General features: G+C 33.9%; 7 protein-coding genes and 1 long non-coding RNA gene across 70 annotated transcripts; 4 read left to right on the top strand and 4 right to left on the bottom strand.

Annotated features, from left to right (window-relative positions):
* Window positions 1-25,224: 25,224 nt before the first annotated feature.
* LOC145943743 (uncharacterized) lies at window positions 25,225-28,750 on the top strand. Of its 2 annotated transcripts, none has more exons than XR_014426570.1 (7): window positions 25,225-25,526; window positions 25,635-25,693; window positions 26,322-26,399; window positions 26,705-26,800; window positions 26,982-27,028; window positions 27,820-28,137; window positions 28,509-28,750. It is a non-coding gene; the product is annotated as an uncharacterized LOC145943743 (long non-coding RNA). The 2 variants fall into 2 exon arrangements; XR_014426569.1 differs by having other exon boundaries at window positions 27,798-28,137; window positions 28,509-28,749.
* Window positions 28,751-42,430: 13,680 nt separating this feature from the next.
* On the bottom strand, window positions 42,431-110,845 carry Dscam1 (Down syndrome cell adhesion molecule 1). 50 transcript variants are annotated; one of them, XM_083052153.1, is made up of 31 exons: window positions 110,707-110,845; window positions 108,332-108,476; window positions 104,307-104,488; window positions 103,745-103,883; window positions 98,227-98,397; window positions 91,877-92,026; window positions 84,301-84,433; window positions 70,953-71,389; window positions 70,372-70,628; window positions 69,836-70,148; window positions 64,863-65,147; window positions 63,162-63,452; window positions 62,116-62,406; window positions 54,829-54,948; window positions 54,570-54,743; window positions 54,185-54,481; window positions 53,740-54,101; window positions 53,289-53,660; window positions 53,024-53,210; window positions 52,483-52,770; window positions 52,064-52,333; window positions 51,746-51,977; window positions 51,494-51,670; window positions 51,248-51,417; window positions 50,680-50,922; window positions 50,137-50,304; window positions 49,484-49,627; window positions 48,409-48,599; window positions 47,964-48,327; window positions 47,477-47,534; window positions 42,431-46,259 (listed from the first exon to the last, which is right to left on the bottom strand). In XM_083052153.1, the coding sequence occupies exons 2-31, from the start codon at window positions 108,420-108,422 to the stop codon at window positions 46,175-46,177; spliced, it is 6,642 nt and encodes a 2,213-aa protein (XP_082908279.1). In that variant the 5' UTR covers window positions 108,423-108,476; window positions 110,707-110,845; the 3' UTR covers window positions 42,431-46,174. The 50 variants fall into 50 exon arrangements, with proteins under 50 accessions (XP_082908279.1, XP_082908283.1, XP_082908281.1 ...); XM_083052157.1 differs by lacking the exons at window positions 62,116-62,406; window positions 63,162-63,452; window positions 64,863-65,147; window positions 84,301-84,433; window positions 98,227-98,397 and adding exons at window positions 63,766-64,053; window positions 67,151-67,441; window positions 84,869-84,995; window positions 102,200-102,361; XM_083052155.1 differs by lacking the exons at window positions 62,116-62,406; window positions 63,162-63,452; window positions 64,863-65,147; window positions 84,301-84,433 and adding exons at window positions 63,766-64,053; window positions 67,151-67,441; window positions 84,869-84,995.
* A 1,619-nt stretch (window positions 110,846-112,464) lies between these two features.
* Dpm1 (Dolichyl-phosphate mannosyltransferase subunit 1) lies at window positions 112,465-113,731 on the top strand. Its single transcript, XM_083051193.1, has 4 exons — window positions 112,465-112,660; window positions 112,792-113,002; window positions 113,083-113,273; window positions 113,358-113,731. Exons 1-4 carry the CDS (start codon window positions 112,521-112,523, stop codon window positions 113,575-113,577), a joined length of 762 nt encoding a protein of 253 aa, XP_082907319.1. The 5' UTR covers window positions 112,465-112,520; the 3' UTR covers window positions 113,578-113,731.
* Window positions 113,732-114,927: 1,196 nt separating this feature from the next.
* LOC145944115 (centrosomal protein of 104 kDa) lies at window positions 114,928-121,925 on the top strand. 2 transcript variants are annotated; one of them, XM_083052224.1, is made up of 15 exons: window positions 114,928-115,211; window positions 116,513-116,677; window positions 117,375-117,586; window positions 117,769-118,167; window positions 118,244-118,451; window positions 118,545-118,692; window positions 118,773-118,899; window positions 118,975-119,201; window positions 119,293-119,562; window positions 119,736-119,967; window positions 120,035-120,216; window positions 120,298-120,443; window positions 120,621-120,722; window positions 120,835-120,960; window positions 121,286-121,925. In XM_083052224.1, exons 1-15 carry the CDS (start codon window positions 115,172-115,174, stop codon window positions 121,354-121,356), a joined length of 2,655 nt encoding a protein of 884 aa, XP_082908350.1. In that variant the 5' UTR covers window positions 114,928-115,171; the 3' UTR covers window positions 121,357-121,925. The 2 variants fall into 2 exon arrangements, with proteins under 2 accessions (XP_082908350.1, XP_082908351.1); XM_083052225.1 differs by having other exon boundaries at window positions 114,929-115,211; window positions 119,754-119,967; window positions 121,286-121,917.
* Window positions 121,926-122,055: 130 nt separating this feature from the next.
* On the bottom strand, window positions 122,056-125,681 carry Nsun2 (tRNA (cytosine(34)-C(5))-methyltransferase Nsun2). Its single transcript, XM_083052229.1, has 11 exons — window positions 125,442-125,681; window positions 124,747-125,229; window positions 124,583-124,667; window positions 124,327-124,489; window positions 124,142-124,249; window positions 123,880-124,067; window positions 123,631-123,775; window positions 123,197-123,547; window positions 122,754-123,121; window positions 122,478-122,645; window positions 122,056-122,393 (listed from the first exon to the last, which is right to left on the bottom strand). The coding sequence occupies exons 1-11, from the start codon at window positions 125,505-125,507 to the stop codon at window positions 122,227-122,229; spliced, it is 2,292 nt and encodes a 763-aa protein (XP_082908355.1). The 5' UTR covers window positions 125,508-125,681; the 3' UTR covers window positions 122,056-122,226.
* Window positions 125,682-125,931: 250 nt separating this feature from the next.
* On the bottom strand, window positions 125,932-130,277 carry LOC145944117 (vacuolar protein sorting-associated protein 35-like). 3 transcript variants are annotated; one of them, XM_083052226.1, is made up of 12 exons: window positions 130,140-130,241; window positions 129,277-129,496; window positions 129,031-129,154; window positions 128,760-128,955; window positions 128,501-128,695; window positions 128,320-128,403; window positions 128,002-128,238; window positions 127,640-127,788; window positions 127,088-127,574; window positions 126,590-127,009; window positions 126,379-126,522; window positions 125,932-126,302 (listed from the first exon to the last, which is right to left on the bottom strand). In XM_083052226.1, exons 1-12 carry the CDS (start codon window positions 130,140-130,142, stop codon window positions 126,123-126,125), a joined length of 2,439 nt encoding a protein of 812 aa, XP_082908352.1. In that variant the 5' UTR covers window positions 130,143-130,241; the 3' UTR covers window positions 125,932-126,122. The 3 variants fall into 3 exon arrangements, with proteins under 3 accessions (XP_082908352.1, XP_082908354.1, XP_082908353.1); XM_083052228.1 differs by lacking the exon at window positions 130,140-130,241 and adding an exon at window positions 130,022-130,038; XM_083052227.1 differs by having other exon boundaries at window positions 125,933-126,302; window positions 129,277-129,475; window positions 130,140-130,277.
* LOC145944119 (coiled-coil domain-containing protein 97-like) lies at window positions 130,213-133,085 on the bottom strand. Of its 8 annotated transcripts, none has more exons than XM_083052232.1 (5): window positions 132,986-133,085; window positions 132,636-132,697; window positions 131,399-132,558; window positions 130,880-131,045; window positions 130,686-130,802 (listed from the first exon to the last, which is right to left on the bottom strand). In XM_083052232.1, exons 3-5 carry the CDS (start codon window positions 132,316-132,318, stop codon window positions 130,758-130,760), a joined length of 1,131 nt encoding a protein of 376 aa, XP_082908358.1. In that variant the 5' UTR covers window positions 132,319-132,558; window positions 132,636-132,697; window positions 132,986-133,085; the 3' UTR covers window positions 130,686-130,757. The 8 variants fall into 8 exon arrangements, with proteins under 8 accessions (XP_082908362.1, XP_082908358.1, XP_082908360.1 ...); XM_083052234.1 differs by lacking the exon at window positions 132,986-133,085 and having other exon boundaries at window positions 131,399-132,412; window positions 132,471-132,558; window positions 132,636-132,720; XM_083052233.1 differs by lacking the exon at window positions 132,986-133,085 and having other exon boundaries at window positions 131,399-132,412; window positions 132,475-132,558; window positions 132,636-132,720.
* Window positions 132,683-140,282, top strand: LOC145944112 (ATP-binding cassette sub-family C member 10). Of its 3 annotated transcripts, XM_083052211.1 has the most exons (18): window positions 132,683-132,824; window positions 133,380-133,518; window positions 133,604-134,362; window positions 134,549-134,806; window positions 134,973-135,249; window positions 135,330-135,553; window positions 135,693-135,930; window positions 136,014-136,282; window positions 136,433-136,657; window positions 136,738-136,949; window positions 137,051-137,563; window positions 137,834-137,909; window positions 138,003-138,229; window positions 138,406-138,912; window positions 138,989-139,180; window positions 139,277-139,520; window positions 139,666-139,805; window positions 139,934-140,281. In XM_083052211.1, exons 2-18 carry the CDS (start codon window positions 133,381-133,383, stop codon window positions 140,049-140,051), a joined length of 4,617 nt encoding a protein of 1,538 aa, XP_082908337.1. In that variant the 5' UTR covers window positions 132,683-132,824; window position 133,380; the 3' UTR covers window positions 140,052-140,281. The 3 variants fall into 3 exon arrangements, with proteins under 3 accessions (XP_082908337.1, XP_082908334.1, XP_082908335.1); XM_083052208.1 differs by having other exon boundaries at window positions 137,051-137,909; XM_083052209.1 differs by lacking the exon at window positions 132,683-132,824 and adding an exon at window positions 132,903-133,037 and having other exon boundaries at window positions 137,051-137,909; window positions 139,934-140,282.
* The last annotated feature ends 3,897 nt before the right edge of the window (window positions 140,283-144,179 follow it).

The raw sequence follows: 144,179 nt of genomic DNA, 5'->3' as shown, positions 1-144,179 counted from the left end.
CGCGTCAAAAAAGTATCGATTACTAATATTTTAAGACGAGCCAAAAATTCATCGATTATACATTTTAACAGTACATTGATTATAGAATCATTTGGTACCAAACAGACACCAGCGTACTTATTTTTTAACTTTATATACATAAAATAATGTTGCGTCGCATAGGGTCAGCGGTAAAAAAGTATCGATTTCTAATATTTTAAGACGAGCCAAAAATTCATCGATTATACATTTTAATACTACATTGATTACAGAATCTTTTGGTACCATGCAGACACCAGCGTACAAACTTTTTCATTTGCTATACATAAATTAAGGATGCGTCGCATAGGGTCAGCGGTAAAAAAGTATCGATTTCTAATATTTTAAGACGAGCCAAAAATTCATCGATTATACATTTTAATACTACATTGATTACAGAATCATTTGGTACCATGCAGACACCAGCGTACAAATTTTTTAACTTGATATACATAAAGTAAGGATGCGTCGCACAGGGTCAGCGGTAAAAAGTATCGATTTCCAATATTTTAAGACGAGCCAAAAATTCATCGATTATACATTTTAATAGTACATTGATTACAGAATCTTTTGGGACCATGCAGACAACAGCGTACAAATTTTTTAATATGATAAACATAAAATAAGGATGCGTCGCACAGGGTCCGCGTCAAAAAAGTATCGATTACTAATATTTTAAGACGAGCCAAAAATTCATCGATTATACATTTTTACAGTACATTGATTATAGAATTATTTGGTACCAAACAGACACCAGCGTACTTATTTTTTAACTTTATATACATAAAATAATGTTGCGTCGCATAGGGTCAGCGGTAAAAAAGTATCGATTTCTAATATTTTAAGACGAGCCAAAAATTCATCGATTATACATTTTAATACTACATTGATTACAGAATCTTTTGGTACCATGCAGACACCAGCGTACAAATTTTTTAACTTGATATACATAAAGTAAGGATGCGTCGTACAGGGTCAGCGGTAAAAAGTATCGATTTCCAATATTTTAAGACGAGCCAAAAATTCATCGATTATACATTTTAATAGTACATTGATTACAGAATCTTTTGGTACCATGCAGACACCAGCGTACAAATTTTTTAATATGATAAACAAAAATAAGGATGCGTCGCACAGGGTCCGCGTCAAAAAAGTATCGATTACTAATATTTTAAGACGAGCCAAAAATTCATCGATTATACATTTTAACAGTACATTGATTATAGAATCATTTGGTACCAAACAGACACCAGCGTACAAATTTTTTAACTTGATATAAATAAAGTAAGGATGCGTCGCACAGGGTCAGCGGTAAAAAGTATCGATTTCCAATATTTTAAGACGAGCCAAAAATTCATCGATTATACATTTTAATAGTACATTGATTACAGAATCTTTTGGTACCATGCAGACACCAGCGTACAAATTTTTTAATATGATAAACATAAAATAAGGATGCGTCGCACAGGGTCCGCGTCAAAAAAGTATCGATTACTAATATTTTAAGACGAGCCAAAAATTCATCGATTATACATTTTAACTGTACATTGATTATAGAATCATTTGGTACCAAACAGACACCAGCGTACAAATTTTTTAACTTGATATACATAAAGTAAGGATGCGTCGCACAGGGTCAGCGGTAAAAAGTATCGATTTCCAATATTTTAAGACGAGCCAAAAATTCATCGATTATACATTTTAATAGTACATTGATTACAGAATCTTTTGGTACCATGCAGACACCAGCGTACAAATTTTTTAATATGATAAACATAAAATAAGGATGCGTCGCACAGGGTCCGCGTCAAAAAAGTATCGATTACTAATATTTTAAGACGAGCCAAAAATTCATCGATTATACATTTTAACAGTACATTGATTATAGAATCATTTGGTACCAAACAGACACCAGCGTACTTATTTTTTAACTTTATATACATAAAATAATGTTGCGTCGCATAGGGTCAGCGGTAAAAAAGTATCGATTTCTAATATTTTAAGACGAGCCAAAAATTCATCGATTATACATTTTAATACTACATTGATTACAGAATCTTTTGGTACCAAACAGACACCAGCGTACAAATTTTTTAACTTGATATACATAAAGTAAGGATGCGTCGCACAGGGTCAGCGGTAAAAAGTATCGATTTCCAATATTTTAAGACGAGCCAAAAATTCATCGATTATACATTTTAATAGTACATTGATTACAGAATCTTTTGGTACCATGCAGACACCTGCGTACAAATTTTTTAATATGATAAACATAAAATTAGGATGCGTCGCACAGGGTCCGCGTCAAAAAAGTATCGATTACTAATATTTTAAGACGAGCCAAAAATTCATCGATTATACATTTTAACAGTACATTGATTATAGAATCATTTGGTACCAAACAGACACCAGCGTACAAATTTTTTAACTTGATATACATAAAGTAAGGATGCGTCGCACAGGGTCAGCGGTAAAAAGTATCGATTTCCAATATTTTAAGACGAGCCAAAAATTCATCGATTATACATTTTAACAGTACATTGATTATAGAATCATTTGGTACCAAACAGACACCAGCGTACAAATTTTTTAACTTGATATACATAAAGTAAGGATGCGTCGCACAGGGTCAGCGGTAAAAAGTATCGATTTCCAATATTTTAAGACGAGCCAAAAATTCATCGATTATACATTTTAATAGTACATTGATTACAGAATCTTTTGGTACCATGCAGACACCAGCGTACAAATTTTTTAATATGATAAACATAAAATAAGGATGCGTCGCACAGGGTCCGCGTCAAAAAAGTATCGATTACTAATATTTTAAGACGAGCCAAAAATTCATCGATTATACATTTTAACAGTACATTGATTATAGAATCATTTGGTACCAAACAGACACCAGCGTACTTATTTTTTAACTTTATATACATAAAATAATGTTGCGTCGCATAGGGTCAGCGGTAAAAAAGTATCGATTTCTAATATTTTAAGACGAGCCAAAAATTCATCGATTATACATTTTAATACTACATTGATTACAGAATCTTTTGGTACCAAACAGACACCAGCGTACAAATTTTTTAACTTGATATACATAAAGTAAGGATGCGTCGCACAGGGTCAGCGGTAAAAAGTATCGATTTCCAATATTTTAAGACGAGCCAAAAGTTCATCGATTATACATTTTAATACTACATTGATTACAGAATCATTTGGTACCATGCAGACACCAGCGTACAAACTTTTTCATTTGCTATACATAAATTAAGGATGCGTCGCATAGGGTCAGCGGTAAAAAAGTATCGATTTCTAATATTTTAAGACGAGCCAAAAATTCATCGATTATACATTTTAATACTACATTGATTACAGAATCATTTGGTACCATGCAGACACCAGCGTACAAATTTTTTAACTTGATATACATAAAGTAAGGATGCGTCGCACAGGGTCAGCGGTAAAAAGTATCGATTTCCAATATTTTAAGACGAGCCAAAAATTCATCGATTATACATTTTAATAGTACATTGATTACAGAATCTTTTGGGACCATGCAGACAACAGCGTACAAATTTTTTAATATGATAAACATAAAATAAGGATGCGTCGCACAGGGTCCGCGTCAAAAAAGTATCGATTACTAATATTTTAAGACGAGCCAAAAATTCATCGATTATACATTTTTACAGTACATTGATTATAGAATTATTTGGTACCAAACAGACACCAGCGTACTTATTTTTTAACTTTATATACATAAAATAATGTTGCGTCGCATAGGGTCAGCGGTAAAAAAGTATCGATTTCTAATATTTTAAGACGAGCCAAAAATTCATCGATTATACATTTTAATACTACATTGATTACAGAATCTTTTGGTACCAAACAGACACCAGCGTACAAATTTTTTAACTTGATATACATAAAGTAAGGATGCGTCGCACAGGGTCAGCGGTAAAAAGTATCGATTTCCAATATTTTAAGACGAGCCAAAAATTCATCGATTATACATTTTAATAGTACATTGATTACAGAATCTTTTGGTACCATGCAGACACCTGCGTACAAATTTTTTAATATGATAAACATAAAATAAGGATGCGTCGCACAGGGTCCGCGTCAAAAAAGTATCGATTACTAATATTTTAAGACGAGCCAAAAATTCATCGATTATACATTTTAACAGTACATTGATTATAGAATCATTTGGTACCAAACAGACACCAGCGTACAAATTTTTTAACTTGATATACATAAAGTAAGGATGCGTCGCACAGGGTCAGCGGTAAAAAGTATCGATTTCCAATATTTTAAGACGAGCCAAAAATTCATCGATTATACATTTTAACAGTACATTGATTATAGAATCATTTGGTACCAAACAGACACCAGCGTACAAATTTTTTAACTTGATATACATAAAGTAAGGATGCGTCGCACAGGGTCAGCGGTAAAAAGTATCGATTTCCAATATTTTAAGACGAGCCAAAAATTCATCTATTATACATTTTAATAGTACATTGATTACAGAATCTTTTGGTACCATGCAGACACCAGCGTACAAATTTTTTAATATGATAAACATAAAATAAGGATGCGTCGCACAGGGTCCGCGTCAAAAAAGTATCGATTACTAATATTTTAAGACGAGCCAAAAATTCATCGATTATACATTTTAACAGTACATTGATTATAGAATCATTTGGTACCAAACAGACACCAGCGTACTTATTTTTTAACTTTATATACATAAAATAATGTTGCGTCGCATAGGGTCAGCGGTAAAAAAGTATCGATTTCTAATATTTTAAGACGAGCCAAAAATTCATCGATTATACATTTTAATACTACATTGATTACAGAATCTTTTGGTACCAAACAGACACCAGCGTACAAATTTTTTAACTTGATATACATAAAGTAAGGATGCGTCGCACAGGGTCAGCGGTAAAAAGTATCGATTTCCAATATTTTAAGACGAGCCAAAAATTCATCGATTATACATTTTAATACTACATTGATTACAGAATCATTTGGTACCATGCAGACACCAGCGTACAAACTTTTTTATTTGCTATACATAAATTAAGGATGCGTCGCATAGGGTCAGCGGTAAAAAAGTATCGATTTCTAATATTTTAAGACGAGCCAAAAATTCATCGATTATACATTTTAATACTACATTGATTACAGAATCATTTGGTACCATGCAGACACCAGCGTACAAATTTTTTAACTTGATATACATAAAGTAAGTATGCGTCGCACAGGGTCAGCGGTAAAAAGTATCGATTTCCAATATTTTAAGACGAGCCAAAAATTCATCGATTATACATTTTAATAGTACATTGATTACAGAATCTTTTGGGACCATGCAGACAACAGCGTACAAATTTTTTAATATGATAAACATAAAATAAGGATGCGTCGCACAGGGTCCGCGTCAAAAAAGTATCGATTACTAATATTTTAAGACGAGCCAAAAATTCATCGATTATACATTTTTACAGTACATTGATTATAGAATTATTTGGTACCAAACAGACACCAGCGTACTTATTTTTTAACTTTATATACATAAAATAATGTTGCGTCGCATAGGGTCAGCGGTAAAAAAGTATCGATTTCTAATATTTTAAGACGAGCCAAAAATTCATCGATTATACATTTTAATACTACATTGATTACAGAATCTTTTGGTACCATACAGACACCAGCGTACAAATTTTTTAACTTGATATACATAAAGTAAGGATGCGTCGCACAGGGTCAGCGGTAAAAAGTATCGATTTCCAATATTTTAAGACGAGCCAAAAATTCATCGATTATACATTTTAATAGTACATTGATTACAGAATCTTTTGGTACCATGCAGACACCTGCGTACAAATTTTTTAATATGATAAACATAAAATAAGGATGCGTCGCACAGGGTCCGCGTCAAAAAAGTATCGATTACTAATATTTTAAGACGAGCCAAAAATTCATCGATTATACATTTTAACAGTACATTGATTATAGAATCATTTGGTACCAAACAGACACCAGCGTACAAATTTTTTAACTTGATATACATAAAGTAAGGATGCGTCGCACAGGGTCAGCGGTAAAAAGTAACGATTTCCAATATTTTAAGACGAGCCAAAAATTCATCGATTATACATTTTAACAGTACATTGATTATAGAATCATTTGGTACCAAACAGACACCAGCGTACAAATTTTTTAACTTGATATACATAAAGTAAGGATGCGTCGCACAGGGTCAGCGGTAAAAAGTATCGATTTCCAATATTTTAAGACGAGCCAAAAATTCATCGATTATACATTTTAATAGTACATTGATTACAGAATCTTTTGGTACCATGCAGACACCAGCGTACAAATTTTTTAATATGATAAACATAATATAAGGATGCGTCGCACAGGGTCCGCGTCAAAAAAGTATCGATTACTAATATTTTAAGACGAGCCAAAAATTCATCGATTATACATTTTAACAGTACATTGATTATAGAATCATTTGGTACCAAACAGACACCAGCGTACTTATTTTTTAACTTTATATACATAAAATAATGTTGCGTCGCATAGGGTCAGCGGTAAAAAAGTATCGATTTCTAATATTTTAAGACGAGCCAAAAATTCATCGATTATACATTTTAATACTACATTGATTACAGAATCTTTTGGTACCAAACAGACACCAGCGTACAAATTTTTTAACTTGATATACATAAAGTAAGGATGCGTCGCACAGGGTCAGCGGTAAAAAGTATCGATTTCCAATATTTTAAGACGAGCCAAAAATTCATCGATTATACATTTTAATACTACATTGATTACAGAATCATTTGGTACCATGCAGACACCAGCGTACAAACTTTTTCATTTGCTATACATAAATTAAGGATGCGTCGCATAGGGTCAGCGGTAAAAAAGTATCGATTTCTAATATTTTAAGACGAGCCAAAAATTCATCGATTATACATTTTAATACTACATTGATTACAGAATCATTTGGTACCATGCAGACACCAGCGTACAAATTTTTTAACTTGATATACATAAAGTAAGGATGCGTCGCACAGGGTCAGCGGTAAAAAGTATCGATTTCCAATATTTTAAGACGAGCCAAAAATTCATCGATTATACATTTTAATAGTACATTGATTACAGAATCTTTTGGTACCATGCAGACACCAGCGTACAAATTTTTTAATATGATAAACATAAAATAAGGATGCGTCGCACAGGGTCCGCGTCAAAAAAGTATCGATTACTAATATTTTAAGACGAGCCAAAAATTCATCGATTATACATTTTAATAGTACATTGATTACAGAATCTTTTGGGACCATGCAGACAACAGCGTACAAATTTTTTAATATGATAAACATAAAATAAGGATGCGTCGCACAGGGTACGCGTCAAAAAAGTATCGATTACTAATATTTTAAGACGAGCCAAAAATTCATCGATTATACATTTTTACAGTACATTGATTATAGAATTATTTGGTACCAAACAGACACCAGCGTACTTATTTTTTAACTTTATATACATAAAATAATGTTGCGTCGCATAGGGTCAGCGGTAAAAAAGTATCGATTTCTAATATTTTAAGACGAGCCAAAAATTCATCGATTATACATTTTAATACTACATTGATTACAGAATCTTTTGGTACCATGCAGACACCAGCGTACAAATTTTTTAACTTGATATACATAAAGTAAGGATGCGTCGTACAGGGTCAGCGGTAAAAAGTATCGATTTCCAATATTTTAAGACGAGCCAAAAATTCATCGATTATACATTTTAATAGTACATTGATTACAGAATCTTTTGGTACCATGCAGACACCAGCGTACAAATTTTTTAATATGATAAACATAAAATAAGGATGCGTCGCACAGGGTCCGCGTCAAAAAAGTATCGATTACTAATATTTTAAGACGAGCCAAAAATTCATCGATTATACATTTTAACAGTACATTGATTATAGAATCATTTGGTACCAAACAGACACCAGCGTACAAATTTTTTAACTTGATATACATAAAGTAAGGATGCGTCGCACAGGGTCAGCGGTAAAAAGTATCGATTTCCAATATTTTAAGACGAGCCAAAAATTCATCGATTATACATTTTAATAGTACATTGATTACAGAATCTTTTGGTACCATGCAGACACCAGCGTACAAATTTTTTAATATGATAAACATAAAATAAGGATGCGTCGCACAGGGTCCGCGTCAAAAAAGTATCGATTACTAATATTTTAAGACGAGCCAAAAATTCATCGATTATACATTTTAACAGTACATTGATTATAGAATCATTTGGTACAAATTTTTTAACTTGATATACATAAAGTAAGGATGCGTCGCACAGGGTCAGCGGTAAAAAGTATCGATTTCCAATATTTTAAGACGAGCCAAAAATTCATCGATTATACATTTTAATACTACATTGATTACAGAATCATTTGGTACCATGCAGACACCAGCGTACAAACTTTTTCATTTGCTATACATAAATTAAGGATGCGTCGCATAGGGTCAGCGGTAAAAAAGTATCGATTTCTAATATTTTAAGACGAGCCAAAAATTCATCGATTATACATTTTAATACTACATTGATTACAGAATCATTTGGTACCATGCAGACACCAGCGTACAAATTTTTTAACTTGATATACATAAAGTAAGGATGCGTCGCACAGGGTCAGCGGTAAAAAGTATCGATTTCCAATATTTTAAGACGAGCCAAAAATTCATCGATTATACATTTTAATAGTACATTGATTACAGAATCTTTTGGTACCATGCAGACACCAGCGTACAAATTTTTTAATATGATAAACATAAAATAAGGATGCGTCGCACAGGGTCCGCGTCAAAAAAGTATCGATTACTAATATTTTAAGACGAGCCAAAAATTCATCGATTATACATTTTAACAGTACATTGATTATAGAATCATTTGGTACCAAACAGACACCAGCGTACAAATTTTTTAACTTGATATACATAGAGTAAGGATGCGTCGCACAGGGTCAGCGGTAAAAAGTATCGATTTCCAATATTTTAAGACGAGCCAAAAATTCATCGATTATACATTTTAATAGTACATTGATTACAGAATCTTTTGGTACCATGCAGACACCAGCGTACAAATTTTTTAATATGATAAACATAAAATAAGGATGCGTCGCACAGGGTCCGCGTCAAAAAAGTATCGATTACTAATATTTTAAGACGAGCCAAAAATTCATCGATTATACATTTTAACAGTACATTGATTATAGAATCATTTGGTACCAAACAGACACCAGCGTACTTATTTTTTAACTTTATATACATAAAATAATGTTGCGTCGCATAGGGTCAGCGGTAAAAAAGAATCGATTTCTAATATTTTAAGACGAGCCAAAAATTCATCGATTATACATTTTAATACTACATTGATTACAGAATCTTTTGGTACCAACCAGACACCAGCGTACAAATTTTTTAACTTGATATACATAAAGTAAGGATGCGTCGCACAGGGTCAGCGGTAAAAAGTATCGATTTCCAATATTTTGAGACGAGCCAAAAATTCATCGATTATACATTTTAATACTACATTGATTACAGAATCATTTGGTACCATGCAGACACCAGCGTACAAACTTTTTCATTTGCTATACATAAATTAAGGATGCGTCGCACAGGGTCCGCGTCAAAAAAGTATCGATTACTAATATTTTAAGACGAGCCAAAAATTCATCGATTATACATTTTAACAGTACATTGATTATAGAATCATTTGGTACCAAACAGACACCAGCGTACTTATTTTTTAACTTTATATACATAAAATAATGTTGCGTCGCATAGGGTCAGCGGTAAAAAAGTATCGATTTCTAATATTTTAAGACGAGCCAAAAATTCATCGATTATACATTTTAACAGTACATTGATTATAGAATCATTTGGTACCAAACAGACACCAGCGTACAAATTTTTTAACTTGATATACATAAAGTAAGGATGCGTCGCACAGGGTCAGCGGTAAAAAGTATCGATTTCCAATATTTTAAGACGAGCCAAAAATTCATCGATTATACATTTTAATAGTACATTGATTATAGAATCATTTGGTACCAAACAGACACCAGCGTACTTATTTTTTAACTTTATATACATAAAATAATGTTGCGTCGCATAGGGTCAGCGGTAAAAAAGTATCGATTTCTAATATTTTAAGACGAGCCAAAAATTCATCGATTATACATTTTAACAGTACATTGATTATAGAATCATTTGGTACCAAACAGACACCAGCGTACAAACTTTTTCATTTGCTATACATAAATTAAGGATGCGTCGCATAGGGTCAGCGGTAAAAAAGTATCGATTTCTAATATTTTAAGACGAGCCAAAAATTCATCGATTATACATTTTAATACTACATTGATTACAGAATCATTTGGTACCATGCAGACACCAGCGTACAAATTTTTTAACTTGATATACATAAAGTAAGGATGCGTCGCACAGGGTCAGCGGTAAAAAGTATCGATTTCCAATATTTTAAGACGAGCCAAAAATTCATCGATTATACATTTTAATAGTACATTGATTACAGAATCTTTTGGGACCATGCAGACAACAGCGTACAAATTTTTTAATATGATAAACATAAAATAAGGATGCGTCGCACAGGGTCCGCGTCAAAAAAGTATCGATTACTAATATTTTAAGACGAGCCAAAAATTCATCGATTATACATTTTTACAGTACATTGATTATACAATTATTTGGTACCAAACAGACACCAGCGTACTTATTTTTTAACTTTATATACATAAAATAATGTTGCGTCGCATAGGGTCAGCGGTAAAAAAGTATCGATTTCTAATATTTTAAGACGAGCCAAAAATTCATCGATTATACATTTTAATACTACATTGATTACAGAATCTTTTGGTACCAAACAGACACCAGCGTACAAATTTTTTAACTTGATATACATAAAGTAAGGATGCGTCGTACAGGGTCAGCGGTAAAAAGTATCGATTTCCAATATTTTAAGACGAGCCAAAAATTCATCGATTATACATTTTAATAGTACATTGATTACAGAATCTTTTGGTACCATGCAGACACCAGCGTACAAATTTTTTAATATGATAAACATAAAATAAGGATGCGTCGCACAGGGTCCGCGTCAAAAAAGTATCGATTACTAATATTTTAAGACGAGCCAAAAATTCATCGATTATACATTTTAACAGTACATTGATTATAGAATCATTTGGTACCAAACAGACACCAGCGTACAAATTTTTTAACTTGATATACATAAAGTAAGGATGCGTCGCACAGGGTCAGCGGTAAAAAGTATCGATTTCCAATATTTTAAGACGAGCCAAAAATTCATCGATTATACATTTTAATAGTACATTGATTACAGAATCTTTTGGTACCATGCAGACACCAGCGTACAAATTTTTTAATATGATAAACATAAAATAAGGATGCGTCGCACAGGGTCCGCGTCAAAAAAGTATCGATTACTAATATTTTAAGACGAGCCAAAAATTCATCGATTATACATTTTAACAGTACATTGATTATAGAATCATTTGGTACCAAACAGACACCAGCGTACTTATTTTTTAACTTTATATACATAAAATAATGTTGCGTCGCATAGGGTCAGCGGTAAAAAAGTATCGATTTCTAATATTTTAAGACGAGCCAAAAATTCATCGATTATACATTTTAATACTACATTGATTACAGAATCTTTTGGTACCAAACAGACACCAGCGTACAAATTTTTTAACTTGATATACATAAAGTAAGGATGCGTCGCACAGGGTCAGCGGTAAAAAGTATCGATTTCCAATATTTTAAGACGAGCCAAAAATTCATCGATTATACATTTTAATAGTACATTGATTACAGAATCTTTTGGTACCATGCAGACACCAGCGTACAAATTTTTTAATATGATAAACATAAAATAAGGATGCGTCGCACAGGGTCCGCGTCAAAAAAGTATCGATTACTAATATTTTAAGACGAGCCAAAAATTCATCGATTATACATTTTAACAGTACATTGATTATAGAATCATTTGGTACCAAACAGACACCAGCGTACTTATTTTTTAACTTTATATACATAAAATAATGTTGCGTCGCATAGGGTCAGCGGTAAAAAAGTATCGATTTCTAATATTTTAAGACGAGCCAAAAATTCATCGATTATACATTTTAATACTACATTGATTACAGAAACTTTTGGTACCAAACAGACACCAGCGTACAAATTTTTTAACTAGATATACATAAAGTAAGGATGCGTCGCACAGGGTCAGCGGTAAAAAGTATCGATTTCCAATATTTTAAGACGAGCCAAAAATTCATCGATTATACATTTTAATAGTAAATTGATTACAGAATCTTTTGGTACCATGCAGACACCAGCGTACAAATTTTTTAATATGATAAACATAAAATAAGGATGCGTCGCACAGGGTCCGCGTCAAAAAAGTATCGATTACTAATATTTTAAGACGAGCCAAAAATTCATCGATTATACATTTTAACAGTACATTGATTATAGAATCATTTGGTACCAAACAGACACCAGCGTACTTATTTTTTAACTTTATATACATAAAATAATGTTGCGTCGCATAGGGTCAGCGGTAAAAAAGTATAGATTTCTAATATTTTAAGACGAGCCAAAAATTCATCGATTATACATTTTAACAGTACATTGATTATAGAATCATTTGGTACCAAACAGACACCAGCGTACAAATTTTTTAACTTGATATACATAAAGTAAGGATGCGTCGCACAGGGTCAGCGGTAAAAAGTATCGATTTCCAATATTTTAAGACGAGCCAAAAATTCATCGATTATACATTTTAACAGTACATTGATTATAGAATCATTTGGTACCAAACAGACACCAGCGTACAAATTTTTTAACTTGATATACATAAAGTAAGGATGCGTCGCACAGGGTCAGCGGTAAAAAGTATCGATTTCCAATATTTTAAGACGAGCCAAAAATTCATCGATTATACATTTTAATAGTACATTGATTACAGAATCTTTTGGTACCATGCAGACACCAGCGTACAAATTTTTTAATATGATAAACATAAAATAAGGATGCGTCGCACAGGGTCCGCGTCAAAAAAGTATCGATTACTAATATTTTAAGACGAGCCAAAAATTCATCGATTATACATTTTAACAGTACATTGATTATAGAATCATTTGGTACCAAACAGACACCAGCGTACTTATTTTTTAACTTTATATACATAAAATAATGTTGCGTCGCATAGGGTCAGCGGTAAAAAAGTATCGATTTCTAATATTTTAAGACGAGCCAAAAATTCATCGATTATACATTTTAATACTACATTGATTACAGAATCTTTTGGTACCAAACAGACACCAGCGTACAAATTTTTTAACTTGATATACATAAAGTAAGGATGCGTCGCACAGGGTCAGCGGTAAAAAGTATCGATTTCCAATATTTTAAGACGAGCCAAAAATTCATCGATTATACATTTTAATACTACATTGATTACAGAATCATTTGGTACCATGCAGACACCAGCGTACAAACTTTTTCATTTGCTATACATAAATTAAGGATGCGTCGCACAGGGTCCGCGTCAAAAAAGTATCGATTACTAATATTTTAAGACGAGCCAAAAATTCATCGATTATACATTTTAACAGTACATTGATTATAGAATCATTTGGTACCAAACAGACACCAGCGTACAAATTTTTTAACTTGATATACATAGAGTAAGGATGCGTCGCACAGGGTCAGCGGTAAAAAGTATCGATTTCCAATATTTTAAGACGAGCCAAAAATTCATCGATTATACATTTTAATAGTACATTGATTACAGAATCTTTTGGTACCATGCAGACACCAGCGTACAAATTTTTTAATATGATAAACATAAAATAAGGATGCGTCGCACAGGGTCCGCGTCAAAAAAGTATCGATTACTAATATTTTAAGACGAGCCAAAAATTCATCGATTATACATTTTAACAGTACATTGATTATAGAATCATTTGGTACCAAACAGACACCAGCGTACTTATTTTTTAACTTTATATACATAAAATAATGTTGCGTCGCATAGGGTCAGCGGTAAAAAAGAATCGATTTCTAATATTTTAAGACGAGCCAAAAATTCATCGATTATACATTTTAATACTACATTGATTACAGAATCTTTTGGTACCAACCAGACACCAGCGTACAAATTTTTTAACTTGATATACATAAAGTAAGGATGCGTCGCACAGGGTCAGCGGTAAAAAGTATCGATTTGCAATATTTTGAGACGAGCCAAAAATTCATCGATTATACATTTTAATACTACATTGATTACAGAATCATTTGGTACCATGCAGACACCAGCGTACAAACTTTTTCATTTGCTATACATAAATTAAGGATGCGTCGCACAGGGTCCGCGTCAAAAAAGTATCGATTACTAATATTTTAAGACGAGCCAAAAATTCATCGATTATACATTTTAACAGTACATTGATTATAGAATCATTTGGTACCAAACAGACACCAGCGTACTTATTTTTTAACTTTATATACATAAAATAATGTTGCGTCGCATAGGGTCAGCGGTAAAAAAGTATCGATTTCTAATATTTTAAGACGAGCCAAAAATTCATCGATTATACATTTTAACAGTACATTGATTATAGAATCATTTGGTACCAAACAGACACCAGCGTACAAATTTTTTAACTTGATATACATAAAGTAAGGATGCGTCGCACAGGGTCAGCGGTAAAAAGTATCGATTTCCAATATTTTAAGACGAGCCAAAAATTCATCGATTATACATTTTAATAGTACATTGATTATAGAATCATTTGGTACCAAACAGACACCAGCGTACTTATTTTTTAACTTTATATACATAAAATAATGTTGCGTCGCATAGGGTCAGCGGTAAAAAAGTATCGATTTCTAATATTTTAAGACGAGCCAAAAATTCATCGATTATACATTTTAACAGTACATTGATTATAGAATCATTTGGTACCAAACAGACACCAGCGTACAAACTTTTTCATTTGCTATACATAAATTAAGGATGCGTCGCATAGGGTCAGCGGTAAAAAAGTATCGATTTCTAATATTTTAAGACGAGCCAAAAATTCATCGATTATACATTTTAATACTACATTGATTACAGAATCATTTGGTACCATGCAGACACCAGCGTACAAATTTTTTAACTTGATATACATAAAGTAAGGATGCGTCGCACAGGGTCAGCGGTAAAAAGTATCGATTTCCAATATTTTAAGACGAGCCAAAAATTCATCGATTATACATTTTAATAGTACATTGATTACAGAATCTTTTGGTACCATGCAGACACCAGCGTACAAATTTTTTAATATGATAAACATAAAATAAGGATGCGTCGCACAGGGTCCGCGTCAAAAAAGTATCGATTACTAATATTTTAAGACGAGCCAAAAATTCATCGATTATACATTTTAACAGTACATTGATTATAGAATCATTTGGTACCAAACAGACACCAGCGTACTTATTTTTTAACTTTATATACATAAAATAATGTTGCGTCGCATAGGGTCAGCGGTAAAAAAGTATCGATTTCTAATATTTTAAGACGAGCCAAAAATTCATCGATTATACATTTTAATACTACATTGATTACAGAATCTTTTGGTACCAAACAGACACCAGCGTACAAATTTTTTAACTTGATATACATAAAGTAAGGATGCGTCGCACAGGGTCAGCGGTAAAAAGTATCGATTTCCAATATTTTAAGACGAGCCAAAAATTCATCGATTATACATTTTAATAGTACATTGATTACAGAATCTTTTGGTACCATGCAGACACCAGCGTACAAATTTTTTAATATGATAAACATAAAATAAGGATGCGTCGCACAGGGTCCGCGTCAAAAAAGTATCGATTACTAATATTTTAAGACGAGCCAAAAATTCATCGATTATACATTTTAACAGTACATTGATTATAGAATCATTTGGTACCAAACAGACACCAGCGTACTTATTTTTTAACTTTATATACATAAAATAATGTTGCGTCGCATAGGGTCAGCGGTAAAAAAGTATCGATTTCTAATATTTTAAGACGAGCCAAAAATTCATCGATTATACATTTTAATACTACATTGATTACAGAAACTTTTGGTACCAAACAGACACCAGCGTACAAATTTTTTAACTAGATATACATAAAGTAAGGATGCGTCGCACAGGGTCAGCGGTAAAAAGTATCGATTTCCAATATTTTAAGACGAGCCAAAAATTCATCGATTATACATTTTAATAGTAAATTGATTACAGAATCTTTTGGTACCATGCAGACACCAGCGTACAAATTTTTTAATATGATAAACATAAAATAAGGATGCGTCGCACAGGGTCCGCGTCAAAAAAGTATCGATTACTAATATTTTAAGACGAGCCAAAAATTCATCGATTATACATTTTAACAGTACATTGATTATAGAATCATTTGGTACCAAACAGACACCAGCGTACTTATTTTTTAACTTTATATACATAAAATAATGTTGCGTCGCATAGGGTCAGCGGTAAAAAAGTATAGATTTCTAATATTTTAAGACGAGCCAAAAATTCATCGATTATACATTTTAACAGTACATTGATTATAGAATCATTTGGTACCAAACAGACACCAGCGTACAAATTTTTTAACTTGATATACATAAAGTAAGGATGCGTCGCACAGGGTCAGCGGTAAAAAGTATCGATTTCCAATATTTTAAGACGAGCCAAAAATTCATCGATTATACATTTTAACAGTACATTGATTATAGAATCATTTGGTACCAAACAGACACCAGCGTACTTATTTTTTAACTTTATATACATAAAATAATGTTGCGTCGCATAGGGTCAGCGGTAAAAAAGTATCGATTTCTAATATTTTAAGACGAGCCAAAAATTCATCGATTATACATTTTAATACTACATTGATTACAGAATCTTTTGGTACCAAACAGACACCAGCGTACAAATTTTTTAACTTGATATACATAAAGTAAGGATGCGTCGCACAGGGTCAGCGGTAAAAAGTATCGATTTCCAATATTTTAAGACGAGCCAAAAATTCATCGATTATACATTTTAATACTACATTGATTACAGAATCATTTGGTACCATGCAGACACCAGCGTACAAACTTTTTTATTTGCTATACATAAATTAAGGATGCGTCGCATAGGGTCAGCGGTAAAAAAGTATCGATTTCTAATATTTTAAGACGAGCCAAAAATTCATCGATTATACATTTTAATACTACATTGATTACAGAATCATTTGGTACCATGCAGACACCAGCGTACAAATTTTTTAACTTGATATACATAAAGTAAGTATGCGTCGCACAGGGTCAGCGGTAAAAAGTATCGATTTCCAATATTTTAAGACGAGCCAAAAATTCATCGATTATACATTTTAATAGTACATTGATTACAGAATCTTTTGGGACCATGCAGACAACAGCGTACAAATTTTTTAATATGATAAACATAAAATAAGGATGCGTCGCACAGGGTCCGCGTCAAAAAAGTATCGATTACTAATATTTTAAGACGAGCCAAAAATTCATCGATAATACATTTTTACAGTACATTGATTATAGAATTATTTGGTACCAAACAGACACCAGCGTACTTATTTTTTAACTTTATATACATAAAATAATGTTGCGTCGCATAGGGTCAGCGGTAAAAAAGTATCGATTTCTAATATTTTAAGACGAGCCAAAAATTCATCGATTATACATTTTAATACTACATTGATTACAGAATCTTTTGGTACCATACAGACACCAGCGTACAAATTTTTTAACTTGATATACATAAAGTAAGGATGCGTCGCACAGGGTCAGCGGTAAAAAGTATCGATTTCCAATATTTTAAGACGAGCCAAAAATTCATCGATTATACATTTTAATAGTACATTGATTACAGAATCTTTTGGTACCATGCAGACACCTGCGTACAAATTTTTTAATATGATAAACATAAAATAAGGATGCGTCGCACAGGGTCCGCGTCAAAAAAGTATCGATTACTAATATTTTAAGACGAGCCAAAAATTCATCGATTATACATTTTAACAGTACATTGATTATAGAATCATTTGGTACCAAACAGACACCAGCGTACAAATTTTTTAACTTGATATACATAAAGTAAGGATGCGTCGCACAGGGTCAGCGGTAAAAAGTAACGATTTCCAATATTTTAAGACGAGCCAAAAATTCATCGATTATACATTTTAACAGTACATTGATTATAGAATCATTTGGTACCAAACAGACACCAGCGTACAAATTTTTTAACTTGATATACATAAAGTAAGGATGCGTCGCACAGGGTCAGCGGTAAAAAGTATCGATTTCCAATATTTTAAGACGAGCCAAAAATTCATCGATTATACATTTTAATAGTACATTGATTACAGAATCTTTTGGTACCATGCAGACACCAGCGTACAAATTTTTTAATATGATAAACATAAAATAAGGATGCGTCGCACAGGGTCCGCGTCAAAAAAGTATCGATTACTAATATTTTAAGACGAGCCAAAAATTCATCGATTATACATTTTAACAGTACATTGATTATAGAATCATTTGGTACCAAACAGACACCAGCGTACTTATTTTTTAACTTTATATACATAAAATAATGTTGCGTCGCATAGGGTCAGCGGTAAAAAAGTATCGATTTCTAATATTTTAAGACGAGCCAAAAATTCATCGATTATACATTTTAATACTACATTGATTACAGAATCTTTTGGTACCAAACAGACACCAGCGTACAAATTTTTTAACTTGATATACATAAAGTAAGGATGCGTCGCACAGGGTCAGCGGTAAAAAGTATCGATTTCCAATATTTTAAGACGAGCCAAAAATTCATCGATTATACATTTTAATACTACATTGATTACAGAATCATTTGGTACCATGCAGACACCAGCGTACAAACTTTTTCATTTGCTATACATAAATTAAGGATGCGTCGCATAGGGTCAGCGGTAAAAAAGTATCGATTTCTAATATTTTAAGACGAGCCAAAAATTCATCGATTATACATTTTAATACTACATTGATTACAGAATCATTTGGTACCATGCAGACACCAGCGTACTAATTTTTTAACTTGATATACATAAAGTAAGGATGCGTCGCACAGGGTCAGCGGTAAAAAGTATCGATTTCCAATATTTTAAGACGAGCCAAAAATTCATCGATTATACATTTTAATAGTACATTGATTACAGAATCTTTTGGGACCATGCAGACAACAGCGTACAAATTTTTTAATATGATAAACATAAAATAAGGATGCGTCGCACAGGGTCCGCGTCAAAAAAGTATCGATTACTAATATTTTAAGACGAGCCAAAAATTCATCGATTATACATTTTTACAGTACATTGATTATAGAATTATTTGGTACCAAACAGACACCAGCGTACTTATTTTTTAACTTTATATACATAAAATAATGTTGCGTCGCATAGGGTCAGCGGTAAAAAAGTATCGATTTCTAATATTTTAAGACGAGCCAAAAATTCATCGATTATACATTTTAATAGTACATTGATTACAGAATCTTTTGGTACCATGCAGACACCAGCGTACAAATTTTTTAATATGATAAACATAAAATAAGGATGCGTCGCACAGGGTCCGCGTCAAAAAAGTATCGATTACTAATATTTTATGACGAGCCAAAAATTCATCGATTATACATTTTAACAGTACATTGATTATAGAATCATTTGGTACCAAACAGACACCAGCGTACATATCTTTTAACTTTATATACATAAATTAATGTTGCGTCGCATAGGGTCAGCGGTAAAAAAGTATCGATTTCCAATATTTTAAAACAAGCCAAAAATTCATCGATTATACATTTTAATAGTACATTGATTACAGAATCTTTTGGTACCATGCAGACACCTGCGTACAAATTTTTTAATATGATAAAGATAAAATAAGGATGCGTCGCACAGGGTACGCGTCAAAAAAGTATCGATTACTAATATTTTAAGACGAGCCAAAAATTCATCGATTATACATTTTAACAGTACATTGATTATAGAATCATTTGATACCAAACAGACACCAGCGTACATATTTTTTAACTTGATATACATAAAGTAAGGATGCGTCGCACAGGGTCAGCGGTAAAAAGTATCGATTTCCAATATTTTAAGACGAGCCAAAAATTCATCGATTATACATTTTAATAGTACATTGATTACAGAATCTTTTGGGACCATGCAGACACCAGCGTACAAATTTTTTAATATGATAAACATAAAATAAGGATGCGTCGCACAGGGTCCGCGTCAAAAAAGTATCGATTACTAATATTTTAAGACGAGCCAAAAATTCATCGATTATACATTTTAACAGTACATTGATTATAGAATCATTTGGTACCAAACAGACACCAGCGTACTTATTTTTTAACTTTATATACATAAAATAATGTTGCGTCGCATAGGGTCAGCGGTAAAAAAGTATCGATTTCTAATATTTTAAGACGAGCCAAAAATTCATCGATTATACATTTTAATACTACATTGATTACAGAATCTTTTGGTACCAAACAGACACCAGCGTACAAATTTTTTAACTTGATATACATAAAGTAAGGATGCGTCGCACAGGATCAGCGGTAAAAAGTATCGATTTCCAATATTTTAAGACGAGCCAAAAATTCATCGATTATACATTTTAATACTACATTGATTACAGAATCTTTTGGGACCATGCAGACACCAGCGTACAAATTTTTTAATATGATAAACATAAAATAAGGATGCGTCGCACAGGGTCCGCGTCAAAAAAGTATCGATTACTAATATTTTAAGACGAGCCAAAAATTCATCGATTATACATTTTAACAGTACATTGATTATAGAATCATTTGGTACCAAACAGACACCAGCGTACTTATTTTTTAACTTTATATACATAAAATAATGATGCGTCGCATAGGGTCAGCGGTAAAAAAGTATCGATTTCTAATATTTTAAGACGAGCCAAAAATTCATCGATTATACATTTTAATACTACATTGATTACAGAATCATTTGGTACCAAACAGACACCAGCGTACTTATTTTTTAACTTTATATACATAAAATAATGTTGCGTCGCATAGGGTCAGCGGTAAAAAAGTATCGATTTCTAATATTTTAAGACGAGCCAAAAATTCATCGATTATACATTTTAACAGTACATTGATTATAGAATCATTTGGTACCAAACAGACACCAGCGTACAAATTTTTTAACTTGATATACATAAAATAATGTTGCGTCGCATAGGGTCAGCGGTAAAAAAGTATCGATTTCTAATATTTTAAGACGAGCCAAAAATTCATCGATTATACATTTTAATAGTACATTGATTACAGAATCTTTTCGTACCATGCAGACACCAGCGTACAAATTCTTTAATATGATATACATAAAATATGTATGCGTCGCATAGGGTCAGCGGCAAAAAAGTATTAATTTCTAATATTTTAAGACGAGCCAAAAATTCATCGATTATACATTTTAATAGTACATTGATTACAGAATCATTTGGTACCTAACAGACACCAGCGTACATATTTTTTAATACGATAAACATAAAATTAGGATGCGTCGCACAGGGTCAGCGTCAAAAAAGTATGGATTTCTAATATTTTAAGACGAGCCAAAAATTCATCGATTATACATTTTAATAGTACATTGATTGCAGAATCATTTGGTACCAACCAGACACCAGCGTACAAATTTTTTAATACGATATACATAAAATAAGGATGCGTCGCACATGGTCAGCGTCAAAAAAGTATTGATTTCTAATATTTTAAGACGAGCCAAAAATTCATCGATTATACATTTTAACAGTACATTGATTATAGAATCATTTGGTACCAAACAGACACCAGCGTACAAATTTTTTAACTTGATATACATAAAATAATGTTGCGTCGCATAGGGTCAGCGGTAAAAAAGTATCGATTTCTAATATTTTAAGACGAGCCAAAAATTCATCGATTATACATTTTAACAGTACATTGATTATAGAATCATTTGGTACCAAACAGACACCAGCGTACGAATATTTTAACTTGATATACATAAATTAATGTTGCGTCGCATGGGGTCAGCGGTAAAAAAGTATCGATTTCTAATATTTAAAGACGAGCCAAAAATTCATCGATTATACATTTTAATAGTACATTGATTACAGAATTATTTGATACCAAGCAGACACCAGCGTACAAATTTTTTAATTTGATAAACATAAAATAAAAATGCGATAACATATTATTTAATACATATTATTTAAAAAATTAATAAGCAAATTAACACTTTAATCAGTTGATTTCTGTCAAAAAATATTAAGTAAGCGAAAATTTGTTAATTAAATTTTAAAATAATAATATGTTATAAAAATTTAAATAGTAATATGTATTATATAATATAATATAATACTTAAAATTCGATTGTTATTTTTGAAAACTATCAGCTGATATCTGTCAAAAAATATTAATCGCAGCTAAGGCATTATAACATATTATTTACAACATATGTTAATATTTTAATTTTTATAACTTATTATTATTTTAAATTTTAATTAGCAAATTAACGATTTATTTAAATTTTGAACTAATAATATGTTATAAAAATTAAAATAATAATATATGTTTTAAATAATGTCATAATTCTGTTATCAGCTGATTTCTGTCATAAAATATTCGAGTTTAAAATATTATTACATATTATTTACATCACATTATCACATTTTTATGAAATTAATTTTATCTGATATCTAAATATTAAAAAAAAAAATTTTGTAGATTTTTTTCTATAACGATAATTTTTTCACATTTTTATGAAATTAATTTTATCACATCTTTATGAAATTAATTTTATCTGATATCTAAATATTAAAAAAAAAAATTTTGTACATTTTTTTCTATAACGATAATTTTTTCATATTAAATTCAACAGTAATATTCAAAGAAATTATAATAAATTTTTTATCGATGTAACACATAGTAATATAGATTAATGTATACCTAAATGATAACAATATATATAATTATTATATTATATTTCTATAACTATATATAAAACTAAAAATTATGAATTAAAATTATTCAAATATATATATAATCGCATTTTTAAGAGCAGATGTTCAGATCATTTTAATTACTTATTTGAAAAATATTGAATGCATTTTTATTTTGAATTTGACTCGTGCTTTATTATGTAATAAATTTATTTTTACGATATTGGTTCCATTTATATATTTATACAATTTAAATAACTGAGATCTAAGATCATTTCAATCATTTTAATTACTTATTGGAAAGACATTGAATGCATTTTCATTAAGAATTTGACTCTTCTTTCATTATTTAATAATTTCATTTTTACGATAGTGGTCCCATTTCAATATTTATATAATTAAATTAAATTAGATGTTTGATAAGTATAATCATTCTAATTACTTATTTGAAAGACATTGAATGCATTTTCATTATGAATTAGACTATTGCTTCATTATGTAATAATTTCATTTTTACGATATTGGTCCCATTTAAATATTTATATAATTTAATTAAATTAGATGTTTGATAAATTTAATCATTTTAATTATTTATTTGAAAGACATTGAATGCATTTTCATTGAGAATTTTATTCTTGCTTCAATATGTAATAATTCCATTTTTACGTTATTGGTCCCATCTGAATATTTATATTATTTAATTAAATCAGATGTGTGATAAGTTTAATCATTTTAATTACTTATTTGAAAGACATTGAATGCATTTTCATTAAGAATTAGACTATTGCTTTATTATGTAATATTTTCATTTTTACGATATTGGTCCCTTTTAAATATTTACATAATTAAATTAAATTAGATGAGTGATAAGTTTAATCGTTCTAATTACTTATTTGAAATACATTTAATGCATTTTCATTAAGAATTAGACTATTGCTTCATTATGTAATAATTTCCTTTTTGATACAATATACTTAATATAATTGTGCGCCGTATGAGATTCGCGGCTTAAAAGTTTTAATTTTCATTATTTTAAGACGCGCCAAAAATTATTCTTTCATATATTTTAACAGCACATTGTCTACACATTATGATGGTATCATCAGAATACCAGCCTACAAATTAGATATTAAGTATAAGTACAATCTGTTTAATTGCTGACGAGCATAACACATTATGTTATTTTATTACGCGATGTTAAACTTGAATAAACGATATTCATAATTGCAAGAAATATTGATGGTCGATCATCGAAATATTACTTAATACATGCAATCGCGTTTAATCTTTAATCAGTCTTCGAAATTTGAAATTAATATGTATATATGTCAGGTTCCGTACACACACGTATAAATGACACACTTGAAATTACAATCACAGTGATTACGAAATCGAAATATTGAATCGTATATAATATAAATTTAAATACACAGTAATAATTTAGACGATGGTTCAAGTACAAAAGTTATAGCCTATAATGGTTTTTGAATTTGGCGCGCGGCGCGCTGAGTGTCGACTTACGTAGTTACTACGTCACGTCCTTCGTCCCTCGCGTCCTCTCGATAGTCACGGTATCGCGCTCAATCGGCTCCGCATTTTTCACGCGTTTTTCCCGTTAAGAATGAATTCCGCGTACAAACGAATGTTGGGAGTATTGTATCGTGCCACGGGCAATTAGCAGGAAGTATTAATTAATTCGTGCGATCACGGTTAATCAACCTACGACAGTCTGCATCCGCCGGGCTACGCCACTTAGCCGCTTTTTCTCCGAATCGATCGATCTCATTGAACATTCTATTTATTAAGAGGTATGTATCATTTGGCGTCATTTATTTATACGAATCGCATCGCGTTCAAGCTTTTGTGCTTTGAGAAAACTATATTTTGGATGTGAGATATTTAATCAATACATAATTTATCGTTTTCAGATGATTGTGTCGCACGCGAACCGCGCGAAGTTCGCGCCGCACAAAATGTTGCATTACGTCACGATGTACTACGTCACAGCGTACTACTTCACTACATATCGCGAATATCGAAAGTGGCGGATGGTTATATATCGTCGTTATTTATCCGTTGTTATTTATGCAATCCGGTGCGTAGTGCGTGCAATCGGTGTCGAGAATGCCGTACAAAGTAACGGGTGATCGTTCTATCGTATTATTTAATGCGGGAAATCGAAATCTGTAATGCCTGGTCGATGAAAATGCATCTCGGCGAACGATTTCCAAAACGACGCAACAATCAACGAGAATATGGCAGCGTTTCAACGACTGGTGAGCAAATTGACTTTATTTACCTGATTATATCATTGTCATTTACCTGAAATATATAGCTAGCATATGAAAATCGCTCATATAATAATAATATAATATTATTTATAGGAACAACTTTCCGAAGCGACGCAACAATCAACGAAAATATAACCGCGTTTCAACGACCGGTGAGTAAATTGATTTTATTTAACTAATTATACCTATCATCGAATTTATATCATTGCCATTTATTTGAAATATATATTAGCCAGCACATAAAAACCGCTAATATAATAATAACATAATATTGTTTAGGATATAAATTGATTTTTGAGATTAGCTCAGAAATAAATTTACATTATACATATATACATATATATAAATTTATAATATTTTCGATAAGCACTCGCATTAAAAATTCCATAAATATCTTAAAGTTATTCCTTTTTTTTTTTTCAAAAAACGCAATAATATAACATTGGTTAAAAAAATCTATTTTTTAAATTAGCTCAGAAAGAAATTTAAATTATACATTATATATATTGTCAATAAGCATTCGTATTAACAATCTCATGAATATTTTAATGACTTCTAAAAAGTCTCTAATGAAAACGATTCTATGGAATTTAATTAAATGAGATGTGTGATAAGGTTAATCATTTTAATTACTTATTTGAATAACATTGAATGCATTTTCATTCAGAATTTGACTCTTGCTTCATTATGTAATAAAATCATATTTACGATATTGGTCCCATCTGAATATTTATATATTTTGTGTGCTGCTACAATTTGAATTTTATTTATATGTTACAGATCAACATAACTGACTGTCTTGATAATCTGAGAGGAGGAGGTCTGGGAGACATTGGGCACCAGTCGAACAATCATGGAGTGAGTATTTATTGACTTTATTTAGTTCAATTACTAAATAAAAATTTATAAAATAAAATAAAATAAAATAATAAAATTATTATAAATCAAATAAAAAATAATTATAAATTAAATAAAAATTTAATAATTGTAAATTAAATAAAAATTATAAATTAAATAAAAATTTATAAAATTATTCAACTATATTTCTACTTGCTCTCTATTGTAGGCATGGAAAATAAAATCCAATGCGTACAGTAATAATTTTCTAAAACATTAATTATTTTTGGCGCTACTACAATTTGAATTTTAATTGTATGTTACAGATCAACGTAACTGATGACTGATGATCTTGACAATCTGAGAGGAGGATGAGGTCTGGGTCTGGGAGAGATGTCGGGCACCAGCGGAGCAACTATTGTGTAAGTATTTATTATTAATTCAATTATTATTAAATAAAAATTTATAAAATTTTTTAATTATATTGCTGTTTATTATTTGTATGCATCGAATATAAAATTTAATGCATACAAAATAATAATTTTTTTAAGTATTAATTATTTTGAGCAGTTCTATAATTTGAATTTTATTTATATGTTACAGATCAACGTAGCTTCAATGCAGTTAACTCCGCTATTGTGCATCGACCGGTGAGTGAAAAATTATTTTATTACAAAAGGTAACGGTTTTGTAGAGATTAGATTGTGTGGAAATGTGTAGATCTAGATTGTAGCTTGTGTATAGACTGTAGATTTTATAGATAGTTCCGTTACCTTAAAATGAATGGATTATTAAAGATTAAAAGTATAATAAAGATTATGAATACAGTTTAAAAATTACTGTTTAAGAAAAGGAAAAGAAACATTTTATATAGTAATACATAATATATTCAATCTAATTTATTTTAAAAGAACATACTAACAATTATATTAATTGTATGTGTGATTATAAATTTTAAATGATTAAATAATTATAATTACTTATTATTATAATGTACAGATTTTATATTATATATTTTGTAATCCATTCATTTATGTTGATTGATCATTTGAGTTTACATTAAATAAAGTTATATTTAAGTTAAAATAAAGTTATATTTTAAAATATATAACATATCAGATATTTTGCGGATATTTTGAGAATATATAATAATTTTGGACTAAAAGAAAAAGTAATAGTGATATAAAATTTGCAGAAAAATTCATGATAATATCTTAAAATTTTTAGTACGAATTATGTTATTTTATTTTATTTTTTTTTACTTTTGTGATTCATCGATTGCGCTATCGTGTAATTCGGAAATAAACTGCAAACCGCGAATATATTAAAATTGATTATCGAATTTTCGCGGATTCATAACAAACAACGTACAAAATTCCTTTTATATATAATATTAATTTATTATAATTTTCATTAAAGGGGGGTGTTATCGATATTATAGAATAGTAATTATTAAGAAATGACAGTTATTACTAATGAAGCACATATGGTGTGCTTGACATCGCCATAAAATTGAGCGATATGATCGGCAACACGACGGTCTAACAATAAGACACAATCGGACGGTAGTGTCGCGCGTTCAAGTGCGGGAGTGTCGTTCAAAGTATCGCGCGTTTAAGTGCGGGAGTGTCGTTCAAAGTATCGCGCGTTATCATCAATCAGCAGACTTTGACTTGAATTATTGGACAATCCTGATCAATCTGACCTGAGAGGAGGAGCAGGACTAGGAGGCATCAGGCACCGGCGGAGCAACTTTGTGGTGAGTGTTTATTATTTATATAATATTTATATAATATGATGTATATGTATAATATTTGACTTGTTATAAATCACGTATTTTTTTACGCATAGATATTATATAATTCTATTTATATATTGAATAATTTAAATAAAGGAAAATTAGAGAGAAATAACTCTATATGTATAAATATTATAAAAGTTTTTTATATTTAAAAAAATAATCTTTATAAAATTTATAAAATTATTCAATTATATATACCTATCTACTGATTATTGTACGCGTCGAATATAAAATTTAATGTGTAAAATACTAATTAGATATTAAAATACTAATTAGATAATAATTATTTAAAACGCTGTTATAATTTATATTCTATTTGTATGTTACAGATCAACGTAGCTTCGATGCAGTTATCTCCTCTGCTGTTGAACATCGATTGGTAAGTGATAAACTATTATTTTATTACGAGGTAACGGTTTCATAAATATTTGATTGTAGAGATGTAGATTTAGAATGTAGATTGTAGACTGTAGATTGTAGATAGTTACTATCCGTTACCTCAAAATGAATAAACACACAATTAATTAGGATGAATATTTCAATTTAAAAAAAAAAGATAATTTATATAGTCTTTTTTAAATATTTTCTATTATCGAAGTGAGAATTATTTTATTCATGTTTTCTCATATATTTAAATGCGTTCTTTTTTTCTTCATCTTTTTTAACAAGTTTTAATTATTAGGTGCAATGATTAATTTTTTTGATTGTTTAATGTCGCGATTTAATTATCATAACTTCAAGTTATGACACGCCTTTTTTTAAACACCGGAAAAAAAAGTGCGCGCTACGCGCATTCTTCAATTTTATATACTAGTTATTAGAACAACACAATCGCGCGCTACGCGCGCGCCATTCTTCGATTTTTTGTTAAAAAGAATATTTAAAAAAAAATAAAATAAAGTTTGTATAAACTTGATTAATATTTTTTCACAGAAATCAGCTGATTAAAGCATTAATTTGATAATTAAATTTTAAAATAATAATATAGTAAAAATAGTAATATATTTAATAGTAATATAATTAAAATAGTATTATGTTGTAAATAATATGTTATAATACCTTCTTCTTGATTAATATTTTTTGATAGAAATCAGCTGATAACTGTCAAAAATATTATAACATATTATTTAAAACATATTATTTAAAAAATTAATAAGCAAATTAACACTTTAATCAGCTGATTCCTGTAAAAAAATATTAATTAAGCGAAAATTTGTTAATTAAATTTTAAAATAATAATATGTTATAAAAATTAAAATAATAATATGTATTAAATAATATAATATAATAATTAAAATTCGATTGTTATTTTTGAAAACTATCAACTGATTTCTGTCAAAAAATATTAATCGCAGCTAAAACATTATAACATATTATTTACAACATATATTACTATTTTAATTATTATAATCTATTATTATTTTAAATTTTAATTAGCAAATTAACGATTTATTTAAATTTTAAACTAATAATATGTTATAAAAATTAAAATAATAATATATGTTTTAAATAATGTCATAATCCATTTTGACAGTTATCAGCTGATTTCTGTCATAAAATATTCGAGTTTAAAATATTATAACATATTATTTACATCATATTATCACATTCTTATGAAATTAATTTTATCTGATATAAATATTACAAAAAAAAATTTTGTACATTTTTTTTTATAACGATAATTTTTTCACATTAAATTCAACAATAATATTCAAAGAAATTATAATAAATTTTTTTTCGATGTAACACACAGTAAAATAGATTAATGTATACCTAAATAATAACAATATATATAATTATTATATTGTATTTGTATAACAATATATAAAACTAAAAATTATGAATTAAAATTATTCAAATGTATATATATATATATATAATCGCATTTTTAAGAGCAGATGTTCAGATCATTTTAATTACTTATTTGAAAAACATTGAATGCATTTTCATTTAGAATTTGATTCGTGCCTTATTATGTAATAAATTTATTTTTACGATATTGGTTCTATTTAAATATTTATATAATTTAAATAACTGAGAACTAAGATTATTTCAATCATCTTAATTACTTATTTGAAAGAAATTGAATGCATTTTCATTAAGAATTTGACTATTGCTTCATTATGTAATAATTTCATTTTTACGATATTGGTCCCATCAGAATATTTATATAATTTAATTAAATTAGATGTTTGATCAATTTAATCATTTTAATTATGTATTTGAAAGACATTGAATGCATTTTCATTAAGAATTTGACTCTTCTTTCATTATTTAATAATTTCATTTTTACGATAGTGGTCCCATTTCAATATTTATATAATTAAATTAAATTAGATGTGTGATAAGTTTAATCATTTTAATTACTTATTTGAAAGACATTGAATGCATTTTCTTTAAGAATTTGATTCTTGGTTCATTATGTAATAATTTCACTTTTACGATATTGGTCCCACCTGAATATTTATAAAATTTAATTAAATTAGATGTGTGATAAGTTTAATCATTTTAATTACTTATTTGAAAGACATTGAATGCATTTTCATTAAGAATTTGACTCTTGCTTCATTATGTAATAATTTCATTTTTACGATATTGGTCCCATATGAATATTTATATAATTTAATTAATTTAGATGTTTGATCAATTTTATCATTTTAATTATATTTTTGAAATACATTGAATGCATTTTCATTAAGAATTTGACTCTTGCTTCATTATGTAATAATTTCACTTTTACGATATTGGTCCCACATGAATATTTATATAATTTAATTAAATTAGATGTTTGATCAATTTTATCATTTTAATTATATATTTGAAATACATTGAATGCATTTTCATTAAGAATTTGACTCTTGCTTCATTATGTAATAATTTCATTTTTACGATATTGGTTTCATCTGAATATTTATATAATTTAATTAAATTAGATGTGTGATAAGTTTAATCATATTAATTACTAATTTGAAAGACATTAAATGCATTTTCATAAAGAACTTGACTCTTGCTTCATTATTTAATAGTTTCATTTTTACGATATTAGTCCCATCTGAATATTTATATAATTTAAATAAATTACATGTGTGATAAGTTTAATCATTTTAATTATATATTTGAAAGACATTGAATGCATTATCATTATGAATTTGACTCTTGCTTCATTATTTAATAGTTTCATTTTTACGATATTGGTCCCATCTGAATATTTATATAATTTATTTAAATTAGATGTGTGATAAGTTTAATCATTTTAATTACTAATTTGAAAGACATTGAATGCATTTTCATTAAGAATTTGACTCTTGCTTCATTATGTAATAATTTCGTTTTTACGATATTGGTTTCATCTGAATATTTATATAATTTAATTAAATTAGATGTGTGATAAGTTTAATCATATTAATTACTAATTTGAAAGACATTAAATGCATTTTCATAAAGAACTTGACTCTTGCTTCATTATGTAATAATTTCACTTTTACGATATTGGTCCCACCTGAATATTTATATAATTTAATTAAATTAGATGTTTGATCAAATTTATCATTTTAATTATATATTTGAAATACATTGAATGCATTTTCATTAAGAATTTGACTCTTGCTTCATTATGTAATAATTTCACTTTTACGATATTGGTCCCACCTGAATATTTATATAATTTAATTAAATTAGATGTGTGATAAGTTTAATCATTTTAATTACTTATTTGATAGACATTGAATGCATTTTATTTAAGAATTTGACTCTTGCTTCATTATGTAATAATTTCACTTTTACGATATTGGTCCCACCTGAATATTTATATAATTTAATTAAATTAGATGTGTGATAAGTTTAATCATTTTAATTATATATTTGAAAGACATTGAATGCATTTTCATTAAGAATTTGACTCTTGCTTCATTATTTAATAGTTTCATTTTTACGATATTGGTCCCATCTGAATATTTATATAATTTAATTAAATTATATGTGTGATAAGTTTAATCATTTTAATTACTTATTTGAAAGACATTGAATGCATTTTCATTAAGAATTTGACTCTTGATTCATTATATAATAATTTCATTTTAACAATATTGGTCCCATTTGAATATTTATGTAATTAAATTAAATTAGATATATGATAAGTTTAATCTTTTTAATTACTAATTTGAAAAACATTGAATGCATTTTCATTAAGAACTTGACTCTTACTTCATTATGTAATAATTTCACTTTTACGATATTGGTCCCATCTGAATATTTATATAATTTAATTAAATTAGATGTTTGATCAATTTTATCATTTTAATTATATATTTGAAATACATTGAATGCATTTTCATCAAGAATTTGACTCGTGCTTCATTATGTAATAAATTCCTTTTTACGATATTAGTCCCATTTAAATATTTATATAATTTAATTAAATTTGATGTGTGATAAGTTTAATCATTCTAATTACTTATTTAAAAGACATTAAATGCATTTTCATTAGGTATAAGAATATTTTTTCGTTATGTAATAATTTCATTTTTATGATATTGGTCCCATTTAAATATTTATACAATTAAATTAAATTAGATGTGTGATAAGTTTAATCATTCTAATTACTTATTTGAAAGACATTGGATGCATTTTCATTAAGAATTTGATTCTTGCTTCATTATGTAATAATTTCATTTTTACGATATTGGTTCTATTTAAATATTTATATAATTTTAATAACTGAGATCTAAGATTATTTCAATCATCTTAATTACTTATTTGAAAGACATTGAATGCATTTTCATTAAGAATTTGACTCTTGCTTCATTATTTAATAGTTTCATTTTTACGATGTTGGTCCCATCTGAATATTTATATAATTTATTTTTATTAGATGTGTGATAAGTTTAATCATTTTAATTACTTATTTCAAAGACATTGAATGCATTTTCATTAAGAATTTGACTCTTGCTTCATTATTTTATAGTTTCATTTTTACGATATTGGTCCCATCTGAATATTTATATAATGTAATTAAATTATATGTGTGATAAGTTTAATCATTTTAATTACTAATTTGAAAGACATTGAATGCATTTTCATTAAGAATTTGATTCATGCTTCATTATGTAATAATTTCGCTTTTACGATATTGGTCCCACCTGAATATTTATATAATTTGATTAAATTAGATGTTTGATCAATTTTATCATTTTAATTATATATTTGAAATACATTGCATTTTCATTAAGAATTTGACTCTTGCTTCATTATGTAATAATTTCATTTTTACGATATTGGTCTCATCTGAATATTTATATAATTTAATTAAATTAATGTCTGATAAGTTTAATCATTTTAATTACTTATTTGAAAGACATTGAATGCATTTTCATTAAGAATTTGACTCTTGATTCATTATATAATAATTTCATTTTTACAATATTGGTCCCATTTGAATATTTATGTAATTAAATTAAATTAGATATATGATAAGTTTAATCTTTTTAATTACTAATTTGAAAAACATTGAATGCATTTTCATTAAGAACTTGACTCTTGCTTCATTATGTAATAATTTCACTTTTACGATATTGGTCCCATCTGAATATTTATATAATTTAATTAAATTAGATGTTTGATCAATTTTATCATTTTAATTATATATTTGAAATACATTGAATGCATTTTCATCAAGAATTTGACTCGTGCTTCATTATGTAATAAATTCATTTTTACGATATTAGTCCCATTTAAATATTTATATAATTTAATTAAATTTGATGTGTGATAAGTTTAATCATTCTAATTACTTATTTAAAAGACATTAAATGCATTTTCATTAGGTATAAGAATATTTTTTCGTTATGTAATAATTTCATTTTTATGATATTGGTCCCATTTAAATATTTATACAATTAAATTAAATTAGATGTGTGATAAGTTTAATCATTCTAATTACTTATTTGAAAGACATTGGATGCATTTTCATTAAGAATTTGATTCTTGCTTCATTATGTAATAATTTCATTTTTACGATATTGGTTCTATTTAAATATTTATATAATTTTAATAACTGAGATCTAAGATTATTTCAATCATCTTAATTACTTATTTGAAAGACATTGAATGCATTTTCATTACGAATTTGACTCTTGCTTCATTATTTTATAGTTTCATTTTTACGATATTGGTCCCATCTGAATATTTATATAATTTAATTAAATTATATGTGTGATAAGTTTAATCATTTTAATTACTAATTTGAAAGACATTGAATGCATTTTCATTAAGAATTTGATTCATGCTTCATTATGTAATAATTTCACTTTTACGATATTGGTCCCACCTGAATATTTATATAATTTAATTAAATTAGATGTTTGATCAATTTTATCATTTTAATTATATATTTGAAATACATTGAATGCATTTTCATTAAGAATTTGACTCTTGCTTCATTATGTAATAATTTCATTTTTACGATATTGGTCTCATCTGAATATTTATATAATTTAATTAAATTAATATCTGATAAGTTTAATCATTTTAATTACTTATTTGAAAGACATTGAATGCATTTTCATTAAGAATTTGACTCTTGATTCATTATATAATAATTTCATTTTTACGATATTGGTCCCATTTGAATATTTCTATAATTTAATTAAATTAGATGTGTGATAAGTTTAATCATTTTAATTACTAATTTGAAAGACATTAAATGCATTTTCATTAAGAAATTGACTCTTGCTTCATTATTTAATAGTTTCATTTTTACGATATTAGTCCCATCTGAATATTTATATAATTTAATAAAATTAGATGTGTGATAAGTTTAATCATCTTAATTACTTATTTAAAAGACATTTAATTCATTTTTATTAAGAATTCGACTCTTGCTTCATTATGTAATAATTTCACTTTTATGATATTGGTCCCACCTGAATATTTATATAATTTATTTAAATTAGATGTGTGATAAGTTTAATCATTTTAATTATTAATTTGAAAAACATTGAATGCATTTTCATTAAGAATTTGACTCTTGCTTCATTATGTAATAATTTCACTTTTACGATATTGGTCCCACCTGAATATTTATATAATTTAATTAAATTAGATTTGTGATAAGTTTAATCATTTTAATTACTAATTTGAAAGACATTGAATGCATTTTCATTAAGAATTCGACTCTTGCTTCATTATGTAATAATTTCACTTTTACGATATTGGTCCCACCTGAATATTTACAAAATTTAATTAAATTAGATGTTTGATCAATTTTATCATTTTAATTATATATTTGAAATACATTGAATGCATTTTCATTAAGAATTTTATTCTTGCTTCAATATGTAATAATTCCATTTTTACGTTATTGATCCCATCTGAATATTTATATTATTTAATTAAATCAGATGTGTGATAAGTTTAATCTTTTTGATTACTTATATGAAAGACATTGAATGCATTTTCATTAAGAATTTGACTCTTGCTTCATTATGTAATAATTTCAATTTTACGATATTGGTCCCATCTGAATATTTATATTATTTAATTAAATCAGATGTGTGATAAGTTTAATCATTTTAGTTACTTATATGAAAGACATTGAATGCATTTTCATTAAGAATTTGATTCTTGCTTCATTATGTAATAATTTCACTTTTACGATATTGGTCCCATCTGAATATTTATATAATTTAATTAAATTAAATGTTTGATCAATTTTATCATTTTAATTATATATTTGAAAGACATTGAATGCATTTTCGTTTAGAATTTGACTCGTGCTTCATTATGTAATAAATTTATTTTTACGATATTGGTTCCATTTAAATGTTTATATAATTTAAATAACTGAGATCTAAATTATTTCAATCATCTTAATTACTTATTTGAAAGACATTGAATGCATTTTCATTAAGATTTTGACTCTTGCTTCATTATGTAATAATTTCATTTTTACGATATTGATCCCATCTGAATATTTATATAATTTAATTATATTAGATGTGTGATAAGTTTAATCATTTTAATTACTTATTTGAAAGACATTGAATGCATTTTCATTAAGAATTTGATTCTTGCTTCATTATGTAATAATTTCACTTTTACGATAATGGTCCCATCTGAATATTTATATAATTTAATTAAATTAGATGTTTGATCAATTTTATCATTTTAATTATATATTTGAAATACTTTGAATGCATTTTCATTAAGAATTTGACTCTTGCTTCATTATGTATTAATTTAAATTTTACGATATTGGTCCCATCTGAATATTTATATAATTTAATTAAATTAGATGTTTGATCAATTTTATCATTTTAATTATATATTTGAAATACATTGAATGCATTTGCATCAAGAATTTGACTCGTGCTTCATTATGTAATAAATTCATTTTTACGATATTAGTCCCATTTAAATATTTATATAATTTAATTAAATTTGATGTGTGATAAGTTTAATCATTCTAATTACTTATTTAAAAGACATTGAATGCATTTTCATTAGGAATAAGAATATTTTTTCGTTATGTAATAATTTCATTTTTATGATATTGGTCCCATTTAAATATTTATACAATTAAATTAAATTAGATGTGTGATAAGTTTAATCATTCTAATTACTTATTTGAAAGACATTGGATGCATTTTCATTAAGAATTTGATTCTTGCTTCATTATGTAATAATTTCATTTTTACGATATTGGTCCCATCTGAATATTTATATAATTTATTTTTATTAGATGTGTGATAAGTTTAATCATTTTAATTACTTATTTGAAAGACATTGAATGCATTTTCATTAAGAATTTGATTCTTGCTTCATTATGTATAATTTCATTTTTACGTTATTGGTCCCATCTGAATATTTATATAATTTAATTAATTTACATGCGTGATAAGTTTAATCATTTGAATTATATATTTGAAAGACATTGAATGCATTTTCGTTTAGAATTTGACTCGTGCTTCATTATGTAATAAATTTATTTTAAGATATTGGTTCCATTTAAATGTTTATATAATTTAAATAACTGAGATCTAAGTTTATTTCAATCATCTTAATTACTTATTTGAAAGACATTGAATGCATTTTCATCAAGAATTTAACTCTTTTTTTATTATATAATAATTTCATTTTTACTATATTGGCTCCATTTATATATTTATACAATTTTAATAACTGATATTTAAGATCATTTCAATCATTTTAATTACTTATTGGAAAGACATTGAATGCATTTTCATTAAGATTTTGACTCTTGCTTCATTATGTAATAATTTCATTTTTACGATATTGATCCCATCTGAATATTTATATAATTTAATTATATTAGATGTGTGATAAGTTTAATCATTTTAATTACTTATTTGAAAGACATTGAATGCATTTTCATTAAGAATTTGATTCTTGCTTCATTATGTAATAATTTCACTTTTACGATAATGGTCCCATCTGAATATTTATATAATTTAATTAAATTAGATGTTTGATCAATTTTATCATTTTAATTATATATTTGAAATACATTGAATGCATTTTCATTAAGAATTTGACTCTTGCTTCATTATGTATTAATTTAAATTTTACGATATTGGTCCCATCTGAATATTTATATAATTTAATTAAATTAGATGTTTGATCAATTTTATCATTTTAATTATATATTTGAAATACATTGAATGCATTTGCATCAAGAATTTGACTCGTGCTTCATTATGTAATAAATTCATTTTTACGATATTAGTCCCATTTAAATATTTATATAATTTAATTAAATTTGATGTGTGATAAGTTTAATCATTCTAATTACTTATTTAAAAGACATTGAATGCATTTTCATTAGGAATAAGAATATTTTTTCGTTATGTAATAATTTCATTTTTATGATATTGGTCCCATTTAAATATTTATACAATTAAATTAAATTAGATGTGTGATAAGTTTAATCATTCTAATTACTTATTTGAAAGACATTGGATGCATTTTCATTAAGAATTTGATTCTTGCTTCATTATGTAATAATTTCATTTTTACGATATTGGTCCCATCTGAATATTTATATAATTTATTTTTATTAGATGTGTGATAAGTTTAATCATTTTAATTACTTATTTGAAAGACATTGAATGCATTTTCATTAAGAATTTGATTCTTGCTTCATTATGTATAATTTCATTTTTACGTTATTGGTCCCATCTGAATATTTATATAATTTAATTAATTTACATGCGTGATAAGTTTAATCATTTGAATTATATATTTGAAAGACATTGAATGCATTTTCGTTTAGAATTTGACTCGTGCTTCATTATGTAATAAATTTATTTTAAGATATTGGTTCCATTTAAATGTTTATATAATTTAAATAACTGAGATCTAAGTTTATTTCAATCATCTTAATTACTTATTTGAAAGACATTGAATGCATTTTCATCAAGAATTTAACTCTTTTTTTATTATATAATAATTTCATTTTTACTATATTGGCTCCATTTATATATTTATACAATTTTAATAACTGATATTTAAGATCATTTCAATCATTTTAATTACTTATTGGAAAGACATGGAATGCATTTTCATGAAGAATTTGACTCTTTTTTTATAATATAATAATTTCATTTTTACGATAGTGGTCCCATTTAAATATTTATATAATTAAATTAAATTAAATGTGTGATAAGTTTAGTCATTCTAATTACTTATTGTCAAAGCATTGAATGCATTTTCATGAAGAATTTGACTCGTGCTTCATTATGTAATAATTTCATTTTTACGATATTGGTCCCATTTAAATATTTATATAATTTAATTGAATTAGATGTGTGATAAGTTTAATCATTTTAATTATTTATTTGAAAGACATTGAATGCATTTTCATCAAGAATTTGACTCGTGCTTCATTATGTAATAAATTCATTTTTACGATATTGTTCCCATTTAAATATTTATATAATTAAATTAAATTAAATGTGTGATAAGTATAATCATTCTAATTATTTATTTGAAAGACATTGAATGCATTTTCATTAGGAATTAGACTATTGCTTCATTATGTAATAATTTCATTTTTACGATATTGGTTCCATTTATATATTTATACAATTTATATAACTGAGATCTAAGATTATTTCAATCATTTTAATTACTTTTTTGAAAGTCATTGAATGCATTTTCTTTAAGAATTTGACTCTTACTTTATTATGTAATAATTTCATATTTACCATAGTGGTCCCATTTAAATATTTCCTCATAAAATATTATTCGAATTTAAAGTATTATAACATATATTATTTACAACATTATTATTATAATTTTTATAATATTAAAATTTTAAAATTTAATTAGCAAATTAACATTTTATTCATTTAATTTCTGTCAGAAAATATTAATCGAGTTTAAATAAACTTTGTATAATTTTTTAAAAATATTCTTTTCAATATAAGAGCTAAGTATGGCACGCGCGTAGCGCGCGTTTGTTTTGTTTTAGTCTGTTTCTAAAAAAAGCATGTTAAGTTGATTCTTGCAAGTATTTTTGCCTTTTTTTCGCGATGTTTATTAGCTGCTTCGATTTGCGTCGCGCGTTATATTCATAGCATCGAGAGATTGTCATCACGACAGTTAGCAGTTTAACAGTTTGTCAAAAAATAATAAAATAAAATAATGTTTTAGATAATACGTTTTAGGCCCGATTGCACTAACATTATTTTGGCTTTAAGCGGGACTTAACTATGTGTCTATCTTTTTCTTTCTAAATAAATTAAGACAAACATATATTTAAGTCTCGTTTAAAACCAAAATTACGTTGGTGCAATCGGACCGTAATACTTTAAATTTAATTAATATTTTTGACAGTTATAAGCTGATTTCTGTCAAAAAATATTAATCGCGGACAAAGTATATATTATAAGTATATATTATAAGTATATATTATAATTTAAGTATATATTATATTATTTACAACATATTATTATAATTAAAATAATAATATTTTATAAGTAATATAATATGTTATAAAACTTTATTCGCGAATATTTTTTGACAGAAATCAGCTGATAACTGTCAAAAATATTAATCGAGTTTAAAGTATTATAACATATTATTTAAAACACAATATATTATTTTATTTTTTTTTATTTTGAACAAACTGTCAAACTATTAATCTTCGCGATGACAGCTTGATGCTATAAATGTAACGTACAACGCGAATCGAGACAGTCAATGAGCATTTCGGTAAAGCGACAACAATAAACTTCGATATATGCGAGTATAGACTTTACATTCTTTTTTTAGAAAAGGATTAGATCAAAAAGTTTGTATGCTGGTATGCTGATGATACCATCATATTGTGCAGATAATGTACTGTTGAAATATATATAAGAATAATTTTTGGCTCGTTTTAAAATATTGAAAATTAAAATTTTTTAACCGCAGACCCCATACGGCGCGTATTCATTTTACGTATATTAGCTCAAGAAGTTATACGCTGGTATGCTTATGTTACCAAAATAATCTGCTAACATTGCACTGTTGAAATATATAAAAGATTAATTTTTTGCTCTTTTTAAAATATTAAAAATCGATACTTTATAGCTACGAAGCCATTAAAACTCAGATTCATATTATGTGTATTAAATGAAAAAATTTGTGGGCTTGAATCTATTTGGTACAGAAATAATCTGCAAATAATGTACTATTTAAAAAACAATCAATTAATTTTTGGCTCTCTTTAAAATATTAACAATCGATAATTTTTTAACGCGAACCTTGTTTAACGATAAATTATACTATGTGTATTAAACGAAAAAATTTGTACGCTCGAATCTGTTTGGTATAAAAGCAATCTGTATAAAATGTACTATTAAAAAAAACAATCAATTAATTTTTGGCTCTCTTTAAAATATTAAAAATCGATACTTTTTTAACGCGGACCTTATATAAAGCAGAATTATATTATGTGTATTAAACGAAAAAATTTGTAAGCTCGAATATATTTGGTGTAAAAGTAATCTGCATAAAATGTACTATTAAAAAGAACAAGCGATAAATTTTTGTCTCTTATTAAAATATTAAAAATTTATACTTTATTGCCGCGGACCTATAGAACTCAGACTTATATTATGTGTATTATATAAAAAAACTTGTCTGCTCGAATCTGTTTGGTATAAAAGTAATCTGCATACAATGTACTATTAACAAAAAATAAGCGATGAATTTTTTTCTTTTTCAGTATATTTAAAGATAAAACTTTGTAGCCGCGAACTCTACACTGCGCAGACTTATATTATGTATATTATATAAAATAATTTGCATGCTCGTATTTATTTAATATAAAGAGCTAATATAATTTATCGCTTGTTTTTTTCAATAGTACGTTGTTTGCAGATTATTTTTATCCCAAATAGATACGAGCGTGTAAATTCTTTTATTTGATATATATAATAAAAGTTTGCGCCATATAGGAACCGCTGCTACAAAGTATCGATTTTTGATATTCGAAGAATAGGCAAAAATTTATTGCTTGTATATTTCGGTAATACATTGTATTATATATATAAAAGTTATCTGCAAACAATGAAATATATTATTCGAGTTTTAAGTAGTAAACATATTATTTGTAATATTATTTATAACATTTTTAATTTTTATAACATATTTTTATTTTAAAATTTAATTAGCAAATTAACGCTTTAATTATTTGATTTCTGTCAAAAAATGTTAATCAAATTTAAACAAACTTTATATAAAAATATAATTTTTATAATATCATTCTTTTTAATATAAAATTGACGAATGTCGCGCGCGTAGCGCGCGCTTGAGTTGGCTAGTATTAAAAATATTATATGTATATTTGATATTTTGTGCGATTGAATAATAATGGCATAATAAAATGTATATTGTATTAATAATTATGTTAAAAATAATTATAAAAGTTATATATGTAATATATTATAAATCTCTAATATGCTTTAATAATATGTATAAATCATAAATAGATATATATAAGATATAATATAAATCAAAATTATATATTTTAACCGTGATTAATAAATTGAAAAATCGCAATCATTATAATGTTCCGCTATGATTATAATATATACTACATCAAAGTAATGTATGGAAAATAAATTGAATTAATATATGCGCGAATTGTACAGTTAATGTAAGTATAAAAACTCTTATTTGCGCACAAATAAAATCCGGAAATCGGAGAGAGAACTTGAGAGAAGCTGAAGAGAGATAAGTCGGCGACTGTTTTAAGATTTATTTATTTAACGCAAAGTTAGACGCTACAACTTTGGTACAAAAACATAAAATAGTGGCTGGTTGAGAGGAAACGATACACTGCGAGCGGGTCCTCGAGTCTCTCCGCGAATGCGGAGGATGATGTTGCGCGCGTTTTCTCCCTCTTTGCTTTTTTTTCCATTATTAGACAAATACATCGCGATCCCGCTTCTGTTGCACGCTGATGCAGGGATCGAGAAAAAAGAAAAAGAAAGGAACGCAAAGGAAACGCTTCGAGTCTTACAGGCGACGAAGGTGAGAAGGATGGTATACGAGCTCTCGAAGAACCGCGTTCGCCGTCGTACGTAAAAGAACAGCCAAATGCTTTCAACGCATATATCAATCAAGCATACACAATCAAGCGAGCGACACGCTTCGCGGCGTCTCTCAAAAAAGTAACATCGAATCCTGCAAAGAATTACCACACAATATACGTCGAATACGCGACGAGCGAACGATGGGCTCGAGGGTGCTTGGCAAGAAGAGTACATATAAGTAAAATGGCAAATGCGTTATTGATTATTAATTTTAGAAGGATGCTATAACGCGCGAAGAAGTATAAAACAACCATATTGCGAGCTAGAAATGCGATTAAAGCAATACGTGGACGTAAGTTCTCAGTCTTCGAGTTATGTGTTATACGCTATCAATGTTCTATCAGCTGAAAACGAAACACATTCAATATGTTTAGCCGATTATTAAATGTAAATATTTAACCGATCAATCACGCTGAACGTTTCATTTGCAACGCTTCTTGCCAAGCACCCTGGACCGCTTAACATAACGTTATCACCTGTGCGACGTCGCGGACGTCCACTTCGCTTATATAAGACAAAACGATGAGCCGCGACCGAAATAGCGCGCGGACGTGATCACATCACTATATATACGAATGCATTAATATCGTTATCATCATAATTATCATCATCGATCTGTGCCGACGCTTATTTATTAGCTCTGGTTAAATTCGGAAGCGATTCAAAGCGACAAAGTTATTTTTTTTTCGCGGGGGCGAGTTAAGTGAGTAAAACGTGATACTATATAAGTCGTAAAGGGTGACTTGGGACGATACGGCTACGTTAATTACGGTAAGAGCGCGATCGTAACATATACACGAGACACGAGGCTTTTCTTGCGCAGCCTTTTAAAATCACATCGATGAGTAAAAGTGCATCGGCGTGTCGAGCCGCGGCCAGTTTAAGAGTGACAGAGGGTAGGAATTCCTCTGCGAAAGCAGAGGCGACTCACGAGGACGAAGCACCCCTATTGAACTTCTATTCGAGCACGAAAATTCTTTGCACATGTTTTTAAATTTTAATCGCATTATGTAGATAAAAATTAGATGATAACGATGTTACTAATTACTAATTTATAAATTGAATTAACATTGAGATGCATCGAGAATATTAATATGTATCACAAATAAATATCTCTGGTATCTCTTCAATAAATAATTAAATAAATCTAATAAATTGGAGAATTAAGTTAATGCTAAATAATAGCGAAATATACATATGCAAAATAGTTAGTTCAAAGCTTAATTAAGGGTGCTCCTTCGCCCAGTCGCCCAACTGGGAGTCGGCTCGTGCATCGTCTCAGCAAACAAATGCGACACCTAGAAATAGCTACTTACAACGTATGTATAATATATAGTTAGCATATATATATAATATATATTTATATTATTTGTATGTATATATCTAGAAGTAGTATCGTGATAAAAACGAACTATGAGACGCGGCGTCATGATCGCGGCGTCGCGGGATGTCGGGATGCATAATCCGAGGATGCTGAAGAGAGCATCAACCGTTTCGCTTAAAGATTCAGCCGCCCAGATCGATCCCTTAGAATTTCGCGACCTCCCGACCTCTCGCCTCGTCGCAAAGATACAAGAACGCCTTCTCGCGACCACCTGTCCTCAGCTTACGAGCTATCTATGATTAAATCAGCTTTTATATTACTCGAATCGCTTATATCTGTTAACGATCATCGTCGCGATATATCAGAATGAATCTTATCGGTACGTCGTAAATCGATCGAAGAAGATTAGCACGGGGGGGGGGGGGATTAATTAGATGTTTTACAGCGGACTAAATATTTATATCATATATAGGACGACAGCAAGTGTGGTGTGACAAGTGTATTGCGTGCACGCACCAGCGCGTGTATGTGACGATAATGTTGTATAATATGTTTAATTTATATGTGGGCTGGTCTGCTGTTTATACCGAAGCGTTCCCTCAATAGTTTTGCCGCGTTGTTCTTCCTACGGACAGTCGATCGGCGTTTATATGTATATACGAAATTTTATTTCTTCGAGCGAGCGATCGCGTAATGTCTCGAATCGATCGTCTAGAGTCTAAATGAATCTACTTAAAAAGGACGACGACAATGACGAAAGATGAGAAGCGACGACGTACCCTATCAACTTTGCTCTCCGCGACGTCGAGACTCAAGATTGCCGATTATCAAAGGGGACAGAGCTATGGGGGACAGACACAACCTTCGTTACGAAATTATAAATCGTACAGTATATGTATATAGTATATGTACGTATGTATGTCTATATATCTCGTACGCCCGCAGGGAGCGGCAGTGTGGCACAACCATGACTCAAAAAGCGACCAACTAATCTCATATGTATGTGTGTTGGGTGTGTACACGTGTATATATATCGTATATACGTTTTTTTTTACGTCTCCTCGTTATATACGCAACTCCTGCGACGATTGTAATCTAGAGAATTATTATATATCCCGGATATATATCAGAAAACCCCCGTTAAATCCACCGTCGCCGAGAGCACCATCATCCGGGCCGCGTCTCTGCCGCGGCTGGGCGTCCGCGAACACGCGACTTCCGATTGTGTGCTCGCTTTCCTACAGGACTGCCTCGCAGCGGCAGCTGCGAGCCTCGAACCCCGCGTACACGTTCGACGATAGAGTGCAGAAAAATCGTCTCTTTCATGATCGAAATATTTCATACGCAAAGATAATTAATCAATAAGTTATATCACATTTCATATTGAGATGTGTATTATCGAGGAAGTGTCAAAACGCAAATTTTGTCTTTCTTCTCTCTGTCAAGCGGTATAAAAAGATTTCAGTCGTCACAATTGAACGTGTACGAGGAGTTCCGGGACTCGCAAGACTTGCGAACGAAGCATGATTGAACCTTACGAATCTCTGTGCCTCCTTCGCGAAAGGGCAGTATTAGATACAGACAGTCTTGAGTCTGGCCTTCCTAGATGTGCGTAATCGACCGAACTGGTTTGAAAAATTGTATCAAAAACACAAGGCAGTTTCAAAGTTGGCCTTCCTCAGGATCAATTGTAAAACAAACGTGCTCGAGGAAGTACGAGGGAAAAAATGGAAGGCCAAAAATCGTTTATGATAGAGAAAGCAGAATCGCGCGATTTGGTCGTATAAAGGGCGAAGGAGGCAATTTCGCAAGGCGGACCTCGAATCTTTGTCGGTAGTCATGATCTCGAGATGATCAACATGCGTATACACCTTACACGGTAATCGAATCTATCTACTCGCGACGACGTCTAATTTCTATCGTAAATCGTTGCAAATTGGACCGACGACAGCACCGGGGGAAGAATTAGCGTGCGCTTTATTTCCGCTTCTCTCGGCTGCTTTCCTCGTTGCCGCCGGCTATCCAGAGAGAGAGAAGATGCGGAAGATCACGGAAGATGATGATTTACAGGTTACACTGCCACAGTATCGTAGGGTGTGAGGAGTCCCCCGTGACCGCCGTGGGGGCCGCCGGTTTGCCGGCCGGGAGCTTCGTTTCTGCAACAGGAATTTGCATTTTTCACATCCGACCACGAAGTCATTTTTCACATTCTCTTCATTCTCTTCAACTTTAACAACACTCTCTCGTATGCAGATATCTTTTTCCTAATTTTAATGTTAGAAAAAAAGAAGCATTTGCTTTATCAACAACTTTTATACTCTGCGAATGGAGAGTCTGTTTAGCGCGGCAAATAGAAATTGACATAAGAGATCTGCATGCGAATTTAGACGACGAAAACATGCGTTATAACAATAGCAAGATCAGCGATGACAGCAACGATATTGATAATTATGCCATGAATAAATAAAATTTAAAGATGACGATTGTAGAGAGACGCACATCAGTCGTTAGTAGCGTCAGCAGCTGATAAAGCATATTCAATAGCAAGTGATAATAGCAAGCAGCATGTTAATAACTGCATGTTAATAACTACAGTGGAAATATGATTAGCATTTGAAACTCATATATATCTCTATCGCATTCTACTTTCGAATTAGTTACATAGCTACACGTTTAAACATGACACTATTCAAAGCTACATGCAAACACATGTTGTATTAGTAAGCGTTCTCGATTGGAGACATGTCCGTAAGCAACGTTTCGAAGGGTCGTCTACTCTGCTCGTCGCAAAACAAATCAGATAGCCGAATTTCAAATGGGATGATGAAAATCAGCGAAAAATGGTGGTATGATGGACGCATCTCAAAAGCTCTTGACATATCTTTAACGTTTGTACACCCTGATTTGTGATTAAGTTTAACGAACTTACGGCTTCCTGCGTAATTAGTCATGAAACAAGAAAAGATCAGATGTACATATATTAAATGGTTAAATAATGAGATATTCGAGGGTCTCTTCGAAAGTCGCTAGTGAACCACCACGGATTAGTTACCAATAAATAATTCAATCGCGCGTGCGAATAAATTCGAATATCCGAATAAAGATATACGTCGAGGATCAAAAGAATCGATCGGCAGCTATAATCCTATAAAGAAGAACGCATAGAGAATCGGATAGCGGTCGAAGCCGCAGCGAGCGATAGTGAAACAGGGCTCAATTCGGAAAATACATCGCGTGATATTTTTTTTCGCAATGATATACCGATAATGCCCTGCTCTCGCGCGAAATCGCTCGAGACACAGCGGCAAGAACGGTATATAATCGTCATTAAACTGTTCACACCGTTAATCAAGCTCACTCGCGCTCTACTGACCTCTCTATAAGTTTACGCATCTCCTCGGTGGTCATGCCGTCCTTGCCGCGAGCATTCACTGAAATAGAAAAACACACGGCACGATTGACACAACGATTAAACTACTACGACAACACGTAGCATGCAATTCGTGGAAGCTATATAAATGATTAGGATAAAAAAAAAATAGATAAAAACACATATAGTCCACGCGGCGAGTCTTCTCCATTCACGACTCGCTCGGCATGCGATACGATCCGCATAATGCGAGCCGTCGTACGCCTAATAATGCCTAGTGCATATAAAAAACGAGCATCAGTAGTAGTAGGGCTGAATCGAAACGAGATCGTTTTTTTTTCCAAGAGAGAGCATGTCTGGATTGCTGGATCGATAAGATCCGAACGGGGAAAGTCTTCGACTTCCCTATCGGATCTTATTGAGTCCCCAGTTTCATGGTCTCCCTCGTTCTACTCGTCCTCCGATCTATCCCGCGAATCTTTCTACTGACCGCCGTAGTTGCGGTTGACAAGCTGATCGCGATCGCACTCGGCCTCGCTGATCTCATTGCTCTCCTTGCTGTCGTTGAAGCTGGAGTTGTTCTGATCCTGGTGGTTTCTCGGTGGCGGTGGAGGCGGTTCCGGCGAACCGGACATCGGAATGTTGCGAGCCGAGCCTACGCTACGACGTCCGACTGATCCACGGGATCCGTAATGATCGTAAGGTGCGCCGTATTGTGATCCGTACTGCGATCCGTACTGGTCTTCCTCGGGAGCGCAATTAGCCGGATCGTCGTATTCAGGCGAGAAAACGTTGTGAGTACCGCTGCCACCTCCTTGGGACGGTACTCGTGAATAGCGACCATTTTGACGAGGCTGTGAAAAAAATTAGTCGCAATTTTAACGATAATTGCTGTGTGATTAATTGAATATGTACATAAAAAAGATATAAAGTACCATGGATTGAGATCCAGAACGGCTGTGAGCAGAAGCATTAGTCGGATGTCCTACAGGTGGTCCCATAGTACCGGAATGGCCGTTTCCTGGATGAGGGAACGTCTGAAATTGCATAGCCTTGCTCGGATCCATTTCCTCGCGGAATCCCAAAAGGTGGAAGGTAGCGTAAGGGCAGATCTCGTCCTCCATACCTGTAAATGGGCAATCAACGAGGGTAGACTCTGCTGCTATGAACGAAAAATCTATGAGACATGATTTATCGAACGATAAAGATTGCTTTTTGCGTGTAAAATCCATTATGGCAATTATTATGTTGAGTTTAGCTTGATTGAAAATAGAACCCGAAAAAAAAAAATTCTAAGCAATTTTTTCCTCTATTGATTTTTTTTACAAGCTACTTCTATTCAGATTGAAACGAGCAAAAAAATGTTTTTCACTCACTTTTACGTTTCTTCTTTCCTCGATTCTCATTCTACTTTAAATTATTAAATCTTCAATAATTGCTCACATGCTCATATTAAAAATATAATAATAGAGATTTGCTTCTATTAACGCCCGGTCGTCTTATCAATTAATCGCGCAATTTCTATATATAAAACAATGCTATTTTTAAATCAATTAATCGATGTAATTTTATCTACTTATTTGAATTAAAAATTTTATATATAAATACAATAAATCAATCAAATCTCTGAATAAAAATCTAAATACGTAATTTTTAAAAATATTAACTATCTTTTTATTTATTTTAAAAATCTGAAATCGATACGACGATGACGGGAGAGAGATTTTTCTTCTAGACCTTTCATTTCAGAAAGAGACAATGAGTAACAAATAAATGTAATTCTTTCCTATGTGATTTGTGTCATTTGTCGGCGTGCTATGAGCGCAGGCATGCGAAAACGTGCAACACTTAATCGTGCCATTAAAGTGGCACAAGGTTCATGGAATTTTAAGGGGGACTTACGAAGACCGCCAGCAACATCGCCGGCTCCGGCCTGCGATTATAGATCTCATAGGACGATCGGACGAATGCCGGACGTTCCCGTTAATCAAAGTGACTCTTTTTACCAACCTCTATGCGTATGCGAGAGACCTTCTGCGCTGCCCATACGTGGTGGCAGTGGGCATCTTCTGTTGGGCGCGTAGTGACTCAATTCCTCATACATGTGCCGTCTCGGGTCCCACGTCGAGTGATTCCTTAACGAGCCAGTTCCACCTATCGAACACATACTACAAAGGTCGTACGACACGCTGGCGCCTATCAAGATTTATTTCCCGCCAACTGACTAACTGTTTTCTCTTCGGAGGATTAGAGATTCTGGGGAGAATGTTCCTTTTTTCTCTCTTTTTTGATATATACGAATCGGTGCAATCGACACTCGTTAGGCACCAACGGCGTGGTAAGCGCAAACAAATAGAAACAAATGTTATTCTCGCTGGAGGGACATATACAACTCGACGTAACGTATATAAGAACATTTGGAAGCAAGAGGCGAACGAAAAAAAGAAACTGGCAATGTATGATCGTGTGTATGGCTTCTGTCTGGTTTCAGGACTGTGTGACACTGGTCGGGAGCCTAACAATGTATAATATATATATGCGAAAAATGTATGTATTTTCCTGAGAAAAGATGAAAGAAGGAACTATCGTGCCGATGCGACAACAACTACACAAGTAGTAGTCGAAACTGGTCTAAAAGGTAAGTGTTGGCAGTTGTGGCTTACTTATAACTGTACCTCGCTTGATACGATCGCAGGTGTTGTAGTTGGAACCTGGTACGGGTGGCAGCTTGCGATTCGGTGGTGCGATGTATCCCAGTTCATCACGAAGATCGGATCTGCGTTTATCTAGGGTAGCACCGCCAACTCCGGTTTGCTGATAGACTACATCATCTATAATACAGTAAACAATATAATAAATGTGAACGCGCATACGTCTTAATTTTTATTATTATCATTCATTGATATAGTTCACATTGATTATGCCATCACCCACGCTTGTGAAATAAAAGGAAGAGGAAAATTAAGAGAGCGGAGAATAACTGAGCGGGATTCGAGAAGATTGCAAGACTAGGGTGGCCGACGCGTGGATAAATCGTCGGGAAATTATTATAAAATATCACGAAATAGTATATATTATTACATTATAATATAGATTATTGCATTTAGTTACGCTCGCTCAAAATTGCTAGCATAATTTCCCGACGAATTTCCACCGTCTTTATGCGACTTAACAGGTAAAAGTAATATAAAAAAAGATTTGTATACATTGTCCCTCGTAATATTTCTCGTCGGCTGAAGAGATACCTCGCAGCCGCGTTTGTTCCGGACCTCGAGTTCTCCTCGAGAGCGCCACGCAAATGACAACTATTCCTACTATTATGACAACGACCGTCGCGCCGACCGGCACCACCACGTTTACATCGAGCCAGTTGGGTAACCACGGGAAGTAACGTCTTACATCTGCGGTATTGTCGTTACCGCCGTTACGTACGGGAGGTGCGATCGTGCCTGATCGAGAAAAGAAATAAAACGAAAAAGATTAAACGGATACCTTTATCGCTACCGTGTCCCTTCCCTCTGAGTACGCAGGTCACGGTGACGGCAACGATTATAACGAGAATGGCTGCTACCACCGGCACGACCAGATTCAAATTAGCCATGAAAATTTTCATCGGGTCCTCGTCGTTGCCACCACCGTTCACGTCCGGTAGCTCGCGGGCCGGTGCAATGGTGCCTGGAACAAAAAATGTTTCGGCCTTAAATCCAGCCACCATTGGCACCGGCTACGAGGCGCCGCTGCGAACGTCAGACAGACTCATACAGACATACTCACCGCCAGTCACAGTCAATGTCGCGAATTCGTACTCGGCCACGGCGAAACCGGCATTATTGTGAGCCGTAACGCGCAAATGATACCAGCTAGCGGGATCCAGATCCAATACTATGAAGTTACCGTTCGACGGCTTGACGTTGTTCGAAACCTGGTTCCATTCCTGCTGATGCCTGAAGAAACATGCGCTTTAACTATCGATTTCAATCAAAGATTGATCTTGTCAAGAATTTTATCTCTTTATCTTACTTCTTCTTATGTTCAACAACAAAGTATAACATGGGGCAGCCACCGTCCGACCAGGCGCTCAAGTGCAGAGTGATGCTGTTCGTGGATACCTCGATGAATCTCGCCGCTTCGGGAATTATCGGTTTGGAGCCCTTTGTGCGCGTGTTGAGGATATCCGAAGGATCGCCGATTCCAATTCTGTAAATTATTATTATCGCATATAAAATTTCTCATCGCGCACTTGTTAGTTTACAGTTTCAATGATAAAATTACCCGTTATAAGCCGTGACGTAGATCTGATATCGAGAACCGCACCACAGATTCTCAAGAGTGTATTTTTGTACCGTGGAACTGATTTGAACAGTTTCCCAGTCGCCGAATTCGGGTTTGTAGTGAATTGTATAACCGTGAATCGGTGCATTGTCGGTCGGATGCGGGCGTAATTTCATCGTCAAAGAATTTGTAGTGGTCGCGGTAAGTGTGACCTGCGGCGAGTGCGGAGGAGCTGCGAACATAATGTTAATCTCAATATAAACGACAGAGTTAAAATTAACAGATGACATTATCATGTTTCGCGGAATATTCACGTACCATGTACGACCAACTGATGAGTCACAGTATCGTGTCCAAAGGAGTTTTCCACGTAGCAAGAATATTCTCCGGCGTCCGCGCGGTCGACTTCCTTAATAAACAGTGATCCCTCGGGTAATTGCCTCAGTCGGTCGCTCGGTTGAAGAGTCGCGCCTCGTACTTTCCACGTTACTTCCGGTGCGGGCACGCCAACGGTGAGACATGGTAGTTTTACGTCTTCTTTGTATGTCGCGGTGAATTTGTCGTCGAACGATGCGATCTTGGCTGGAACTGTAAGAATATGTTAAATATAATAATTATAAACATGTTTTAATTCACGTACCAGCTATTAAAAATCATAATTAAGTTGAAAATTTAATTTTATTTAATTTTATTAATTTTATTTAACTAAAAATGCGAATTTTTCTAAGCGAAATTACCTCGAACGCTTGGACCCAGGGTCACAATCTTAGAAGCTTCACCTTCGCCGATATTTGTGCTAGCAGTTACCCAAAATTCATATCTCAGTTGTTTGTCCAATCCAGATGCTTCGTAAGTGAGTTGATTCGGCAGTACTTTTTGGCTAGTTGATTCTTCAGCATTGTCAGCTTTCGTATAAACGGTATACTGAGAAATAACTCCGTTAGGTTGGCTAGGTGGTCTCCACGAGATAAGAATGGATTCCGCGGACATGACTAGAGCTTTGATAGCGACTGGAGCTTCGGGTGCTGAGAAAATTATTTATTAAAAGTATTAATTTTACTTACTGAAAATAATTATTGTATTAACAATTATTTTCTTATTGTGATAAAAGCAGCAAAGTCGTCGCTGTTTTTATGACAATAAAAAAATATAAGCAGCGATGATTTTGCTGCTTTTATACGGAAATCACGGCATGATTAATATTATATTCTTAAACGCGAATAATATATTACATATTCAAATATGTCTTTGCATACATTGAATAGTTTTTAAAATTACCATCTTGTTCGGTCTGACAGTGAATCGGTGCGGATTTAACGCCATCTCCACCGGAAGTGAAAGCCAAAACTTGCATACTGTAATTCGTGTACTTCTTGAGGCCATGTAAGATGGTTTCGCTGGAGGACGTGATCTTGGTATCCTTCGAATTTTCATCGTACCACGTCTCGGACGGTCCGTAGATAACCTGAAATAAATATTTAAAGACGCTGCTGCACGAAGATTTGCTAAATGTCTACTCTTTTCGAATCGCGTCTTTACTCACTTTGTAGCCTGTGATAACACCGTTAGCCGCGCTGAGAGGTGGTGACATCCAAGACACTCTGATAGTCTGAGAGGTGAGAGTTGTGCAGGTAGTATCATGCGGCGGTTGTTCAGGTACGCCTTCCGCGGTGTGCTGTCTGCGTTCTTCGCTCATCGGTCCGGAGCCGACCTTGTTGAATGCCTGAACGACCACGCCGTATTGCGTATAAGTCTTGAGATTAACGATCTGCAGATGGTGATGTTCCTTTCCGTCTTCCTTGGAGAACTCGACAGTCTCAAACATGTACGGTTTGTCCGCTGATTGTCTGTACCCGACGTAGTAACCGAGAATCTCGCCGTTCCAGTCCTCGCGTGGAGGAGGTTTCCATGTTACCTGAAATATTCATCGCAATAAATATTTATTGTTGTCATTAACGTATTCTAAAGCGATCGCAACGGATTCTGATCGTTACCTTGAGCGTATGCTGATCGAGAGCGTCCACCTTGACCGAGGTTGGCGGACCAGTGGGTGCCTCTTCGGCGGTAATAATAGCGACCATGTCGGACGGATCGGATGTACCAATTTCATTCTCAGCGACGATTCGAAGATGATACGTAGTTGCGGGCCTCAGATTATACACTCCAGCTACATTCTGTTGCGAGCCAGGTACGAGTACCCTATCGATATCAGTTTCCCAGGAACCCTTGCTAATCTTGTATTCAATGACATATCGCTTAATAGGGCTGTTTCCATCGTAAGGTGCGGCCCATGATAATTGCACCGAACGTCCTGATTTATCCAATACCTTGAGACCGTATGGAACTTCCGGCACCTCTATAAAAAAAATTATAGAAATGAGATCCAAGTGTTTCGTCGAGTATCTGTTGACATTGCATTACATAATTACGTGAACCAACCTTGTACGATCATGTTGATGCTGGTATCATCGCTGCCAAAGGCGTTCGTGGCTACGCAAGTGAACAAGGCAGAGTCGCCTCTCTCGGTTCGTTTGATACTCAAGTCGGATAGTACTCCATTGGCTAAGATTTCTTCGCGAATAGTGTAACGAGGATCGCTCTTTGTGTCTAATCTTTTGTTATTCATATTCCATAAGATGCCGATTGGTTTCTCTCCTTGCGCCTCGCATTGCAACACAGCCGGTTCTCCACGACGAGCAGTCTGATTTCTTAGTTTAATTTCAAATTGAGGAGGAGCTAAAAAATAAAAATATTGCAAAGTAACGGTATGTAAAACGCAAATAATATATTAAATATGAAGAGACGTGAAAAAAATGCAAAGTACCTTGAACCGAGATAAGAATGACAGCCGACAAGCCTGATCCAATGCCATTAACAGCCTCGCAAAGATAATAACCTTCGTTTGTCTTTTGGATATTATTAATGGACAGAGTGCCATCCTCTACGCTAATATCAGGATTGCTCAATTTCAAGTCAGTGTAATCTCCCGGCGTATCCCCTGTAAAATAGAATAAACGCAATTAATGCACGCTTGAAAAATCTTACATACATTCGTCAAATTTTGCGGCTGCAAACGTACTCACCAGCAGCTCTTTTCCACGTGACTTGAGGCTTGGGGAATCCGTCGGCTTTGCATTCGACTCTTGCGTCAGATCCCTGAGCAAATGCCTTATCAGTGGGCTCCAGAATCCAACGAGGAGGTACTGTTACAGAATAAATAGATTAGTCGCGTTGCACTAATCGAAAAATATGGAATTTTGCAGTATCCAGGAGCCAGTCGCTTGTAAAAACTCGAGTCGTCTACTCTTGAGAATAAATCAAGTTATTGTAATAATTTTCTTATGTAAACTCCATTCAAATATTACAATTATATTGATGGATAATTATATCTTTCTCTTTTTTAATTCCATAAAATATAAAATGCTAGTAGTAAAGTTAAATATGTAGAGCCAACAAGCAAGCTTGAAATTTGTGAAATTAAAAAGTTTTGTATATTCAAAAAAAATTAATAAAATTGTCGATTAAAAATTACATTATTACTGATATTTTTAATATTGTTATAAAATGAACGAGAACTCGAATTATGGTAATAAGTTTTGTCGCGTGCAGGACAAAACGCGACACGCTCCCGCTACTGCGGTGAATAGAGTTTATAGCATAGTTTATAGCATGCGGGATTCTGAAATGATTATACGGGTATCTTATGCATGAAGAGAAAGAGAGAAAGAAAGAGAGACGTGATGCGGGCAGAAAAAGAGACTACGGATCCAGCTTTGAAAGATTTCAATGGCAAACATGCATGAAGCGTTATTATAAATTTGTACTCGAGCACGGTGCACCATGCTGTACCGTGTTTACGAATAATACTCGATATTATGCTCGTTCAAGTATCTCAGTGCATGCATATTAAATGTCTCTCTACTAGGCTACAAACGCGTCTACAAAATGAACAAGGCAAGACGTGTGATGAGATGGCGAGGGGCCAAGGATGGAGAAATGTGTTAGGGAAATTCATTCGTGGATAGGGCGTGTGATATGAATTTATCAAGGGGTTGAGAATATTCTGAGATGCGACTGGTTGGATGGTCGGTCGGTCATCTTAGAACAAGGACGCGTTCTTTAGCGCGATCGGGGTACGGTGAGGTATAAATCGACACTCGAATATATAACGACACGAATATAATATGCAACTCGCATGTGTCAGACCTGTGCAATTCTGCGATCGCAAAGTAGTAGGTATTTAGATTCGTTCGTGCTACGGAAATGCTGGCGAACGCGTTTGTGAAGGATGTATAGAAAACGCGAAGAGATTCGCGTGCGTAAGGAAGATACATCCTGTGTGCGTCGCGTTATTTTGCCGCAGGGATGATCGAAGCCAACGTAAAAAATCGCAGAAGAACGGCTGACGATGAGAGCAAGATAACGAGGCGGGCAAAATAAACGAGGAAAGGCCACCGGCTCGGCAATAAGCTATTGATTTTTGGACCACGAAGAGCTTCGGATTGATCTTTGCTCGCTTGAAAAAAACCAACAGATACATAATAAGAATTACAGATAAAACTAAACGTAGATATAGAGACAAGAGGCAAGAAAGAGATAGAGACAAAGACTATGAAAAGAAAGCAAGACAGTGAGAGAGAGAGAGAGAAAGAAAGAGTACGCGAGAAGGTTCATCATCAATGGCGATGAAAGCAAATCGCGTTGCGTACAAATGGAATCGTGGAGCGAGCGCCGAATCAACTGAAATTTTCAGAAAAGCTTTTTCGCCTGCAGGGAAAAACGCACGATCAGCTTCACAGCAACGATGAATAAGATGCAATTCCAATCACAAGCCTGCGCGCTTATAATAATACTTTCGCGGCATCTGCGCATGGCTGCATTTTCATTCCAAAACTTTTGCTCAACCATCATTATCAATTATCATTATATATCGTGTCATTCTCAGTGCTCCGTTCTTTATTCTGGACCTAACCGTGGACTCGTAAAGCTGCCTCGTAGACCGTCTTGCCTGACCGATTACTAGCAACACACGCATAACGTCCGTCGTGATCCGGTGTTACCGGCTCGATCAGTAGGATACTCGTCCTTGGGCCGAGTGTCCCGATGTTGTATCCCATGTACTGCGACAAGGATTTGCTCTCGTGGGTCCAGGTAATCTCGATCGGCGTGTCGCCGACTGGCACCATGCATGCCAATTGGGCGGCCTGCCCGGCAAAGATCGGTTGGTCTCCAAAATCGAACGGACTGATTCGTGGCAGGACTGCAACGGAACGATAGGCAGATCCATGCTCTCAGAATGATTCATCTTCTCTTCGAATCCTTCGCGATCGAACGTTCGTCGTTACTTTTGTGCTTATTCTCTCTGTACGTAATATACTCGTCTGTTCAAGAATCTAATCGTTGCCTTTCCTCTTTGTTTTCAGCGTCGTTCGTGAATAATCGATGGTCTTAAACTAGTTATATAGGATAATCGAGATGAACTGTTTGTGTGATGAAGTTGACTAATACGGTGTTATTTCGGTAATCGAGTTATCGAGATGAGAGAAGGGATGCGGAGTGACAGAGAGTGAGAGACAGTTCTGGACCGGGAAAGAACGGGAGACACGGCTCGTCTCGTAATATCGACGATTGTCTCAATTCGAACGAATTCGTGGGCACAACTACTACGTTCGCCTATGCGAAATTAAACGATTTACAACCTCGTTAACAAGAAAGACAATTCTCTATAGATAGAAGGAAAGAATATATGCGCCGAGCAATGCAAGACTTCCAGACAACACATATCTCGTAATAATATATCATCAGCAACAGTCAGGGCGGACAGAGATTGGAGATTTTTATGACGTATAACGAAAGCGGCAGCAAGGGTAACAAATCTAACATATCGAAAAAACGTTCTACTGAGAGATATCGAATAAATATATATAAATATAAAAATCTACAACCGAATATAAAAAGGTAAACGTACCACTGCTTTCCGCTCAAATAGTAACACGCATACAAAACGGTAGTACTCTCACTACGCGTACGCCCGTTAAACACCATCATCATGCCGCGCGGCTTTATGTTAAAGAAAATATATGTATATACTTTATATTTTTTTTACATTTTTTTTCTGTTTTATATACTGGATGCTTTTGTGATCGTGTGTTTACGCTTTCTCTGTACCGTTCACTTTGAGATGGGCGCTGTGCCGTGCACTGCCCGCTGGATTATCGGCGACGCAAGCATACTCCCCGGCGTGTTCTCCCCTGACAGCGGGTATCGTCAGGGCCGAGACTCTATCCCCCAACGCGGTGATACCCACTCCGTCGCCTACCTCTAAGTGGCGGCCCTTGAACAACCACTTGAGCGAAATCGGCGTGTCCCCCTTCACGACCGCGCAATGGACGATTATCAGATCGCCGGAGTTGGCCTCGTTGAACGCGAACGGCTGCAGATGTGGAACGACTGCCGAGAGATAGAGAACGGACAGAGACTAGAGACAAGAGGCAATAATATACCGAAAGAGAAAAGAGAGAAAGAGAAAGACACGCAAGCGAGAATCAATGTTCCCGCTTATCTGACGCGATTAATCTTCATTATACGAGGATCGATAAGAGCACGACGGATATATTTGAGCGGAAATCGATTTCGATAAAACGTTTCTACGGGAGAAGAAGCGGTGGTCTAGGATAATGGATGAGAGAGGAAGGATTGCTCGGATAAGTAGGCTCGCAAGGCTCAACGAAAAATCGAGCAGATCCTTGCTGATCAGTATGCACCGTTCACAATGAGATCGGCCGAGAGCTCGTGCCTGCCGGCAAAGTTTTCCGCGACACATGTGTAAGTTCCAGCGTGGGTCGCCTGGACGGATCCTATGCTCAGTATAGCGCCGCGTCCGCCCAGATCCACGATCGAGATTCCAGAGTGCGGCGAGATCGCATGACCGTTTAAGGTCCAACGAAGCTTCAAGGGTGGATCGCCCTCGACCACTGCGCACGGTACCGTTACTACTTGACCCGAGTTAAGCGGCTCCTCGCCGAAAGCGAATGGTAATAATTTCGGAATGACTGGAAGAAAGAAAAAGAGATCAGAAAAAGGAGAGAAAGAGTCATTGAAGCCGCAGACTAAATCAACGTCGATGAAACAGCACGATTTAGATAGAGAGGATAGAAAATCCTAGATATTATCCTCCTCGCTTCTTTCTTCATTTCTTCTTGCTTCTGCTTTGTGATCTTATATTATATTGGCGAGCGTGTCGTTTTTTTTATTTTTGACGTTATATGTTTTCGCGATCCTAATCAACAACAAAATTAATAAAGAGGACATATATGTATGTATGTATAATCAAGAAGACAAATGCCACGTCCAATAATAACATTCGTAAGTGGCTAAAATAATAGCGATTCTAGAGAACACAGACATACGCCGTGCTATGAGTAAGCGAGGAAACGGATTGCAGAGAAACTTAGAAAAATAACGACGTGAAATAGGAATATAAAATTAAAATAAGATTGCAAGAGAAAAGAGAGAAATTTACGAAAAAAATATCTAAAGGATGGAAAGGATTATTATCGGAGAAGAAAGATGACTAAATATGCAAATGCGAATCGCGAGCATAGATTTGTCGAAAGGTGGTACCATTCACATCCAAGGTGACCGAATGAGAAATTGATCCAGCCGCGTTTGAAGCAACGCAGGTATATTCTCCAGCGTGTCGCGCAGCTACCGATTCAATGGTCAGTTGTTTGACGCGTTTCCCGCTATCAGACACAATGACGTCGCTATGATAAGATTGTATAGGACGGCCATCGAAGGTCCACGTGATCTCCAGAGGATAATCGCCCTTGGTCACGACGCATTGCACCGAAACCAAGTCTCCGGCGTTAGCGGGTTCCTCGCCGAAGGAGATCGGTGCTATCTGTGGAGAGACTGCGATACGAACGCAAGATAAAGTAAGATTCGAAGAGAATACGAGAACGACACGCGTTTATTTGCAAAGTGATGAATAGACACTTTTAAATATTTAGCGTCCAGAATCTAGAAAAATGACGAACGAGCGAATTTTGTTCGAAATAGTAGTAAAATGTACGTAAGGTCAGACGTAGCAGGGAGAATGAAATAAAGGTAATTTTTTATATAAATTTTCGAGGATAAAGATTTCGTTATCAATGATAGCTTTAGCGATTTATATTGGGAAGGATAGATTTTTCGGGATAAAGTGCTGATACTACGTCTTAACATGCGATTTTTTAGTACCATTGACCGACAAAATGGCGGAACGGCTGACGGATCCGACCAGGTTGCTCGCGACACAGCTGTATTCGCCAGCATGACGGGCGGTGACGGATTCAATAGTCAAAACGGATGTCTTTTTCCCGGTATTTGTAATTGTTACGTCGGGATGAGTGAGACGCGTAATAAGCTCGCCATTCAAACTCCATCGTATTTCAATCGGTAGATCGCCCTTCAAAATACTACACATCGCAGAGACTTGCTCGCCCCAATTAGCCGGTTCTTCGCTGATGGAAAATGGAGCGATCTGTGGAGCGACTAGAAAAATAATTGCAAAAAAAAAACTATCACTTTTGGATATATAAACGATATATAAACCCTTCGATCGGCAAAAATTATAGAATTATATTGAGCAAACGTACTTTGCTTTTATTATCATTTTTTAGCTCAATTAATCGATCGATTAATTCTGCAATTATCTCAAATATATATTTTGCTCATTAATTATATTCGTACGTGATCAATTGCCAATTATACCTCACTCGATGGGACAGTTTTAAAGGGGTACCGATGTTATCGTTATTAACGCGAGGAAAAAAGAGAAAACGATTTCGTCTAAGTATGCTTGCAGGCAGATTAGTGGGCTCAATTTCTCGATCTCAGCGAGGCATTTCACTTCATGCAATGCTGTACCATTTACGGCCAGAGTAGCCGAGTAGCTCGTCGCTCCAGCAACGTTCGAGGCCGTGCAAGTATATTCCCCAGCGTGTCTTGGGCTCGCGGCCTCGATAGTTATTAAACTGACTCGCTTGCTGGTACTTGATACAGACACATCTGCATAATTCTCTTTGGTAATAGGCTCGCCATTCAACGCCCACGATACCTCGATCGGCAAATCACCCTTCACGATCGTGCAGACCGCCGAGACTGCTTCACCCCAATTTGCAGGCTCGTCGCTGATTGAGAATGGAGCTATCTGCGGAGCGACTGAAAACGATATTTTCCAAGCGTGTCAAATCTACTCACAGACTCATCGAATTCGAATACCTGCGTGCCAACATCTGGTACATGAGAAAAGTTGATGTAAAGATGCCTATCGAAAATATGCTATTCGTTGGAAAATGTTGTTTAATTTGTGTAAATTAATGTTTCATTCTTGCTTGACGCGAGCCTATTTTTTGTTGCGCGCGTTTCTCATATAAATAATAAAAAAATAAAAAACTTCGAGTTTGAGGGATAGAAAAAAATGTAGCAAAAAATGAGAGCATATTTTTTCGCAGCATCGTTATCGCTTCGAGTCAACTTTATGCAACGAGATAGCGAGCTGCAAAATCTCCCGCGGTCACCGAATGAATGCATGATGAAAAGCCAGACGACAGACAGACGCGTCCTCATCGTCCCCCGTACTCGACAAGGCGTGAAAGTGTGTTGAAAAGATCGTGGGTGGTGAGGAAGTTAAAGAAGGAGTTGATGAAAAGGAGGGACATTTTGTCTTCTATGCCCGGTGGAGAAAGAATAGTCGCGAGACGAGATATCGCGTGGTGTAGATGCATGCGCGCGTGTTACCGTTCACAGCTAGAACAGCTGTATGACTGGAAGCCCCGGCTTTGTTCGACGCGGTGCAAGTGTACTCGCCGGCGTGTCTGGCCGCGACAGCATCGATCGACAGGACACTGAGACGCTTGCCCTTCGTAATAGAGAATTGATCTGCGTTCTCGGCGGATATTGGCTCGCCATTGAACGCCCAGGCAATGTCCATCGGGAAGTCCCCCTTGAGAATAGAGCAGGTCGCGGAGATCGCCTCCCCCGAGTTCACCGGCTCGTCGCCGAACGTGAACGGGAAGATCTGCGGAGCAACTGCGATCGCGAATCGCGCGTGAAAAAAGAAACCTCGATAGACTGACTACCCCACGTCCATGAAACTCTCCTTCGCGAATTATAATATTATAGATCCTCGGCAGATTCTCGCGAAATCGACGTCGATGGTGATTACGATGATCATCAGGAGCAAAGCAAAGGGGTATCGTATCGTGAGACAATGCGATGATAAGGGGTGGTTTACGATGAATTATGAATTTCGCAGTGATGGGTTAAGCGAGTGCTATACGACGCTTAGCTGACGTGCAGGAGTGCTTTTGGAATTAAGTAGGTACCGTTGACGGCGAGGGTCGTCGAATGGCTGACGTTGCCGGCCTTGTTTGTAGCTACGCACGTATATTTGCCCGCGTGCCTCGCGGCCACGGATTCAATGCTGAGAGCGCTCATATGTTTATTAATCCTCGTGATTGTGATATCCGAATCGTGCGGATTAATCGTATGGCCATTAAACTTCCAAGTGATTTTTATGGGAGAATCGCCTTTCGTAATAGAACATGTCACGGAAACCATGTCGCCCGAATTCGCCGGTCCATCACTAATCGTGAAAGGCCCTATGTGTGGCGCAACTATAATATTATGATAACAAAAATCAGCTCATTTCCACAACCGTTAAATATAAATTTATATAAAATGACAAGTTAGAGAAATCTCTTTATTATATATGTATAATATATATAATATTTTTATAGAAATCAGCTGATAACTGTCAAAAATATAATATATATATTTTTGACAGATATCAGCTGATTTCTGTCAAAAAATATTAATCGTAGAATTAAAAGTATTATAACATATTATTTACAATATATCACTATTTTAATATTTTTAACATATTATTTCAAAATTTAGTTAGCAAATTAACGCTTTATTAATAATTCTTGGCAGAAATTAGTTGATTAAAGCGTTAATTTGCTAATTAAATTTTAAAATAATGTTTTAAAAATTAAAATAATAATATGTTTTAAATAATATGTTATAGTTCTTTAAACTCGATTAATATTTTTGACAGTTATCAGCTGATTTCTGTCAAAAATATTATTCGAGTTATATAATATATAATATATATTAAAGTATTACGATCCTGCTTGCGTAAAATTATTTTTCAACGCGCAAATTGCATCTTTGATAATTATTATTCCTAACATCGCTGAAATGGATGGAAAAGATATCGGTTTTTTTTGCGCAATAGATTTTTTTTACACCTTTGCGTGGAAAGAGGTAATTGAAGGAAATCGTGGGAGTGATAAACCGTTTTATACATGCATAATAAGGAAAAGTGAGATAGCTACGCGAAACACAAGACGTGGGAAGATCTTTATACCGTTCACGGCAAGTGATGCGGAATAACTCGTTCCACCAGCAACGTTGCTAGCCGTGCAAGTATATTCTCCAGCATGGCGTGCTGTCACAGCATCGATTGTAAGCAGACTGACGCGCTTGCTGGTACTGACTATCGATATGTCAGAATGATCTCGAGAAATTGGCTCGCCGTTGAGTGCCCATCCAATCTGAATTGGATGATCGCCTTTCAACACTGTGCAAGTTACCGTGATGGTGTCCCCCCAATTCGCCGGTTCCTCGCCGATTACAAACGGCATGATTTCGGGGGCAACTATAGAAGTGTTTCAATTATAATTTTATTCTACTCTAATTTCAGCAAAATATTTTAAATGCGATTTCTCGAATTTGAAAATTCATATTTGATTCTTAATTTTAATACATTATAAAATGTATTAAATGTATAACTTGAATTTCCATCTTATAACATCGTCAGTTTAGCCTGTCACTTTCGTCAAACGTGAAGGAACGTGATGGGATCCTTGGGAGTAAGTATGTGAATAGTGTTAATGTCAAGCTACATCAGAGAATGGACTCGTGCATGCACCGGAGAATTAATGAGAGTTTTGAAGAACGTCGTATTGTACCATTGACAGCTAAGGAAGCGGAATAACTCGTTCCACCGGCGGCGTTACTAGCTACGCAAGTATATTCTCCGGCGTGGCTAGCCGTAACGGCATCGATCGTGAGCAAGCTGACACGTTTGCTGGTGACAATCGTTATGTCGGAAAAATCGTGGGAGATCGGCTGACCGTTGAGCGCCCATTCGATCTGTATCGGTTGATCTCCCTTCAAGATAGTACACGTCGCAGTGACTGTTTCTCCCCAATTCGCTGGTTTCTCACTAAGCACGAAAGGCGCTATCTCCGGAGCAACTAAAGCGAACAGATGATTGACCGTATAATACAACTAATCTACTGCGAACCACATTGACGCGCCTAACATCGGCATGAATACGATAACGCGTCTTTACGATCTGATAACGCCTTGAAGACCGCGATTGACCATCGATAATTTCAGAGGAGATGGATAATGACAGATAATGAAGACGGGTGAAGATGGGGAGATGACGGAGGTTCAAGAGCAAATGCACAGGAAATATCTCGGACGAGATGTACCGTTCACAGCTAAAGTCGTTGAATGACTGGTCGCTCCGGCTTTATTCGATGCCGAACACGTGTATTCTCCTGCGTGTCTCGCGGCGACGGACTCGATGCTGAGGATGCTATTCTTCCGCGTTGTCGCCAGGATATTAATGTCCGAACGGTCTGGCCGGATCGGCTCGCTGTTCAACGCCCACGTGATCTCGATTGGTAAGTCACCCTTGAGAATGGCGCACACCACGGAAATAGAATCGCCCCAGTTTGCTGGTTCCTCGGCGATTTCAAACGGTGCGATTTGCGGTGCGACTGCAACGAGTTTTCTCGTTTCGCTTTTCTTTCCCTCTCTTTTTTATTACTCTTTCACGTAAACCGTCAATCGTTTCGTCCAATTACGTCGACGCGACAAGCCCAGAGAATTAAAGAAAAAAAGAAAATGAATGAAGATGTCGGAATAATTGCCGTTAGTCTTTTCTTTAGACGTTCGATCGCATCCTCGAATTTTGATCGGGATGGGAAGGGAGAGAAAGATAGAAACGGAGCAAAACTGACATTCTTTTCTAACGACACACTATTGTAGATACCGTTAACTGTTAATTCCGCGGAATAAGTGGTTGCACCAGCAGCATTAGAGGCAACGCAAGTATAAGTGCCCGCGTGACTCGGACTCGCAGAATCTATGGACAGCAGGCTGTTCCTCTTGGTCGTGGTCACGGATATTCGATGATTCTCCTCGATAGGCATTCCATTCAACGCCCACGTGATTTCTAACGGAGAATCCCCGTTGACCACCGTGCAAACCACCGATACGGAATCGCCCCAATTCACCGCCTTGTCGGCCATTTCGAAAGGTGCGATGCGCGGCGATACTGTCACAGAAACGCTATATGATACCGAACCGGAAGCGGGAGTAAACGAGAGACAACGAGAGAAAAAAAGAAGTTTGAAAATTATAGATCTTAGAAATTTCAACCTTCCAAGACAATTTTGTTCTCGAGATGCAACTTGCTTGAAAGCATTCAAATTCTAACAAAGAAATATGTATAACGTAATTGGCGTATCGTTTTTTCAAGGCAACTAGTTTAGTTCAACTATAGTGATAACGCGATTGTTATCAGCTACATCTCAAAAGCTGCGGCGCATTGCCATACACGCGCATCTTTCCTGATGGTGCCACGAAGCGCTATAAGAGAAGCGTAGCCTGATGTGTGTTTCGTGCGTCCAACCAACCACCCAACCGTCATTGATTCAAGCTGAACAAGCGTACCGTTCACCGAAAGTACCGAAGAGTGGGTAGCGGTTCCGGCCGTGTTGCTCGCAGTGCACGAATACTCGCCCGCGTGTCTTGCGGCTACCGATTCAATCGTCAGTTGGCTGGCCCGTTTGCTACTCCTGCTTATCACTATATCGGAACTGTCGTAATTATGCTCGTCGAATGCGCCATTCGCGGTGTCGATCACACGCCCGTTAAACGACCAGATTATGTCGATAGGTAGATCACCCTTTATCACGGCGCACTGAACGGTCGTCATCTCCCCCGCGTTGGCTGCCTCATCGCCGAAGGTAAAGAGCGCGATTTGCGGCGCCACTGCAACCGCGAAGGGCACACTCGTGAACCACACGTTCGAAGCTTCCAAACATTCGCGATAAGGTAACGTATTATAGCCGAACGAAATTCAGAACCAAACTGGACGACTCACACAAAACAGTATTTGTGGATTTTTTAAGGAAAAATCGGAGAGGGAGATGGAGAAACGGTACTTTCAATAGAGGACATCGAACAACAATAAAGCGATACGGGAAGATTCGAAAAAAAAAAAAAATATTAAAAAGAAAAAAAAAATATATATATATAACGTGAGCCATCGTTTCGCTGTCACTGCAGGATGGACCTTTGTCACTGGCTGTCGTCGTCTTCAACGATAATCTCGCTACTTCAGGGTGTCTTGCGAGATTATCGTCTCGACAACGACAGTAAGCGCGAGCGGTGATTACTCAATCGATATTACTGCGAAGATATACAAGAAGTTACAAGAGAATAACGTAAGTGTGTACAGGTGTAAGGCAATAAATTTGTTTACATATACGAGAGCGCGGTACCGTTCACCGAGAGTACAGCGATGTGACTGTCGGATCCGGCGGCATTGGTCGCAGTACATTTGTATCTTCCAGCATGTCTCGCTGCCACGCTGTCGATGCTCAAGAAGCTGACCCTCTTATTGATCACAACATTAACATCCGGCCGACTCGAGTCGATCGGCATGTCGTCGAATGTCCACGTCAATTTTACGGGAAAGTCGCCCTTGACGATTGTGCAAGAGACCGACAGCATCTCGCCGGAGTTGAGAGGATCGTCGCCGAAGGAAAATTGAAGGATCTGTGGCGCGACTGTGTGAACGACACCCAGCATAGACGGAAGGGTGTGATAAGAGATAGAAAATGGTCGGTAAAAGGATAAATAATGTATGTGTGAATGTATATATAAATTGAAAATTTTCTTGCAATTTTTTTAACGTAACGAAAAAAGAGAAAAAATAAAAATAGAATATATTAGCATTACAGAATTATTAAATTATTAGTAACATTTGTAACAAGAAATAATGATGTGATTAATTATAGAAATTTAGAATTATCAGATTACAGAGTTTTAGAATTATTAAATTATTAATAATATTCGCAATAGCAAATAATGATGATTATATTATGTACACGTTGACGTAAAAGAAAATTTGCATAACCGAGTCTGTAAGCGACCAGCCGATCATAGGATCGATGAAATGTTTAAACGATGTGTTAGGAAGACGAGGAAGACGATGCATGATAAAGATGAGCGAGAGCATTCACTTCTTCCATGGGAATCGATTATATATACCGTTTACAGCCAGGTGAGCCGTGTGTGTTGTGGCACCAACGCGATTTGACGCAGTACAGGTATAATCTCCGGCGTGTCTGGCCGCGACCGATTCGATACTTAAGACGCTGTTCTTTCGATTCGTGCTGCCTATCACGATATCGGAGTCGCGACTGTCGACCGGCGTTCCGTTAAAGGCCCAAGTTATTTCGATGGGCTGATCGCCCTTCGTGACGGAACAAGTAACTGAGACCAACTCGCCCCAGCTGGCCGGTTCATCCCCGAAAGCGAAAGGCAGTATTTGCGGGGCAACTGGAAAGAGCGACTGGGAGAAACGGGGCAAGAAAGAGTAACTGTCGATTCGCGATGTTTCAAGAATAATACTCTACTCGTAACTCGGTGGCATTTTTCGCGTCTCGATATATCCGACAATATGATAGATGAGGTTGGTATGGCGATGGAATATGTATCTGTTTCGTCGAGAGATTTTTCGGCAAGGATGGGTGGATGATTCGATATAGATGGAGGTGTATATTTGAGGTTTATGAAAATAATTATGTACAAATCTAGTGAGAGCCGTGCAACGGGAATGAAAATCGTACCGTTAACGGTCAAAGTTGTCGATCGACTGACAGAACCGGCCAAATTTGACGCGGAGCAGGCGTATTCTCCGGCGTGGCGCGCCGAGACGCCGTCGATGCTGAGAGTGCTCAAGTGCTTGCTGATTCTGGTGATCGTGATACCCGTATCTTTCGACGTGTCGATCGGTACACCGTTAAACGCCCACGATATATCCATGGGCATGTCGCCCTTCAGGATCGAGCAGGGCACGGACACGGAATCTCCCCAATTGGCGATCTCGGCATTGAAAGCAATGGGTAGGAGCTGCGGCCCGACTAGAGGTGTCATCAAACAAATGCTTCATTCGCAGCAGCGTCTGTGAAATCGTGGATCGCTTCGTCGTATAGTCGCGTTAAAGCTTTCGATGGATTACGAACGAACGGGGGAGTCGATAACATTCACGCAGAGAGAAAGAGAGAGAAAGAGAGGAAGGGGGGCGAGCATGACAAACGAGAGGAATGAACTGTGATGATGCTATTTGCAAGGTTTGTGCAAGGACGAGATAAAAAGGTGACAAAACGAAAAGAGAATGTAAAAGACTCTGTGTTCTCTAGGAACAGAATCGTAGTCCCGAACCATTGACGGTGAGGATGGTCGAGTGGGACGCCGTTCCAGCCGCGTTTTCGGCGGTACAAACATATTTCCCCGCGTGTCTCGCGGTGATGACCGAGATCATGAGCATGCTAACGCGATCCGCGACCTTCTTCGCGATTACGCCGGAGGAACCGCCCATCTCTTCTCCGGGATAGCTCCAATGTATGTTTAACGGCAGGTCGCCGGTCGGCACGATACACTGCAGATTCGTAAACTCCCCGGCGTTCATCGGTAGCTTCGTGAACGCGAACTCCTGAACGATGGGCGGCACTGAGGATGGAGGAGCGATGTATGGATGCATACGATTAGATCGCGCAATTGTCGCCGGTATACCCGTAAGTGCGTCCGCATCATGCATCATGTTCGTGGATGTATCATAGACATTAAACTTGATTAAACATTGCGTTAAACTTGAAAATTCCTGTACAATTTTTATATTAAAAATACTTTTCGATATAATTTTTTTCTTCAATTATCTGAAAATTAAAGTTTGATTTTATTCTGAATATATTAATTTAATATTGTAAAAAATTGTATTTTAATCATCTTATTTCATAAATGTGCGAAGATATTTATTTTTCGTCTGATTGCGAAACTATGTCTATAATACACATGGACGCATGGCACTTGTCATTGCGTAAGACCGACGTAGAACGGAAGAAGAGATCTCTCATTTAAGCGTATCAGAATTCTTACGAACGACTCACAATCGGCCACCGCCATACCAACTCCCAAAACTTTCCACAAATGCGTGTCCTCTCTATGGATCGACGTACGTTTGCTTTACGTCATTAAGTAATTATAATTATAACGAAGGCAACAAGATCGTCTATGCACGTGTCCGGGTCCGTGCCCTATGTATGTACAGTCGCACCCGAATCTATGTCTCGTTTCGTATACGCGAGAATATGACAACCTCGAAAAAAAAAAACAATTTGTGCCGACACCTTCGGCATTACGTATAATATAGGGCAGTGCGACATATAAAATTTAATTGCGGCTGTAACAGACACGACAATCTGTTGCAGGGAGAATAGCTGTAAATAAAATGTTCACTATCCTAACATAATTATTATTATCTCGTCGATTGGTCAACTGTTCGACTGATGGCTGCAAATGTAAATGTATTTTCCGCTTTCGAAATTATATTGAAAGACTCGTTATTTTGACAAAGAATTAAATGGATCATAAAAACAAATCGTTTTGAATATGTATATGTTACTAACGTTAAAAGTATTTAAGATTGTTATTTAAACGAGAATAAATTTTCTTGATTTGAATATTCTATTATATGTTCAAATTTGTATTTAATAAATTTTTAATGTCAAAATTTCAACTCTGTTAAACAGAAACAATTATTTAACTTTTATTATCGAATTTTGCAACTCTCCGAATAAGAGTCCGAATAATATTTGTCGTAACATAAAGTATCGATATTATACGAAATATCGATCACGCAAAAAATATAAGAAAATATAGTTTCAAACTTACCCATGACTTGAACTTCCAGCGTTCCACGTGCACTGTAACCTTGTGCGTTGCGTGCTACGCAGGTGTAGGTCGCCTGGTCGCTCATTCGTTCAACATTCTCGATGATAAGAGTGCCATTAGGGAAGACCTTTTGCTTTCTGTTGATCGGCAGGACTCTGGTGTCTCGTTCCCAAACGATGCTTTCGATCGGATATCCAGCAACAGGACAGGTGACGCGCAGAGTTTCTCCAGCAACGATAGCTTTTTTGTCCATGTGACGAATGAATGGCAAACCATACACGTTGAGACGAGCAGAGTGCTCAGCAGCTCCAACCTATAACAATATTACGCATGGCACATTTTACTTAAAATGTACCTAAAAGACGTATTAAATTTATAAAAAAATATTTTTACGATAACAATAAATAAAATTAATTTTTTTAAATTTATTATAATTTATTATAATTGACGATGATTAATAGATAGACAAATTTAAATTTTACTATGTATTTTTATCAAATAAGATTGATAAAAAAAAAAGAAGAAGAACCACCAACCTTTGATGCAGCAATGCACTTGTACAGTCCACCATCATTGGTATGAATGCTTGAAATATTCAGATGCGACACGACATCACCATTGACGGTGACGTATTGTCCCACTTGCAGTCTCTCGGTGTTCGACAGCCGTTTTCCATCAAGTTCCCAGGTAATTTCGGGGGTGGGATTTCCGCTGGCAACACACTTCAAAAACATGCTCGGTCCAGGCTGAAGAGTCTCCTCTGCAAAGGCTTGACGAATCTGGGGGGGCTCGACTGTCGATAATCAAAGAGACAGACACATACATGCACACATAATCATTATACGATCTTTTATATTTGCTCGGTCAATTTTCTTAATTGGCAATTTGATATTTAATTACAAGCGTATTACTTCAATGAGAATCACGCTAATTATACCAGAGAAAATTCTCTATCAAATTCATCAAACTTTTTTGTTACAAATAAAATTGACAGTAATTTTTAATTAAACTAATTAATTAATTAATGTCAATTCTGTAGATAAATAATTTGATTATAAATTCGGGAAAAAATATGATATTTAATAAAGATATATATATAAAAGAGAGTTTAACTCACATCTTCCGCCAAGTTTCAGTTCTGCTGTTGCTTGAGCGCTTTCCTGATCATTTCTAACAAAGCATTGGTACATTCCTTTATCCTCCTTCTTCACGCTCTCGATCCTCAGCACGCGATCTTCCAATCCAAGGGGCTTTCCATCCTTGAGCCAAGAGATGGTCTTGATCGGGTTGCCTTGGACGGTGCAAGTGAAGGTCGCAGGTCTTCCGAAGTCGATGGTCTGCGTGCTCGGTTCGATCTCCGCGTTCAGCGGTGCAGTGACAGTCAAAACAGTCTCCACGCTTTCGCCGCCGACGGAATTGTTGACGATGCAAAGATATTTACCGGAATCTTCGACTCGCGCTTCACGGATGATCAGAGTGCCGCTAACCTGACGTACGCGCTCATTCAGCTGGACCGGCTGACGTCTCGACGTGCCCTCGATGAATTTGTACCATCTGAAACAAGAGGATCAAAAAACTGCCGATTTTTGCGCTAACGCCGGAACGAGAGAGTCGCTCGTTCCGTACCTTTATTATTTTTCGCTTATCAATCTAAATTCAAATTTAAACCGCAAAATGGAACAAGTATATTACTAAAAGTAATAAAATAAAAGCTAACTTTAATAAGAGTTTTATGTAAATTTAAATATAAAAAATATTATATATACATATATACATTTATATATTTATATATATGTACATTTATTAGATTATTATTATATGTACAGTTAAAAGATTCTTTTTCCATAAAAAAGATATTTGTTTTATGTGTATATTTTTATCACATAATATACTGTGTGCTAATGAAGCTTTAATTGGAATGAGAATGAATGATAAATGTTGCAATTTTGACGGATACATTATTTGCTCCATTTTACGCTGTTATGGCTTACTGAATAAGCTTTATAGGATAAGCCTTATTCTATATGCGGGGCTTTGGGCGTCTCTGGGCACGGCCTTTTGTTTCTCTTTCACCAATCTATCGACATTATATGTCTCACGATAATTTCGTACAAGAACAAAACCATAATTCAATAATAAAACAAGATATCTCTACTGTAACCTTAGATCAAGAAGCGATGCAGGCGGGGCGCAACAGAAGAATAAAGATTGGCGGCGACGATAGACGATTAAAAGCAAGAATAAAGAAATATATAAAAGGATATTTGCGTATCTTGCCGCAAAAATCCCTGAAGGAGAAGGTGAGAGGCGGGCGACTGCAGCGTGAAAGCAAGTACTAACGACTCTACTTGATTCTTCTTCATGGTATGCGATTATTCGCAACGACGCTGACTAGACTAAGGCAGGGAGAGCGAAAACGCCTAAAATAAAATCCAAAACACAAAATGACGTAACGAAACGATCGCAGTAGCGGTCTTTTTGACGTGGCTATTGGACGCAGGTGCTAGTGCAGGGTCACTTTCGTAATTTTTCAGGCAACAATATCTCACATAACGACGTTGCAATATAAAATCATGATTGAACATTTTTTTCTCTGGCATTAATTAATCGATTTCAGAATCGTGAACAAGTAACCTACTAACTGGGATTACGAGATATTGTCGAATATATATCACAAGTGATGGAAGGCGATCGGATGGGAAGCATAAGTGGTGGTGGTGTTGGTGAACTGGCGGTACGTTTAATAGCGATAGTGCAACTGGACGACGTGAAAAAACGTTAAGGCTCGATCCTCGTCGAACATTCACTCACGCGCAACGTGTATACATGAATAAACGATCTGCTTCTCTTTACCTTTCCTCGTGAACGAGCGGGAGAGAGAGGGCGGGGAATTATGAATTAAAACACGAGCGGATGAACGGAGGTACGAGAAGGTGGCGAGGACTTACCAGCCAGATATTGTGGGACTTATTTGGAGGTGTGCAGGTGTAGGGCAACATTGACCGGCCCATTGATCGGGTGACACCCTCTCGGACCACCCGGATCAGCACCGAGGATACCGCGGGGGAGCAGAGGGCCCGCATCCTTTTCGAGGTCGCGCTTCCGTCACCTATCTCGAAGGTTGCGCCGAGGGGGGTAGGATCCAGTTGGCACTGAAAACCAACACGTCCGATTGACCCCGAATCAGAAATATGCATTTTGTCGATTAATCGCTATCGCTCTTGTGACTTGTGTAGAATATCGCGTAGTTACTTTCGGAAATTGAAAACCTGTCGAGATCATCGATCACGAAAAACGAGAGCACCAGTTTTTTTTCGCCGATGATGCCGCCATTAAATTCTGTGTTAATTTACGCTTTCTCTCGCTCTCTTCTTCTCTTTTCATTTTTATCATTGTTCTCTATATCTTCTTCTAACATTTTGCACCGAATTTTAACATTTTATATTTCCTGCCTTAAGAAAGTCCTGGCTCTTTTGTAATATACAATCCCTATCTTTCTGCAGAAAACATACCCGTTCTTTTTTTGCCCCTGTATCTTACGGTACCGCCACCCGACACGGGGTAGAGGGTAAGGATAAAAAGTATCAAAAGTGAATACATAGGATCTGTGCCCCGCGGAGCGTGAGACTATGTCCAAATCAGGGAGGACAGAGATCTAAACGGAGGTGTGTACCTAGTTATCGGGGCAGGAAAGCCTTGTGCCGCACACGCCAGCGCCAGAGACTCGCCCTCTACCCCGCGGTACTTATTAAGGCCGTCTCCAGTCGTCTTCGGGGCAGTACGACCAGACGGCTCTGAAATAAATAGATGCCCAAAATAAGAGCTCCTTGTAACATTTCAAATCCGTTCTATTTCCTCATTCCGTCCCGGAAACGATGCGCGAGGGAGAATCCGAGCGAGTAACAAGTTTGATTATACGTACCCTGTATGCCATTGTGCTGACCTGGCTTGATTCAATAGAATTGTCACATGCAATTTACTTACCTTACTACGATGTCAGATTGTGAATATATTCGATTAGAGCGTTTTAACATAAGTTTACATCTGATATTTTTGTTACATATTGTTTATATCTGAATAATGTATCTGAAAAACATTGTTTAGAATTTTATATATTGTATATAATATGACATAAGCGTCAGACAAAAAATATAGATGTAAACTTGTGATATTATAGACCGAATAGACTAATACTTAATTTCATTCACGATAGTGAAATTCTGAGCACAGAATTCAGATTATTTCTTCGTTGTGTATATTTATAATTTTTAATTTCAATCACTCATAAAAAAAAAATTCTCACGTGTGTGAATATTCAACATTACAGACTTGCTATAATTTTATTCTATTCATAGACGACGACGATGAAAAATGGAGGAAAGATGAAAACGGAAGAAGGGTCTACCTTGTGAAAGGTACAGGGTATCCCTGAAGGGAATGGCTCAACGCGACGTCCTGATTTCTAGCAGTCAAAACAAGTTCCCATCCCTCAAATTTCTTCCCCGATGATCGCGGCGCGATCTTACTTGTACCCTCTGAAATCGGATTATGTAAAATCGTAAAAAAAAACATAAAAGATTTTCGGTGATCTTTGTCGATATACCTTGTTAATGGGACAGGAAAACCCTGAGTCGCGCAATCCAAAGCCGCCATACTTGTCTTTAGTACATCTATTAGTTTGCCACCCTCGTAACGCTCACCGGCAATGCGTGGCGCAACATTGCCAGTCGGTTCTGTAAATAGGGTCGATGCAAAATACGAGCTAGCATAATACAAGATTTTACTTTATTAAGTTATGTACTATTAAAATTGTTTTTTTTTCAAATTTAATAAATGATTTTAAATTTAATGATATAAAAATAGCTTTAAACATAAAACAAAATCATACGAATTCTCGAATTGACTTGAAAATCTTTCTTTAATTGAATCTTAATATCGATTATTTATAATAATGATAATTTAACAATAAACATTGTGTATTTTAAATCACACAATTTTAATTCGCATCACGTTTAATTAATTGGCCCATAAATGTCTATACCTGAATGTAGGGGCTGGGAAACCCTGAACGGGACATGGTAGACCGACCATTCTTTCAACTAGGATGTTTCTCCTCAATCCGTTTACATCTTTGTCTCGTACGTTTGGACGTACGCTGCCTCGCGGTTCTGCAATAGCGCAAATAGTGGAAAAATAGGAAACGCAACGATTTCTCCATCGTCGTCATCATTATCGAGCTTATCATTGATGCACGATACGCAAAATGCGGATGTCGCAAAATGTGAAGATAACGATTGATTATTAATTGATTGTGATCGAGTTTTTATTTTATAAATTTTATAAATTTATTAAATAACTGATTATTTCATAAAGAATATATATAAAAGATTATTTGACAGCTAAATTGCTTGATTTTGCTCACCTAAATAAAGGCGAGGGACTGGCTTGAGCATCGCAGAGTAATGTTACTGCTTGTTTTTCGATTTTCATTATTTCATCAAATTTGGATCTAGGCGGCAATCGAGGCGGACTACTTCCAACCGGTTCTAAAAATGAAAAAGGTGAACGGTTCACCATCTAGCAAAGAATCGATATCTTCACATAACTGTTTCAGTTTGGAGTATATGATTACCAAGATGCACGTTTTGTCTCAATAAAAACAAATCTCAGTATTTCCCGACGTTTAAAAAAATATTAATTAATTTAATAATTATTCAGAGATTAATATTTTATAACAATTCGTTCTTAAAAATAGGAGACTTTTTTGTTTACAAGATTCTTTTTATACATAAACAAGTATAACGAATATAAATTCCATTTAGAATCACCTAATGTTTATTAATTACATAATTATTTTTTATTTCAAAAAATTTTCTACCAACAGCCAATCTTTTCATCAAATCTACACGTACCTAAAGACAGGAAGTGGATTAGCTTGAGCCTGACACAACATCGCCATGGCAGATTGCGACGCGACCGAGAAGACAATTATTTTAGCTGTCGGTGGCACTTTCGGTGCTGCACCAGTTACTGGTTCTACATACACAGATAATAATGCGATAAAACGATTCTAGATGTTCTATGGTAAAATATATTTCCTAAGCGAGTAAAGCTTTCTCCAAGGATAGAACAGTATATTGAAGACATATCTTTATACAAGAGTCGAATAGAGCTGACGCGCGCAATAAAAGAGATTCACCGCCACAATCCTCAGCATTAATAATCGTACCTAAAAGTTGGAAGAGGGTGTCCCTGCGCAGGGCACAGCATCGTTACAGCTGCTCCAACGACATTCGCGAGAACGTCATATTTAGAGGTGGAAGCGACTCTAGGTTTGGCACCATTTATCGGTTCTACAGAACGATAACGTTATGAAAGGAAGCTATATTGAAAGCAAAAACAAACTCTACAAACATGTTAATTATGTATAATATATCGAGGAACTGACCTAAATGCAGGAGCAGGGAATGCCTGTGCATCACACAATAAACTGATTTCAGCATTATTCGCTACTTCGAAGGAATTGGACTTTGCCGTTTTCGGGAATTTTGGAGCCACATGACCTGCTGGTTCTAGCGTTTAAACGAAATCTATTATTTAAAATTACACATCCGTATCATTTAAAACGCGCCACCGCCGATATATATTTTTTATGAAAATAAAAAATGTATATTGTATAAATCAATATGTATATTTACGTTTATATATATAATATTTACTAAAACTGAATTAAAAGAATAAAGAACTGACCTAAATCCGGGAGCAGGGAATGCCTGTGCATCGCACAATAAACTTATCACGGCACCGTTCGCCACTTCAAAGGAATCGGATTTTGCCGATTTCGGGAATTTTGGGGACATACGACCTGCGGGTTCTAACCAGTGAAAATAAAATTTGTTATTCCTCTTAAGATGATACATTTACAATAGGACAGACGCGCCACCGCCGTATTATATTTTTTAAATTAATTTATTTATTAAAAATAAATTAAAATATATTGTATATGTAAAAACGTAAATATAATCAAAAAATGCTCGATGATTATTTTTTTGAAAAAAAAGAAGAAAAATTAAAAGATTATAAATTACATAAAATATGTAAAAAATATCAATTATTGACTATAATTCAAAAGCATAATTTGCACGTAATACTTTAATTTAGATTGCAACTTCTATCAGGTAAACTTTAATTACACAATCCATGTCGAGCTCATTAACAGCTTGTTACCTGTGACTCGGAGGTGGCGATGCTTGAGCGACACAAATTAGCGCGAGTGATGATTTCGCATTTCTTACATAAGTGCTACTTTTCGCGTCGCTTTGAAAGGCGGGCGCCTTCGATCCCACGGGCTCTGCAGCGAAATGAAAAAAAATAAGCTACCTCTCTGAATCCTCTGAGAATTTTTCATTCTCTTAATTACCTGAATGACGGCACGGGGAACCCCTGCGCAGGACATTGCAAATTCGATGTGTTTCCTGCGGCGCGTATAAACGAGTGGATGCGATCATCACTCGAGAATTTCGGTCCCTTCGCTCCCATCGGTTCTAGCAATATAAAAATCGTATGCCAAAATACGATCTTATCGAATAAAATACGAATTTTATCGAATGAAAGAAAACAAGCTAAGTCGAAGAATCCGCGTTTTCGATTCACACAAAAATAAAATGAACCTTAATGGCCTTTTCACAACCATTCTGTCAGTATAAATTCCTATTAATGACGCACAAATTGGCGATCGATAAAGGGAGCAATAAACGCTCTACCTGAACGATGGTACCGGGTGACCCTGCGCTTGGCACTGCATCGCGAATCCAGTCGTTGATTTAGTCTGCAGCCATCGTTTCGCGTCACCCGTGACAGAAGGTGCCTTACTACCTATCGGTTCTTTACGAAAACATTTCAGACATCTTAGAGAACGCGATATCTTAAAAAAATTTTTTAAATATACCCTAAGGCAATTCATTTTCGATTAAATAGTATCATTACTTGTGCGATTGAAAAAAATGCTTCAATCGACTTCGCCCACATTTAATTTACCTGAATGATGGTACAGGGTAAGCTTGCCCTTGGCACAAAATTACGATGTGTGTATCGGTGCGCCTTTCCATCAAACTGCCTTTTTCTCCCAAAATCGAGGGCGCTTTAGTACCCACCGGCTCTATCGATGCACAATATATTTTAATCGCTCGAGAATGGATCGCGCAAAAATAGCATTACCTAAAACTGGGCACAGGGTGACCCTGAGCGGGACATGTCAGCACAATATTGGATCTCGTGATCATCTCTTTCCATCCGCGTTTCATTTCGCCGATCAGCGCCGGTGCTTTACTTCCGATCGGTTCTGATGATATGTAAAACGAACGTTTCAAACGAAACATAATCTTACGTGGGATGCAACTTATACACCGTTTATATTTATTTCGGAAATCGAAACTATTAATATATATATATCTCGATATCATTCATTCATAAAAATTACTTTAAATGGTTAGTTCATAAAAAAAGTTTATTACACATTTAACTTTACTGTAAAAAGTTTCTATTTAAAAATTTTGCCTCTTGTAAAAATTTTATCATTAATAAAGTATTAAAATTTGTGACAAAATAATATCTCTAGATATGTATATATTTTCGTGATTACGTGATGATTATACAAACTTTAAATAAATTGTACTTTAATAAAAGAAAAAAAATAACTTGAAGCGTAAAAATATACATGCTGCATAAATTTTCACGTCCTAAAGAAATCATATCGTCTATATTCACGGATTAAAAAGGTTTACCTAAAACTGGGCATAGGGTGGCCCTGCGCCGGGCAGAATAATATGACTACGAAGCCTGACTTTCTCTCCTTCCATCCACCCTTCAAGTCGCCCGTCAATGCCGGTGCTTTGCTACCGACCGGTTCTGGCGGAACAGAAGCCACCGCAAAAAAAAATATGGAACACGTGTTCATTAAATACGGCAATTTTTTTTTTTTTTTACCTAAAGGAAGGTACAGGATATCCCTGCGCCGGACACGGCAACACGGCACTTAAGCCCGCTCTTTTCTTCAGCCATCCTCCTCTTATCTCGTTCGTGAGAGCCGGAGCTTTAGTTCCGATCGGCTCTGACGATTATAAACGTGCATACGAACAATTCAAATTTCGTAAAATTTGTGATTGCACAAAAAATAATATTCAAGCGCGATTAATTTTTTATCTGATTTAAAACATAAATCGATGCTTGCACCTATTCACGAACAATAAATTGAAGCAAAAAATTTAAAAATAATGAAATAAAAAACAAACTACATTTACTACAATGATATAAATCTTTCAGGACATATTTTGTATTTAATTATTATGTGTCTTCCTACGTTACTCATTACCTAAAAGAGGGTACAGGATATCCCTGCGCTGGGCACGACAACACGGTGTTGAAGCCCAATCTTTTCTTCAACCATCCCGCTCTTAATTCGCTGAGAGTCGGGGATTTAGTTCCAATCGGCTCTGACGATTACAAACATGCATGATAAATCAACTATTAGCTTTATAAAATTTATTACGTCTATTGTTTAAGACCGAGTAATTTTTATTTGAATTCGTGAAAGATTAATGCTCGCGTTTATTATCATAATTGACTAATTAAAATAAATTTAAAAAAAGTTAAACGTTATAAAATAAAATGTAAACAATTTTTATTTTAGGTTGAATGAAAACTCTTGCAAAAATCTTACTAAAATAAAATTTAACTAAAAATTGTAAAGTGCTTGAAAATAAACGCTTCTATCGAATCTAGTTTTTTACGTGCTATTCATTACCTAAAAGAGGGTACAGGATAGCCTTGCGCCGGATAAAACAATACAACAGCGGACTCAGCTCCGATCTCCATCAATACGCCCTTCACAATGCCGGTTACCGCTGGCGCTTTGCTTCCGACTGGCTCTAATCATTTATACAAGTGCTCAGCAAGCTCTGATATTTTTACTCAACGCGAACGCTTATATATCTTACGCTTACGTGTGTTTTTATGTAACCTTTCTGGTGGAACAAGAGACCCCTTCATTGGCAAGAAACGGAGCAGAAAATCGGAGCAAAAAACGGCGCGCAGAGATAAAATGTGAAATGAGGAAGCCATAACTTGGGCTCGATTCATACATAATCATTCACGAACTTTCAATTATATGCGCTAAATGCATATTTTTTTTTTAAATAAAATTTGTATGAAAGCTTTACCTAAAGGAGGGCACAGGGTATCCCTGTGCTGGACACGGTAACACAGCATTAGATGCTGTTGTCTTTTCTATCCATACACCTTTCACGTCGCCTGTCAATGCCGGCGCTTTGCTGCCCACGGGCTCTAATATATAAATGAACATGCGATGAACGATAGCAAAATCATTATTTGTTTTACAGGGACAGGGGACCCTTCTTCGATTAACAGAGTTGCAAAACCAATAGAATCAAACACATGATCCGTGTTGATTTTAAAATAATTGGCATATAAGATAACTTATAATTTTATAAAAGATTAAAAGTCAATGAAAAATTAAAAAATCAAATATGTGTGTATACATGTATTTAAATTATGCTATTAATTGAAACTAAAATTATTAAAAATAAAAATTTTAAATTTTAAAAAGGAATTTAAATTTACCTAAACGAAGGTACTGGATAGCCTTGCGCAGGACAAAATTGCACAATATTGGAAGTAGCTTTGCTCTCCATAAAACCTCCCTTCAAAATGCCCGTCAACGTCGGCGCTTTGCTTCCGACTGGCTCTAACAATTTATAGACAGATACGAATCATGCTATGAGAATCATCTATTACTTCGATTTTGTGAGTTTAATAGATTGTAATGTGCATGTACCTATACGTTGGAACAGGGAACCCCTGCGCGGGACAAAATAGAGTTAGATCATCCCCTCGAATGCGATGGTACCACGCTAGCTTTGCATCGTTAGAGAACTTCGGCTTCTTTGTGGCGATCGGTTCTGATTACATGACAGGGAATAAAGTAAATCGATCCACACATGTGTTGCGAGAATCTATTGTTCTATCTACCGCTTTAGTATTTGCGCGTATATATACCTATATGTTGGAACTGGGAACCCCTGCGCGGGACAGAACAAGGTCAGATCATCTCCACGAACACGATCGTACCAGGCTTTTTTTGCATCGCTCGAAAATTTCGGCTTCTTCGTAGCGACTGGTTCTAATTATACGACAAGAAATAAAATAAAACTATCTTCGCATGCTGCGAAAATCATGTATTGCTCTAACTATGATCCTAATATTTCAATATGTACCTATATGTTGGAACTGGGAACCCCTGTGCGGGACACAGCAAGGTCAGATCATCCCCTCGAACGCGATCGTATCCAGAAAATTTTACATCGCTCGAAAATTTTGGCTTTTTCGTAGCGACTGGTTCTGATTACATGATAGAGAATAAAATGATATTTTTTCCACGTTATATGAGAAGCAGATATTGTTCTATTACAGATTTAGAATATTTATGCATGTACCTATAAGTAGGAACTGGGAACCCCTGCGCGGGACACGACAGGGTTAAATTGTTTCCTCGAACGCGATCGTACCAAGCCAGCTTTGATTCACTCGAGAACTTTGGCTTCTTCGTGGCGACTGGTTCTAATTACACGGAGGGAGAATGAGATAACATATATAACTATATCAAATTCCAATTGTTTTAAAAACAAGGAAACTCGATTAATTATATTCGGAATTGTTAGTCTATTACTGCTAATAGTATTATACGGAAGATGTACTACGAAAGCAAATATCACAGTTTGAAATTCTCAATCATAACGCAATTATCTGGTACCTGGTTACAGGAACAGGATGCCCCTGCGCGTTACACAGCATACTGGTTTCCGACCCGCGATTACGAACGATAGAAAACGTTTTAACGTCTCCGATAAATGCGGGCGCCTTGATGCCCATCGGCTCTAAATAAGAGAATAAACGAATTGACGTCACGCGCCGCAAAAGATGTGCATGTTTTGTGTGATTGAATACCCTCAGACAGGGTTCCCCTCATCGACTTTTTTCGCGCGATTATCTCGTGAAAGATACAGGAGAAAAATCATAGTTAAGTTTCCGCTGTGAGTAATAATTAAATATAATATTACGAATATAAAAATGCGAGATATTTAAAAGACTTAAATTATTCCTTTAAAAAATAAAGGAATTTTAAATGTCTTTTAAATAACACATTTTTATTTTTTCGTTGCGTTTTTATGTCAGAATGATTTCTGTAGAATCATCATTACTTGTAAGATCTCGATGCTATTTGAATTCTTATTAAATGTCGTACCTACACACGGGAGGAGGATGGCCTTGGGCATTGCACGGAAGACTGATTTCTGCGTTCGCTTTTCGTGCCAATAGAGATATCTTTGCTTCACCGGCAAAGGCAGGCGCCTTGCTTCCGACAGGCTCTAAAGAATATCGACTTGTCATTACTCCGAAACCAATTTTCATTCATGCATTCAAAGCGGGGACAGGGCTTCCTCTTGCACAATGAATTATTACGCGCGATGCATTATGAAATTCATTTTTTAACAGAAAGACTGCATTTTAAATTATACTTTTCCTCTCTTTTATAAGAGTAAATTATAGCAGCCTCTTTTCTTAAAAAGTAAAAATAGTACTGTAAATAATATGTCTAATCGCTTTCTCCTTTTATTAATTAATAATATTGAATTTCGTACCTAGATATTGGAGGAGGATGACCCTGAGCGTTACAAGGCAAACTAACATCCATGTTCGCCTTTCGCACCAATAGAGACAACTTTGCATCGCCCGCAAAAGCGGGTGCTTTGCTGCCAACGGGCTCTAAAGAATGTTAATTCATGTAGGAAGCTATTCTGTGTTTACACTTAGCGGGAACAGAGTTTCCCCTTAAAAACGAAACTCGACCTCAGTCAATCAATATATAAAGTGATTCTATTTCTTTCAATTTTTGTCTGCATCGATGCAAAACTTTTTTTTACAAAATCAACCTTTGTCAATCACGAAACTATAGAAGCTATTACCTAGTAGTCGGCACAGGACTTCCCTGAGCAGCGCAGAAAATACTAATGGGTTGTCCTTCATATCTTCCGATCGTACGACTTAAATCATCCGACGTTAATCTCGGCGACCTGGCACCTATCGGTTCTGAAATCGATGGAAATTGGATCGCGAGGAGCGTAAGAATCTCTTACGAGAGATTACCTGGCAGTTGGAATAGGAAATCCCTGAGCGTTGCAGGCAAGCACCACGTCCGTACCCATACGTCTAGGATACGCTCTAAGAGTATCATCAGTAGAGAAGATCGGCGATTTAAACCCGACCGGTTCTACGAGAAACAACGTGACGGAATGATAAATCGCTCCTGATGTCAACGACAATAACGTAGGCACACGAAAATGATTATGTGATAAGAAATATTTATTAATCGACAAGATGTCTCCGGCAACGCAAAAATAAAAAAAAAATTTTTTAATTCGAAATTTAATGTCGGACGTATAATTAAAAATTCCACTTGTTCTAGTATAATTATAAAGACTATCGACGAAATATATTCGCGTCTCACCTCGAAATTGGAACAGGGTAACCTTGCACCGGACACATCAGATTCACCGCATCATGCGATTTAGTCTCCATGAAGTCAACTTTTCGTACACTCGGTAATTTAGGTTTTGCGCTCGACGTGGGTTCTAAGAGGCGTACGAGAACGAGAATAAGCATTGTTAAGCACGAAAACTGGTACTGTTACTGACCGCGTAATGGGGACAGGGAACCCTTGAGCGGGGCAAGTCATCGACACCGCGGTGGAGCTCGGTGTCGGCCTCACCACTTTTATGTCAGCGTTTGTGAACTTTGGTTTCGCGCTGGACACCGGTTCTATATTGAAGGAACGTTAGAATGTCAAACGTGTGTCGATACCACATGACGCGTTTCACGAATGCTGAGACTGGGTATCCCGAGAAAGAATCGAAGGCAGAGCTAAGTAAAATTGCATTTCAAATATAACATATATTGAATGTCATTTAAAAATAAAAAATGAAAAAAAAAAAAAATTATTATTATAAAATATATAATAAAATATTTTACTTCAAATATGAGCTAATAAAAAAAATTTATTCTCGAAAACTTTATTCGAAATACAAAGTGCAATGTATAGTATTTTATATTTCAAATGTTTGTCTAAACTGTGTGTGTATCTGAAATACTGCCCAGTCCTGAATTGAGATAGAAAACGACAGTTATTAAATTTCTACGCTAATGAAAAATCGAGAAGAGGCCGCATAGGAATTAAACGGAACTTGAATGTTTGAATAACAAAGACGCCGGAATTAAGCCGGAAGGAAAAATCGATAGCTGCCCTTTAATATCCACTTTCTCTCGCGTTTACTCTATCACTCTCTATATCGTAACCGCGCATCAAATGATATAACTCTATATATTTGATATACCTGTAGCTCGGCACAGGGAATGCTTGAGCTGGACATGGCAAAGTTAACGGATGATCATTTAGCACTGTGTACGTCGTGTAGGTGCGAGAATTTTCTGTCATTGGAAATTTCGGTTTCGTACTGGCAACCGGTTCTATAAAAGAGGAACCAGATTTACGAAGATTCAATAATTGTTACGTATTAAAAATAAAATTAAGAATTCTACCTATTCACACTCAAGATCGATTATTGCGATATCTAAAAATAATTTAGAGAATTGTAAATTAACTAAAATTATCACTCAATTGATGATTCCTAAATGACATTTACCGCAAACCGACAATCTTGTTTTCTTCTATTTTAATGCTTAAAAAACACCATACACCGGGACAAGGTAACTCCATATTGGCAATCAAACGCGCTATATTGATTATCCAGCGTTCGGCAACCATCGCGAAACATTGGGGAGAATAATTACTTGCCATGACGTGTCCTCGATGAATTCACCTACCACAGGCGCGATCAAAGACCGTCCTGAAGCAGATGGCGAGGATAGCTCTGACTAATATGAAGTTAAGGAGCAATTTACCTGAATGCCGGTACGGGAAACCCTTGAACGGGACACAATAAAGTCGCGACGGAGCCCAATATCGCATTCGGATTTGTCGATTTCACGTCCAGCGCCGTTAATTTCGGTTTTGAGCTCGACAATGGTTCTACAGGTCACATCAAAAATACACACGAGCAAATATCAAATGATTTCGCCGAAGAAAACCGATCATCCCCTTCCGCGCGTTTTACATCAACAAACTTACGTACTTGAAGACTGGGACAGGATACGCCTGAGCAGGACATTGCAGTGTCAGACCTCTGTTTTCCGCGATCTCGAATGTACGGCTTTTATCAATAGTCGAGAACTTGGGCTTCGCGAAGCCGACGGGTTCTACAAATTAAACTTGCAATCAAGAGCAAAGTCGATGCATTGATCTCGTTAATTGATATCTATTAAAGTAATTAGAATTAAATTTCTAAAAGAAAATTTTTCTAGAAATATAAATTAAAATAAAATCATAATATTATATAAATAAATTAATTAATAAATTAATTTTAATTATTAAATTTTGAACAATATAAATTTATATAAGAATTTATCGTCGATGAGTTGAAAACAGAGATATTATAAATTACAGACTTCGTTTTTTGCGCAAGAAATCGATACTGGGACAGAGTAGCAGCCTTAGGAAGAAGAAACTTTCGGACACTTCCTCTCGTGATTCTCTTTTTTCCACGACAATACACGCGAGATCGACCAATACATCGACCTACCTATACGTAGCGACTGGAAATGCTTGAGCCGGGCATAGCAACGTAAAGCCCGTGCCTTTTGTAATGCGCAATCCAACGTCGTTTACAGATGGAAACTGAGGCTTAGTGCTCGATGCGGGTTCTAAAAACAGAACGCTAGACAGTCCGATATGCACAAAGTGGCGCCAGGTTATTCTAGATGCTGGAATAGGGTTTGCCCCTTTCATCAAACATCGATAAACATTTCGCATATCGATAACGAGCCAAGAGTAATCTAATCGAATTAAACTATCGTATGAAGAAGAAAACAACAATACTAGTGGTTGAAAATTGTCTAATTACGAACTCGAATGAAACGAAAGTCTTATAAAATTAGACCAAAAATATATAAAGTAATTAATGCTGCTGAGATGTAAAAATATGGATTCTTGATTTTTTAAAATAAAATAAAAAATTTAAAAAAATTTTTAATTATTCTAAAAATAATTAATAACCTCTACGGACGCCTACCTATAGAAAGGTACTGGAAATCCTTGAGCAGGACAAAGCAAAGTAACGCTTCTATGCGAAGAAACGCTAAATCGCTGAAGATCACTCGAGCCGGATAATTGCGGGCGCGCGTGCGACGCTGGTTCTGGATGTAAAAAAATTATCTTTCGCGATAGAAACACACAGAGAAATTTTTACCTGTACGATGGAACGGGGAACCCTTGAGCAGGACACATCAATGTCATTGCACCGCCGAGATATACTTTGAACGTCTGCGAATCCGCCAGCGACGGAAATTTCGGACGAGCACTTGCGATTGGTTCTACGGAAGTTTCAAGATGCCGAAGAAACATCGATAAACACGGCATTTACTTTCTGCTATTTATATCTTATCCATTATATAGATATAGATTGAATTAGAATATAATTGCAAATTATAGTGCAATAATAATAATTAAGTTTAATTGTTCTCCAACTCTAAATAATCAATAACGACCAATCTTTGATAAATATACGACTAATATTTTTATAATTATTTTTAATGTATATTGCACTTTAAATATATTTTGCGTATAGTGTAAATATATGGATATATCTATATATTGATTATTAAAGAAATTGCAAGAGATCAAAAAAGAAGAAAGAACGTATGTATGAACGTATATATATCCGTCTGCAATTTCCTCCCTCATTCTTTCTCCGCATTATTTCGCATTGCGGTCGTGCACCAACCGGAATATGGTCGCTCTATATACGCATTTACTTTCTTATAATATAGACGCTTTGTATACCTGAAGGCTGGTACGGGGAAGGCCTGTGCCGGACACATGAGAGTCAGCGACCGATCGCAGTGAACTGTGTACGTACGCGAATTCTCTGTCATCGGAAATTTCGGTTTTGTGCTGGCGACTGGTTCTATAAGAAAGCGAAAGAAAGCACGAGCGTACAACGCGAATCTATTAATCGCCGCAACTATGAAGGATTAACCTTTGAAATTGGCGAAATTTCTAAATTTTATTTTCGATTTAAATTGTTATAAAACTGATTGCTGAGACAGGTCATATTAATATTTTATATTTACTAGAATATGTTTATTAATTAATAGACAAATATTTTCAGGTAAAATAATTTTAAACAAAATAATAAAATATAAACTTGTTGTTAGTTGTTATATAAGTTGTTTGTGTAATATAAAAAAAATATTTACGATTTCAGAAAATAATCGCGATTTTAATTCTACTGCATGTCGCTCGCGTATTTCTGCCGCTTTCGCGTTATAGTTTTATTCTTTATTCCCAAAAATCTAAATATATCGCGATATAACCTTGTCCCACCTATGCAACGGAACGGGAAACCCTTGAGCAGGACAGGGTAGAGTCAAAGTGTCTCCTTGACGTGAGACAAATCCACGTGAGTTATCCATTGTCGGAAATTTTGGACGTACGCTCCCTACGGGTTCTAAAAAGACCGAGTGTGAATAGAAACGTGTCAGAAACGTGCTGAGAACACCACAATGATTCATTTATGTATGCCAGGGGACAGGGAATCCCTTTAACACATTGAAGTACTTGAAAGCGAATAACCAGCTCGAAATTCGTTATTTATCCAGAAGTTAGTGATCCAGATGTTATACATTCCTCCATGCCATATGTGATTTAATATTTCTAGCCTTTTCAAGTTTTTTTTGTTTTCCGTAAAATGTATTATTCTAAGAATTTGCAAAATTATATTTTAAACCGACTCGGGAAAATTTATCCTACCTATAAGACGGAACCGGAAATCCTTGCGCAGGACAGAAAAGCGGCAAGCTTCTGTTGATCTTCGTCGCGAGTCCAATCAAGTTGATGGTACTCGAAAGTTTTGGACGTGCGCTTGCCACGGGCTCTGTCAGTCGCAGCCCGAGGAAAGAAGAGGACAATTATGAGAGGAAACAACGATGAAACGAATCGCGAACTTCGACTTACTTGTGAATCGGGACAGGGAACCCTTGAGCGGGGCACAACAAAGTTGCAGATCCATCTTTGATCATGCGAAATCCTCTGATGTCGTCTATCGTCGGGAATTTCGGTTTCACGCTGCCGACCGGCTCTAAACATTTATTTCAATCAAATATATACTCTATTCTTAGAATACCGTACATGTGCAAGACGACGGGGAACCCCGAAAGCTCTTAAAAAAGCTTCAAAATTTTCCGAGATTTCGTGATTGATCATAAAAGCATAACATGACACGATTTTATCTTTCGGCGCTGCGACGATTTCTCTGTACACAAATGTTAACAAATGGTTTTCGTCTCACATTTAATTTAAAAAAAATGAAACAGTCTTTTTTTATAATAATATAATTAAATTTTTACGAACGAAGAGAAAAATATATTAAAACAGGAAACAGTAAAATCATAAATAAAATTGTCAATACATTTATAACCGTTTATTAAAAGCCATATTAAATTGAAATTATATTGTTAATTAAAAAAAGATATAATGTGAAACGAAAACCGTCGCTATGTAAGACGTGCTATCATTGCTAATTACTAGCTTCACCGCAAGTATAGAATATTTAATCGCAATTCCTAAATGGAGAACCAAGACTCGCTTTAAGAGACTCTAGTGACACCAAGGCATTTAATGATATAATACCTATATGATGGAACTGGAAAGCCCTGAGCAGGGCATAAGAGCGGCAAAGTTCCGTTCGTGGATGTGACGAGGCCGTTTATATTGCTGATGCTGGGGAATTTCGGGCGCACGCTTCCCACAGGTTCTGTCGCATTATAGGATCCAGGGAAGAAGAAAGAAAAAAGAAAAAAAACACAATGATTTTCGCGCCCCGAGCGACTTACTTGTACAAGGGAACAGGGAACCCCTGAGCGGGGCACAGCAACGTAACCGAGCCGTCCTTCGTCGTGCGAAAACTCCTGGAGTCGTCGATCGTCGGAAACTTGGGCCTCACGCTGCCGATCGGCTCTGATCATATCGTTTATAATTGGGACTTGCGCGTCCGCGGCGAACGGTCATCCCGAAGGACTCGCGTTCTGTTATGGTTTCTACCTGTACAGGGGAACGGGGAACCCCTGTGCCGGGCATATCAGGACCTGGGAGCCTCCGACGTGCGTCCGGATGCCACGTATGTCATCTGTCGACGGAATCTTTGGGCGTACGCTGCCCACCGGCTCTAAAAAGCACGTCGTTTTTTGTTTTTGCGTCTCCTGCTTGTAATTTTGATATAAAGTACGAGTTACCCTTCCCGAATAATGAATTAATTATAAGAAATTTTCGTATCTTAGAGACCGATATTATTAGATATTCTAATTAAATCAGTAAGAAGGAACAGGGAACCCCTATGCTAGATACATACACACGTTATCTTGAAAAATACTTTGCAAAGAGACATGCTATAATAATAATTTTATGTAAATATAAAGATGTTATTTACATCAATTAAAAACATGTAAATGTATATAAATCTCTTAAATTATTTTTCTCTAATTCTGTGATATATTGATGTCCGATACATTTAAATAAAATATGATTTATCAATAAAAAGCCGAATTAAAATCAAAAAGTATAATATATCAGGATCATTTAGTTAATAAAAAAATTTTCTGTTTATCCTTGATATAATACAATTAATTTTATCATTATTATATATATAAGTAGAAGCAACTAATAATCCATTTTTGCAATTTTAATTAATCCGATATTATATATATTTATATCCTGTGTCATTTCATTATTACTTACAGTATAAAAAGAAGTATTGAATTTATCATTTCGTCATTAGCAATATTAATGCAAGCAGTTTTGTGTAAAAAAAATGAATTTCCCATGTGCAAGCACACAAATTACTTTGCTCTCCGATCAAGAATATGGTATTGGAAATCCTCGAGGAGAGCACAAAAGCCGTCTATTGCCTTCCAAGTCTACGGAAAGTCCACTTAAGCTGCCTATCGTAGGAAAGTTTGATCGTACGGGTTCTGCATAACGAAAAACCAGTAGAGTCGTGTCAAGCCCTTGCCAAGCCCGCCCTATTCGTTCCGCTAATCAGCCGTTATTACGGCTATATTGCATCTTGCTCTAGTTAGCTTCTAAATTGTTGCATCGCGCGCCGTCAATGGCTCGACAAGTTTGCCTGCGCACTATTGCGCGGCTCGCCTCGTACGAACAAAGCAATTCGCTTATCGATATCATCCTGCCGATTATCCTAATATTCAATAGCTATGCGAGAATGGCGAAGCGAAAGTGATTTCGCATTCAATGTCGCATTGTAATGCGGAGAATCCTTTGGAGAGTATGTTACAGAGAATCTTACTTGGCATTTAATTAACTGAATTACAGGATACGATAAATCGTTTTGAGCTAAATATATATATATCATAATGATATATAAATCACGAATAAAGATATAATTAAAAATAAAATATTTATACATTTTACTTCCATGTGTGTGTGCAATTAATTTAGAGTTTATAATTTTCATAAAAAATATCAAAATAAAAAATGCAGCATTCTTACTTTTTTTTAATGAGGAAAGAAAGTCTGATACCACTGTCGCATTTAACGGTTTAAATATACTGCTAATTCGCTGTAAAGACAAATAATGATTCGATCGATTTCACCTAATTAGCAGCACAGAACGCAGCTCAGCTGCGTTTAGTGCCACGTTTATTGAACATCCATACGATGAAGTTCTCGGCTGAAAAAACATGTTCCGTAAACTTACCACGCGAGAGCGAAGGACAGAGCCCGGAGATCGCGAAAGGCGCCGCGGAGCGTCGAAAGAATTTTTCGCAAACCCAAATCATATATATACATGTTTCTTCTTTTTTTTTCATTTATCTTTCTTTAAACAATTATTATTCTCGAAACCGATCATGCCAAGAGTCGAGTTTTGGGCGGGGCGGTGGCGCGTGCCCGCAGGGGTACCCTGTCCCAGCATTCAGGTTCACCCGCGAGCTTGATCGCGCTAAATGCCGTACATATGTTTCGACAACTTCTCTAAAACGTAAAGTTCAAAGGCTGATGTAAAAATATCGAATAGCCTTTCTTAACAATTGACCTTTCGTACTTTCTAAGAAACCGAGAGAGTCGATCAAGCTCGTTGGCCCAAACGATTGCACGTTCATTGAACGTGATTATAGATCCGAAGAGACAACCGACTTTCCAACAATATGAAAATATTTTGTACAATGATAAAATTAACGTAAATTAAATAATGATCTTGCTTAAAATATCAACCTTATGTAAAATTCTTCTTATAGAAAATCAATTGTCTCCTGGATATGATAGTTCCGAACCCAGACACCTCGCAATGTGATTAATAATAATTTATGTTAAAGACATTAGAAAAGTGACATTTATAAATTTTCTGAATTATATAAGAGATATGTTATAATTAATATTTAATTATAATATTATAAATTTATTAAGTAATGTTTTAAGTCTTCGCATTTACATTAAATTGATAGATAAACGAATCGTTATGCGACAATAATTTCATTTTAAAAAAAGTTTTAATAATTAAAATTATTTTTTATAATTAAAAATATTTTTTCTACATAAAATAGACACTGCAATCAATTATACTGATATATAAAATTGAAAGTATGAAATTATGGTATCCAGGTCCGAAACTAGAAATACGATTCTGATTTCGTTTCAAAAATAAATACGGAACGTTGATTAATAAAACTGTACCCTTCTGACATCGAAGGATTATCGAGAAACGTTTCTAAAGAGCGATGCTGAATCAGAATCGTAATTTCCGTATAAAAGAAATAAGACACTTTTGCATTTTGACTCACCAGTAATGACGAGACGTCCCTTCGTAGCGGATAGTCTAGTTTCACCTGTGAGTCTGTGTTTCGTGCGACATTGGTAAGTCTTGTATCCATCTTCGGGTCCGACGTCCCTGATGTGCAATTCTCCGGATGGTAGCACCAAGTACTTTCCATCTAAACCCGTTCAAAATCGCACACGTTAGTCATTGTACATTGGTCTCACTCTTAAGTTACTCTTACGTCAGGATAATCGATCAGCTGATTACCGCGTTTGATATAGCACGATATCATTATCAATCGTTTAATTAATTATCTGTTTAATTACAGGAGAGTATACGCATATTATTATAGCACCAAGGAAAAGTCGATTATCCCGATGTATACGATACAATCGCACGATGCTCGAACAGAAACAGATATAAAATTGTGAGATCTGAACTTCGAGCACAATGCCGTCTTGATTAATAAACATGCAATATCCTTCGTCGAAGGTTGAATCGCCACGGACCCTTCGTCAATCTCCCGCTTCAACATTCGACGAATTCTTTACAAAACCCAAGCACGTTCGCCAAACACAGTATGGGAATCTTGCGTCGCATAAGAAAGATATTATGTGAAATCACACTATTATTTCTTTGTAAGTGAAAATACATGGCGCGCAACATTCCTTTTACTCATTGAAGCATCCAGGAAATCTGTTCCTTGTGTTTGTTATAACAAAAATGGAGAGAATAAGATGTCACATTTTTCCCTATGTAAAAAAAATCTATAAAATTTATTAGCAATATAGATACGATTAATAAATGCTTTTAAAGACGTTTTCACTTATTTATCATTAAATTTCTTCGGTATTTAAATTAATTAAATATTTACGTATACAGTAACATTTAACGCAAATTATTTTCACCCTAATAAATGAGATATAACGAATCGTTTGTTAACCCATTAAAGTTATTCTCTATTGTGGTTGAAACTGTGCAGTTTCAACGCCTTTAATGAATCTGATCGCTTTTGCGGCCAACTCTCATTGGCGAACGAGACTTCCTGGATAGGCGAACTAGTTACATGCAATCATACAAGCGGTATCCATAACCATTTAGCTACTATACTATCACACACAGAGGAGGACACAGGTGAGAAGAGACGGATGGACCGATCGAATGACCGGAAAAAAAATCGGTGGAAAGGAGGGGAAGAGAGGGAGTCTGGAACAGCGCGAGCAGCGGCAGTCAACGTCGTATAAATTTTTTATATATAGAATCCCGCATTGCACGGCAGTTTTGAAACGAGGGACGACCGATTACAAATGGAAACATATATCTTGCAGTTTGCACGCGTGTCGTGATACAATAGCGTAGTTCGATTGGTTACTTGGTCGATAGAGCGGAGGCCGATGGAACGATTTAGACGACCTGGATTTATATTTCTGCCACTTGGCAACTAAGTTATTGTCGACCGAAAAAATTCATTTCCTCTCCTCGCCATTCTCTCTTTCCCTATGCGTTTCCAGGTTAAAATTTATGTGAAATTATGTGTTGTAGATCTTGTATAATTGAAGGTCGCATCGTTATTTGTCACGGCCGAGCCGAGGATAATTTTTGCATAAACACGAAAGCGATCGTCAAGCGGAGAGTATCATTATGGATGATGATCGGACGACTCATGAGAGAATCCTTGAACCACATTGCGGTATACTAATAGCTTACCGAGCACCGTAATTTCGAGTTTACCGAACGCTCGAAATGCATCGCTCTCACAGAACGAATAATGCGAAACAAAAGAGCAGTTTTGTTTTACCGCAATACAAATGTATAAGAAAGAAGTAGAAATATTTCAGGAATATTATCTCACAAAATAATAGAATAACGAAAATGAGAGAAGAAAAATAAATACCAAAATAGAATACAATTCCATTCATAGAACACATTCCATGCGTTTATCTTTCGATAATTGTTTGCGGAATGTGACAATTTTACGGATGTTCCAATTTTGCAGATTGCGAGTGTTTTAGAAATGGAAGATTCACGCGACATTCGAGCAGAATGAGAATGACATGAAATATGCATGAAATTATGCATCGTGTACCGTAATCGGCGCTAGGATATATATCGGTAGTCTCGTCTTCGATCCAAGAGTCAACCTCGACGAATTCGGCGACGAAGCTCGGTATGTGACACTTGATAATTGCGGCGTTCCCCCGAAGGACGTGTTCGTCCATCACGTTCACTGCATACCGCTGCCCGACAACTGCAACCAGACACCGGTTTCCGGTTTTACCATAAGACGCAAATCTCCTATCAAGCAGGACGTGTCGATCGTTCGTCGATTGACGATTTCGATAATAGGCAAAACTTGAAATACAAATTTTACGATGAACGAAGTGTTGCGACTAATGACTAAATTTTGAGATTCGAAGATATCTTTTTATTATCGTATTAATAATTTGTTATGTTAATTAATAATTATCAACAGCTAAATATATTCATAACTAAAAATATTAAAGACTGAATATTTTGTTTCTGATTTTATTTAGGTACGATACATTTAATCGTATGCGAGTTCTTAAAAACTTTTATTTCGAATAACCTGATTTCAGTTTCAGTTTATTATGCAATATTTCATAGTGCTTTTTTAACTGAATTTGGGTTATAAAAAAGTTGGCTTAGATATATTTCGAAGTCAACATTTATATGTATTATTTCAGAGAAGTCAGACCGGAAAATATTGTGCATAACGTTTACCGTACTAATTCAAACAATTTATTAGCCAATAAAATATTGAATTTATTACACGCTTTAACGAATCCACTTTGAATGTTTATGCAGCGAGCAACGTCAATATATTACAATATTTCGTATCACTACAAAATTTATATTACGAAAATTTGCTAATAAATATCTTATTTATATGTGTGACAAAACCGGTTACTTGCTAAATTAAGCACAAAAATATTTCAGTAATTATGTAATTAAACTGTACCAAAATTTATAGTGGAAGTTGATGCTCGACAAATAATTCAGATATTATTCTCTCAAACTTGTACGTAATCATAACTATTTCCAATAACTCGATAAACTCCGTTCGATAAGACGAATATATCATTATCAGGAATTTTATTCACGTCATCATCACCTGTCTGTGAATTAAAATAAATCCTGTCGCGGACGGCTATGAAGAATACATTCCTGCGTTTATCAAAGAGAACTGGTCGCACTACCGGTCTTGAAATAGACAGGATCGATATTCAACATTACAATTCATTGCATACATTCAATAAACAGGTTGCGCGCAGGTACATAGCGCAACAATATGCATGGGAATATATGGTATCTATTTATGCATATTTGTATGCTTAAATCAAATAAACATAATATATCGATAAGAGGAAAGGAGAGAAAGTCCGCGCAAGATATCGAATAACTCGATAATTAAGCCAGTTCTCTTGTCTAGTGATCTGCGTCTTTAAGGGGAACCTGTGTCCTTCCGGTTTGCAAAAAAAAAAAAAGAGAGATACGGTGCAACGTGCATTCTTTAATTTTTGACTACCATATGACTGTTCGGCGGCGACGTAACTTCCGCCGTTGGAATCGATCCATCCCACCACGTCCACGTGGTCGGCCACGAACGAGGGAACTTGACACTTGAAAATAGCTGCGTTGCCGCGTATCGCGAACTGATCGTAAACCTGAACCTCAAAGTACTGGGCGACCACTGCAATAAAGCGAGAAAAAAAAGAGTTCGTCGTTTGTTCTAGCTGCGAGTGTCAAACCGGTACGCGCTTTGATCTCGCCGATTAAAATTTCAATGAACCTGGCTGTCGGCAAACTGATTGCTGCTGCAGCTAGTTTCCGGTCGTGCCTCTATCAAGCGCAGCAAATCCCGATTGCACGATGGACACCGATCCGAATAATCCGATATAATCTAATTGCAGATTATGCCCACGAGTAAACCCGCGCTCTCATCTTCTAATTTCACGGCAATTTCATTTCGCGGATAAGTGACGTACTGAAATGTTGTAATCCATAAGAACAGTACGAGAGATCATTGGATGACTCATGTCTTAAAATATTATTTTTCAAAGCAATCATAAAAATCAAGTTTTGTGTGTCTGATATTGTCAAAAATTATATCATAATTTCTTATTTTACAAATTCCGATTTATTAAAAGATTTCACTACCTATTTTCGAAATATATATAATAATGTATGCTTTAGGCAATAATATTCATACCCATCAATTAGATAAGAAGGCGAGATTACGATTATTCATATCGCAGCATAATAATATCTTCGAATACTGACTATCGCGGCCGTAAAGTAAATTCGATTACGTCGCCGGGAATAACCCTTTAACGATCATCTTTTTCTCCTTCCCCTCTCTCACTCGTTCTCTACCGAAAGTGGATCAAGCTGGTCGCGCGGCGTTAATTTGCTTCACGGTCCGATTAATCCGGCTTAACCTAATCCAAGGATCACACTGAACGAAATCACTGCCAGCCGCATGCTCTGCCTCTATTCACCCTTGCCGATCGCTGAATCGGAAAGGGCAAACTTTCCAGGCAAGATCCGCGTTCCACTCCATCAACCATGAACCCTCCTTTTCACTGAAAATGCGCGTCCTGCCGAACAACGTGAGTATGTGCGTCATATATGCACGAATGAACTATCTCTATACCCATTTGAGCACCAGTAATTAAATTTGCAAGATGGTTCATCGTAAAAGTAAATATATTGACAGGTTTTAAGGGCGCACAAAAATATTTTGAAGAAAAATGATTCATCCAGAAAAGGCAAATAAAAAAATTGCATCGCAGAACAACTAATTTGAGGGTTGTAGAATGAAAAATTATGTCGAACGATTAACAACACCATTATTCCGTTAATGTTAATTTCGTATAATCGAGATAACGCTAAGTACCCTGTTCCTGCTGATTATACGCGCTATACATGGAGCCATCCTCATCCTGCCACTCAATCACATCTACGAAATCCGCCACAAAGCTGGGCACGAGGCACTTCAGAGTTGCCGCATTTCCGCGTAAGACAAACTCGTCGATGACCCTCGTCTCGTAGAATTGCTGGACCACTGCAATGCGCGAATTCTCGAAGAGATCATGTACATATGACTTGTCACACCGAATTTATCTACCTTTGACGCGCGCTACTCGAACCGAAAAAAAATCATGTTTGCTATCATGTTATGCATCGCTGAACCTACTATCGCTTTCAGATTTATTCTGGCGTAATCTTTTACATGTCCATCTCGACGTTTGTATCGTAACATTCGCCTGTAAACGCAATTCTTTCTCATCGATTATACTAGACTGCACTAGCAGATTCGAAAGTAAAAGTCCGGAATAACCGCATGCTGCAGCCGACAGCTGTTGTCGGGGAGCGAATGAGAAGAAAGTGCGCGCGAATTTATTTGAGGGAGGGAAATGAGAATACGGGGTAAAAAAAAAAGAGAATACAGAGAGAAGTTGTTCCGAGTGTCACAACAACGCATACTACATCGGCGTCGACCGGCATCATACCGTATTCTTGTCCGAGTGTGTAAATCGTCCCATCGTCGGCCACCCACTGATCCACGTAGACAAACTCGGATACAAAGCTCGGTATTTTGCATTTCATGATCGCGCTGTTAGCCTGGATCACGTATTCATTCTCGGCCTCGGTGACGAAGAACTGCGAAACGACTGCCGGCGCGAACAATGTGTTAATTCTTTGAGACGCGGTGAAAAATTAACCATTCTTTGATAATTCGATAATTTATATAGATTTCTCATTGCATAATGATGACCGAATTAATTTATATTATTTTATATGAAATAAAAATTCAAAATATTTTCTTCGTATTTTTTTACAGGAGATATCTCATGGTATAGTTATCGATTTTTGTGCATTTTTATAAAAATGCATATTTCTCAAGGAGTTAAAACTCACGGACAATAGAATATGTACTGTGTAAATCTCGCAAGGGGATTGTAAGAGAAAGAGTGTGTTATTTTGGTTAATGATATGTTATGGACACAAATAAGCGACTGACGTCTTTCACAACAAATTTGCATATGATTAGGCAACAAAGAAAAAAGTCAACGCAATAAGCGTGTAATTCATTTTCTGAAGAACCAAAAAAAGTTAATCTAAATTTAATTTTATTAATTTTGAGCTATAAATGTTTTTCAAGTTTTTAAAAGATTGAATTAAACTGTAGTACTCTAAATTCTCGAATCATTTATTTTCATTATCTTTTCTATTAAAATGACTATCGCAAAAAAACGAATTTATTGTAAAAAATTAAAATTCGACGTATACTAATTCATATACAAATTTTTGGAAGGATGCCTAAAATAATTGAGGACGGATCTGCAGTACCCTGTACGACTGCAGGATCCTCCGGAAGGTAAACCTCTCCATCTTCGCGAATCCACGCCTCGACAGTAACGAATTCTGCGATGTAACTGGGAATGCTGCATTTTAAGATCGCGCTATTTCCTCGTATAACGTATTCGGTTAATATCTCCGGATTGTAAGGTTGAGTGACGACTATGTGGAGATTGCAAATTAAAATAAACAAGTATTCAATGAAACCAATAACGCAAAATATCGCATAAGAGACGTTTAAAAGTAGTCTAGACTAGTTTAAAGATAGCGAATGCAAAATAAAATATGTTATTCTTAATTTGTCATATTATTTATAAATGGAAAAGAAGCTTGCACAAATGGATCGCAAAAAGATATAATTAGATATTTAATTCGTCGCTCATCCATGGACAAAAAAATTCAAACTGTTTAAAGATATCACGGTGTATCAATAAATTAAAAGCAAACATTTTTAAAAAATGCAGAAGAAACTGCTTGCAATCTTTTATATTTCCGTGCCTCATGAATATTTTCATGGGACAGACCGTAATGAACCACGATAATGCAGTCACAAAAAATTAAACGTAACAATTCCAAGAAAATATTTTTTTCCGTTCTTTCACACATTTTTCCGTAATTCATTCTAAAATATTCCCCAGCGCAGCTTTTCGGCTAAGCTTCCCGAAACTTTCCGCGCTCGTAGACACGATGTCGGCTTATTTTCTTAGTCCTGTCGTAATTCACGGCGTGAGAGAGAGCCGGATAGTTCATTAACCTTCATGTATGTATGTACTGCCGCCGCCGTTCACAGCCGCTGTCAGATTATCAGACCGCGCGGCCGGCGGAAACGAATCGTTACCACGTGCCACTTTGAACTTTGACAAAGTTGGACAAGGGGACGAGGTGTCTGAGTAGCATGGACACAGAGGGTGATATGACCGGAAAGAGAATTTCCTCACCCTGTGTACTCATTATGTATATTTATCTGCCGACATGTTCATCACACACATAATAGTCATGACACAAATTGTGCAACGCCTACACACTTAATCAATCAAGATGCTTCGAAATAATTAATTTGCAGAGGGCATATATGTGGTACAAACTGTCTACAAACTTTCCAAATAAGCAAAAGAATTTATCTTAGAATTATTTTACAGAATAACCGCGTTGGAGCGTGTATAATTATTTTATCGAAAAAGAGACAATGCATTATGACGAATAAAAGAATTTCCAGTTACTATTTTTTTTATCTCTTTCAGAATTCTAGCAAAAATTATAGGAATTTTTTATTTCATACACATTGTTAGGAATGATATGTAATTGATATGATGATACAATATCATTCTATTCATTAAATTCTATTTCATTAAATTAATAAAAATAATCAGTATCAGCTTTCTCATGATGTCTGAATGAAAGCAGAATAAAAAAAGGAGCATAAAATCTCTTTCCGGCATATTATCTCTCTTACGAAGGAATTTTTCTCTGGGATGATAGGATAATAAGTATCATGAATGGACGGAAACATATGCTATACCATAATCAGTAGATGATTTGAAGGTTGAGCCGTCGCTTCCCACCCACGATTCGACCGACACAAATTCGGCGACGAAGCTCGGTATGGTGCATTTCAAAATAGCCGCATTTCCACGTATTACATACTCCGATACAACTTCCGCCTCGTAATATTGAGTCACGACTGCGAAAGATAATGGCAAAGATAATATTATAATGGCGCATTGTTGTAACTATATCGCACATCGCATACTTCCTAACATCGCATCGTGTTGCGTTGCTGCGTGTTTAATCGAGGAGAATCAATTTTCTCGACTCGGAACGCTGCAACATTTTTCATTATGATGTGCAAGTCATTGTAGAGATCGTAAGACAATATCTTGTTATGTGTGCGCGTTGATTTAATCATTTCGTAAAAATGAAATGAATTTCTCCGAAGGAAATTAGGCGATCAGAGAGATCGCACAATCTATTGCAGCCTAACACCTAACATTATACAATTTGATGCTCCACTGTGCTATGTAATTACGCAAACTGGTTCTTAGGTAATAAGTAAGAGGACTCGCGATTCGGAGTACCTAAGAAATTACAGCAGTTACATAGTGTCCTAAATAAAACGTTAGACACTCTAATACGTGTAAAGCTTTCCAATCATTAAAATATCAAGATAGCAATAATAGAATTAATGTGTTTCCTAAGTTGTTCCCTTTCACTTGAACTTCTAATCGATTTAAATGAAATATCCGCGAGATTCGCGACTAATGTATTCAAAGAAAAATCTATATATTATATACGTAGAAAACGGTATCGACGACGTTGACTAATTTATCATTCGCTGCCCACGCGCGTTCCGACTTCCCTAAATGTCCTAAAAATCTCGAATTGTACCACTGCTCTGATCCGGATCGAAAGAATTTCCTTGGTCGTCCTGCCAACCAACGACTTGAACGAACTCCGCGACGAAACTCGGTATACTGCACTTGAGAATGGCCGCGTTGCCGCGTATTACGTATTCATTGTTGACTTCGGACTGATAATACTGATGCACCACTGCAATAAACAGGCGAAATAATCTGTGCGTGCTCGTTTCTGCCGCTTTGCGCGATAAGCGTCCACTTGTGTGTGTCCATTTTAGTTTCCAATGATTGGAAATACATTTATCAAAATATTTTTTTCTATTTTATGACGACTCTGCTTGAAACTGCTCGATTTAAAATGTAATTTTACAATGCAAAATTATATACGTATATCGATGACGAATGATGCTTTTAAACACGCGCGCGCGAGAAATTGATTTTTCATTCAAACTTAATGTAACGACGTTGACGACAGCTTTGGGTGATACGTTTTGCCATCGTTTTTTGCGAGCAGAATAGTTCGCGTTGTCGCATCTTATATTGCAGTCGCCGACAACCGGGCGTCACGAGGGTGTACGATCGATTGATGTTCAACCCCGATACATATACGCACATGTACGCGTATATTGATGCGTCAATATAACGTTTCAGAAAATTTTTAATTGAACTGCCTGCATTACAATTGCCTTAATTGACATACTAAAATGCTTTATAATTTTATAATTAATTAACAACGAATCCGCGTATATGATACGTTGTAGCCAAAAATTAATTTATAAGATACTATAAAAATATTCGTCATATTATTATTATTATAACAAAACTAAAGTTAATTTTAGCATTGTGCTATATATATCATTAATTTCCTAAATGACGAGACTAAAGTAAATATTATTTAAACAAACTGACACATTTAAAACAGATGTCGCGCCAGAAACAAATATTCGTGCGGTTTAATAGAAAAACAAGAGAGATAGGAGACACACATCGATCAAATATCCGATTGTTTCGCGTTAGATATATCGAATTGGGAATAACGTTAACGAGACGAATGACGATGCACGATACATGTTGACCGTGGAAGTGGAAAGTGAGCGACCCATATACTTTCGCGTTCCAAATGGGTTTGCATTTCGCCACCGTGGTAATTGAGATCAATATATGAGAAGCGGCCGACGAGTCGCACGGATGGTGTCAGTTATTCAACCAAACGACACGATGCATTTGTGGCCTCGAAGTGGAACATACGAGCGAATAATATAATGACATTATTTCTTAATTGTCTCTGTGATGGACATAAATCAATTGAAATAATGTCGATATAATTTCGACGAGATTCCAATAATTTTATTATGTTTTTTGCAAAAATGCACTTTTACATTATGTCTGTGTGAGGCTTTTATATTATTACGAATTTTATTTTATATTATACGAAATTTTCTACCTTTTAAATTTACGATTATAAAATTATAATGAATCATAATGGCTGCTCAAGTTCATGTCATTAATTATTTTATGTCTCTTCAAAGATGCAACAACGAAATTTTCTGCTCGCAAAAAATTATAGGGAGATCGATTTTAATTCATTGATCGAATGCATCAAATAATACCAAAGTCATCGCCAGGTACGAATTCCTCTCCCTGATCTGTATGCCAGGATAGAACTTTGACGAAATCAGCGACAAAAGAGGGAACGACACACTTCAAAATGGCACTGTTCCCACGAATCGCGTATTCCTTATTGACATCAGTGTCATAATACTGCGCCACCACTATAATTTTGCAAAAAATAACGTTCACGATGTGTCGAACACGTGTTTCGCTCCAGCCTCAATAAAAGTCTACAAGAATCTCCCAAATATATTTTTTGAAACAAATATTTTTTTTCAAAATTGAATCTAATTACTGTGGGAATATTATTAAAAAAATTTGCTCTCTTTCTCTTTTTTACTATTTATAATTACAATATATTTAACTGCTAATATTATTAAATAAATTGCTAAATAATTGTTATTATACTCCCCCCCAAAAAGATAATTTAAATCAAACGTGTCACTCTGCAAATAATGTCATCATATATATTATATGTATATAATATATAAATTATATATATTATTATATATATATATATATATATATATATACATTTTATTTATAATTAATAAGAGATATGCTACTGAAAAACTGTGTTGATCGATAAACCGACGTGACGTCAGATCTAATGACATCACTGCATGTGATTCAGAACTATTTTCAATTTCGCAAGAAATGTAATGACATCACGTAGAAATGTGATTGCATCGTAAAAAGTGTAATTTCCTGATTATTTACAAGCAGATTGAGACTGGAGAACGAATCTAATATCCATTCGCATAAACGGCGGCGGCAGAGATTGTAAAATATTTAAAAGAGCAATACATGTAGCATTTTGACCGAATATTAATCGAATTATCTGATTAATACCAATGTCTTTTATCAATATAGTTCTTCCAAAGAACAACGTCGGATAAACGTGGAAGAAATATACAATAAAATGTGTCACGATTAGCCATAGCTGAAAATAATCTTTCAAATTTTCCTATGTTTAGCCATCTTATATTCCTACAATATTACTCTAACTTAAATATAATATTATAATTTTCAAATCCGAAATTAATGAAAAAAATTTCTAACATTTAAAATCATTACTAAACTTGAATTTAAATTAAACTTGAAAATTTAATAAGAATTTGTTTTTTAGGATTCTATTTACTTATTTATAAAGATTTTAAATAGATTAATTAAATTGTTGAAAAACAACTTAATTTTACCATATAAAATATTTTCACACATAATATCATTGACCTTAATTTTCATAACAGTTATTTTTACCAAATTGCATTCAATTTTAAAAATTCAACAAATTGCTTCTATCTTTTTTCACATTTTTAATTGCAGATTTAATTATCTGCGCATACACATTTATTTTAAAATAAAATGTAAAGGAAGTAGATATTTTTTCTCTCAGAAATTAATATATATAAAAAATTTGATAATTAGATAATTTATTAAAATTAAAATTAAAGTTGCCACGTTTTTCTGGAACATCTTCTATAAATTATTGTAGATGGCTAAACGATAAATATTTAATAGATAAATATAAAAATGACACTCACCAGCTCTCACGTTGACATCGCGGCTGTGTACCGAACCTGCAGGGGAACGTGCCAAACAGCTGTAGACCTGAGCGTGAACTTCCTGACGATAATCCTCAGCGCGGAAAGGAGGGAATACCAAATTTCCGTTTGGTAAAACCTGCGAGGGGGGCCAGTAACTATATGTAATCTATACTCATATAATCGCATGTATGCAACAAAATTGGAAATAATTAACGCGTTTTTCATGATCGCGTGAATAAATGTAGAAAGGCATGAGTGTTTAATGATTTCATTCATACAAACAGAAAAATATTTGATATTAAAGCGGCTAGTTAGCGGCTATTTAAAAGAATAATTTTTTTTCTACGTGTAAAAAACGTTTACTTTTAATTATTGAAAAGCTTGCTTTTTGAGAATATCTATTGGTAACATTAATATAAGTTTAACAAATGCCACGTATTTTAAAGAAGTTTGATGAAATGGATATAAATTAAATTAAAAAACGTAAATAAAATTTAATTTTCATTATACTACTGTATTTTCAAATAAAGAAAATAAGTCAAAAATGAGATATAATCACCTGTCTCAGCCCAGGAACGTCTCCTACAGCAGTTCCGTCAGAACGAACCCAAATGATATCCGGTTGAGGGTTTCCTCTTGCCTGGCATTCGACAACGGCTCCAGTTCCGTTTGAGAAATCGATTCGATTTGGAGGTTCCTTGACGAACACCGGTCCCATAGATACATCTTCAGCCGAAACAACTGCAAACAGAATGTAAATATTTTCATTAATTTTATGAAGGTTTTGTTTTTAAGCCATTTTATCACAAAACCATATTTCAAAAATTATATATAATTTCGAAAATCATGTATAATTTTGAAAGAGAGATTATAAATTTCAATCTATCATATTTAAAAAGATTTCTGTAATTATAATACTTTCAAGATAAATGGAGCTTATTTTATAATTTTTAAAATAATATATAATTTTTAAAATAATTTTTAAGATGACATGCCATGACTTTAATTTTTTTAAATATAATGATCAATTTTAGATCAAAAGTTATAGCAGTGTTTTAGCTATATAAAGGAAATATTTTGTAAACAGAACAAAATGTGGAACACTTAATAGCTTGCGAGAATTTTAGTACGAAGCCAATTAATTTAAAGCATCGCAAACTATGAGACCTTTTGTCTCATGTCTTCGAGTTTCGCTTATCATCCGTTTCAACCGGGATATGCGACACCCACATTCAATTGGCACGTTGCCAATTGCAGCAAACAACAGGTTGTCGGACCTGTTATTGAATAATATGCGATCAACGTCACGAGAGCATAAGGGAGACGGCAATGCGTGATTCCTTTTCCGTCATAGAGAGTTGCGCCCTTGGCTTTTGCCAGTATCATCGATAGCAACAATGTTTTCGTCAATAGAAGATTATGTATTAACACGCCATTTATTGTAAACTTATTGCAAATAACATAAACATTACATATTACATGCACATTAAATATTTAATAAAAAAAAGAAAATTGTTTTCTAATATTATAAACTATAGCAAATAATTTTTAAAATAATTGTGCAATTTTATTTGTAATTTTAATGTAACATAAAATAATGATACTTTTTATCCATATAATTAGAATTTTTACGGCTCATCTCTCAGAGAGAAACTTTCAACAATCTTTATTTACTTATCTGTAAAAATAATTAGCTGCAACATCTTTGTAACAAATTGTAGCGAATGTAAAGTAATTATTAGTCACGCAAGTCGCTCGTTGTTGTCCAAAATTTATACAGGAATTTACCGTACTACTTTCCTCGCATATAACCACCTACTGATTCACCCACCGACGACTGCTGCAGTAAAGCGAGAGCAAATAAACCTGGTGCAGTATAAAATCAAGTCACGAAGAACCGGTTGGGCGAAGCGTGCGTCGTGGAGTGAAAGACGAGAAACATACACAGGTATAAAGAACAGGTGTTCAGAATTTTTGTAAATCTACGCTATCTCTGTTACTCAAACTTCAGCTCGTAGTTTTATCATTTTTGTCCTTATCTCGCGCTTTCTAGATTTGCATGCGATCCATTTCATTTGCAATTCATGCCAATTGTAACTTTCCTTGAGTAAAATTGTATTAAATTGAAGTAAATGGATTAAATAGAATACGGAAATGAAGTATCACATTTTTTTCTATTTTTCATGAAAGAGAATATATAAGTATAACTTATATTTTTATTTCTGTTTTGGACTGAATATTTTTTCTTTTTTTCTGTCTTAAATATTTCCATGTTAAGCTGATGACGTTTAAACATTACAATAGGATCAGGCATCGAAAGCGTCAAAAGGATTAAATTAATATTATAATGATTAATTGCATACAAAACGTTTCAATGGTAAGTGTAAATTTATTAATTCAAGGATTGCGTTATTCATGCGACACAAACACGGAGTGATAATGGCTCGCAGTATTATTGTGGCTATGTGTCGGAGTACGCGTTGTATGAACGGATATCGGTCGCAAAAATACATTGTAAAATTTTTTCTTAGATTGAACTCTTATGCATCCCCGATGAAAGACGAGATTCTTCTCGGTCGACAACCGCTCTGTAATCTATATATAGAGATAGCTTTGAAACGTCCGGACACGCTGCATCGAATATATTTCCAGCACGCATACACGCGCACGCGTGGTCGCTGCACGTGTGATTCACATGTGTGTTCATACTTATTCGCGCCTGTATGTGTCGGAACGTAAGACACTGTGATGTGCATAATAATGAGAAATATTTCGAAATCATAAAGCCGTTCGAGCAATCTTTCGATGGAGCTTTTGCTCGATGATCTTTTGTTAGTCTAAAATCAAGTTTCTTATAGAAACGCCAGAAGAAAAATTCAACAGATTCGCATACTTTTATTTTTGCTGAAACTGTTATTATTCATGATAATGATTTGTTATGTTTAATTATTCTTAATCGAGTAAACAGCAAATTTAATTAATTTAATTAATTCAAATTTAATTTGATTTATATCATTAAATTTAATTAATACAAATTAATTATTATAAATTTAATTAATTAATTCTTATGTATTTTCTAGTTTTTCTTCAAGAGATTTTAAAATAAACAAAAGTTATCGTTTCTAAAAGTGCTACGTAATTATTAAAATCGTATTTTATTAACACTCTATTGATAATTGCGAGGGTGGACATAATATCTTCGCGTAGGTAGATAAAGTCTGAAGAAATTCTTATAAAACTCAGACTCTTCGGATCTTATACGGCTTCTATTACTGCGTCTATTTCTAAGACTTCCTGTTAGATACCAAAATAACGAATGTTTCTTTGAGCGTGGTTTCTTCTAGCTCGAACAGATAATGCAACCGATTTTCAATATCCATCCAATACAATGATAATTAAAATTCAACAAAATAACGTTATATTAAGATCTATTTAATAATGTATATAATATAGTCTGTCATTCAAATTTTTTACTGTGGCTTGTATTTATAATCAGCATCATTCGGTTGCATCAAAATTAAAAATTTTTTACTTATGTTTGATTTTATTAATTTTGTTTGGTGAGATTGAGATTATAAATATTTATAATCTTTTTTAATTTACATCAAAGATCGATTAGCAAGTTCGCGAATATTCAAGATCGATGCCACCTACACTTCATAAAATAGGTGAAATTCTCTGTTCAAGTATGGAGGATTCGCTTAACAGGCTAATTCACCTGGTGGCGAACATTCGCGACCAAATGCAATTCTCTCCATAGCATGATGTGAGCCTGCATTCTGGGAACAGCAGCTGTTCCTTTCCCTCGATCTCCTCATCCCCTTCATCTTAGTCTTTCCGCCGGCAGCTGCGCCTCGTGATTCGCTTGTACCTATACTCAGGACCTTTCACGGTCCCAACTAACCGCCTGTTAGGTTCAAAATACGCGGATGTGAGATCATGTCAAAAAACCAGTAACGCGGACCGTTATAGTGGATCACAAAGAAGAAGAATAAAAATCGTAAATTAATTATTTAAATATCACGGTAATCCGAGACTATTTTATAATTATATTTTTGAAATGTCAATCTCTTATTGTTTATCTTTACATTAAATAAAAGAATATGAATAAAATTTATAAAATTTTTAAAGACTAATGTCTTCTGCTAATTTTGTTAATAATAAGAAAAATCTAGAGATAACATCAAAGTATCATGTATTAAGCACGTGTATTATGGAGAACGAAGCGTCAGCTGACGAAGTAGTTTAATATGCTGAGATGCATGTTTTACAAGATGTTGTAGTGATATATTCAAATATATGTTAAATAGATAACTTATACATAAGAAACAACTCTGAAGCATATCAGAAATTGCGTCGATATTTAATGTGCGACTTACGCAAGCTATATAAAAATCATATAGCCTTTGTATAGTCAGTGAAAATTTTATACACAAAAGTCATGGCCTGTCTTTCTCGTATAAACATTTTTTTCGATCTTTGATGTAAGTCGCTCGTCCGACATCCATCAATGTTTCTCAGTAATTATTGCCGAGTCACGCTAAGAAAGTGTGAATAAGATCTTTTAGTTTGAAGTTGACTCACCCGTTGTCAATGCCAGGACAGCAGTTAACAGAAACATAGCGATGATGTTGACGGGTATCTTATACCCTCCGCCTGGATGTTCTCGCCACATCCTTGTCTCGTTTCTTCTGAGAGTACTCTTCCTCTCTCTTTCTTCGATTTTCACCTGATTTCACATAAAATCACACTTTTGAACAATATGTTCATTGACTGTAAAACAATCGCCGATAGTTCGCCTCGATGGTATTTTATTCTAATAAAAAAATTTTTTAAAAAATATTTAATTATTAAACTATATATAAAACGCTAAAATTTGATGGATAAATTGACAGCTAAAGAAATTTCATTTAATTTCACGTTGTTTGGTTGATAACTATTAAAGGTACTATCGCTTTCAACGCGTGCGACGTTTTAACATGCATTACAGAACTCACGTAGGCTAATCTTTACGACTTTCAAAGTGTCATGTAATCGGTCGTTCCCTGTGTGCTTGTAAAAATCATAATCATACGATTTGAAAGACTGGCAGGATTGATATTTCGGAACTAACTAATTATTATTCAACAATTTTTCTATTCTATCAAAAATGATATATTAATAAATTCTGATTTTTTGATTATCAAAGAATATATGTTTGTCACTAAAATTAAAATAAAAAATAAAGATCAAATATGTTAATATGCAGAAATATAAATAATGTATTGCATGGAACAATATTAAATTTGTATCTGTAGATGTCTATAGATTCTCTCTTGTATCAATCACGTAAAAGTTATGTTCAAAAGGAAAGAAAAAATTTGTTAATACCTAATTAAATGATTTAAAAAAGAGCATCTCTTGTATATTTAATCTCTGTCAATTCAAGTATTTAAAACAAATTAATTTTGGAGCGATTGTTAATAATATCGTAACCCTTCTCTAATTGCACTTTATAATTAAAAATAAAATTTAAATAAATTTAAATACTTAAAAATAATGTCTAATATAAAGAATCGCGAAATATTTCCTACAACTTTTGCTCTTCCCGCAGTAACAACTCTTCGCAAGAACAGACGATTAAAAAAAAGCGAGAAAAGCTCTGGAAAACTAGGAGTCTCTTTGGCATCCGCTGATTCGCGATAATCTGCAGAACGCGAAAGCGCTATCTCGTTGCGAAACGGAGTAGAAATGCACGTGCTGAATCGCTGGTAGCAAGGGTTACGGCTGAAGAACATCGAGCAAGCGGAGGACAGGGGGAGGAAGCGATCGCGAGAGGGGATGAAAAGAAGGTAGAAGGGAGAAGGGAGACAAAATGTGGCGGAGAGTTGAACGGCTCGTCACGGGGCTGCTCCCTCTCGGGGCAAGTTTATTGATCGCAGGGTGCGGAGCGGTTCAATCTACCCCTCGCGACGGTGCGCGCCATGCTGCTATCCGGAACTCGAAGCTAGCCACGGTGGTGCGTACGTGAACCCCCACTAAATCCGCAACACTTTCTCACGCGCCCCGTAAAGAATTCACAACAAAGCCCAAAATTATTGTTCAACCTGGTGTCTATGTATATGTCAACCGGTACGTCTATCGCGGAAATTGATTTCATCAAATCGAGACATAACGCCAGCACCTACATATGTCATTGTCGTTACATCATGGAATTCGATGTACATGTAGCGAGCCACAAAATTGGGAATACAATTACGGAAATTAATAACTAAAAATTCAGAAACTACAAAAATCGCGATTTATTTCATTATAAATTATTCGGAAATAATATTTTGTTATTTCGAAAAGAAGACGAGTCGCATAAATTCGCTCTATAATGAACGGCTGATCTTTTCTGAGCGAAAAAATCAAGAACGATGAGAGAGAGAGAATTGGTCTCTCTAAAAGAATCTCCTGCCACATTGTGATAAAAAATCTTACAACCATATGAGACACAGAGAAGCGGATAAAAAAAGAATCCACGCAGACTCCCAGCTAAGTCTTTCAAGTTTAAGAGAACGATTAAATACATGAAGACGCGTACGAAATCATCGTCCTAGATCTTAATTAAAAATTTGTTTTTCTCGCGAATGGATTGACACAAAGCTTATTAAAGAAATTCTCAATTAATTAATTTATCTCGAAAGCGACCATCGAGGTTCAGCGACCATCGGCGATCGCGTCTTTCCGAATTCCCAGCATCCGAGTGAAGGCTGAGCAAGAGGCATTTCAAGTCATCCACAGATCGGCGCGTACACACATACACACAGAGCACGATCACTGCTGATATATTCCACCATATACGCACGCAGACACACACGCAGACACACATCTACGAGCGATTTCGAAAAATCGACTCGTTTTTTGCCGCGCGCTTTGTTTCGCCTCGAGAATCGGCGGGAAAAATTGACGTTTCGCGCAACGCTAATATTACGTACCGACACTATCGTAGATTAAATTCGCAGGAGCACAGATGCACACGCCGATTACACACTGATCGGAGCGGAGAAACAAGCACTCCGACTCCGTGAACGACCGACCGTAGAGTGCGGCGTCGTTTGCTTGCTTCGGCGGCTGCTCCTCGGCTATCTCGAGGTTGACGATGGTGGGGACAGGCGGTGTGAACTCACGCTGTTCCGCGGGCTGGAGGGTGCAGGGCCGTGTCGGCAGGGCTGTTATCAGCAGGACCGTCCAGAAGAGAAGTTTCCCTTTGCTGTAAAAAGAAAGAATTAGCAAAGAATTCGTGATAAACATATAAGTTTAATTTCTTTTCTCTCTCTCTCTTTCACAAAAATATAAAAAATTTAATCAATATTCTACGTGTAATTTATGTTTATATCATTAAAATTGCACATGTAAAATTTAAAATATAAATATAATAAATGTAACAAAATCAAACAATTTTATTATTTATTTGATTTAATGGATGAAATAGAATGTGTCTTTTATATTTTTATTTGTTTTTCTTTATTATTTTATAAAAAAATTAGTATATTATAGAAAAGTTAATTTTTTAAATATTTGTGTATGGATATATATTTACTACATATAATAATTATATATTTGGATTCCTGAAACTAATTCATATAAAAGTTTACATCCACCAATTATTTTGCCCAGGGTATCAAAAATTATTCAAGCGGCACTATCGATTAGTCGACCTTTGTCGCACGTAGCGGAAACGGCCAATGGACCAAATATATATGAAATATGTATATTTGTGTGCAAATGTATGCGTGTGAATATGTGTGCATAAACGCATCTTCGCGAATATATGCGGAATACTTGCACATACACTCATTACGACGATAACTTTATGAGATAATATTTTTTAAAGCTGAAGAAGATAAATATATGTAACAGCAAAGTTAATGAGTTACACAAAAGTATAAAAAAATAAAGGAAAAAATTAATATGATATGTATAAAACAGCTATTTTATTAAATATTTTCTCGTAAATTTTTTTATTAGTCATCTCTATAAAGCGCCTGTTATTTCTCGAAAGACCTGTTCAATTAATACTTTGATGAATATAATTACCTAATTGCACGCGTTTAACTCGTACTTTCCATTATTCTGACCGACGAAGTATAAAATATTTTTCATGTTATGCCGTGTGTACAAAAAACGGCACCGTAAATATATACTACATTTTATTAAGAAAAATATTCTTTCTTTTATAGTATTCGTACTTTTCTTCTTTTATTTATGTTTTATTTGTAACGCATCGTGTTAAACCGTTAAAATAGTTTTGTGTACCGCATTCAGAAAATGGTTAGGTGGCAATCTTGTGCCAACTTCACTCTATTTGTGCATATTATTAATATACATTATTCAACATCATTACTTGTTTAAATGTTTGAAAAATTGGATAAGATACATTTTTGTTTATAACTTTAACGTATTATAATCTGAAATGATTAAAATTCTTCGAAGAAATATATAATAATACCTTGCAAGGAGAGAGAGACGTAGCTTCTTGCCGCGAAAATCACAAAGTGAAAATGAGTAAGATGTCGCTGCGATCAATATGCGCGCAAATTTTCTCAGTGTGTTCAGAAATCTTACTCGTGAAGTAGAGCGTTCAATTGACCAATCAGGACAAAGAAGTCTTTGCTTCCGATTGGTCAATTAAACGTTACCTACCCTACGAGTAGAATTTCCGAACACAACCTTTACATGATAAATCAGTGTGACCATCTTTAAAAATTTCTGTTATTACCATATCTTTGATAAATCCGTAAATGTCAAAATGGTAAATAAAGATCAAGTGAAAAAGGACATAAAAGAATTACACAAAAATGACAAATATTCAATTCTACTTCCTACCTACAATGAAGTGGAGAATTTACCGATAATAATATGGCTTATTGTGAAATATATGGAAGAGAGGTAGATATAGCTGCATAACCTTAAATCGACTAGGAATAATATATAATTAATAATAAATAATAAATAGATAAAGATATAAACTAAACTACAAAATGAAAATAATTATTAAGCGATAATTTAAAACATTACAGTGAGCTCGTCTATGAAATTATCGTGATAGATGATGGTTCACCAGATGGTACTTTGGATATGGCTAAGCAACTACAACGACTTTATGGCGAGGATAAAATAGTCTTAAAGCCTAGAGAGAAGAAGTTAGGATTGGGAACTGCTTACATGCATGGAATCAAATATACAACTGGAAACTTTGTTGTTATCATGGATTCTGATTTGTCTCATCATGTATGTTATATTGCTAAATGAATAGAGCGAGATTTAGTAATGATAAGCATATTTTCATAAAAAAATCTTTATCTTTCCAGCCAAAATTTATTCCGAAAATGATTGAATTGCAACGATATCTCGATTTGGATATAGTTAGTGGTACAAGATATAAACAAGGCGGTGGTGTTTACGGCTGGGATTTCAAGAGGAAGTTAGTCAGTAGAGGTGCAAATTTTCTAACTCAGATTTTGCTGAGACCTGGTGCGAGTGATTTGACTGGTAGTTTCAGGTAATAAACTTTTCATCGATTTACTTCTATTCTTATGAAATATGTAATGATTCTAATGTATTCCTTTTGATTTTCTAATTTCAGGCTTTACAAAAAGGATGTACTGACAAAGTTGATACAATCTTGTATGTCTAAAGGATATGCATTTCAAATGGAAATGATAGTCAAGGCTAGAAAATTTAATTATACAATAGGAGAAGTTCCAATTACATTCGTTGACAGAGTCTATGGTCAATCTAAATTTGGTGGAACAGAAATTTTCCAGTTTGCAAGGAACCTTTTATATCTCTTTGCTACTACGTGAAACTGAGCATTTTTTTCTTAGAAATAAGTTCTAATTTTTTTTACAAACAATCTTCCTGGCTAAACATTTTAGCCTTATTTTATACTATAAAAGCGTCTAAATGCGCAACCAATATATATGTAAATATATATATAAAATAATATATAAAAAAATATATATACGTTTCTCAATGTGAGTTATTAAAATATAATCTATTATACTGAAATAAAACTATATATTGCTGATTATTAAACCTCTTACAATTAGTAAATATCTGAATATGAATTGTTTGACTTATATGTACACAAGTTACTGTGCACATGTAGGGTGTACGTGTAAGGTGATTCACGCGAATGTTTTCACGCGATTTATAATGAATGTTTTCACAGAAAAATAAAGCTACTTCAAAAGGGCACGTGCTTCTACACGTGGCCGCTAACGATAAAGAGGAGCGTATATAACGATCCTTGTGGGCTCGTCTACCCTCGCCGCACCCTCTGACGTCACGCAGCCTCCATTTATTGATCCATTACGAAATTACAGTCTATATTTCAACTCGAGTAGAATGTAAGACCGTAGACTAGATCAACTAATATAGGCATTGATATAGTAAACAAACTTTATAACACGGAGTAGTTTTTATTGAAATGTCAATTTGTCTCAGGAATTCTCAAATTATCACAACTTTCTCAATTAATTCTTATATCATATATTTAATTCTTCAAAATTTTAAACACGAAAAATTTCTAAAGAGATATATAAAAGTTTTATTAAATAAAAAAATTAACTATTTCAAAATGATGTTCTTAAATTTCAAGATAATTAGAAAAAATGTATCTGTCCAAAAAAATTAAACTTTGTCTTTAAAACCAAGAATAAAAAATTAAAAAAATTTTTTTAAATTTAATATATTTACGTAGCGATGTAATTAAAAATGTAGAATTAAAAAAATTCCATAGAGTTTTAATTAAGGATTTTAAACGATATATATATTTTTAGTTTCCGCGAGAACGAAAACGGCGACTTATTCTTAATTCGGAATTATTCCTCGCGAAAATTAAAATCATAAGAATAGAAAAGAACAGAAAGCAATTCAATCATAAAGTTAATCCTTGACCTTTCACGAGACCGAAGGAAATGAAAACCTATATTAAACTTTTAATTGCCGATTCTTTCACCCTATTCTTCCGAGAAATAATTCGTCAATCATACAGAAGTCTCTATTTATCATGTAGCAATATTTATAGTGTCTTTGATTGTGTCATATTTATAACAATGTGTGCATATATTTGCGAATACACGCATGCCTTATCGTAAGGAAAATCCCTTAAGCCGAGCAATAGAGACATACAGAGAGGGTGGTTTTACATAGGTAGCCAGTTCTGTCGCAAGCTTCGCCGCGGCCGGATGTACAAGTGGGCTGGCCTGCGCGCCGGGGCGAAACTTGCAAGCTCCCCCTTTATCGAGCTTGCAGATGGCTGTGCCTTTTCGATTTTGACGTGTCCCTCCGTGTTCCTTCCCGTTCGTTCGTTCGCGCCTTTCGTGGTATAATATTTCTGTCGTTTAATTCTCGTCGCGTTCGCTTTATCGTTCGTCACAATCAGCATCCCTCGACATGCCCAAGAAGGTCCGATTCAATGTCGTCCATACAACGAGTAAGGCGACCAGATTCAGAATTGCGAAATAAACCGCGTATTAACCTCGAGTCGGAAAAGGGCTGAATATTTACAAGGAGCTAAATTCAACAGATTCAATTTGCAACAGATGGATATAAGTGGATATAATAATTTCATCGAAAAGTTGCTGTTTATGGCTATTTTCTCGTATCTCAGATAGTGCAGCAGTTATTAATTGCTATAAATAAAATAGTGTGATTCGCGATTGTGTGTGATCCCATAACAATTAGTTAAAGTTATAGCTAGAATATTTAATTAATATTTATGGGAATAATTATAAATAAAATTATAGAATTTTTCAAATTTTCTCCTCGTTATGTTCTGAAATTTACCCTTTATGGCCTGAGTCGATATAATATTCAGCGCTTCAATTATTTTGGACACAATTTGCCAGAGAATTTTGCCAAAAGATCGCCACGGCTCATCTCTCATCATATACCTATTTTCGGATACATTGATTTTTTCTGCCGTGATAAGCCGCAGTTCTCTCAATTTGCGATGGAGCACGTGTCTCCGGTCTAATGGATGCAAGCAATTTTTTTGTTATACTCCTAAATTAATTACATAAAAAATATGTTATTAATGTTAGTTCGTAAATGCGGAGTAGCGCATAGTCCTAGAAAATAATTCTGTTGAACACATTCTATTACATATGCAATCATAAATTGCACACAAAACTGCGGTATCGCGTGACGATGTTGCGCTATTTTCCTCAAAAGATTTTTAAAAGTATTTTAAAATTAAAAAAAAAGTAAAATATTAAAATGCCGATTTCTTTTTGTATGGAAAGTTGTAAATTTTGAAAATGTGAATAAAAATAGATAGTTAAAATAATAAAAGAAACCTTCAAAAAAAAAAAATACCTAAGCATTAACAAGTAACAATATATCAAGCAACTATGTGTCAATAATTAAGTAACATGTAGTAAGAACTACCTCAAGTATGCTCGATCGACATTTGGCTTTGGATTGACATTTTGATCGAATGCTTATAACTCTCGTTATTTAAACTATTAATATATCGTAGTTATTAATCTTAGTAGCTTAATTATTTCGCTCTATTAATCAAGTTACACTAGAACAATTTTCTCATTGCATTCTAATCTTATGAGATCATTTTTTATTGTTATTCAGTATATACCCCTCGTAATATATATAAAATATAAATTGATAAAAATACATTAAAATAATAGAGAAAATTCTCTGGAGTAATATGTATTATTTTCTTTATAGTAGAAGAGTTAAATGGGATTTAATTACATTTTGAAATCTATTTTTTAGGCGAGGAGGATAGGCACTCGTCATTAGAGCTTAATGTTCACGGGCCAACAGTAAGAGGTTGGCAAAGTGCAAGAAATTGCGCGTATCCTCAGGAACTGATTCTACGTCTTCATGGGTCCACGAAACTTACAAGGATACAGGTTCTGGCTCACCAATATCTTATACGTAAGTGTGTTTTAAAAAACTATCCACTATTCGAAATATTTATCTATTTATCAAATCTAACTTTTGAAAAATAAAATATTTAAATAACAAATTTTTTATTAATATCAAATTAATAATTTCAAAATAAATTTTAAACATAAATTGAAAAGTACTTTTATATGCGTAAATAATGCAGCTAACTCTGCAAATTTCTTGATAATATCTTAATAAATTGCAATCAAAAAATATTAAAAATTTTTCAGAAAGAGAGAGAGAGAGAAAGAGAAATCTTATTATTTATTAATTCAATGTTCTAAAAGTTACTTAAGGTAAAATTGCTAAATATTAATATTTTATTAATAATGTCGGCAAATTATATTACAAGTGTAATGTAAATAATTATTGAGATAAACGTAACGTTAAAAAAACAAAGACTCTCGACACGATTTAAAGTTGCTATTGTCCATTAAAATGACATTCTAGTTAAAAAGCAATTTGCCGACAATGGAAATTGAATTAACGAGCCTACTGGAAATTTCCTGAGGCTATATCTCCTCCTCTTTCGTTCGTTCATTCCGGGTACTGCCGGAAATGAAACTACAGCAGGAAGAGAGAATGTCAGTTTTAAATCTGAGCTTACGACCGGATATAAATCTGTTCCGATAAAAATTATAGGAAATAATTTCCCCAAGAAATGTGAATTACATTTTAATCGTAGCTGAAAAGTTGGAGATCTGGACATCGAGGGAAGAAAATGCATCCGCTTCGACGGACTTCAGTTACCTGGGCTACATTACGCTGTCCGACAATGCGTCGACCCTTTACAAGAGCAGGGAGTTGAAAAGCGTGGCCCTTCCTGAGACGGAAGCAGTATCGTTGAAGCTCAGGCTACACAAACCGCACAGTAATGCGCACAACACCTATTGTCAGGTACAAGCTTACTTTGACAGCTACCTGTAAAATAATATAAAAATGATTCAGTAAAAATGAATAAAATAAGCTAAATTAAATGAAATTAATTTAGAAGAAAAATAAAAAAACACGCACAAAAATAAATTTACATTTTTCTTAATTCTTTGCAATAAAGGAATAAAAATTATTTTTTTTATTAGGTTGGTCTTATTGCTATAAATATACTTGGCGAACCCTACGGTCAAGAATTAACCGGACAGGGAGATGCCCCATATAATCCACATTATACCTCGCCTTACGACGATCTAGCGTTTGAAATGTATGTCGATCGAGAAGTGGCCAAAATTATAAGGCAAATGGAAGCGAAAAAATTGTTGGCGGTGGAAGAAGAGAGATTCGAATATGCTTCGAAATTGAAAGTGGCAATGGAAAACTTAAGAAAAGCAGGAGAACGACTGGGGAAATATGAATTGGAAAAGAAGTATGCTATAGCTTTAGAAGACTACGACAAGGCCAAGGCTAAAAAGGCTCAAGCACAACAATATAGACAGCAAGTTTATCAATCGTTGGAGATATACAACTTGCTCGAAGTTCACGGAGTAAGTAGAGTTCGCAACTTTTTCGAAACTTCTCACCAGTGAAAGTTCAGTGATAATAATAAAAACAAAATGATAGCCTGTAGAAAAAAACAATTTGTCATCCATGGGGGATGCAGAGCAGACATCGGCTGACATGTGTACTTCAAAAACAGCGGCGTTGTCCGACGACATCACATCTCCCCCGAGATTAGTTATACCACCTAATCGCAATGGTGCCTTGTCACCTACTGGTCCTGCACATCAACCACCCGTGTCGCCTTTACGTCAAAAATCTAATAGTCCTGGTATAATTTATTGAAAAATATCATGAAATTCTCTTTATCTTTAAACATTTTTAGATATATTTTTATATGATATTAAATTTTTGAATCTCTCAGAGGTAACCGATAGTCCTACAAATGGTGTCCTTGAAAAGCAGAGCAACTGTAACAAGGGATCTCTTAGGCGGAAAACTAAATCAGCGGGTCCGACTCTTCGTTCAAGTTACGAGGCTTATGAAGAAAGAACCATTCCTGCTCTGAGACAGTAAGATAATATAACGTTGAAATATCGTGACAATGTAGATATGATAGATATGTAATCTTTCATTTAAACATTTTCTTTAGCTCGCATACGAATGAATTCACGAGAGAATGTCACCTAGATAGCACAGAGACGAAAGTTACCTCGAAACTTAATGACAGGGAGAAAAAACAAGCTGCATTGCCTATTGCGGTCTTCGGAATGGAAATGGTAAGAACATTATCTAAGCTGTTTTTCATAATCTCTAAATAAAGGCGCGCAATAATAATGATTGCATGCACGCAGGTGGAGAAATTCTACTCGAAACAGTTTACGGATAAGGAGGAAGGACTGATGCAATTGAAAGAAGAACTGAAGACATTCGATCCAGAAGTGTCGAAACATTCTCCGAATAAAACAGCTAGAGCGGCGATTTTACTGCTGCACAGAGCTCTTAGAGATAAGGTCTTCAGCGTGTATAGTTTGGCTGCGCAACTTATAAGGGTCTTCTTCGCTGAGTTCGCCGCGGATAGGTAAACTCTTGTTATTAGATGTCATTATTTCAAATCTATTATAACAAACTTTCAAAGTTTCCAACTGATAATTTATCCATAATTTATTCAGAGTATCTTCGACTGAGATCGCCAGAAGCGTCGAACGTTTGCTGCCGGAACTCTTGACAAAATCCGGTGACACCACCCCAAGGATACACAATATGGCAGTGCATACGATCCTCAGTATGGCAGACTGCAAATGTGTGCGAGAATTGCATATAATACCGGTGCATTTAACTAGGCCCGTCAACAGTAGCACGCATCAAAGACTAGCGCTCAGCAGACTGGAGATGGTGGAGCAATTAATACTGAGCCATGGCATCTCCACGGAGAAGCAAAGGTGATTCTGAAAAATATACCCAATACGTTCGAGCCTGCATGAGAATTACCTAATGTTTTGAGGAGTCTTGGATCTCTGCTGTCGAAGTACCGTCTCTCTAACTTTCATCTAGTCGATTCGCAGAGGTCCTTCCTCAAGACCATGTATTATTAAACCGCAATTACTCTGATAAGGTATTGTAACTGTTGTAGTGGGCTGACTTGTCGGACGTTATCCGAATTAGGTTCTTCCGGTCTGCATCATCCGGCCGAGGCGGTGCGAAAGGTCTCCGAGAGAATTCTTGTGTTGGTATACAAGGTCAATCCCAGACTGGTGCGAAAGCAATTGCCACCTGATGATGATATAACTCGACGAAATTTGTTGTATCGTCAACTCTTCCACGAATTCGATTTGATCGATCTTCAGGTAGGTCCAATTATATAAAGAGACTTTTCATTGAAACTTCGAACTTATGTATGCGAATGAATTGCAGAGGAAAAAGGAAGCCGAATCCACCCAAAAAGCAACAACGACGCCTACGCGAAATAAATCTACAGAAAACAATGTAGCTAATTTAACTAAATCACCCTCGAGGTCGAGTCCGGTCGTAAGTACCGGAAGTTCAACGAGTATCACGTCTCCGTCCGAAAATAGTATTGATCATAAAGGAGATAAGTACGTTCAATGCAAATTAAAATTCATACGTTATTTTGCAACAAATATACAATTTTTTAACGTTTCTGTTTCATTTATCAGAATGTGCATATTTTGCCTGTCAAAGGGCCAAGTCTATTCTGAAGAAGGTCTGAACATACATTATTGGAGGACTTGTCCTATGTTAACAAAGTGTGAAGCATGTAAGCAAGTCGTGGAAATTTCTTATTTGAATCTACATTTGTTAAGTAAGTACCTGAGAATTTTATATGTTAAAGTGGTATTTAATAATCGAAAATATTCTATAAACAACGCGATTAAAAAAGTATAATAAACAAAATTGGCAACATTATTTGTAATTCGCATTCATTGTGGAATTACATGTATTAATATATATAATCAATTTTATCAACTCTTTTTTACAGATGAATGCGATATGAGAAGTAATTACGTAAAATGCGAAACATGTAAACAGGCAGTTCATGAAAGTACATTTGAAAATCACAGACAAGACAAAAAATGCACAAGTATGTAAATATGCTATCTTACTGTCCTGATATCTTTTATATAGAACACTGGAAATCAATTTATACTTACCAATATTGGAACTCAAGCATGATAGTTTGATTCTTGTTTTAGAACCTATAGAAGGATATGAACGCTGTCCCCTCTGTTTGGCTTTAGTCAATCAAAATAAATGGAGAGAGCACCTCATGGGAGAACATCCGTGTGTAAATAATCCACGAAGCAAGATTGGAAAAAGCTGTAAGTCTTGATGTATCTTGAACTTAAAAAAATCATTTATACTATTATTTGTAATATATAACAGCTATTATTTATATAATTAAAATATCAGTCTATATTTTTATGACAAACATAAAAAGATTCTTTTCTCCACGAATGTTTATTTTATATTGTGTACATATATATATATATATATATATTTTATTATTATTTTAAAAAACTTCATACATATATATATATATTTAAAGCTTTTAAAATATAAAGAAATAAAACTGTATATATAGAATGTTAGAATAAACTGTTTTATACAATTTTAACGAAACTCGAAATTTTTATATAATTTCAGATTCGAAATCACCGTCTAACTCACAAAATCTCAGTGGCAAGTTAACATCGCCAACGGGTAGGGATTACTAGCATCAAGCATCAACTTCGAAGCTAGCAGAAGAATTCAAGTCTTAGGAAGATTTTTTATTTTATTTCTTTTTATAATTTATATATATATATATATATATATATATATATATATATATATGTGTGTTATGAGCTGTCCAGCCTTTTTCATATTTGTATGTCTATATTTAAATGATTTTTATAGCAAAACCCGTCCTTTATTGGTATAGAGATCCATATTGAGATTCTAATTGTAAGTTGAAAATCCTTATATTAAAATTTTAGACGCTTATATCAAGCAAATTTGTGGTAATATGATTCGACTGAAAACTAAAACAAGATATTAAAAATTGTTAACAGATTCATTACTTCTCGCATCGTTATCGCATGATATTCATGACTTGTGCAGGGATGCATCAATTATTAAAGGTAGTGATATCAAATGTTATAAGAACATCAGTCATTTTGGAATTAATGATTCCTTCGCATCCGGCCATATTTATAAGAAAACTTTGTACTATATATTATGGCAAGATGCATCAAATAGGGATTAGAAAATGGAAAGCTGCTTATCGCATGTAATTTCATAAAAGTTATTTCATAGAAAATGGATACAGTAAAAGTAATCATTTTATCATCATTCCATTGTCGAAGTTTTTATCCTTGAAAATCATATTTTTTATTAACTCGTTCATAACATAATTCATAATTCATATTATACCAGTATCAACATTCGGCTACCTTTAAGTCGAATAAAAATAATGTTTAGGTTAAATAAAAAATATATAATTCAAATATTTTGAATTGTATTTTTTATTTAACCTAAAAATTAGGTTAAATAGCACACGGCAAAATAGGCGCGTGTAAGATATTAGAAAAATTGGCAAGTTATAGTTACATCGTAATGAACGATTCATTTCCACCTCGAAGGCATTGATTTTCTTCTATGCCATTATCACTTCTTATTATAATTTTTTCATTAATCTTCAGTTCTCCGACATCGCCGTCGTTGGTCTCCTCGACTAATGCGGCTGCGCGATTTTCCTCGAATTTGTTTTTCTCTGCAAAATTACAATATAAATAATTGTCTTTCACGACAGTGCTTTCACGATACTGCTGTATCATATTCAGATATCAAAACATACCAAATTTAGAGCAATCCGCTCCTAAAAGCCGTAAGTAGTGAATCGCGTCGCAAGTAGGCACATATGCTCTGAGAGACATTATTCCCCTCCATCCTACCAGTTGAAGATTTAGCTGATTTATATTGTCGGTTTTTTCTTCTTTGTATAACAGTATACAACTTCCAGTTACTTAAAAATTAAATATATTTTTCAAATATATATATTTGTGTATTATTGTGTAAAAGTAAAAAAACAAAAAAAAAACAAAAAAAATATACAAAGCATTATTATATTTACCAAAGTCTTTGAGACATTCCTGAGTATCTGGACTTAATTTTACAATTTCAGGTGGTGTATGTGGATCATCACTTTGTAAAAGCATTATTAAATCTTCTTTCGAAATTGTAAGCTTTCTGTTATCACTTATGTAATGAATGATACTCTGCATCCCTTCTTGAGCAAGTCTAAAGGCGCATTTCATATTTTTATTGTCACATCGCACAAAAGTTTTAATGCCGGTATTAATCATTTTGACTTTATTTTCGTTAGATATCACTATGTCACGAATCGCCGGCGATGTAAAATAAATATTTTTTTTCTTTCCTTCGTGACATCTTACTAGCAGACATCGCGGATCCAAATCATCAGATATATCGTAAAAATCTCTGAAAACGTAATAATAATATAATATAATATAAAAAAATTATTATACTAACAGAAAAAGAAAGACTGGAACTCACTTTATAGACTGCCATACATCTTCCGTCTCATCCTTGAAGAAAACAAATGGATCTTCCCTATAGCCAACAATCCTTTTTCGTTTCCTTTGTAGTTCTCGTGTTTTCTTTTCTTCTTCTAATATTCTTTTTCCACTTTCTGAAAATTCGTCTCGTGAAGTTTCTTCTTTAGGAATGATTCCATCCTTGTTTTCTTCTTTAGAAATGTCTCCGTCCTTGTTTTCATCATCATTTAGATTCTGTACGTTTTGGTTTAATATATAGGCTTGACTTTCCGATGGCAGAGATTTTACTTTTTCCAGTACAGCCACGAAAAAACCTCCAGTATCTTGATGATGTGGCAATATTCTCATACTGTAATTAGCAAAATAAAGAAATGTAGTTTACAAAAATGATACAATTTTATCTATTAAATTTATCTGTTATTTGATATTTACCAACGTTCAAGATGAAATTTGGCAGCCTCGTTCGCTTGTGGAGGAAACATTTTCGGCCGTACTTGCATTTGCCATTGCTCTGGAACGTCGTCCCAAGTATCATAGTATTGTAAATTTTTAGATGCTGGTTTCCAGTGTGTGACACCTAAAATATATTATTATATTTATTTATTTACATAGTACATTTTGAAAGATTCAAAAATATTCTTTTTTACGAGAATTTGAAATAATGTTCATCTTGAAACTAACCAGGGTCGCATACCAATCCTGGTACCAAGTCTCTACAGTCAATTAATTGTACCGAGTCTCCAGTTTCACAAAGAAGTCTATGAAGCACTGCTTCATTTTCTATTGGATTTAACGAACATGTAGAATATACCATTCTACCTCCAACTGTCAGCAATTCCAAGCCACGTTTTGCTATCCTATACTGAATTCTGCAAAAAAGTTGAGATTAATTTTATATTATTATTCAATATATAAATTTATAGCAGATTAAGTTTATTTTTACCCATGGAGATTGTTGCCATTAGTAGCATTCCACTTGCACCATATATCTGGGTTTTTTCGCATAGTACCATCACCACTACATGGGACATCCGCAAGTATTCTATCAAATCTGTCAAAAGAGAAATAGTTTATATCACAATTCTTGATATACAGATAATCATTCATTATCGAGTTTGAATTACTTACTTTAATGTGTCTTTTGTACCATCTGGATTAGTAATTATAAAGTTGGGCATAACAGACGAATCATGATTTGTAATAAGAATGTTTGGACTATTCAGTCTTTTAGCTTGGTGGACCAGCATGTAGCAGCGATTATTGTCAACATCGTTGGCTATTACAAAACCCTCTAAAATAAAATTTAAATATTTAGTATATAATGTTTATTGTTTACTTGTATATACAATACTTATTTTTTTTAACAAAATTTATTATTAGCTACCTGGAGGAATATTTCCTTCATCTGCATGTATCATTTCTATAAGTTGCGCTGTCTTTGATCCTGGTGCTGCACACATATCAAGAACCTGCAGACAGAAGTAGCATATACTATATATTCTATTCACCATCTTGTGAACAATTTCAATTAACTTTGACAAAAAATACCTTATGCGAAGGCTTGACATCCAATACCAATGGAGGAACCATACTAACTACTTCCTGTCTGCTGATACTACCATTGTTAGTTTCAGTGATGAGAAAGTTATGCAGTCTAAAGTAAGCTTCAGATCGCCTAATATCTTTCCTAGTTAATTGCAATTGCCATGCCAATTCCTCCGGATAAAAAGGTAAGCTATGTAATATAGTTTTTACTTCATTCTTAATATCTTCCTTATCACCATCCAGATTTGCATTTAAAATCTTTTTAAAGAAATCACTTTTGATTATCTCCAATAAGGCTTTAGCTTCAGCCTTCGAACCAGTAATACGAAAAGCAACTGGCAAATTGGTCCTCATAGTACTGATAAATGCGTCCCATTTATCTTCTGGAACTATTCCTTGTGTCTTATAATAATTCTCAAAATCTTTGTTCTCTCTGATAATATCTGCATAACTTCTATGAGGAGTACTGTCCGATTCTTCTTTTTTCTACAAAAATATTAAAATATCAATATATAACTTTTTAAATTACATATTGCTATCAAATGTTAAATCACATAAGAAAAAAATTAAAGATGTTTTAAAATTATATAACCCTGTGTATATAAATTATATCATAACTTTTATACACACATACAGTCTCATAGCACAATTTCTTATTTTTTAATTGTAGCTTTGATATTAATGATTATTAATCAAACCTTTAGTTTCTCGCGACGTTTTTCAGCGAAGTTCTTTTTCGGCTTATTTGTTCGACCTTTTCCCATTTTTCTTTTAAAATACGTAGCTTTGATTAATAAGCACTAATAATTGCACAAACACACAAATATAATTTACGTATTAATTTTTATATGAAAACACGAATAATCGTTTTATTTATTACACGCGTTCATCTGAACGTGTCTGAAGTCAGAAGTCTGAACGTGGTAGGTCACGTGATAGGTTAGAGAGAAGCTTGAAAGAGGAAGGTGATGGCGCTATTTTTGAAATACTGCTAAAGAACTGAATTAACAAAATCGTTTAAATAATAAATTTTTTAGTATACACATATAATTCTACTAATTCTAATATATATATATATATATATATATATATGTATTTGATAAATCGTTAACAAATCATCTTGTGTATAGGCAAATTAATATAAACACCTATCCAATTAAGAAATAATTGTACAACTATTGAGAGATCTGAATTTAAACAATCGTAATTAATTAATTTCGAATTAATGAATACTTACTATATAATTTGTTTGCAATAAAGAATGAAAATTAATCAAGATCAATATTTGTTACTGTTTCTTGGTACTATCGATCCATATTGTCCATACACATATTCTAGAAGTCTTTTATTTACAAAATTACAATGCCGATTCCGTGCAATTAAAGAACAAGGCCTTGATAAGAAAGTCCATCAGAGTCCGCCGATTCCATTCTATTTCTTAAATGTTCCAATGTGTTTGCTAAATGCTTTTGTATTTGATCAGTTTCCTCACTCGCTTCCAGATTGGGGAGCTCCTCTCTAATTTTTGCGATCACTTGATTCAATATTTGCACGGTCACCTAAAAAAATAATCAAATTTGAAAGGGCAACTTACAGAAAAAATAAATACTATTAGATGATTGAATCTCTCCTTACAGCAGTATTTCCTTTCTCGTAGAAGTAAATGTAATGATTCAGTAGTTCCACATACAATTGCACTTGCACCGATGTATCCATACATTGGCTCGCTATTCTAATACCTTTCTTCAAACAGTCTAACACTTTACCGCCTTCCTGCATCTAAAATTGTACTTCTTATGTAATTTATCTCTCAAATAATCGAGACTAAAGATCGATGTATATTTACCTCTTTTCCGCCTGTAGCTAAAGATTTTCCCGACCAAAATATGTGTGAACAGGTAGCGACTCCTCTACATTGATCAGGCTTCCTCAACAACTTACTAGCATATAAAGCGCACTGATTACGCACAGGCTCTGCATTTTCCTCGCCGAAACAGCTCATTTGTTCAAACGTAGCAATGATCAAAGTAATCGCCGCGAGCTGTGCCTTTGAATCACTTATTTCATCCTCGTATATCGAGAATGCTTGACTCATGAATTCATAAGCGACCATTTCGAAATTATCAAAGCGAATTTCGCCGATCGCTATTGCACCTTGCAGAAATAGCCTTAAAGGTAATTCGGCCAATTCGGCCTTCATCAATGCCGTGATAGTCGTGTGACAGAATTGAAAGATTTTTTGACACTTTTTTTGCCACATTTCGTCCTGAGAAAACAAGAGAACGTCAATTGATATCATGTAATTTAATGATTTTATCTAATTTTAGATACACAAATTACAAACCTGATCTTTCAACGATTTGTATGTAAAGGCCAATTGATAACTTTGGAAGACTATAGGCGGCAAAGTGTATTTGATTCTTTTGTTACCACCACCACTGAAATGTTTCCTTGCGGCGCTTAGTATCATATATTGCTGATCCGGTGTTTCCGATTTAAAATGATGTATTAGTCTGCCAAGCAGACCTTGTTCCTCGGCGAAATCTTCAGGGTCTTCCTCTATATTTGGTTGATCTGGCTGATCTTGTATCAAAGGAGATACCATAGAGAGCACCGCATCCACTTGCTCTTGCAACGGTATCAATGTTTCGTTTTCCAAAATATTTGTTATTATGTATATAGCTAGAGATTTTCTGCCTTCATAATCGAAATAATCCAAGAGAGGTGCATAATGCTCAAGTTTAAGCACAGTTAATATATTCTTATAATTATCTACAGGAATTTTCATTAATCTAACTAGCTCTCTCGAGACGGCACTATTATACTCCAATCTGAGAAAAAAAGGAATGTTTAATATATAAAATATAAAAACATGTATAATAAACTGCTTACTTACTTATCGACATTTTGTTTCTGAAATATTTGGACTGTTGTGAATAAAACTTTATCTACATAATCTACTCGATCGGGATAGCATTTATGTGCTAAGTTTATAAGAGCTACTTGAAGAGATACAATATCTTCAGAAGGCATATCTTGTCTTGTCTATAAAAATAAGATTTAATACATAAATATACAATACATATACTGTGATTAAAGTGTAATGTGATTTATCTTGGAACCATTCTCAGACTTAAACTAATAAGAAAATTTTTGTTTTCTAAATCATGAATTGTCAAATATTGTGCAATATTTAATCATCATTGAATGGCTATTTTCACATAATTAATAATAAAGTTTATGCTATTTAATAGATACCTGTATAATAATAGCAATCTGATCACTAAATACATCAAAAAGTTTGACATCTTGTGGAATTCCTGATATTTGGTTAGGACTTCCCGGTCCTCCTACGCCATCGGACCGCTGACTAAAGGCTGCAAGCCTATCGATGAGTGATATAATAATGTTCTTAACATTTACTCCATTTTGCAATTCCGCACAAGATTTTAAGAATGCGTTTAATGTTTGTAAATGGAATTCATCAGGAAAGACCTAGACGTATAAAAAAAAAACATTACTCTTTTCATCTTTATTTTTAAGATAAAACAGCATTTGTGACATAAACAAATATACCTGAATTATACACTCCATAAGATATTCCTGTGCTATTGCATCTCTACAACTAACAACCTGTTCTAATATTCCTGGCAGTACAAGCTGAAAATATATTTATGTTTGATAAAATTTTCGATAAAAAAATAAAGAGGATATATATATATATATATATATATATATGTGTGTGTAAAATATGTACCTTCTTATATTTATCTAATGTTACAGATTCCAATTGGCTAAGTCGTACAAGATTTGTTCCCACTAGAATTCTAAGTTCTTCCCTTTCTCTCTCTCTTCTTTCTTTATCTCTACTATGACCTTGATGTTGCATGCGTACCCATAATTTATTCATTTCTGCAAAGTTCATCAGAACAAAATCTATGCTGTCACGAACCTGAAAATAAAGTTTTAGGAGTACGAATGTGTAAGAAAACTTTCACGATTTATAAAATACATACAGTCCCATCTTCATCATCGCCTTCAGTGACATCTGGCAAAATATTTCTTGTACATTGTAGCAAATAATTTCTTAAGAATAAACCACGTAATGGATGTTGCACACCTCTGCACATTTCTACAAGATCTCTCAAAAGATCCCTTTTCAAGCCAGGAGTTGTTTTGATGTAAACCAAACCAACAGTAATGAGTAAATAGCTGCAATATTAATCAAATTATCTCACAATTCACAATCAGAAAATGATAATGCAGAGTTCCAAAGTAGATACATACAGTCTAGGCACAATATTGCCAACATATTGTACCAACTCATAAAGATCTGTAACTTTTCTTCCTTTTTGAAATTCATCCAGTAAATAAAGTTCTAAGTGCCGTAGTTCATCTGTGATTGCCATATCTAATAATAATTGTTATAGGAAATATCTATATCTATATATATCAAATGTACCAAAACCCAAGTACTCGTATTAAATATTACAATTCAGATAGTCACTGAAATTAAATAATTAATAAGGATACATAATTCATAGTAACTCTTTGGACTGAGAAGAGAAGTCCTTAGTTCTCCTAACATGGTGGAGGCATGTTTTAGCGCGTCCATCAATTTAGACTTATCCAAACAGTGTTTCATCTGAAAAGCTTGGACTTTAACCACACCGATAGCATCTTCCAACAGCTTCTCTTGTTCTTCCATTCCTGTTATGGCAGGTGTCATTGGCTGCGAAAAAAATAAAGATACCTACCAGGAGAACACCAGGTAGTACCGTACTAGGTAAGCCATACAACTCAAGCATGCACTACAAATCCTTAAACATTGGGGATACATTACTTGAAATAACTGATCTATTCATGATTAAAAGTAGACACTGAAAGGCAAAATGTAATTCTTGAATCACAAATACATAATATTACTGACATAATATAAAAAAAAATATTCTAATATTTTCTATGTAAATGCATTTGTTTACAGTAAAAAAACAATGTATAAATATATTGAAAAGCAATGATATATTTGAAAATAATTCTTTTAACAACATAAATTATATTATAATGTAACTATATATGTGACAAGATTAAAGAGTATATAAAATGACAAGAGTATAAAAAAATAACATATACGTATATATCTTTACAATTTATATAGACTAGTTGATTATAATTTGCACGGAAATAAGAAATGAATTATTCTCTATTTCTACATGTTATTGCCTTTTAAAAAGAAATCCCCACGAAACAACTCGCACAACTTATTGCGATACATAACCTTTACAAAGCTAGGCTAATTTTTCATGCGACAATCACCACACGGATATAATCCACAACAGAATACTTATTTTTTTGCGAGCAACATTGCAAAACATTCAAGCTGCTACGATTCTTACCATCTTCTTGAAAAGAGCACACAATTAATCCTTGTGCACTTTTGATACTCGTTTTGACGAGACGCCTTCAACTCGGCTAGAATTCTATGCCATTCTACAGAGATCCTCTCTCTGATTGGTTTTGATAGATAATTTCCATAATTTATGTACGCACATATATATACCGATTGAGCACGTGTTTGAACTTGAAAGCAAATAGGCAAATTAAATAAATAAATAAGATTAAAATAATCCTGAGTTTTCTTATTTGAAGCAATTGATAAAATTAAACAATTTAATTACTATGGCAAAAAAGAATAAAAATACTTGACAATAATAACAAATCTCTTCGATAATTTTTGTAAATTATATTTAAAGAAATCATATATATTTAATTAATTGTAGACTGAAAAGAATTTTACAGCTCAATATTTTATCTCTTAAAAATTGATATTTTTTTTTTTATAAATTAAAACGCATATAGAAAAAAGATACAGAGTATCTCTTATAAGAAACATATACAATTTTTATAATAAATTAAAATGTATATATAGAAAAAGGGGTATAGAGTATCTTATAAGAAACATATAAAATCAGAATTATATATAAATGTATTTATTATATATAATGTATGCTGGGCTATGTTTGATTATCCAAAGAATGTGGATTTGTAGGAGTCTGTTCCTAATGAATAAATAACCTTTCTGTGAATCAATGCCAACAATAGCGAGGCAATCGTAAAGTGTAAAATATTATTTAACCTTAAGTGTTCTCATATATGCATCCAACTCATCTTCAGATTCATTTTCGTCATTGCATTCATTACGTGGAAGAACAATTTCAGGAGCTTCAGAATCAAAGTACCTTTCTTCTTCGTCTTGAGTCCTTAATTCTATATTATCGTAAGCTTCATTATCATCTACAGTGCTGAAAATAAATAAAAAAGACAACTGTTTTAAATACCTCAAACAATTTTAAGAGTTTTCTACATTATTTAAAGTTATAAAAAATAAAACAATACACACATACATTTTATATTCAAATTCATTTTAAAAACTTTCATGCACACAAATATATGTTACTTTAGTTTATATCTTTTATAAGATATTTGTATATATATAATTCTATATATTAAGATATGTATATATGTTTAATCACATAAATTATTTTGAATGTTATTAATAAGTTCTTTAATTATATAAATCTATATTAATATAAGTAAAAAATATGAAGATTTTTTTATTGAGATTGTATTTATGTTGTATTAATAATAAATATACCTATAATCGAAATCCCTATCTTTACCATCCAGGAAACTTTGATACATGTTTGTAACAAATTCTTGCCTAAATAATTGTATTTCTTGATTTGATATTTTATTATTTGGTAATTTTTTAGCTTTATCAATCATTTTATTTAAATTTTCACCCCAGTGAGAAATCTGTTTATTAAGATTTGTCTTGGATATAGTACTATCTCTACTATTATCATCTTCATCATCATTCTCATGATCCGAATCATTCTCTTCTTGTACTTCATCCTCCTCTTTCTGTTGAGATTCCATATCAGATTGCAGTTTGTTCCTTTCAATAGTTTCCATAAGTATATCGACATAATTTGCGCTACGTGTGTCAATGATATCTCTAGCTTTTTTTTCCTCTTCTGTCAAATATTGTCCTACCAAATGTTCATACAATAACGGATTCCTCTTCATCATTTCGCATTCACTGAAATATTCCCCTTTCTCTATTAATGCCTTCAAAGCTTCGTATCTTTTGTTTCTGACATCGATACGTCTTGTGGAATTATTAAAGTATCTCCGCAATCTATTTATATGATAAACCGTCTCGTAATCCTCGCTTTTACTAAAATATTCTAAATGCTCCACTTTCAAATAATGTCCAAATTTGGATAGAAACAAACAGTGACTCTTTTTCAACAACATTTCAGCTATGGCACGTTTCTCTTCATACGTCAACTCAGGTTCTCCCTGCTGCTGGCTCTTGAAAATTGCTTTGCTGTTGGCCACATGATTTAGGATCTCCTCCTCAAGAGTATCATATTTTACATCTACCACAGGAAAGTCTGTACTCTGGTGTTTTTTGTTATCATTCTCATTTTTACTCTCATATAAAATATCTTCCTTCATTTCCAGAGTCATATTTTCTTTATGAATTTGAGATTCTTCGATCTCTTTCATCGGGAGGTCAAATTATATTCAGGAAATCGAATAGATTTAAATACGCCTTAACAGTTGGGTTTACATTCTTATCGTCCTTATTACAGTTCTAATCCTATAATAGAAAAGAGCTCAATCTACGAAGTACCTACACACAACAAATGTGTACGTACATACATGTATGTGTATTCTTTATATATTCACATTTGCTTCGTTATTTCTCGCGAGATTACGCTTGCGTTTTATTGTTGTTGTCTCTCGCTATAAAAGATAAAAGATGATGATTCTCAATCTTTATATATGTGCGTAAACGCGCAGAATACTTGGTAAAAATTCACCCAACAATCAATCGTCATCCCAAGTTTGCGTCACTATGCGTCATTTTCATGGGAAACATAACCTATAAATGTTCGTCGATATGAGAGCACGACAGCAAGATATAATGCAAACGAGAAGCCGTAATAAATATTATAGTGCTTATTAATATTGCGTGCTTCTAGTTTTTATGACAATTTTTCGACCGACAGGTAAACATTTGCTCAACATGCTAATTTATGTTGTTTGCTCATGTCTCATTACCACACCTTATCTCTCTGTCTATAATTAATTATCAATCAAATCAATCACACTCGATTGTGTCATTTTGCATTTTTAATCTCTCAAATTTAATATTAGTGTAACATATTACCTGATCTATCAACTGTGCGATTTAATAAAACACTATATTATTGAGTTCATTTGTAGGTAGAAGTGATATAAAAATTTAAAAATATCTTTAAATAAATTAGCAAATAATGATACATTATATATATATATATATATATATATATATATATATATGTTTATTTTATTCAGATATTCTTTGCTCTGTTTGATTTATTTTTAAGGAATTTTTTTGTGTTTCTGAAAAAAAGGAAATATAATGATAATATTTTATCATAACTTTGCACATGCTATTTATATATTCAGTGTATAAAATACTTTTCATTACTATATATAATTACTATATCTCCAAGAATATTTGTTTAACCTATTAAAAATAAAATAATTAATTATTAATTAATTCTAATTATAATTCTCAGCATGGCAGAGAATTGGTTGGATGACGTAGAGAGATGGAAATGGAATTGGACAGAATTATGTGGATCTAATAGAAATATAAATCCTTTGAATCCCGAAACACATGACTTGGGTGTATGCTTCCAACAGCTGTGTCTTCAGGTAATATAATAAATTGTATTTTGCATTAAATTTGAAACATTAATTAATGTAATTTTTTAATCAAATTTATTTCTAAATCTTTCAGATACCAGTATTAGCTCTTATAGCTATAATTTCTGCATATTATTGTGGCAAAACAAATATATCTTCAGTCCGACAGCAACGCACTTACCACGCTATAAATATAAGAATTTTTATCACTATATGTCTTGTGATATTGCCTGTCATAAGGGCATATATTATTTTGACTAATACTACTATTCCTTTGGTGCATGATGAAGTGCAAGACTATAACACATCAAAAAGATCGGACATTTCTTTTCGTGAAAGGAATATAAATCCATCTTTGGATGGAACGGACATTATAAGCAGGATACATGATGGATTAAATCACACTATTAGATTTGCTAAATCAATTCTATTGCCAGAGAATAGTTTTAAAGATACTACTGCAACTCCTGTTGAACCTTATACCAATAGTTATGAGACAATATCAGAAGTTGCTGATAAATTTACCTCTGCTAAGCCAGTGGATTATCTCGTAGCAAGTACCGAAGGTTTAGCATGGGTTATGCATCTTTGTTTTATTTTAAGCTTAAAACGTGGACGTAATCCTAATCCACGAGGACCGGTGTTAATACGAGCATTGATATTTCTTTTGATCGTTATTTCTGTGCTACTATTACATAGTCACATCAATAAGACACCCAAAGACGATGTTTTGCCAAACTTATCATTAGGTTTCAGTATCAGCGTAGTTACTCTTCTGATATTGTATACAATAACATTGATACCGGGTCCCAGTAGGCCAGAGCACACGAGGGCATCATCTCGAAATGTCACAGTAAGTTGCTATCACAGGATCGTCTTGCGTTTCGTCGATCTCTGTTTTTAGATCTATTATGATTTTCCGAAAATATTCAAATTGCATGGAATATTATTTAATTGCCCATGATATTTAAAATCGCTGGATTATCAGTAAACAAATTTTTGTGTAATATTTGTAATATTTATTACAATGTGTTTGTAGATAGGAGAACACACTCCACTACTGAGTAGTCCTACTTCCTCATACGTACAATTTCCGGAGGAACAAGATCCAAGTTATCTTGGAATTGCTATGGAAAATGTAACTATTATTTCTAAGCTTCTTTTCCATTGGGTAACGCCATTAATGGAAAAAGGCATCAAGGAGCTGCTAAATCATTCCGATGACTTATTTGATTTACCCGATCAGATTAGTACCAATGCAATTAGTCACAAAATTGACAAATGCTTAAATAACATGGTGAGCAAAATACATGACAATCTACAGTTTTACTTTTTTTTTAATAAATATAATATAATTTTTATATAATATAATATTTTTGGATAATTTTAAGTATATATAATAATTATTTCATAAATTAGTTTTTGTAATAATAAGTAAGAAAAATAATATTGATGTATTACAGCCGAAAACAGCGAGCAACGGAATCGAAAATAATTCGGAAACACCGCTTCAGACGAATGTAAAAGTAATTACAAAAAAAGTAACATTGTTTTACTTGTTGCATAAATGTTTCGGCTGGGAATTTTACGCGGTTGGAATACTGAAATTTATCGCAGATTGTAGTTTGTTTGTAGGACCAATATTGTTAAATAGATTGATAGGCTTTATTGAAGATAAAAATGAGCCAATTTCATATGGATATTTATATGCATCTCTAATAGTACTCAGTGCTGTAATTGGTAAATTATGAATTAAATTCAATTTCAATATTAAATATATTTGTTACATGAATATATATATGACAAAATAATATTTACAGGTGCCTTTTGTAATACTCACTTTACATTCTGGATGTCTATCGTGGGTTTGAAAATTCGTTCTGCAATTATTACTTTAGTCTATCAGAAAACATTGCATTCTTCTAATATCGATTTAAACCACAATTTTAATTTTGGTGAAATCGTTAATTTCATGAGCACTGATAGCGATAGATTGGTCAATAGCTGTCCTAGTTTCCATACACTTTGGAGTATACCATTACAGGTAATTGCGTGATAATAATATGAATCTATTTTATTCTTTTTTCTATATATATTAAAAGAGAGAAAGAGAGTATATTCTTTATATCTTACATCTTTAAGCTTTCTTTATTGTTGCTTTTTAAAAATATTTATATTTTCAGATATTCGTGACACTGTATCTTCTGCATAAGCAAATTGGAGTTTCGTTTTTAGCTGGTGTTGCATTTTCGATAATACTTATACCAATTAATAAGGTCATAGCGAATAAGATTGGTAAGCTTAGCACCAAATTGATGGAATATAAAGATCAAAGAGTAAAGCTAATGGGAGAAATATTGCGTGGAATAACTACAATCAAGGTCAACGTGTGGGAAGAGCACTTTTTACGAAATATTTTTAGTTAGTACATTTTTATATAGATAATTTTAAGAAAATAATTTCTTGTATTTTAGCATCTTTATCTAAATATATTTTTTTTGCAGAACTAAGGGAGAATGAAATAAAATATTTACGAAGTAGAAAATATTTAGATGCTCTTTGCGTTTATTTCTGGGCGACTACACCTGTTATTATCGCAGTATTAACATTCGGAACATATGTATTGCTTGGAAACGAATTAGATGCCAAAACAGTTTTTACTAGTATGGCATTGTTGAACATGTTAATAGGACCTTTAAATGCATTTCCATGGGTTTTAAACGGCCTCACAGAAGCATGGGTGTCTCTTAAGAGAATTCAAAGAATGCTAGATGTATGTATTGAATATGTATATATATGAATATGTATGTATGTGTTTGAAATTATAAACTTCTAATATATTTTAAAATTATAATAGAGAGTGCAACAAATTATTGTTATATATTTAGTTTCTATTTTATTAATTTCTATTTTATGAATTTAGTTACCAGACATGGATGCGTCATTGTACTATACAGATATTACTCCTGATGTTGATTTATTGCTGCAAAATGTAACATTAACTGTAAATCGTCCGAAGAGCGATACTATTAATGCAAGTCCAAAAACTATAATCACTCCATCCTCGAGCACTGACATTAAGAAAAGTGTTACCTTCGAAGATGACGATGTCTTTACTTTACATAATATTAATTTATCTGTACAGAAGGTAAGAATAAACTTTATAACGTTCTCTTTGAAAAATACATATTTCTCTTGTAAAGTACATATATTTTTTCTTTTATACAGGGACAATTAATCGGTATTATGGGCAAAGTTGGAAGCGGAAAATCTTTACTCCTAGACGGTATCTTAGCGGAAATAACAAAAACTAAAGGAATAATAGCAGTTAATGACGATCACAGAGGTTTTGGATATGTAAAACAAAATCCTTGGCTACAACGAGGTACAATCCGGGATAATATTCTCTTTGGAAAATCCTACGATCATAATAAATACAAGTAGATATCAAACGTCTTGAAATTTATGATAATGTTGAATTTTTATAATTTTTTATATGACATATTAATTCAAATTTGATCTTATTTTACGATTACAATAGGAATATTTTGAAGGCTTGCGCTCTCACGTCCGATTTGAATTCATTGCCTAACAAGGATCTAACAGCAGTTGGTGAAGCCGGGAATACTTTGAGCGGTGGCCAAAAGACGAGAATTTCCCTGGCTCGTGCTATATATGCGGATAAAGACATTTATCTACTAGATGATATATTAGCGACGTTGGATGTCAAAGTTGCTAAACACGTATTTCAACACGTAATTCTAGGCTTGTTGCGAAATAAAACCAGGATATTATGCACACATCAGATTCAATACTTGATCCACGCAGATTTAGTTATCGAAATGTCGAAGGGAAAAATTATTAATCAAGGAAAACCGAGCGACATTTTACCCAATCTGGAAGATTATCTTTTATCAGAGTCCATCGAATCTGATTTGGATATTACGTCTATAAAGATGACACCCAATGAATTTAATCGATTGGAAAAGAATAAAGAGATAGATCCGTTACTTGAAAAAGAAACTACTGAAAAAGGAACAGTACGCTTCTCAGTGTACGTATGTTATCTCAAGGCTGTAGGACAATACCTGGCAATTTCAATATTTCTTTCTATGGTTCTAATGCAAAGCTCAAAAAATATTACGGATTTATGGTTATCGTATTGGGTGACCCATGCTAATACCACAACAATCAATTCAACCAACATATCTCGACCTGGAAAATTGCAATTCTATTACGATAATTATAGTTTGCACGATACGAAATATTACTTAATAGTTTACAGCTTACTAGCTGTATTTAATTCTATTTTCACTTTTATTAGAGCTTTCATTTTTGCATACGGTGGCTTGCAAGCAGCCATAACGATACATAAACAGCTCTTGAAGATAATTATACGGGTAAATATGAGTTGGAGATATAGACTAATTCGCTTTTTTTGTAATATCAGGATTTTATTATATTACATATTTTTATTATTAAAATTGTTTCAGGCAAAAACAACATTTTTCGATATTCAATCGCTCGGTAGGATTATAAATAGATTTTCATCCGATACATATACGATCGATGATTCTCTGCCTTTTATTGCTAACATCTTGCTGGCACATCTATTTGGCTTAGTTGCTACAATTATAGTTACAGCTTATGGATTACCATGGATCTTTCTAGTTTTAGCACCACTTATACCAATCTATCATTGGATACAAAATCATTATAGGTATAATTTTTTACAATTTTCTATAAATATACGTATATGAATATAAAAATCAATATTTGTTAAATTTATATATAATTTAATAAAACATATATATATAAATTTATAAAATTCATATATATGTAAAAAAATATAAAATTATATAAAATTATCTCTAAATATTTTCTATTATTTTTTAGATTAACGTCGAGAGAGATAAAACGGTTATCCAGTATCACGTTATCTCCCTTATATGCTCATTTTAGTGAAACTTTGAATGGCTTAACGAGTATCAGAGCCTTTCGCACTGTACCTCGCTTCAAACAGGAAAACGAACTGCTACTCGAAGCCAACCAAAAAACGCAGTTTGCTTCTATAGCTATCAGTCAGTGGCTCGCATTAAGATTGCAATTTATCGGCGTCGCCCTTTTAGCCGGAGTTAGCATTATGGCAGTATTGCAACATCAATTTAACATAGCTGATCCTGGTTTGATTGGATTAGCGATCACATACGCATTGTCTGTAACCGGATTATTAACCGGAGTGGTAAATTCCTTTACTGAGACTGAGAGAGAGATGATTGCGGTGGAACGAGTTAAACAGTATTTAGATCATGTGCCGATTGAAAATACGATGGGCGCTAATCCACCTTACGCGTGGCCTAGTCAGGGTGTTGTAGAATTTAAAGAAGTTGTTTTGAAGTACAGGTAATATTTTTAAATTTCTGGATAAAGATAATACACGATTGTAACATTTGATAAATGTAATTTATCATATCCGCAGGGACCATTTAGTGCCATCGTTGAAAGAGGCAACATTCGTTACGCGACCTGCGGAAAAAATAGGCGTCGTTGGTCGCACTGGTGCTGGAAAAAGTTCGTTACTAGCTTCGTTGTTCAGACTGACAGAGATTAGTTCTGGGAGTATATCAATCGACAACGTGAATATTCAAACGTTACAACTGAACGCATTAAGGTATTCATAAACTTGCAAAAAACTACCGCAGAAAATAATCACTGTATGTTAATATAGTTGTAAAAAAAAAAAAAAAAAAAAAAAAAAACATTTCAGATCCCGTTTAGCAATTATACCACAAAATCCGTTTCTCTTCTCGGGTACTATTCGAGAGAATGTGGATCCGTTGGATCAGTATACCGATATGCATATATACAAAACCCTCGAGAAGTGTAAAGTGCATTCTTTAGTTTATCGATTGGGTGGCTTGGGAGCAGTCTTGGATGAAGGCGGTAGTAATCTCAGCGCCGGACAGAGACAATTGTTTTGCTTAGTCAGGGCTGTGCTACACAATGCGAAGGTACTTCTTATCTGTAATATTGTTCGAGCAATTGTTTGTGTATTAATAACTTGATACTTATTTATCAACTCTAACTATTTTTTTCCAAGTAAATTAAAAAAAAGAGAGATCAATTTTCTATAGATTATTCATTTATCATCCACAGATCGTCTGCATTGATGAAGCCACTGCGAATGTAGATCAAGAGACGGATAAATTTATTCAAGCGACGATAAAGTCTTCCTTCCAAAGTGCAACGGTTATTACAATCGCCCATAGAATAAAGACAATTATGCACTGTGATAGGTATTTCATCTTTTAGTTTTTAGCTTTTTCTTAATAAGTTTGTGCAGATATAAAAGATTTTATTAATTTTGTAATGTATTTTTTGCTAGTTTTCGCATATCTAAAAAATATTATTTTGTTCTATTTAGAATTTTAGTGATGGGTGATGGAGAAGTATTGGAATTTGACGAGCCAAATTTATTAATCCAAAATGCGGATTCTTATTTCTATCACCTGGCTAGTCAAGAATTTTCGGATCCAGAATGATTAAGCATGTGATACGATCTGATTATGCAGTATAATTCAAGATAATGCATATTGTACATATGATGATGATAATAATATGCATATAATGTATTATATACATATTATATACATATTTTAAGAGAATTATTGTATTTTTATACGACAGGATTACATTTTTTTAAAAATAAGTTTGAAAACGATAACTATAAAAATAAAAAAATAAATAAAAAATTTTTTTTGCGAGATATGTAATATATTAGTATCATTGTTATCATAAACATTAGTTGTGAAACTTAAGATTTAATTAATGTTTATGGAGACAAGATTCTATATCTAAGTTGTCTATCTGTATTTTATATACAAATAAACATTCAATAAAAAAAATACAAAATGTTTTAGTTGAGATTTCTCATACTTTATATAATTCAAAAAGGCTCTCTTCGCCAGAAATTTTATTAAAACTTTATTTATGAAGCATTAAACTCCCAATCCTATTTATAATCGCTGCATATACCTAATAATGAAAGTATTTAAATTATATCATTTTATAATCCAAATATATTATTCCGAATTGCACTCTGACACAGTTTATTTGAGAAATACACGATTGGTGCGATTGATATCGTAATTAAAAATGTGAATTGTTCGCTGTTAAAGATGAACATTTTGCGATATTGTTCGCGGAGTTAATTAGCGCCTGTGCACGTGTTACGAATCTGTGTTTGCTTGTGCGCGAGCTCGAGGAGCGGCATAATTTATTCCGTAATGTATCCGGCATTCAACCATATGACATGACGTTTCCTCGCTGTCATCGTTATAAGGCGGCGAGAATTAATGAGCTATAGCCTCGGCTAATTTGCTTCCCGGTTTTTAATTGCCCGGAATTTAGCGGGACATGTACTCCGCTATATGTCGACGTGTCAACGAAAGTGAGACGTCCCGCACACTCGTGTTTTGCCGACTGAATCGCCAAAATGCGAGAGAGACATATGTCTCGGAAAACAAGCGCGATTCATGCTGCTAATGAGGTCATTTATTTTACACTTTACACGATAGGTCGGTCTTTCGTAGCGCTTCGCGATGCAAGAAGCTCTTGAGTATAAGTTAAACTTATAGTCGCTCGCTATAATCAAATTATCGAAAATTTCTATTAAAAAAAATTTAGTTTAATAATTTGATATTTTAACTTCTTAATATGTATTAAGAGACGACGTTAATTGGTTTATTATGTATGTAAAAATGTGTTTTTATTTTTTATTACTTTTCTCTTTATTAAAGTCCAAACTCGCGAAGAGAAAAATGTCTCGAAAATCGGTTTTCTTATCGCGTATTTTATGAACTATCGCGGATATCAGCACATGACATAAATCTACGATAAGCCTCGCTTTAAATCAAAATTGCCTGTGCTTTGCGGTGAAAGCTCACGTATCTCAAAGAGAACACACCATGGTTGACGGTAAGTAAAAAAAAAAGTATGCTAGAGCTGTTAAAACCTCCTTTCTGTTTTGTGTATCACATTGTTTGAAAGTATTCGGAAGGAATACTTTCATATATATAACACAACATTCCGCTCGTAAGAAGCATCAACAATAACATAGTAAAGTTAAACTTCTCTATTTTAAATACCTATGTAAACCTAGCACCCGACTTTTTAAAAATTAATTTTTTAAAACGGAAAATGATAGCATTTCGTTTGTAGTTGTTTGTAGTAACAATATAATTTCGTTTGTAGTTTTATCAATTAATAAATAAAAAAAATTTTTTTAATGACGCACCCGACATTGAGATATCACAAATCCGCTTGCGCAGTATTCTTTAGAATCGTTTGTAGTTGTTTGTAGTGATTTTCCTTTCGTTTGTAGCTGAGCGGTTCAAAAGTTATAAAAAATTGTTTATAACTCTTGAACCGCCCAACTACAAACGAAAGGAAAATCACTACAAACAACTACAAACGATTCTAAAAAAGACTGTGCAAACGGATTCGCGATATCTTAAAAATTGACAAAGTTAGCTCTTGGACGAATAAACAATTGTTTATAACTTTTGAACCGCTCAACTACAAACGAAAGGAAAATCACTACAAACAATTCTAAAGAATACTGTGCAAGCGGATTCGCGATATCTTTAAAATTAACAAATTTACCTCTTGGACGAATGAACAATTGTTTATAACTTTTGAACCGCTTATCTACAAACAAAAGCAAAATTACTACAAACAATTACAAACGATTCTAAAGAAGACTGCGCAAGCGGATTTAAAAAATCTTAAAAATTGACAAAATTAGCTCTTGGACGAATAAACAATTGTTTATAACTTTTGAACCACTCAACCACAAACGAAAGGAAAATCACTACAAACAACTACAAACAATTCTAAAGAATACTGCGCAAGCGGATTCGCGATATCTTTAAAATTAACAAATTTACCTCTTGGACGAATAAACAATTGTTTATAACTTTTGAACCGCTCAACTACAAACGAAAGGAAAATCACTACAAACAATTCTAAAGAATACTGTGCAAGCGGATTCGCGATATCTTTAAAATTAACAAATTTACCTCTTGGACGAATAAACAATTGTTTATAACTTTTGAACCGCTCAACTACAAACAAAAGGAAATTCACTACAAACAACTACAAACGATTCTAAAGAAGACTGCGCAAGCAGATTTAAAAAATCTTAAAAATTGACAAAGTTAGCTCTTCGACGAATAAACAATTGTTTATAACTTTTGAACAGCTCAACTACAAACGAAAGGAAAATCACTACAAACAACTACAAACGATTCTAAAGAAGACTGTGCAAGCGGATTTGCGATATCTCAATGTCGGGTGCGAGTCATTAAAAAAAATTTTTTATTTATTAATTGATAAAACTACAAACGAAATTATTGTTACTACAAACAACTACAAACAAAATGCTATCATTTTCCATTTAAAAAAAATAAATTTTTTAAAAGTCGGGTGCTAGGTTCACATAGCTAAAGTACCGTTTATAATTATAGACTGTTGAATCTCGATTCATACTACTTCAAAAAGTCTGACTAATTTTAAACTGTACTACTAAACATTAAAATAGATTTTAATTTGTTAAAATCTGTTATTTTGCTCTTTAATAAATTCTTAGACTAATATATTACACATAATTAATAGTTTCATAAAAAAATTAGCACTGTTTAATCTTGATTTACACTACTTGAAATAGGCCGACTAATTTTGAATTATACCACTAGGAACGAAAAATTTGATTATTTCTTATAACCTCGTTTTCTGTGTAATAAATTCATAAATTAGTATGTCACATAGTATCGATTATAATTATATACTGTTGAATCTCGATTCATACTACTTCAAAAAATCTGACTAATATTAAACTGTACTACTGATTATTAAGTTAGATTAAACAATGCTAATTTTTAAATAAAGTTATTAATTATGTGTAATATATTAGTCAAAGAATTTACTAGACATCAAAATAACAGATTTAAAAAAATAAAAATCTAACTTTATGTTCAGTAGTACAGTTTTAAATTAGTCAGACTTTTTGAAGTAGTATGAATCGAGATTCAACAGTCTATAATTATAAACGACGTCATAGCTATGTGAACCTGGCACCGACTTTTTAAAAATTAATTTTTTATAACGGAAAATGATAGCATTTTGTTTGTCGTTGTTTGTAGTAACAATAATTTCGTTTGTAGTTTTATCAATTAATAAATAAAAAAATTTTTTTAAATGACTCGCACCCGACATTGAGATATCGCAAATCCGCTTGCGCAGTCTTCTTTAGAATCGTTTGTAGTTGTTTGTAGTGATTTTCCTTTCGGTTGTAGTTGAGCGGTTCAAAAGTTATAAACAATTGTTTATTCGTCCAAGAGCTAACTTTGTCAATTTTTAAGATTTTTTAAATCTGCTTGCGCAGTCTTCTTTAAAATCGTTTGTAGTTGTTTGTAGTAATTTTCCTTTCGTTTGTAGTTGAGCGGTTCAAAAGTTATAAACAATTGTTTATTCGTCCAAGAGGTAAATTTGTTAATTTTAAATATATCGCGAATCCGCTTGCGCAGTATTCTTTAGAATTGTTTGTAGTTGTTTGTAGTGATTTTCCTTTCGTTTGTGGTTGAGTGGTTCAAAAGTTATAAACAATTGTT

Source organism: Prenolepis imparis, unplaced genomic scaffold, assembly GCF_030444845.1.
Source record: "Prenolepis imparis isolate NDT839.2.m4 unplaced genomic scaffold, iyPreImpa1.0 SCAF_12, whole genome shotgun sequence".
NCBI lineage: Eukaryota > Metazoa > Arthropoda > Insecta > Hymenoptera > Formicidae > Prenolepis > Prenolepis imparis.
This window is presented reverse-complemented; position numbering and strand designations above follow the sequence as displayed.

Coding starts and splice junctions, on each gene's coding strand:
- LOC145944117 (XM_083052226.1), bottom strand. Junction 129,155..129,276: donor AAAGAGTTACTATGAATTAT/GTATCCTTATTA, acceptor AATTATTATTAG/ATATGGCAATCACAGATGAA. Junction 128,956..129,030: donor GGCAATATTGTGCCTAGACT/GTATGTATCTAC, acceptor TTAATATTGCAG/CTATTTACTCATTACTGTTG.
- Dpm1 (XM_083051193.1), top strand. CDS start 112,521: ATGGTAAATAAAGATCAAGTGAAAAAGGACATAAAAGAATTACACAAA. Junction 112,661..112,791: donor GTGAAATATATGGAAGAGAG/GTAGATATAGCT, acceptor AAAACATTACAG/TGAGCTCGTCTATGAAATTA. Junction 113,274..113,357: donor GATTTGACTGGTAGTTTCAG/GTAATAAACTTT, acceptor TTCTAATTTCAG/GCTTTACAAAAAGGATGTAC.
- Dscam1 (XM_083052153.1), bottom strand. CDS start 108,422: ATGTGGCGAGAACATCCAGGCGGAGGGTATAAGATACCCGTCAACATC. Junction 92,027..98,226: donor GGATCCTGCAGTCGTACAGG/GTACTGCAGATC, acceptor GAACGGGTTTAG/ATGGAAAGTACTTGGTGCTA. Junction 84,434..91,876: donor GGGACGTCTCGTCATTACTG/GTGAGTCAAAAT, acceptor CCTCTTTTATAG/AACCGGTTGCCAGTACGAAA.
- LOC145944112 (XM_083052209.1), top strand. CDS start 133,381: ATGGCAGAGAATTGGTTGGATGACGTAGAGAGATGGAAATGGAATTGG. Junction 135,554..135,692: donor TTTGGAGTATACCATTACAG/GTAATTGCGTGA, acceptor TTATATTTTCAG/ATATTCGTGACACTGTATCT. Junction 138,230..138,405: donor TGGATACAAAATCATTATAG/GTATAATTTTTT, acceptor ATTATTTTTTAG/ATTAACGTCGAGAGAGATAA.
- LOC145944119 (XM_083052232.1), bottom strand. CDS start 132,318: ATGAAAGAGATCGAAGAATCTCAAATTCATAAAGAAAATATGACTCTG. Junction 131,046..131,398: donor GATAGGGATTTCGATTATAG/GTATATTTATTA, acceptor ATTTATTTTCAG/CACTGTAGATGATAATGAAG. Junction 130,803..130,879: donor CATATATGAGAACACTTAAG/GTTAAATAATAT, acceptor TTTATTCATTAG/GAACAGACTCCTACAAATCC.
- Nsun2 (XM_083052229.1), bottom strand. CDS start 125,507: ATGGGAAAAGGTCGAACAAATAAGCCGAAAAAGAACTTCGCTGAAAAA. Junction 123,548..123,630: donor AAATTTCATCTTGAACGTTG/GTAAATATCAAA, acceptor TGCTAATTACAG/TATGAGAATATTGCCACATC. Junction 122,646..122,753: donor GGAATGTCTCAAAGACTTTG/GTAAATATAATA, acceptor TTAATTTTTAAG/TAACTGGAAGTTGTATACTG.
- LOC145944115 (XM_083052224.1), top strand. CDS start 115,172: ATGCCCAAGAAGGTCCGATTCAATGTCGTCCATACAACGA. Junction 118,168..118,243: donor ACTTGCTCGAAGTTCACGGA/GTAAGTAGAGTT, acceptor ACAAAATGATAG/CCTGTAGAAAAAAACAATTT. Junction 120,217..120,297: donor ATTGATCATAAAGGAGATAA/GTACGTTCAATG, acceptor TTCATTTATCAG/AATGTGCATATTTTGCCTGT.